Consider the following 141,724-nt stretch of genomic DNA (forward strand, 5'->3'; position numbering starts at 1 on the left):
TGTTTATACTTACATACTACTGTTTGTACAAGTGAATATGGTACCTTCAGGTGTTTGGAAATTGCTCCCAAGGATGAACCAGACTTGTGGAGGGCTAGCATTTTTTTTTCTGGTTTTGGCTGATTTCTTTTGATTTTCCCATGATGTCAAGCAAAGAAACACTGAGATTGAAGGTAGGCCTTGAGAAATACATCCACAGGGACACCTCCAATTGACTCAAATGATGTCAATTAGCCTATCAGAAGCTTCTAAAGCCATAACATAATTTTCTGGAATTGTCCAAGCTGTTTAAAGGCACAGTCAACTTAATGTATGCAAACTTCTGACCCACTGGAATTGTGATACAGTGAATTATAAGTGAAATAATCTCTCTGTAAACAATTGTTGGAAAAATGACTTGTGTCATGCACAAAGTAGATGTCCTAACCGACTTGCCAAAACTATAGTTTGTTAACAAAGAAATGTGTGGAGTGGTTGAAAAATGAGTTTTAATGACCCCAACATAAGTGTATGTAAACTTCCGACTTCAACTGTATATACAGGGGGACAATGTGGCTATATACAGGGGGGGGCATGCAGTCAACGTGCGGTGGAACAGTTTAGTCGAGGTAATATTTACATGTAGGTAGGGGTAAATTGGGTGGTGGTTGGGGTCAATGAAAATAGTCTGGGTAGCCATTTGGTTAGCTGTTCAGTCTAATGGATTGGGGGTAAAAGCTGGTAAGAAGCCTTTTGGACTTAGACTTGGCTCTCCGGTACCGTTTTCCGTGCGGTAGCAGAGAGAACAGTTTATGACTAGGGTGGAGGAAGTCTGACAATTTTTAGGGACTTCCTTTGACACCGCCTGATATAGAGGTCCTGGATGGCAGGAAGCTTGGCCCCAGTAATGTACTGGGCCATAAGCACTACCCTCTGTAGTGCCTTGCGGTCGAAGGCCGAGCAGTAGCCATACCAAGCAGTGATGCAACTAGTCAGGACGCGGTCGGTGGTGCAGCTATAGAACTTTTTGAGGACCTGAGGACCCATGGCAAATCTTTTCAGTCTCCTGTGGGGAATAGACGTTGTCATGCCCTCTTCACAACTGTCTTGGTGTGTTTGGATACCATTAATATTAGATTTTGTGCACCAGCTGGTAGATTAAAGACAGACTCAGCGATATGACATATATGCAGAAAGTAAACAGCATACTAGGAGCATTGAAGTGCGAGGCCAAACTTCTCAGCTGTTTTGGTCCTGTGGGTCCCACACACTGACTTGTAAGACTCAATTCAAGTCAATTCTGACTCGTCCATGCCTCAAATACAGTAAATTATGGAAAAACGAATTTCAGACCAATGTAATGCATGATTAGGACCATTGTAATAGGTAAAGAAAAAAAAGAGAATCTTTAAATGCATCATATTTTATTACAATATGGAAATAAGCAAAACATCAAGCGAAGTTAGGAAAAGTTGTCAATGTCTCCCTTCATTTCCTAAAATGAATGAAAGGAAAATTAACAAAGATTAAGTCATTCAAGTGACTCACATGCACATGAATTAACTAAGCACACATTTCAATGTAGGGAAACTTTTTGGTTTCCATACTCAATGCACTGTATTTCCTACAAGTGACGTGAAAGAGTCATAAGTTGTAAGCCACATACCTGTACGAGCTCCGTCTTATCAAAGTTCTTGCGGTATCTGTAGATGCTCTGACACAACAACGCATAGAGCTTCTCCAGCTGATGCACCTCATAACCCTCAGTCTTGGACACAGCTCTTTTGAGCAATTCCTGGACAAGAAATATTACACAAATCACTATGAATATAGGATGAATGGTTAAGCGTTTGGCTGTGACCATGATTGTTTTCGGGACCCATATTTCTGATCTACAACGTTCTGGTTGTAGTTCTGGTACATTGTAAGAAGCATGGCCTGACCTAAAAGACTGGTCAGGAGGGTACAGTACCTTGAGTTTGTCGTGGTCCACAACCAGCTGTGGGGTCTTCTGGGTCAGGATCTCCAGGGCCTTGTCCACGTCAATCAACTGCTGTTGCTGCTGCACCAGAGTCCTAGTGGCACGGGTCACACGCCTCTCTGTTGGAGGGAAACACAGGAAGCAATCAGAATGGTGTGGGGGGGGGGGGGGGGCTGAAGCTGAAGTCCCCTGCTGGCTGAACAGGCTGTTGCTAACACAATGTGCAATTGGTGTTGACATACACATCTCCTAACATGCAAATTAGGTTTCTACTCGAACATTGGATCTGAAGCATTAAGTGGGGGCATGGTTTCCTATTCTAGACCTTAGAGGTGTTACTTTGAAAAACGTGCAAACTAAGGCACAGAAGACCATTATAAGCATTTGCACTATTAATGTTGTTTGATATCTACAACAAAGTCAACCTTTCTGCAAGCGTTCACTCGCCCTCATGCTGTGGCGATCACATTTACAGTACATCCAAAGGCACTCACTTTCACAAGAGTATTTAAATAAGTCAAGAAGTGGATATATCCCTTTAACTGATGCGTTGTGCTGAGTTAGAGCTCCAACAGCAGGAGCCCCAGAGACCAAAGGTCAGTGAGACTGACTGAACGATTCCTGTCGGCCAGAAGCAGTAGCTTGCTTCGCTGCCCGTGTCCTGGACCCTAATACAGACCTATGTCCCAGTCCTCCTCCAAAATGTCAGGCTCTTTGGTCTTTGCGTGGTGTTTCTCCCCCTGATCTATCTCCTTTGTAGGGGTGCTGTTAACTGGACTTGGGTCATGTTCCACTGGAGGGCTGGCAGGCTGATGATGGTCTCCCGTTGACTGCCACCACTGGACCGGCTTATACCCCAGACTGGACCTGTGTGATTCTTCTGTGGGGTCTTGAGCTTGCTGTTGCCAGTCTCCATTGGGGATGGGGGTGGTGGGCTGCTCTGTAACACAGGCCTCTTCCACATCCTCGGCAGTGGTCTTCTCCGAGGTACACTCCATAGGGGAGTCTCCACAGCCGTTCTCTAGAATAGTCTCCAAAGGCTTAGCTTGTTTCTCTTCACCCTCCTCTATGCAATCCCTCTCATCCCCCTCTTCCTCCCCAGAGTTTGTGATCTCATTGTTGGAAGAAAAGGAAGACTTTTCTTTTTTCTTTTTAATTCTTCTTTATGATGCCGGAGGTCCATTTGATTTTGGGCCGTTTCTTCTCACGGGGCTAGGAAAGAGGTTAAATAGAGAAGGTCATTTAACATGATAGAGAAATGGACAGGCAGAAAGACAGACTTCTCTGTAACCATGAATATCATCTTCCTCTCCTCCCTGGCTCTCAATTTCTGCACTTCCATATCATGGTGTTTTTTGTTTTTTTTAACTGTTTGGTCTGGACTTCTGACTGGTCCACTCAACTGGAAAGACTCCTCCTCTTCCTCCTTCTGTTCCTGTCCTGATCGTTGGTACGTCCACTTCCTATCCCTCGCAACACATCTGGCTGGTATTAGTTTTCTGCCCTTACATTTTGAAACACTACTACTGATAATAACTGCTTACGTATTGTAAATCAAGCAGTAAAAAAAACCTTGATGGTTGCCCAGTGTCTACCAGTATGAAGACTTTCTGAAGGCATGTAATTTCCTCTGCAACAAATGACCTACCAATAAACAGTTACGAAGTAGAGTGGTGAGACTTACGTGCGGGCCGTGGGGTGTTGGCAGTGAACGGGGTGCTGGCGTCTTTGCCAGTGTTACCGCCTGGCCTCTTGGACTCTGCGAACCCTTCCTCTCTGGGCAAGGTCTGGTAGTAAGAGGGGGCGAACTTTGATGACGTGCACCCTGTTGGCAGACATTCACATGTTATTCGCTTTGCCAGTGAAAGCTAAGACGTTTCAGGGAAAATAAGAGAGGGTTCATCTCATCATTGGACAAATAGTTCAAGAAGCTGACACCAGACACGACAACTAGCTGAACTCGTCTGGAGAGTGGTTGGTCACACTTTATTTGAATACCATCAACAAACCATCTGTTGATAAAGCAACTGCTTGCTCAGGCTACGGTTGGGTTTAGAATAAGGGTTAGGAGATAGTTAGTTGAAATGTTACTGATAGATGCATCTACAGATGTTACCTGCACGTCACTACCGTAGCTTTTAAATTCCAGCAATATGGCAACGTTATTACCTCTCTTGTTGCGTGACTCTCTGATCTGCTCACAGATCCTGTTAAAGTCCTCGTCCAGTTCGTCACGGATGATAGCGTGGGTCGTGTCCTTCAGGGCACAAGCTCGGTGACGAATCTGACGATCTGGAAACACAAAAAAATAATAATAAAAAAAGACAAAAAAGAGAGAAAGAGAGAGAGAGAGAGAGAGAGAGAGAGAGAGAGAGAGAGAGAGAGAGAGAGAGAGAGAGAGAGAGAGAGAGAGAGAGAGAGAGAGAGAGAGAGAGAGAGAGAGAGAGAGAGAGAGAGAGAGAGAGAGAGAGAGAGAGAGAGAGAGAGAGAGAGAGAGAGAGAGAGAGAGAGAGAGAGAGAGAGAGAGAGAGAGAGAGAGAGAGAGAGAGAGAGAGAGAGAGAGAGAGAGAGAGAGAGAGAGAGAGAGAGAGAGAGAGAGAGAGAGAGAGAGAGAGAGAGAGAGAGAGAGAGAGAGAGAGAGAGAGAGAGAGAGAGAGAGAGAGAGAGAGAGAGAGAGAGAGAGAGAGAGAGAGAGAGAGAGAGAGAGAGAGAGAGAGAGAGAGAGAGAGAGAGAGAGAGAGAGAGAGAGAGAGAGAGAGAGAGAGAGAGAACAAAGGTAGGGGGCCTTGTCATCCGAGGGGCTGACTAACTGCAGTGGAACAATGAGAAGGGAGATGACTAACAAAAATAAATGTAGCATACTCAATGGAGTAAGATAAGCTTGGTCCCAGATCTGTTTGTGATGTCTTGCCAACGCCTATGGTCATTGGCAAGACAGCGGAAAACAGATCTGGAACCAGGCTAGAATTACATTTCAGTTATCATTTAATAGCAGCATTCAGTTGAATGAGATGGAGATGATTGTAGGTATACCAGATGGGTCGCTGTCAGGGTTGTACTCCAGGGCGTTCTTCCAGATCAGGTCCACGTCGTTGACAAACTCCCTGACGGTCACGTACTTGTGGAGGTCGACTTTGGACAGCACAGTGGAGAGGTCCATGGGATGCCTGATCACCTTAATATAGTCAGGAACCTGGCGAGAGAAGAACACAAGCCATTGATAAGATGGGGGGACACAATACCACTCTGATAGGTTGTTTTGGATGAGAGCGTCTGTAACGGAGAGAGGCTACAGATCTGAGGTGATAACAGTGCAGCCCAAGGAACCACAGCTCACTTAGACTGTATGTACTTGTATTCAGACTCGCTAGTTAAGTAGTTAAGTTTGGGTCATTCAACACTCAGCTTACATTAGAGTAAAAGTAATCTTGACTATTTGTAATTATTTATTTTACCAGTTTTCACAGAGAACATATTCTCATTTAAAGCCACAACCTGGGGAATAGTTACAAAGGGAGGGGGGGAGTGAATGAGCCAATTGGAAGCTGGGGATTATTAGGTGGCCATGATGGTTTGAGGGCCAGATTGAGAATTTTTCCCGGGCTCCGGGGTTACACCACTACTCTTACAACAAGTACCATGGAATCTTTAGTGACCACAGAGAGTCAGGACACCAATTTAACGTCCCATCCAAAAGACGGCACCCGACGACAACACCACATCTTCCTTCCTTGTTCCTCTCTCTTTTTCGGTGTTTTCTCCCTACCTCTTCGACATCCACAGGCTTAGTGAAGGCCTTGAAGCGCTTGTCCTGGGAGAGGCGCTCGGTGACATTGCGCAGGAACAGCCTCAGCTCCCTGAGTGTGTCCTCCTCCTGCTCCTCCAGACGCAGACGCTCCCTCTCACTCATCTGCCTGGGGGGAGGAGGAGGGGCAAGGGGGAGCACCTCCATGGCATGCATCACTGACGTGGGGGAAGCAGAGCGGGTAAAGGAGAAGGTTGGTTCAAATGGAGATGGGACACAAACAGCAATTATACCAAGTGATTATCAAAAGGTATACGCGTCTTGTACTTACAGGCTTTCTTCTTGGAAGCAGGTGCCCTGGCAGCCTGGCTAAGGATGAGATTCTCAAAGAACTTCCTTCTCTCCTGCTGGGTGGGAGTTTTGATAGAGTGCACTTCTCCGTACTCCAAACGGAACAGAGTCTGGATCTGCGAGAGACAAATTGTGGAATAGTTACCTCAGTGACCATTTAGGGCCTTCACCTCTACAAAGAGTATTAACTGAACGTAAAAATTAAAATGATAAATTACAGGCCTCTCTCATATTTTTAAGTGGGACAGCTTGCACAATTGGTGGCTGACTAAATACTTTTTGCCCCACTGTAAATATATGGATGAGCAATTTGAGCGGCATAGGCTAAGCGTGTTTGTTTTAAGACGTTATGTTTTTGTGTGCCATAGATATCCTGTAACACATTTTCGGTATATTTTCTATAACATGCACTGTGTATTGTAATTTCGGGTTAGTTTGTTACATCTTCGAATAAGCAGCTTGCTGCCTAGCTCCATTTTACACAGCTTCCATCTCGCTTTGGGCTGATTGTTATAAACTGGTCCTGGTTTTACCCCAGTCTTGCACACACTTTTTAAAGTAGCCTAACTGTATCAGCGATGAGCTTAATTCCTAACGGCGTTCATTGACAAGTTGTAATGTGATTACAAGTCAAGCGCAATGAAACGATACATCCCAGGTGGTTTGCCCCACTGTATATGGAGGTGGAGGCCCAGGTAAGACCTACCTCGTCAGCCAAGTCGTGGTGAGCCACGTTGCTGGTGGCAAGCAGCATGATGGGGGAGAAGGAGGGGATGTCCTGCAGCAGGCTGAGGAATGTGACCTTGAGGGTCAGGCCCACCGTGTCCCACCACTGCTGGATGTGGGGGATGTACAGGATGCTGGGGGAGGTCCGCTTGGCCTCGCAGAACACCTGGGGAAGGCAGGGCGAGAGGTCACCGACACTATCACTCACCAACCTAGCACTTAGGTCGGGATGCAAACTGCACTTGACTTGGTAATTATGTGCTTGATGGAGTTAGCCTTTCTACATTGAAGTCAACTTTCGGGCTATAGTTCTCTCCACCACAAATGAGAGGAGCATGTTAACACTTCACTTCTACAAGACTACATTCGGTTCAGCCAGTACCTGAGCACAGGCCTCCTCGGGGGAGGTGCAGCTGACTCCAAACAGCACGGCCATGTCCAGGGTGTAGACGGTGAACTTCTCCAGGGCGTGGAGCACGGCGGGGGCCAGGTGGGAGCTCTGACCCGCCCCGGGACGCCCGGCCAGCAGCAGCCTGGGCCGGTAGGTGGTGGGGTGGCAGGTCGCACTCCTGGAACAGGAGACGAGAGGTGAAGTGAATGGAGACTCCGGGATGTGATTATGAACGGAAACAACGAGAATAGTGGGTTTATTTAACCTACGTCTTATAGGTAGCTTATAGGTTGCCTTACCTGGCAAAATGGAGGAAGCTCCCTTTGGTGGTGGTCTGTTTGGTGATGGAATTATTGGATGAGGGGCCCTCATCCCCACTGTACATCAGGTCATCCTCCAGAATGCTAGCTGTCAGATCTGATCAAAGGAGAAAGTTGATTAAGAAGTTGCATCAACTGAACTTAACCAACGATCCACTCTAACAGTGACCTAGCCTGATCCCACATCTGTTTGTGCTGTATAGCCAACATTGGCATGACAATGACCATAGGAATCGGCAAGACAGCACAAAATAAATCTGGGACCAGATATCAACGGCCGTGACTGTGTTTCCAGACCAAACTGAACCGGGGCCCACCTGTGTCCCTCTTCCTCTTGAGGCCCTGCTCGGCGTGGGGGAAGACCTTCTGCAGTGCGTCCAGCACGTTGGCGAGTTCGGGGCCCAGCAGGGGCGTGACCACGGGGGTAAGGGCCTTGGCAGGGGACGACACGGCCCTCTGGGAGGCTGGCACCATCTTCCTCATGGCGGCCACAAAGTCCCTGCTGTTGATGTTGATGGAGCCCACATCCAGCAGGAGCTTCTGGGACGTGCCGTAGATCTGGGGGTAACGGCGGCGTAGCGCGCAGAGGGCCGCCTCGGCGCACACCGCCTTGATGTCGGCGCCGCAGTAGCCTGGAGTACAGAGTGGGAAGATGTTGTGGTTAATACATGGCATGTATCAGATTGACTGTGGAACGGTGTTAAATCGATAGATGAATTGTGGCGATCTGTCTGAATATTATGAGACAGCAAAACTACATAGTCCTTTTCTCACAATTATTGTGAAATCTCGACTTCCCCAATGCTAGAGTCGATTTGGAATACATTAGGCACCTACCAACACATTTATCAGCCAACTCCTCCAGGAAAGGATCGGACGGTGTAGGATTCCACTGTCTGGTGTGAATCTTTAGGATATCTTTCCGGGACTGGAGTTGGAGAAAGAAATTAAAAGGTAAAGCACCCAAATGAAACGTAACTGCACGTAGGTCTCCGATTTCAGTGGAAGAGTCGGATAAACATTGGAGTTACACATGCACACATATCAACTCAAGTGAGGATCCCCCCACACACACACACAGGGGATCAGTCTTACCTCACGATCAGGGAGGCCAAAGAGGAACTCCCTGTCGAAGCGTCCGGGGCGTCTAAGGGCGGGGTCGATGGAGTCCAGTCGGTTGGTGGCTCCAATCACCACCACCTCTCCTCGGCTATCCAGGCCATCCATCAGGGCCAGCAGGGTGGACACGATGGAACTGTGGGAAGGGACCACAAGGGGGGAGTACACAATGTTTGGCATGCAGGTGCAATCAAGGGTAAGTCTCTGTAAGCAGTTACTTCACTGGTGTGAAATGAAGAGTGGCTGAAATGTCTCACCTGTGTATCTGGTCTTGGCGACTGGAGCGAACCGGAGCCAGCCCATCGATTTCATCAAAGAAGATAATGGCTGGCCGCATCTGGTAGGCCTGTGGGTACAAATAATGAGTCTTGCGGTCAGTGCAAGTACATCCCTATATAATAGGCATTACCCTAAATCAGCCAGCCTGCCACCCTCGCATTTCACTTTGCAGATTTACAAGAGACCAATAGTGACTTGAGCAGGAAATTCTGATAGATAGGCAAATACTAGACTCAATGGTCTCACAAAAACTGAACGCACCAGTGATAATGGTATGAATGATCTCCAGTGTGTTGTATGAGGAAATGTACTGTACTTGGTCAAAGAGCAGCCTGAGCTGGCGTTCCGACTCGCCCACCCACTTGCTCAAGCAGTCGGCCCCCTTCCTCATGAAGAAGGCCACCTTCCTGTCCCCCTGGCTGCACTCGTTGGCCAGCGCTCTGGCTACCAGGGTCTTCCCCGTACCCGGGGGACCATAGAACAGGCAGCCCCTGCAATAGACAACAGGGATTGTCTTAGAACAGATCCTTACAAAGGACACAACTGATCCAAGAGCCAATTAAATTAGTGGATAAGGCTGTGATTAGGGTTGGGGGTGGGGCTTAAATCCATTGACAGGATCCATTCAAGTTGCTCACCCACAAGTAAGTTCCTCATCGAGTCATAAGCTATTTCCCATGTCATTATTGTAAGCTATCCAAGATCATGTAAATCAACTGCTAGTTACCCAATAAAGTATGTTAGCTTTTCAACCCTAAAACAAGTGCTCACCTTGGGGGCTGGATCTTGAATTTCTCAAACACCTCTGGGTAGAGCAGAGGGAAGACTACCATCTCTTTCAGGGCGGAGATGTGGCTTGTCAGACCGCCAACGCTGTCAAAGCGCACCTTGAGGTAAGAGAGAGGGTTGGTACATTACACAGAAGAAGCAGGAAGATAATTTAAAGACCATAGCATGTAGGCAAACCAACTTTGAGATGAAAAAATACATTTAAAAATGGCTTAAAAATCATTTCACATTTCAATTCAGCTGAGTGTAATGTTAGAACGTACCGACTGGTCAATCACCATGGGGTCGACATCCGCCAGGCTCGCACCCATCTTCATTCTGTCCTTATGGATTCCCAAAATGTCCTCTTTGCGCAAATTCAGAGGCAGACACCTGAGAGGGATCCCAAAATGTGCGGTTTTGGCAAGCTTATTCTGAGCAAATGCTCAAAACCACACCGGATTCCGCTGGTGTAAAATATTAGACTGAGATTTTGTTTAAAAATCCAGATATTAATATTGTTTCTTGTGTTAGTCTCATATAGGAGAAACTCATGAGTAAGATCATGTGTTCACTCTAAAAGGTCTGGCTCCCAATGAACCTCACCAAGGAGATATTACTAGAACAACCAAGCTGGAACCTTCGTCAATTATTACATCATCGACGACCACCACTCATGTTGTCATAGACACAGTTCAAAAAACATTAAAGAGTGGGGAATCATTGGTCTGCTCAGCAGGCCCTTTTCTTCTAGCATGTTCATTATCCTTTAAATATGATTGAATCGTGTCCAAGATAATATGTGATGTCAAATAACAGATGATCAGTATAAAAAATGATGCAATATGTAACAAAACATTGTTTAGTCTTCTTTTTTTACCCCTTTTTCTCCCCAATTTCGTGGTATCCAATTGTTTTTAGTAGCTACTATCTTGTCTCATCGCTACAACTCCCGTACGGGCTTGGCAGAGACGAAGGTTGAAAGTCATGCGTCCTCCGATACACAACCCAACCAAGCCGCACTGCTTCTTAACACAGCGCGCATCCAACCCGGAAGCCAGCCGCACCAATGTGTCGGAGGAAACACCGTGCACCTGGAAACCTTGGTTAGCGTGCACTGCACCCGGCCCGCCACATGAGTCGCTGGTGCGCGATGAGACAATGACATCCCTACCGGCCAAGCCCTCCCTAACCCGGACGATGCTAGGCCAATTGTGCGTCGCCCCACGGACCTCCCGGTCGCGGCCGGTTACGACAGAGCCTGGGCGCGAACCCAGAGTCTCTGATGGCACAGCTGGCGCTGCAGTACAGCGCCCTTAACCACTGCGCCACCCGGGAGGCTGTAGTACCAATTTCTAGCGGACATTGTAGGGACAAGTAAAACTGTTAAAGTGTATCAAACTGATGACATGTTAACTGACCTGTTCTTGGCTTCTTGCTCTGCGTCTTCCTCATCAGAGGAGTCATCCTCATCAGAGGAGCTGGCTTCCTGCGTGTGCCAAGCATACCTTTTCCTGTGGGTCAAACCAAACCGTAAGGAGACAGAGAAAGGACAAACTTCTTCGCTACTTTATGGTGCTCCTCTCTTCGCAAGCTGTCAGTCCCCAATAGCAAATGTGAGACCAAAGTTGTTTAAATTGTGCCAAAGACTCACCTGCCTATGGACCCAATCCTGTTGGTGAAACAGTGAAACAAGAAAAGATATGAAAAACATTAAAACCTCATATTGAAAAGTAATCTATATTCACAACGTCCTACAAGAGCAGCCCTTAGACAACAAACCAGAACCATTTACAGATACCCAACACATGAAACACAGCCTTATTGGACCCTACAATATATTTTGGTTAAAACAGATTTTGATCCTAAAAAAATAACACAATAAAACCAATGTAATATACATATGGACTAAGACTATTGGTAAAGTGCCAGTGAAGTAGAGTACTGTGGGAGGGTGAGCAACAGTGCAGACCTGCCACTCCTTCGGCTGGTAGTATAGGCACTCCTGGGCACTGAGGCACTGATGCGGTAGCTCCCTCTAGTGGAAGTCGCCTGACGGTCGAAAAACATGGGCGGCTGATTCCTGGATTCTACAGATGAAACAGTGAGAGTAACATGATAAACACTGATCTCCCTGCCCATAGTCAAGCACTTCAGTGGGAGTGTTGATCTAGGCTCAGTTTTGCTTTCTAGATCAGAATATTGTTTGTGGAGATATGCTCTGATGAAGGTTGACGTTAAACAACGTTAAAATGTGATGAAATCCTTTTATTTTTATTTTTTATTTGAACTAAGTTACACTTCTCAAAAGGCACCGAATTGGTGGAACTATGCTAATTTACAGAGAACATTTCTCAGAAGGCTCTAGTTCAGTGAAGAGTAAAACGTTGGGATGTGCTTTTTACGGGATTCAAATGTGAAAAGGACCAACCATCCAGTGGCGCATGGTAACGAACCACCGCTTTTTTCTGTCGAGGTTCATAGCGCTTGCCATTATTGTCGTTTTCATCGTCCTCATCATCGTCGTCCTCATCGTCTCCACCGTCATCAGAGTACTCTGGAAATAGGTGTTGGACCAAAAGTTAATGAACTCCTGTTTAGAGCGTTATGGTCAAACATACTGTAGCTTTCCCCTAAACTACAATATAAACATACCTTCAGTTTCTTGTTTGGAAACAGTTTTTACTGTTGGAGAGTCGGTAGTCTTCTTTCGCTGGGCTTTAGAATACATAATCTGCGATTTAACAAAAGAAATCTATAAACTTCATAGAAACAACTGGTATGGTATAGCCATGTCCTTTTTCAATGACCGGTATGACACAATGGTACATATTTCAGTGAGACTTCAAATCTCAAAAGGGATCATTGGTCATTTCCATGCATTAGTCTCATTTCTCATATCTCAAGGCTATAAACCAGGGATAACTGTGTGAAATTCTAATTAAATGTATTACTACACTGGTTTCTTCAAATATGGTGGCCACTGATAAACCCTTTATAAGTCATCTGCTGGTGAATGAGGCAACAACATCACAATAGTGTGATTACTTTCCCCAAAACCACAGCACAGAGGACTGCTGAGGGCAGAGAGGGAGAGCGAGAGGGTGGTGGACCACAGATGGGTGCAACACCCTTACAATGGCCTGATAAGAGATTGTGTGCGGTAGCAGAAGATACAGAACCTGGAAAAAGTGAACCAGTTACTATGTAAACATTTCTACAGGGCAACAAGCCCTTGTGTTTGGGTAGAGTTAGTGTGAGTCTTCAATATCAATGAATGGTTTCTTATTGTTTGCAAATTATACACTCTGTACAGTATGTCATCCCTGCCTTTGTGGGTGGCTGAATGACAAAATTATATTTCACAAGATGGAAAAGGCCTCACTGATTGTTTTGAGTTTTTCAAGTGGCGGCACATCTTCATGTCATCAATCTTGTGGAGGACCGCCTCAGCAGTGCTACGGAGAAAAACAAGCGACAAAATAAAAACTTCTGATGGTATCCTTCTTTAGCATGACTTCGTGGAGGTTTTGGGTCCCAATGCAATAAGCATTAATTGTGTACTTATTTTGGGGGGAAAAGCAGAGGAATTTGTAATATGCCTATAATAACCCACGTCTGACATCTGTAATAACCCAAATAGTCCCTGTATTAAGACTACCCACCATGTTACACACTCTACCGGGGAAGTAAACAAGAGACTAGGGAGCAAGGACACACGGGGGGGGGGGAATCAGGATTTTGTGGTGATGCTCCTTACTCAGTGATGAGGCAGTCGTAGATCATGGACTGTTGGTCCCTGGTGGTTCTGGTGCTGCGTCTCAAAACCCCCTGGGATCCTCCGGGTCTAGGGGACCCCTCTGGAACAGGTATTCAAAACACAATTCATAACTTATTCACAATTCCGTGTAGGTGAATGAGTGTGAATGTGAATGATTCTTTTGAGTCAATTGTGGGACATCCTCTTTTTATTTTTATTGCTGTGTGTTTTTATGGCATGTCTAAATAGGTGAATATTTGTGTTCTAGGAAAGACCTAGATTGTGTTTGCATCATAATGTCAAAAATGCTTTAAACTCACCAGTTTGGTCATCTTCACTGGCCCCATTGACCTGAAACCTGGGTGATTTCCTGGGAAGGAATCAAAAATAACATTGAAAAAAAATTACCTTAAAATGTCAGAAGAATACTTCAAATATTATCAAAATCAGTCTTACAGTAGCCTGGGTACCAGTCTGTTTAGCTAACATTCAACCCCATCAATGACATGGAGTAGGCCTACAGGGAGTGGAAAGTTACCTAAACAGACTGGGACCCAGAATACTGTAAGACTGCAGACAATGACGCATCTTGACTTTATACCTGGCTTAGGGACAGAAACATTAGCCTACCACATGCCAAAATGTTTATGCAGTGCATTCGCAAGTATTTCAGACCCCTTGACTTTTTCCAAATTTTCTTAAATTACAGCCTTATTCTAAAATGGATTAAATAAGACATTTTCCTCATCAATCTACACACAATGCCCCATAATGAAAGAGCAGAAACAGGTTAATTGTTTTTGCAAATGTATATAAATAAAACTTGAATATCACATTTACATAACTATTCAGACCCTCGAGCCTTGGGTATGACGCAACAAATTTGAGCAACAAATTTGAGAGAAATAAGCTTTTTGTACATATGGAAAATGTCAGATCTTTTATTTCAGCTCTTGAAACATGGGACCAACACTTTACATGATGTGTTTATATTTTCGTTCAGTATACATCCCTAATATTTAACTCGTGCGTACTTGCCTTGTTATCTTTCTGACAGGTCTCCCATTCTCTGGTGTTTGTTCATTTAGCTCTTCCAAGGAGATAATATGCCGTTCCTTCTCATCAACATATCCCTGAGAAAGAGAACAGCAGAACTCAAATTTAAAAAAAATAGTAGTAGTTTGTTAAGACAAAGTTTAGAAATGTACAACATTTATATATATATTTTTTTTATCGGTGACATTTGCAGATTTTGCGAAGAGCTGAGGTGACTGACAGTTTTCAAATGAGGACACTATAATTGTTCAACTCACCTTAGTCAAGCGTGCGGACTTCCTCGGTAAATTCTGCGGGGATTGAAAATCGGCGTCTGGTTGTGAAGACTTTTGGTTTGTTGATTGGTCTGCGTCCGAAATTCTACCTATAATCACCATTGTGTTGAATTAAGTGCGCATTTATGGAGTTGAATAGCTAATACTACGGTCAATTATTCACAAGTGCAATGTTAACAATGGTATGCATCGGTCTATCTCGATATAATTGCGAATTGTGAACAAGGTCCTAGCAAACCTGAGCTGTCAAAAGTACTTCTGTATAAATTCAAAAGACCGAATTCTGTCGCCACCTACGTCACAGATCGTATGCTGGCAGCGTTCGTTTTACATCTCCCGGGGCGGAAAGATTAGTTTATTATGAATCTCCATTAGCTACGGCACATGCAGCAGCTATTATTCCTGGGGTCCACATAAAACGTACAAAAACATGACAAAGTACGGAACAGTTATAGACAAGGACATTGCCTACATACATACACTACCTTTCAAAAGTTTGGGGTCACTTAGAAATGTCCTTGTTTTTAAAGAAAAGCACATTAACGTTAATGTCTACACTGTAAATGATTATTGTAGCTGGAAACGGCCGGTTTTTTAATGGAATATCTACATAGGCGTACAGAGGCCCATTATCAGCAACCATCACTCCTGTGTTGCAACGGCACGCTGTGTTAGCTAATCCAAGTTTATAATTTTAAAAGGTTAATTGATCATTAGAAAACCCTTTTGCAATTATGTTAGCACAGCTGAACACTGTTGTCCTTATTAAAGAAGCAATAAAACTGGCCTTCTTAGACTAGTTGAGTATCTGTAGCATCAACATTTGTGGGTTCGATTACAGGCTCAAAATGGCCAGAAACAAAGACCTTTCTTCTGAAACTCGTCAGTCTATTCTTGTTCTGAGAAATGAAGGCTGTTCCATGCGAGAAACTGAAGATCTCGTACAACTCTGTGTACTACTCCCTTCACAGAACAGCGCAAACTGGCCCTAACCAGAATAGAAAGAGGGATGGGAGGCCCCGGTGCACAACTGTGCAAGAAGACAAGTACATTAGTGTCTAGTTTAAGAAACAGACACCTCACAAGTCCTCAACTGGCAGCTTTATTAAATAGTACCAGCAAAACACCAGTCTCAACTCAACAGTAAAGAGGCGACTCCAGGATGCTGGCCTTCTAGGCACAGTTCCTCTGTCCAGTGTCTGTGTTCTTTTGCCCATCTTAATCTTTTCTATTTATTGGCCAGTCTGAGATAAGGCTTTTTCTCATTTCTCTCTGCCTAGAAGTCCAGCATCCCGGAGTCACCTCTTCACTGTTGAGAGTGGTGTTTTGTGGGTACTATTTAATGAAGCTGCCAGTTGAGGACTTGTGAGGCGTCTGTTCCCAAAACTACCATCTGTTACAAACAGAGTGGACTAAGTTCTGTAGACTTTACCCTTTGCAAAAGTTTATAAAGGTGCAAATGCGAATTAAGTTATTGCACAAGCGCACTTCACAGAGTAAGCATTCCCCAACGAAAATATGCAAGTGCCTGCTAGAATGCGCCAATAGAATCTTGCTAGCTCGTGCTTGGCTCTGCCAATCTCTTGGATTTTTCCGCCCACTATGGCTCATTTGTTCCTATTTGAAATGACAGGATCTGGTCAATCTTGGTACAATCCTGATCTAGCGAGCTTACATTCTGTTATGTGTAGCGATACAGAATGTACATGTAAGCTCGTGAGATCAGGATGGTTCGCACAAGGCTACAATGGGGGTAGATAATTAACTGAAATGTATTAGTCACACACAATCTCAATTGGTCCAAGGGGGTGGGGGGGCTGCATCATTGGTAGGGAACGACATATTTACTGTTGCCTTGTTTCCTTATTGATATAAACCATATATGCAAAAGTATCTGGATACCCCTTCAAATTAGTGGATTCGGCTATTTCAGCCACAACCATTGCTAAAATTGAGCACACAGGCATGCAATCTCCATAGACAAAACATTGGCAGTAGAATGGCCTTACTGAAGAGCTCAGTGACTTTCAACGTGGCATCGTCATAAGATGCCACTTTTCCAACAAGTCAGTTCGTCAAATTTCTGCCCTGCTAGAGCTGCTCCGGTCAACTCTAATTGCTGCTATTGTGAAGTGGGAACGTCTAGGAGCAACAACGGGTCAGCCATGAAGTGGTAGGCCACACAAGCTCACAGAACGAGACCGCCAAGCACTGAAGCAGGTAAAAATTGTCTGTCCTTGGTTGCAACACTCAGTACAGAGTTCCAACGGCCTCAGGAAGCAACGTCAGGACTATACCGATCATAGGGAGCTTCATGAAATGGGTTTCCATGGCCGAGCAGACGCATACAAGCCTAAGATCACCATGCGCAATGCCAAGCGTCGGCTGGAGTGGTGTTAAGCTCGCCGCCATTGGACTCTGGAGCAGTGGAAACAAGTTCTCCGGAGTGATGAATCACGCTTCACCATCTACAGCATTCAATAACATTCAAGACGAGTCTGTGCTTCCAACTTTGTGGCAACAGTTTGGGGAAGGCCCTTTCCTGTTCCAGCATGACAATGCCGCCATGCAAAAAGTGTGGTCCATACAGAAATGAATGGACTGCACAGAGTCCTTACCTCAACCCCATTGAACACCTTTGGGATGAATTGGAACGCCGACTGCAAACCAGGCCTAATCGCCTAACATCAGTGCCCGACCTCACCAATGCTTGTGGCTGAATGGAAGCAAGTCCCCGCAGCAATGTTCCAACATCTAGTGGAAAGCCTTCCCAGAAGAGTCAAGGCTGTTATAGCAGCAAAGGGGGGACCTACTCCATATTAATGCCCATCATTTTGGAATGAAATGTTCGACGAGCAGGTGTCCACATACACTACATGACCTGTATCTGCTAAAACAAATAAACATTTGTATTAGCATATTTCAAATAATTGAATAAGGAATTCACATGATCATATTCATATCATATTGTATATTATAAACATAATAATATGTCATAAATGTAATTATCCCCAGCACATAACTTCAGAGCCAGTATCCAAACCATAACATAATTGCAGTCAGTATTTCAACCAGAAGAATAATATTCATCATAATATAAAACCTATTATTTCTATCAAGTCATCACTCTTAAACCATAATTATCTCCAACGCATTTACAAAATATATGCACCATCGTTTAATGATTAAATTATTTCACTGCATAGCTAAACGTTAGTATCCACACGCGGCAACATTCCTTTGCCCCTGAAAGTGGAAGTGACAGGGTTTTAAATACTTTGCAGATATGAAACAAACAGACACTCATATCAGTCAAAAATATAAAAATCCCAGTTTATGCTTCAAAACCAACTTTATTGAGGTTTAAAAATTGGCTTATATTTGACAATTCCATGACGTGACGTACAGTAAGGCATTGTTGGCAGAATAGATGGATACAGTTCAATGCATGATTTACATAATACACCACTACATTTCTTGGTAGTCTAAAAAAAAATATTGCTAGCAGGTTGTAAATCACAGCTGGCATGGTAGATTGTTTACTGCCTCCACCCATTTGGGATGCACTGTTTCAGTTTCAATTACTCCATATTTTGAACAAAAATGGACAACTGTAACTAAGGCTGGGAATGACAATACAATCAAACTAGCAAGGGCAATAATCCCAAATCAGTCACAATGGGGCTAATAGGCTAGCGCACATGTGTAAAACAAGGCCTGCGGGCCAAATAGAACACACAAGCAAGTATAAATTAGTCAACAGTTCAGTCATCTACTCTATGAAATTACAGCCTGATGTGCTCCCATCCAGTGTTGCCAAATAATTTTCAAGGTAAATTGCTAGAGGCAGGTTGATTTGTTGCTAAATGACGTTGTGATGTCATTGCGTGATAACGTAAAACTGCGTCATTACGTAGAATACACAATAACGTTACTCAGATTGACTGGCCATCTCTGCAAAAAATATGATTTGACATTTGTTCATGTCGACTCCCACTCTTTTCTGTACTTCTGGCTGTACAATTTTGATTGACACTTGTTGATTGATGTTGTAAATTCTGTTCAGAATCAATCATTCGTTACCAACTACACTGCTCAAAAAAATAAAGGGAACACTTAAACAACACAATGTAACTCCAAGTCAATCACACTTCTGTGAAATCAAACTGTCCACTTAGGAAGCAACACTGATTGACAATACATTTCACATGCTGTTGTACAAATGGAATAGACAACAGGTGGAAATTATAGGCAATTAGCAAGTCACCCCCAATAAAGGAGTGGTTCTGCAGGTGGTGACCATAGACCACTTCTCAGTTCCTATGCTTCCTGGCTGATGTTTTGGTCACTTTTGAATGCTGGCGGTGCTTTCACTCTAGTGGTAGCATGAGACTGAGTCTACAACCCACAAAAGTGGCTCAGGTAGTGCAGCTCATCCAGGATGGCACATCAATGCGAGCTGTGGCAAGAAGGTTTGCTGTGTCTGTCAGCGTAGTGTCCAGAGCATGGAGGCGCTACCAGGAGACAGGCCAGTACATCAGGAGACATGGAGGAGGCCGTAGAATGGCAACAACCCAGCAGCAGGACCGCTACCTCCGCCTTTGTGCAAGGAGGAGCAGGAAGAGTACTGCCAGAGCCCTACAAAATGACCTCCAGCATGCCACAAATGTGCATGTGTCTGCTCAAACGGTCAGAAACAGACTCCATGAGGGTGGTATGAGGGCCCGACATCCACAGGTGGGGGTTGTGCTTACAGCCCAACACCGTGCAGGACGTTTGGCATTTGCCAGAGAACACCAAGATTGGCAAATTCGCCACTGGTGCACTGTGCTCTTCACAGATGAAAGCAGGTTCACACTGAGCACGTGACAGACGTGACAGTCTGGAGACGCCATGGAGAACGTTCTGCTGCCTGCAACATCCTCCAGCATGACCGGTTTGGCGGTGTGTCAGTCATGGTGTGGGGTGGCATTTCTTTGGGGGGCCGCACAGCCCTCCATGTGCTTTCCAGAGGTAGCCTGACTGCCATTAGGTACCGAGATGAGATCCCCAGGCCCCTTGTGAGACCATATGCTGGTGCGGTTGGCCCTGGGTTCCTCCTAATGCACGAAAATGCTAGACCTCATGTGGCTGGAGTGTGTCAGCAGTTCCTGCAAGAGGAAGGCATTGATGCTATGGACTGGCCCGCCCGTTCCCCAGACCTGAATCCAATTGAGCACATCTGAGACATCATGTCTCGCTCCATCCACCAACACCACATTGCACCACAGACTGTCCAGGAGTTGGCAGATGCTTTAGTCCAGGTCTGGGAGGAGATCCCTCAGGAGACCATCCGCCACCTCATCAGGAGCATGTCCAGGCGTTGTAGGGAGGTCATACAGGCACGTGGAGGCCACACACATTACTGAGCCTCATTTTGACTTGTTTTAAGGACATTACATCAAAGTTGGATCAGCCTGTAGTGTGGTTTTCCACTTTAATTTTGAGTGTGACTCCAAATCCAGACCTCCATGAGTTGATAAATTTAATTTCCATTGATAATTTGTGTGATTTTGTTGTCAGCACATTCAACTATGTAAAGAAAAAAGTATTTAATAATAATATTTCATTCATTCAGATCTAGGATGTGTTATTTTAGTGTTCCCTTTATTTTTTTGAGCAGTGTATATTCATTGGGTTTGGCTCGTCGAACCCGTGCTACTGCTGCTGCAGTCAGCCAACAGTGATTTGCAATTTGCTGAAATTTCTGCTGGCCTGCTGCTGACGTCACTCACAATGCACTTTGCAGCCAGGCACGTGTGTTGTGACAGTGTGTGACAGAAAAAAGTTTGTGTCATTTACAGGGAAAATGTTTGTGTGTCATTTAGAGGGGAAATGCATGCATTTTAGAGTTTGAGTCACTTTTCAAAAGTTGCTAAAAAGTTCAAAATAAATTTTTAAAGGTAGCTAAATTTGTTGCTAGGTGCTGTTTGAAAAAGTTGCCAGGGTAGTCTGAAAAGTTGCTAAATCTAGCAACAAAATTGCTAAATTGGCATCACTGCTCCCATCCGGTGAATTCAACTCCAATTGTGCTGCTGTCGTGTATCCAGTTTACAGCGCACAGCTGAGGGAAGGTTACTAAAATGTCGCAGTCTGGCTTCGGTTTTTAAAGCTCAACAAAAATGTCACCTGCAACAAAACACCACACAAAGGAGAAAGATGTAGGCCTATTACAGCAACATTAAAGCAATGGCCTAGGCTGGCTACTCAACTACAATAACTTACATTTTGAGTGTACCCTACAGCAACGTTGCATTTAAGTTGCATTTACCTATAGATACGTTTTTGTTATTTGGAGTGAAATACTTTTTTTATATAATTTTTTTAAATAGGGTCACAGCATATCATGCACATCTACAAGCATAACAACAAAGGCTGGACAAATATTATTTCATATTTTATTTAAATATGTTCAAATGCTATATACAGCAGCCTCCTATGTACATAAATTGGCATTATAAAGGGCCATATTTATTCTTTAAAAAATTGCCCATTTGGGTCTCGGTTGCACATTTGTTTTGTAATTTTAAAAAAGTTTAAAAATACATACATTTGGCCCTGTTGCCGATTCAGTTTGACACCCTAGGGCTAGCGTATCTATACTGAACAAAAATATAAACGCAACATGTAACGTGTGGGTCCCATTTTTTATTAGCTGAATTTTTTTTATTTTTATGTTCCACATTATTTTTCTCAAATGTTTACATCACTGTTAGCGGACATTTCTCCTTTGCCAAAATGATCCATCCACCTGACAGGTGTTGCATATCAAGAATCTGATTAAACAGCATGATCATTACACAGGTGCACCTTGTGCTAGGGACAATAAAAGTCCACAACACAATAACACAGATGTCTCAAGTTGAGGGAGCATGCAATTGGCATGCTGACTTCAGGAATGTCCACCAGAGCTGTTGCCAGAGAATTTAATGTTAATTTCTCTACCATAAGTCTCCTCCGTCGTTTTAGAGAATTTGGCATTATGTCCAACGGCCTCACAACCACAGACCACATGTAACCACACCAGCAAAGGACCTCCACATCCGGCTTCTTCACCTGCGGGATCATCTGAGAGCAGCCACCTGGACAGCTGGGGAAACTGTGGGTTTGCAGGGAAACTCATCTGCGTGCTGGTAGTCCTCATCAGTCTGGACCTGACAGCAGTTTGGTGACGTAACCAATGTCAGTTGGCAAATTCTCACCTTTGATGGCCACTGGCAAGCTGGAGAAGTTTGCTTTTCACAGATGAATCCCGGTTTCAACTGTACCGGGCAGATGGCAAGCAGCGTGTATGGCGTCGTGTTGGTGAGTGGTTTGCTGATGTCAACATTGTGAACAGAGTGCCCCATGGTGGCGGAGTTATGGTATGGGCAGGGATAGGCATTAGCTACGGACAACAAATCCAATTTTATCGATGGCAATTTTAATGCAGAGATACCGTGACAAGATCCTGAGGCCCAAGGCCGCCATCACCTCATGTTTTACCATGATAATGCACTGCCCCATGTCGCAAGGATCTGTACACATTTCCTGGAAGCTGAAAACCTCCCAGTTCTTCCATGGCCTGCATACTCAGCACACATGTCACCCATTGATCATGTTTGTGATGCTCTGGATCGACGTGCACAACACTGTGTTCCAGTTCCTGCCAATATCCAGAAACTTCGCACTGCCATTGAAGAGGAGTGGGACAACATTTCAAAAGGCCACAATCAACTGCATGATCAACTCAATGCTAAGAGCTGCATGAGGCAAATGGTGGTCACACCAGATACTGACTGGTTTTCTGATCCACACCCCTACTTGTTTTTTTAAAAGGTATCTGTGACCAACGGACGCATATCAGTATTCCCAGTTGTGAAATCCATAGATTAGGACCTAATATATTTATTTCAATTGACTGATTTCATTATATTAACTGTAACTCAGTCAAATCTTTGAAATTGTTGCATGTTGCATTTATATTTATATTTTTTTTCAGTGCATTTATGTAGCTAGCAATTTATTTAGCAAGCTAAAAACACAGAGGCTAATGTTAACCAGCTAGCTGCTGGGAGGATGTCTTGTCATTGTAGGAGTGGGTGAGTGACTGACTTTTTCCCCCTCATTGTTTTTCAGTGGCTACAGCTAGAGATGCAGGTGTTATTCAAAACATTTGAAATTGCTTTGCTAGCTAGCTGAGCTGAACTTGAACTTTTCCACAGTTAGCATATCTCCTAGTTGTCAACCAAATGACGTATTTAGCGTCGATCAAATGGGCGGGCAGACGGGCAAATTCCCATTCAGATGTCAAAACCCGGTTTGGAACAAGCGTGCATTGACAGGCAAGCTGCAGAAGGACGAGCAGGCTACTATTCCCCATCGTTTCAGTGGAATTTTGATGGCCAACTAGCTTAACAGGTTTGACAGGGTTTATCTAAGGTGTCCTCGTTAGATTTTAGCTTATCTCGCTAACAATAGCATTAGATGTTGATTTTGTTGTTGTTGATGTGCATCGGCAACTGAGGGAGAGACAGCCTACCTTTTCATGGTTGTTTTATCAATAGGACTGTGAAGTTCCCAAATGGAAGAGGACTCCCGTGGTATTTACATGTTTGCAGAAAGCCATTCAGGTGTATTTTGAGGTCCAGTTCAAAGTTAAGGATGGCAGGCCCGTGTGGCAAACGACATATTTGCATATAGGCTTACTATAGCTCTGATTGGCTATGGCGCACCGGTCTGCGTAAACTCTGGTCCTAGACAGATGTTTTATTTACTGCAGTGTCTATTAAATATCAGCCGCTTTCCCACTCTATATTGCTATAGAATTTTCACAAAAGCAGTACTATACATCCCAAACATTCTATGAATTATCATATCTAAGTGCTCGCTTGTCAGATTATTATAAATGTTTATTTTAAAGGTGTCATTTTCCTGGGGGTGTATATGAACAGATTTTGGGTTAAAGCTGATGTTGGGTTAAAGCTGAAATCCTCAAAAAACAGCACCATTGATCACCCCAGGCACATTTGTTATCATTTTCTTTTGTTTTTTTTGTTTTTTTAAGAATAATAATAATAAAATAAGTAGTACAGTGGGGCAAAAAAGTGAAGACTTCCAGAAAAGGTTTGACCTCTGTCATTGCCAACAAAGGATATATAAGTATTGAGATAAACTTTTGTTATTGACCAAATACTTATTTTCCACCATAATTTGCTAATTAAATTCATTAAAAATCCTACAATGTGATTTTCTGGATTTTTTTTCCCATTTTGTCTGTCATAGTTGAAGTGTACCTATGATGAACATTACAGGCCTCTCATCTTTTTAAGTGGGAGAACATGCACAGTTGGTGGCTGACTAAATGCTTTTTTGCCCCACTGTACATACTCTGCTGTTCTATCACACGTGCAATGATGTCATAGAAAAACATAAAACTGTTTTTTCGAAGCAACATCTTTGTTGTTATATCACAAACGGACGTGGAAGTTGCGCCACAACGGATTTCAACTTTAAGGTTGCTGCAATATCATGGATGAGCAGCATTAGGGCAGAATAGACCATCAGGTCAAATTGGATAGAGAAACACTCAAATTCAACGATAACTTTCCAGAAAAGGATTTCTGTATTAACATCAGTCTGATCATTTTCTCTTCACCGTGGCTCAGACGTTCCAAAACAATCTAATTGTTAACAGGCTAATGTTTAAACAGTCTATATATATTCATTTGGAACCAACAGCATGAATGATCCAGTGTGGTGTTGCTTTCCTTTCGAGTTTTGACCACATCCTGCATTTTTAGTCCCATCTTCTGACGTGAGATGTCCGTGTCCTCACTGTCTTTCGCCATTCTGTTTTGGTTCTGTTTTTGTCATTTGTGGACTTTATCCACATGTTTCAGCAGGTAAGCATTCCCAGTGAATCTTCTTCCGCACACGGAACAGCCATGCTGTTTTTTACCTGTGTGAGTCAGTATATGCCTGTTCAGATGTGTTTTTCGACTGAATTTCTTTCCGCAGCTACCACAGCTAAATGGTCTCTCTCCTGTGTGAGTACGTACATGTTGGGTTAGGTTCCCCTTCTGATAGAAGCTTTTCCCGCAGTATCCACAGCTAAATGCTTTCTCTCCTTTATGAGTCTGTATATGCACATTCAGCAGCCCCTCGCTATAGAAGCATTTCCCACAGTCACCACAGCTAAATGGCCTCTCCCGTGTATGAATCCTCATGTGCTGGGATAGATGTGCTCTGTTTTTAAAGGTCTTGCCACAAACAAGGCAAGGGTTCCCACCATGACAGAGTGGGACATGGGCCTTCAGTTTACTGGTGGAGTTGTAGGGGCATTCAATGGGTCTTTCCCTGGCGAGAGTCACATGCCTCTGAAGGTCAGCTTTTAGAGCAAATACTTTGCCGCAGTCACAGCAGCAGTGAGATTTTTTAGACATGGTACTGGGTTTAGAACAGTATTCCCCCAATGTTGGTTCGGGATCCAATGGTGGACTGTTTACTTGGTCACTAATTACAGCTGAGCAGTTGCTGATGGCTTCCTGATCCCATTCACTTTTCACACAGGGAGAACTAAATATAAACTCTATGGTATTACCCTCCGGCCCTTGAAACTGCTCTTCCTCCTGGCTGGTCCTCAGTTCCTCTTTAATCAGTATGTGCCCTGGTTCCTCTTGTCCCAGACTAGGGCACCACTCCTGCTCACAGTGTTTTTGCTCAGGGGGAAAGTCCTCTTCAGAGACAGGGAAAGAGAGCTGCTGGGAGTCTGGATGGAAGAAATGATAGGCGCAGACATGCCTGAGTACACATTATTTTTGCAAAATCAACAAAATAATCATGCATGGTGAAAGCTAAACTAAAAAGATAATAAAATGATAATCGCTGATAGCCTAAACAGTATATTAAGTGAGTAAATGGGATCTACACACAAACCTATGGTACATAGTTTTATACCCGGTGTAATCCCAAGTTGTCTCCGTAGACGATCATTCTCCTCTTTAGATCGTGAGATCTCATCCTGGTACTCAGTTACGACTTTCTCAACTGCCCCCAAAATCTCCACTGTCGCCGCAGTCAAACACTCAGAAAGAAACGAATTCAAAGACTGTAATTTAGACATTGTTAGTAGACTTGTGGTATTATTATTGTTAAAAGAGCCTGTTCCTCTCAGGTTGTATTCACCTATGTAGTCTACAATTCGTCTACGAGGAAGGAATGTTAAAAAAGAAACTCGCTCTCCCAGTTCTACATCCGTGTTGTCTTCTTCTTCCATTCTAATGAGGGGGTATGGCAAACCCAGAAACACAAATTAGCGCCCCCGGGTGGATGCAGTTTTACTACAGATAACTACATATGGCGCAAAAAGCAATAATTTCTACTGAATAAAAATATAAACACAACAATTTCAACGATTTTACTGAGTTACAGTTCATATACGAAAATCAGTCAATTGAAGAAAAAAAAATCATTAGGCCCTAATCTATGGATTTCACATGACTGGGCAGGGTCACAGACATGGGTGGGCCTATGCCCTCCCAGGCCAAACAGAATGAGTTTTCCCCCACAAAAGGGCTTTCTTTATTACAGACAGAAATACTCCTCAGTTTCATCAGCAGCCAGGGTGGCTGGTCTCAGACGATCCTGCAGGTGAAGAAGCCGGATGTGGAGGTCCTGAGTTGGCGTGGTTACATGGTCAGCAGTGATGAGGCCGGTTGGATGTACTGACAAATTCTCACAAATGACATTGGAGGCGGCTTATGGTACAGAAATTAACATTTAATTCTCTGGCAACAGCTCTGATGGACAATCCTGCAGTCTGCATGCCAATTGCATGCTCCCTCAAAACTTGAGACATCTGTGGCATTATGCTGTGTGACAAAACTGCACATTTTAGAGTGCCCCTTTATTGTACCCAGCACAAGGTACACCTGTGTAATGATCACACTGTTTAATCAGCTTCTTGATATGCCACACTTGTCAGGTGGATGCAAAGGAGAAATGCTCACAAACAGGGTTGTAAACAAATTTGTGCACAACATTTCAGAGAAATAGGCTTTTTGTGCGTATGGAAAATTTCAGGGATATTGTATTTCAGCTCACGAAACATGGGACCAACACTTTACATGTTGCAAGAGGAGGAAGGGAAGCGCTACTAAGGTTACAATAGTACATTTTGGTAGACAGAAGGTGCTCTTTGGTAAAAGGGGTAAATTGGTCATCAAAAAGAAAGGAGGACCAAGGCACTCTTCATATAATTAATTAAAATGCCTTTATTTGTATGGCATGTTCAATAGAAAGAAAGTTCAATAGACGCATTTCGGCTGCATGGCCTTCGTCAGGGAGTACAAAGATATAATACAATGTCCTCTTTTGAACATCTCTTCCAATTAGCCATAATTTGAAGAGGGAGTGGTTACAAAATTGATTGGACACACCTAGTAAGCAATACTATACACAATAAAAAGTGAAATAATGTAACTGTGTTATCAAAAAAATCAACTCCAAGCTAGAAGTATCAGAACGCCTGGAAAGGTAGTTCTAACCTTAAATATGACTGGGAGAAGTGTCAAGAATAAGAAAGCAATATATTCCATAGTACACTAGAAGACAGCAAAACATGAACAACAGTATTAACATAGCTGAGGGAAATTGAGCAAAATGTCCACTAGATGACAGCAAATGGACCTATCACAATCCTACAAGAAAGGTGAGAAATCCAGATCTTCATTTAAACCAGGGTACTTAGTGGCCTGTAGCTTGTAAATCCCAAAGCTTTCCCTTTTCTAATTGAGACCGGAACATGATCAATACCCATAGCTTGTAAGGGAGGCAGGGTTGCCATGGTGTAAGGACTTGTAGAGCCTTGCCTACCTGTATGGCGTACTTGTGTTCCGCTAAACGGTCTTGAAGGCATCTCTTTGTCTGTCCAATGTAGGACACCTTGCACTGTGGACATTCCAATCTATAGATGAGAGTCACCAGGAAGATAGCTGTGGACGAATTTGTCATTTAGGGTAGGACATCTCTTGAAGCTTATGCCTGGTGGCTCAGGGAAGACTTGGCGTAGTAGCGTATCACTTTGGATGATTCCCCAATTATTTTTAATGATTCTTTTAATGTTCCCTGCTTCAGTGCTGTATTTTGTAACAAAATACACTCACATTGTGATACATCAGAGAGAATCAAGTGTTTATACTTGTTCAGTAAATATAAACCCTGATTTGCTAATGCTATGTATTGGCCACTGAGAGGCTTTGAAGCTCCCGGCCGGACATATTGGTACTCCCCAGTAGGAACAGTCCTCCATAGGAATGAATGGAATTCTACAGTATTAAAATTAAAGGACACAATTATATGTATTTAAGCTGTTTTTCTGTTGTAGTGGGGACAGTAACATAAGAAATCAAATAAAATTATATTTTAAGGAAAATGTTTTTATATATTCTTACATTTTTTATTTAATCTTTAGCTCACATAATACATCATTTTAAAGTATGAATTAAGGTGTCTGTAATATATAATAAATGTGGCAAAAACATAGGCAGATATCAATAAATACATTTCTATAACTTCCCTCAAAAGGGCCACAATGGAAATGCTTTTTTCTTTTGAATACATTTTTTTTATGTCATCCTCTATGACTTTAAATGCATTGTATCCAGGGGAGGTTGTAGTGTGTTTTTAAATGCATTGTATCCAGGGGGAGGTTGTAGTGTGTTTAAATGCATTGTATCCAGGGGGAGGTTGTAGTGTGTTTAAATGCATTGTATCCAGGGGGAGGTTGTAGTGTGTTTAAATGCATTGTATCCAGGGGGAGGTTGTAGTGTGTTTAAATGCATTGTATCCAGGGGGAGGTTGTAGTGTGTTTTTAAATGCATTGTATCCAGGGGAGGTTGTAGTGTGTTTTTAAATGCATTGTATCCAGGGGAGGTTGTAGTGTGTTTAAATGCATTGTATCCAGGGGAGGTTGTAGTGTGTTTTAAATGCATTGTATCCAGGGGAGGTTGTAGTGTGTTTTTAAATGCATTGTATCCAGGGGAGGTTGTAGTGTGTTTTAAATGCATTGTATCCAGGGGGAGGTTGTAGTGTGTTTAAATGCATTGTATCCAGGGGAGGTTGTAGTGTGTTTTTAAATGCATTGTATCCAGGGGGAGGTTGTAGTGTTTTTAAATGCATTGTATCCAGGGGAGGTTGTAGTGTGTTTTTAAATGCATTGTATCCAAGGGGAGATTGTAGTGTGTTTTAAATGCATTGTATCCAGGGGAGGTTGTAGTGTGTTTTAAATGCATTGTATCCAGGGGAGGTTGTAGTGTGTTTTTAAATGCATTGTATCCAGGGGAGATTGTAGTGTGTTTTAAATGCATTGTATCCAGGGGAGATTGTAGTGTGTTTTAAATGCATCGTATCCAGGGGAGGTTGTAGTGTGTTTTTAAATGCATTGTATCCAGGGGAGGTTGTAGTGTGTTTTAAATGCATTGTATCCAGGGGAGGTTGTAGTGTGTTTTTAAATGGTCAAATAAATCCAATCAAACAAAGGATCATAATTTTGCCTGAACTGAAATAATAGATTGTTTATCAGAAGCAATTAAAGTGAATGTAATTGAATTGGAACTGAACTGCACTGCACAAAGAGTTTGCACTTTATTGTACATCATGAATGAACAGCATTACGTGAAAATGGATGAGAAATACTCTTAGACAAATACCTGCCTGTCAGCACTCATTTGTATAGCATCACGGTTAATTTTGTTATTTTGTCAGTTTGTTCAGTGTTCATTCTTTAAATAAATAACAATGTACGTATACCACGCTGCGTCTTGGTCCGATCCTTATAACGAACGAGACACGTATATTGTAATGACATTCTGCCATTGTCATTAGGCCTACACTTGTAGTGTGAATTAATGCATCCACTGTTGTCCACATGGTCCTCGGTCTCGGCCCCTCATCTCCACCTTGACAAAATGTAAGTGTTCTCCTCAAACCACAACACAATTTGGAGCATATACCACCCTGTTAATTCAAAGATGTTTCATGTGGCAGACATGCAGTAATGTAAAATAATGGTGTGATAGCCTATATTTTTGAGGGCATGTTGTATTGATAGTGATAGGCTCACGTTTTACAAGTATGGCGTACCCCCACTATTTATTTTTGCCGGGACGCCATACTGGACCTTACCGCCTTACTTTAACCACTGATCTTTGGCAAACCCAAAATGCCTTACAACTGTTTTCTTTCTGAGTGTGTTTATGTAGCCACAAATCCCCTTAACTAGAAAGAAAACCATTCTGTTGAGGTAAAAGATTAAAAAATGGATATAGCAATATACACCCAAGATTAGATAAACCATATCCCATTAGGGTGAGTTTTAGTTAAGTGGGACACTTAGCAAAGAGGGACACTTAACGCTATGTAATGGATATCTTTTAAAAAGTGTACAATAGCACAACCATCAATGCCTGTGTGTTAGCGAGGAAGTATGTGATTGTAACAAAACTAAATGGGTTCAATGGGTACGGCGTCATCATTGTGGGCGTTCGGTCTTCAATAATGTCCATAGAGCAGCACCAAAAACAAACATTGAACCTAAACAAAACAATGTACTTTTTCCAAAGTCATTGTATTCTGTCACAATAATGCTCTTCTACTACTGTGTGTGGCTTGTGTAGGAACATCACGACAATCTTTCAGTAAGTTGTTTTGATCTTGAAGGAGGATCTTATCCTTGTCGATCTTTATACTGAAGCTGAAAGTATGTGGAGTACACCTAGAAAGTATGTGAAGTACACCTAGGTTCATTGTGTCAAACAGCATGCTTGTTATTCTTCAGTGTTTTACTTCCTTGACAAACCTGTTCTGGATCAGAACTACAGTAACTCCTCTGTCGGCCCTGTTTATGACTAATGTACCACTAATGTTATGATAAGGGATAAAAGCAACCTTTGCAATGAAAACAAACATGAGTTATTTCTAAATGGTTCATGGTTAATAATTGTTTGGTAAACCCTGCTGCCTTTTTGTATAATTGTTTGGGAAACCCCACAGTCTTTTTGTATAATTGTTTGGTAAACCCCACAGTCTTTTTGTATAATTGTTTGGTAAACCCTGCTGCCTTTTTGTATAATTGTTTGGTAAACCCCACAGTCTTTTTGTACAATTGTTTGGTAAACCCCACAGTCTTTTTGTACAATTGTTTGGTAAACCCCACAGTCTTTTTGTACAATTGTTTGGTAAACCCCACAGTCTTTTTGTACAATTCTTTGGTAAACCCCACAGTCTTTTTGTACAATTGTTTGGTAAACCCCACAGTCTTTTTTCACCTAAACGTTACCTAATAGTATCACCACACATACTCAGCTATAATCAACAACATTGGCCTTGTTATGTTCAAAAGTGCAATTACAAAGTTAATGTGACTTTGTAATTGTAGGTCTGCAGTAGGTGTGTAAGTCTTTGAGAATGGTTAGATTAAGCTACATACCCTGTAGTTTACCTGTTGACTATTTGATGGTCACGGCGTCACTTTCAAACTTGTCTCTGAAGGTGGAGGACACGGCAACCTTGTATTCAGTGTTGGGAGTCAGTCCAGTCAGAGGGTAGGTGTTCATGTTACCATTCACCAGCATCTTCACCATGGAGAGAGAAAGGGAGATTCATGTCTGTCTAGTTTTCTGTCTGATTCAGAAACCAGACAGAACCAGACAGCGCACACATGACATATATTTTCCATCTAAATTGCTTCCTAAAAACATTCAGGATGTATTACACACGGGTAGGGCTGGATGAAAGGTGGAAATAGATGTTACAAATTCCCTGCCTCTTTTTAGCACCTCACAACCCTACCTGTTGTCAGGAGAGAAATAAGTCAATCAAAATGACATATTTTTTTTACACTAAATCCTATCATTTTTTTCCTAAGATAAAGAAAAGCAGCTCAGGACAGCAACACACGAGAGCATTAGAGAAGTAGAGTAATATTTTTGACTAGCAACTCTGTCTTTCTCCTTTTTAGTAGACGCTCATATCCAGAGCGACTTACAGTATTGAGTCCATACATTTTCATATTTTTTTCCAAACTGGTCCCCCTTGGGAATGGAACCCACAACCCTGCCATGGGCAAGCAACCACTGTACCAAACGCCTCTCCACAACAAATGACTGTGGAGAGTAGAGTAGAGGGGAGGGGTGAGGCAGTCTTACTGGTGGCAAATCAGCCAGTAAGACAAGCTTGGCTTGGTGACCCCCATCATACAAAGCCAAGATGGTATTAGGTTCTAATTGTTAGAGTAAGAACTCGACGGACACTGAAAGCTTAAACCAAGTTTATTCTTCCCAAAGGGTCGAACAGCTGAATCGGCGAAAACACATTGACACGAGCACTGATATTTAACCTTCTATGCGAAGTCTCCTCCTACACATCTGAACAGCCAATGCATCTCTGTTGCTAGCCAGAACCTTAGTGACGTCTGTTCTTCCTCACTTCATCTGACCTGACCTTTGCCCCAAAGTGCTCACTCCTCTCCAACTCACGGCTGTCATGGTGACTGGTAGCAGACTGTGTCTCTTCTCTTCCCATAGTATCCCTCCCATAGGATCCCTGATGGCTAACAATAACATATCCTGACACAATGTAAACGTTATACGTTACCCTCTCTCCCTCAGTGACATGAATAAGTATATTTCATATTCTCAGAACCCAACAGTCCCTCCTCTTGAATAATAGCTTCCTGCTGTTCATCTTACATAAACTTGGAAATTACTTATAAATAAATGAACAAACAATGATAACAAAACATGAACAAAAAAATCAACATAATTAACATTCACGGTGAGGTTTACAAACTCAGAGACTTATAGTCTCTATTCTATAGTCATACCAAGCACAATCTTTTTTCCATTTCTCCTAGAACACTGATGATAATGTGTCCGCTGGAGCTGTTGACTTCTTCCATTTCAACTTTCTCCTTCTGGTTCCTAAGAGAGTGACAGCACAAGACATGAAAAGCAACGAGAAACACAAAACATAACAGTATTAACAATGTGGTAAGCAATGCATAATTATACATACAAATTCATTACAATTCCCACTCTCTCTTCACCTGACTATGCCTTCAGGATACTTTTCTGCTGAGTTTGGCAAAAATGAAAGCCCTAAAAACCCTCCTCATGCTTTCGCCCAGTCTCCCCCCCCCCCCGTCCCCGTCCCCGTCAGACCACAGGATCCAAGAGGTGTTCCCAAGCCATGTCATTTTCACTTTGTTCCCCATCTCCTTCCTCCTCCATTGCCAACTGATAGGCACGTCACCTAATAGGCAAATGCGTATCCCTAATCAACGCTACATCCTCTTGAGGTAACCCAGCACTGTACATGCTTTCACATCAATGCCTCCAGAATGTTGTCCACTGTACAATTACCCCAACATCTATCCTTTCATCTGATGCATTAACCAATAAGGCAACTAACCAAACCCAACTATGGTGGTTAAAGTAGCTCCAAAAGTAGCTCCCAACCTATCTGTATGTCTATAGTGGAATCTAATCTTTCTCTCTCTCTTTAGCTCCACTTCCTCTGTCACTGCGTCTTCAAGCTCACCCATTATGCAGCTGGACCTCACTTCACGTGAGAAGGGTGAACCCACTGAGGAGAGACGATCTTTACCATTGCAGGTGCTGTAAGGAGTACTGTGTGTGGACCAGACCAACGCTGTCCCAACACCCCCTCCTGGTGTATCTTGATGTACACTCAATCTCCAGAATTCAGCCCGTGCTCTCAGTTATCTCCTGCTCCTCATGTGCCGCTTCCACCTGGGAATATACACATTGCAACGCACGGGTCATTTCCTGACAACAGACTCTCCCTACAATGCTACTACAGTAACCCCTGCTACTACTTACACTGCCCATGACGCCCACCTCAAAATCCCCAATTTGCGCCGTAGTCCAATTCCATGCGGTCACTTTCGCCTCCTTCAGTTATTGTCCCTATAGTGACTGCAGTGAGAATAACTACTGCGTGGAATCTGTCAAGTGTTCGCTGTCTGTTTGGCTGTTATAAATGGGAAAGAGATCAACGATGTTGGAAGAATATCCAACCTGACAAAACTGAGTCACCGGTTTCCTGAAAGTGTCTGAAATGCCAACACTATCTCTGCTACTTTCACCATGATCTGGGTATGTGTAATAGTCCCTACATTGTGCAGTTAGCTGTCCTCCCTCTCCTACGAGCTATCTCCTGTAACAATATACATAGTCTATGGGCATGATACCACTATCACCCCGACCTCAATTTCTAAGCCCCCACAGATCTCCACAGTCACATTCTATCCCACCTAACAGCCTTATGTAAACCTTCTGTCTCAAAGGCAGACCTCATGTGTACCTCGCCTCCTGCTACAGATACAATTGCACATATACCGTTCCATCTAACCCATAACATGTGATCACTACTCCTAATGCACTTCTAAAGTTATAAACATACTTAAATATTCTCAAATCAATTAGGCAATGTATGTCAGTCCCTCCTCTGGAACAATGATCAATCTATGTTCCACGAAACCTAAAAACATATTGACTTAAACAGGGAAGTGAGAAAATAAATGTTTAATAATTTCACACCACCCTTGATGCTACTACAACTGGGGCCAGAACCGCCAGTCCTTTACGTGTTATGCCCATGTCATGCTGGTCTCCATGCCCGTCTCCTTCATTTTCATCCTTGGGTGTTAACGCAAGACACAGACTATGAGCTTTGTATGCAATTAATTGTACCGTATCATCGAGCAATCTATATGTATTGATGCGATTTAACATAAGAATTCTGATGACATGGTTAAAGAAAAATGGAATTAAATAAATAGTTGACCCAAGCAATCCTCTAGTGTTCTCTAGCAACCTTCCTATTGGAGGACACTTAAAGATAAGGTTTTTACAGCCTCCCTAGGCCTAATACATTTGGGCAGTGCACCCACCCCTCACAGTTTGAGAGCAACTCTCTCGCTGTAGCCGAATCCTAGCTAAAAACATTTTTTAAATTATCCAACCCAAATTTAGAAAGACTCAAAGTAAAGCACTAAAGACTGTCAATCGCTCTAATTGGAGCTTCTCAACCTAGCACACATCATCACGGTTAGAATGTAGAATGTATAAACGGGACCTTTTATTGCCGGTAATAACACTTCTCATTACAACCCCCCCCCCCCCCCCCCCCCCCCCCCCCCCTTGTCCCTGTTTTCCTGTTTCGATTTGCATGGTAATGAAATATCGATATCTGAATGCACTCTTAGTCTAAATCGTTCGCAGTGTGTAGACCTTCCTTAATACCACCCCCCCCCCTCCTGGCACTTCCTCCTTCCCAACGGCACATTTGTAACTCTTGCCTGTCACATTTGATGGCCCTTGGTAATGCCCCGATTTCAATATAAAGTCATCCGTTTTTCCCACATACAAGAGTCTCTCACCTGAGCCGCTACCACCATTCTGTCTGGTCCATTTCTCCCACCAGTTTGAATGTTATCTCTCCATGCTCACTCCACATGCGCGGTCTCAGGACTCATAGCACAGTCCTTCCGCCCGTACCCAGGTTAGTGGCTCGGACTCAAATTGGAGTGTTGTTACTATCGCATTGAACGCCTTTGTCGCTCTTTCTTCAGCCGGTTAGGGAGGGTTTTTGAGGTTCACACACACTGTTTGTGGTCAAATTATTCCTACCATGCATTAAGACACAATCTGACATCACCTTCCATGATAACCTCAAGAGAGGACAGATCAGAACAAAAGTTTAGTTCAATTAGTTTCTGATTCAGGAAATCCAGACAAGCATTGACTATATGACAAATTATTACATTCACAATTTTCTTAATAACCTTATCTCTACGACAAATGTCAAAGAGCAGAACAACATACTGTTACTGTTGAAACCATTTCAAAATGTAGTTCATACTCCCTTATTTTACTGGCGACCTCTCGGAAGAGTTACCAGATCAGGAAGTTAGCACCCTAACCCATGGGGGTATCCCAACAATCCAGCAGACCCAATCTGGTGAAATTTGTATTGCAACAAAAACAAAAGTGAAATCAGTAATACACATCACAATCCATTTGGAGTAACTGTCAACTCTTTTTAACATATTTTCCCTTCTATAGGCAGACTGAACAAAATACATTTTTGTCCTTACCCAAAGACCAGAGCCCCAGGAAACTGGTAATTACCCCTTTGAACACGTTTCACATTGTGATTCAAAAACTAACCACACTGCATGTTAACTCAAAAATAATTCAATTGAATAACCAATCAACTTAGATTTACGACTCCATAAGGAAATAATAGTATCTCATAAAGTAATGGTAAAATAGAATAGAGACTGGTGTTTCTTATTCATTTTATAATTCAATCCCACCTGTTTCGATCATTTCTAATGAGATTGATCAGGCCTCACCAGAAAGTCAGGATACAGGGCATTCGACACAGTTTAAATATTTCCTATCCATTTTCTTTCCCTGTCCTTCACAAACCCTTTACAGACATTTCAAGCATTTCCAACATTCTGCATACCCAATTTAAAACCAAATTTCAAAAGATCCCACAAAATAAATCCCACGGTATCCGGTAAGTTGTGCTGGTGTGTGTGGTAAATCGTAGGTCAAAAACCCACATGAACAGGCTTGACTTATCTGGGAACTCCGTTTATGGCCTAATCCAGATACTTTAATACTTAAAACTGACAAATATCACTAACTGCTCTCCCCAAGACCACAGTCTCAGGGAACATTCACTTCACTCGGGCATAATAGAGGGGGGTTGCACTACCCGGTTCTGCACATGCGCAGATCAAATAGGCAGGGGGCTGTGCTTTGGCAAAGTGGGTGGGGTTATATCCTTCCTGTTTGGCCCTGTCCGGGGGTGTCCTCGGATGGGGCCACAGTGTCTCCTGACCCCTCCTGTCTCAGCCTCCAGTATTTATGCTGCAGTAGTTTTTTTATTTTACCTTTATTTAACCAGGCAAGTCAGTTAAGAACATATTCTTATTTTCAATGACGGCCTAGGAACAGTGGGTTAACTGCTTGTTCAGGGGCAGAACGACAGATTAGTACCTTGTCAGCTCGGGGGTTTGAACTTGCAACCTTCCGGTTCCTAGTCCAACTCTCTAACCACTAGGCCCCCCATGTGTTGGGGGGGCTAGGGTCAGTTTGTTATATCTGGAGTATTTCTCCTGTCCTATTCGGTGTCCTGTGTGAATTTAAGCGTGCTCTCTCTAATTCTCTCTTTCTCTCTCTCTGAGGACCTGAGCCCTAGGACCATGCCTCAGGACTACCTGACATGATGACTCCTTGCTGTCCCCAGTCCACCTGGCCATGCTGCTGCTCCAGTTTCAACTGTTCTGCCTTATTATTATTCGACCATGCTGGTCATTTATGAACATTTGAACATCTTGGCCATGTTCTGTTATAATCTCCACCCGGCACAGCCAGAAGAGGACTGGCCACCCCACATAGCCTGGTTCCTCTCTAGGTTTCTTCCTAGGTTTTGGCCTTTCTAGGGAGTTTTTCCTAGCCACCGTACTTCTACACCTGCATTGCTTGCTGTTTGGGGTTTTAGGCTGGGTTTCTGTACAGCACTTTAAGATATCAGCTGATGTACGAAGGGCTATATAAATAAATTTGATTTGATAGACAGCTGTCCCTGATTGAGAACCATACCCTGCCAAAACATAGAAACATAGAAAACAAAACATAGAATGCCCACCCCACATCACACCCTGACCTAACCAAATAGAGAAATAAAACATCTCTCTAAGATCAGGGCGTGACAACTAAGGGCTCGATTCAATCTGTAGCGATCATGCAGAATATCAACGTTGTAAAGCAGTTCACAATTAAAAGGGAAATCTGTCGTTGCTACATGCATTTTTGGACTTATAAATTCATTATACATACCATACCCATTGATCCTTCAAGAATATAACTTAAAACTTGTAAATGCCTCACAAATAAAGGCCAAGTTCACAATTTGTGTGATTTATTTTTCATTGGGGTTCTGCAGCACCCTCAGCAGACCTACTTTACCCGGCTATGTGCCTATAGGCTATGGGCCTATATAACACTCAATACTGTATATCTGTATCTAATTAAAGAGTGATAATATTATATTTCCCTGTGATAAAGGATGGCGCTAGTAGCACTGACTCTGGTAATGTTATTCAAAAGTATTGCCAGTTATTTTATTGTATATTTCTTAAGTACATAGTGAATGCAGTTGAAACTATGGAAGTGCTGATGTTAGTTCTGCTGTTCCAGGTCAAGGCAGCAACGAACGTCTAGACAGGGAGGCAATGCTGGCTAATGGAGGTAACATAATTTATCATTGTTATTATTTTTTTATACAATCGTGGCCTCCCATCTCATTCTTAAAAGTTGCAGTTTTTTAAAATGTTGATTGTATAACAAACCGTATCTGAGCACTTAACAGATTTGGTGCCAGCAGCCATACCACCCTGCATCCAACTACAGGCCTTGACACTACAAACCATATATTAACCAACATCCCCAAACATCCCAACAAATATCAACATCAAGAGACTACATGGACATGTAACAATAACACACCACTACTATGTATTTCTTTAGGTTCATGAAATGGGTCCTTGTCCACCCACGACTCTGGTAATATTGAACTTCTACTGTAATTCATAGTTATCTGTAGAATTCCTACTGTTACTGCAGCTATAGCCCTGAGTATAAAAAGCAAGCACCCATTCCCATAATGACTTTCTCTCTCTATTCTCTCAGACATTATTAAAGTGACTGACAGCGCATCCAAACCAAAGAACGTGTGATTCTGTTTTGTTAATCAACAAACACTGTGAATCTGGATGTATTCCTTTCCAAGCATTTACCATTCTTATCAGATAGGCTTGGAAATGAAGTTCTTAGTTTATGATCGTTTTGATCTTTTGAAAATCGTAGTGGGATTCCTTGTCAGAATAAAATGTGCCAAAATAAATATGTTTTCACATGAATAACATTTTTGTGAATCACATTTTAGATATAGAAAATGAACATGCGTGTTTTCATGTTTTTCTTACCAGATGTATTGGTGCTGGAACCATAATTAGATTTCTATTGTACAGTTAGTTTACATAACCAACCAAACTTGTTTGACCACGTTCCATGAGGAAAGCCTGGAGCTCACCTGGTTGTGAAAGCCAAGGTGCACTGTTGTCACAATGTCCAGTTCACCTGGAAATTTGAAGCACTTTATTTAGGCATATTATTATTATTATTATTTTCCGACCGTTAAACATTCACGTGTGCGTTCAAAAGGTATTTCGTCGTACTTTTGTTCCTTTTTGCGACACTTTCGACGGTGGACAGCGGTAAGAATATTTATTTCTGTAAGTTAAATGTTTTTTTTGCCGAGTTGCTAAGTAAAAAAGAAAATCATATGGAGAAATTATTATTTTGACAATTCATGTTCAATTATTGTATCATGTGAAAATGTTATGTTTATGGAGAATGGAGAAATAGTTCCAATGGTTTTTCAACAGGGGATTTTAGACACACTTAAAATAAGGGCTGTGTTTCGTATAGGCTTAGCTGGCGTGACGTAAATTTCTTTCGGACAAGGTGATTTTTATCAATATATTCAGCTTTATTTACTCTCAGATTCTAAATGCTAATTAGCATCAAAGTAGATATAATTGCAAGACTACAAATCCCTGCAAACTCTAGCACGTCCTCTCTAACTGACACCTTTGCTAACAGGTAAATGTAAAGAAATGTAGCAAATGTATTCATTGTTACATTTAGCTAACATTAGATAGTTAATCCAGAGATTATTTTCAGCAGTTTCGTCCATATCGTGCATTTGTAGTTCTTTATGATAGCCACATTATCAGCTACTTCACATTTCATTGGTTGCGGGTAAATACAGGCAAATATATTGATAAACGTCACTGACCGAGATTTACTGTTGTCAAAACGTCACGCCAGGGTAAGTCTACACAAAACACATCCCTTCTGTTAACTGGTTATAAAACCCCCTATTGGGAAATCCATTGGAACCATTTCCCTGTTTGAACGCTAGGTTTTATGATTCATGCTGAGGTACTCTACAGAAGAGGGATTGACTCACCTATGGTATGGTCAAATCCAGTCTTTGCATTGTACTTAGAAGTTGATCAATTATCTTGGAGTTTTAGTAAAATATCAACAGTAGACTATCTAGTGATACAAATGCAGGTGCGGTCCATCACAAGTGTTGTTGTGCCTCATGCTCTCCACCAGGATATCGACATTAACTTTGAACTGCTCCTTGCTCTAGCGTGACTGAGTGCCTTTCCCCCAGTAGTCTGCTGGCAGCTTCTCCCTCATCCAATCCTGTTTGGGAATCTTCTTCTTTGACACACTGTCATAGTAATCACTGTTTGTTATTCATCAAACTCATGGCAGTGAATTCACGGATATCAGGCAATTCTACTGGTTTGACAGGGCAGTGTAGATGTAGCTCAGCGACCATTTCTCTAATGGTTACAAAATGCAGCAAATGGGTTAGTCACAACTCCTGGGTAGAGATGTAAAATAAGTGAAGAGGCAGTGATGGGAATTTAAAAACAAGGTATGAGTATTGATAATTGTAAGCATAGTAACATCATAATCATTGTCTTGGTATGAAATCTAGACTACCCGATCAATCAATCCATTATTTTATTGAAACTTTGTTTAATTCAATTATGTATTAGACTAATTTGTTAGTCTAATGAAAGAGACTAAATAAGACTAAAACAGAGACTAAGAACTTTTATTTGCCAGCCATACTATATATAGTCTTGTCATCTGACACCTGGCAGTTCCAACTGTTTTATGTTGCCAGGTTAAAAAACATTCTCCTGTGTGTAATCAATGGAACTTGCCAACAGCAACAAGGAAACATTGCAATATAAGGACCTTCAAACCTATCCTACCATTAAACAACAAGCTGGAGTTGTCATCAATAATATGAACATTCAAATATAAATAATATGAACAAATTATATTTCATTCAACCAACATAATAGGCTAGTAATTCAAAATTAAGTTTATTATTCATTTGAAAAATAATGTAGGATCTATATATACACACACACACACACACAGTGGGGAGAACAAGTATTTGATACACTGCCGGTTTGGCAGGTTTTCCTACTTACAAAGCATGTAGAGGTCTGTAATTTTTTATCATAGGTACACTTCAACTGTGGAAGACGGAATCTATAACACAAATCCAGAAAATCACATTGTATGATTTTTAAGTAATTAATTTGCATTTTATTGCATGACACAAGTATTTGATCACCTACCAACCAGTAAGAATTCCGGCTCTCACAGACCTGTTCGTTTTTCTTTAAGAAGCCCTCCTGTTCTCCACTCATTACCTGTATTAACTGCACCTGTTTGAACTCGTTACGTGTATAAAAGACACCTGTCCACACACTCAATCAAACAGACTCCAACCTCTCCACAATGGCCAAGACCAGAGAGCTGAGTAAGGACATCAGGGATAAAATTGTAGACCTGCACAAGGTTTGGGATGGGCTACAGGACAATAGGCAAGCAGCTTGGTGAGAAGGCAACAACTGTTGCCGCAATTATTAGAAAATGGAAGAAGTTCAAGATGACGGTCAATCACCCTCAGTCTGGGGCTCCATGCAAGATCTCACCTCGTGGGGCATCAATGATCATGAGCAAGGTGAGGGATCAGCCCAGAACTACACGGCAGGACCTGGTCAATGACCTGAAGAGAGCTGGGACCACAGTCTCAAAGAAAACCATTAGTAACACACGCACGCAAGGTCCCCCTGCTCAAGCCAGTGCATGTCCAGGCCCATCTGAAGTTTGCCAATGACCATCTGGCTGATCCAGAGGAGGAATGGGAGAAGGTCATGTGGTCTGATGAGACAAAAATAGAGCTTTTTGGTCTAAACTCCACTCGCCGTGTTTGGAGGAAGAAGAAGGATGAGTACAACCCCAAGAACACCATCCCAACCGTGAAGCATGGAGGTGGAAACATCATTCTTTGGGGATACTTTTCTGCAAAGGGGACAGGACGACTGCACCGTATTGAGGGGAGGATGGATGGGGCCATGTATCGCGAGATCTTGGCCAACAACCTCCTTCCCTCAGTAAGAGCATTGAAGATGGGCAACTAAGGAGTGGCTCCGTAAGAAGCATCTCAAGGTCCTGGAGTGGCCTAGTCAGTCTCCAGACCTGAACCCAATAGAAAATCTTTGGAGGGAGCTGAAAGTCCGTATTGCCCAGCGACAGCCCCAAACCCTGAAAGATCTGGAGAAGGTCTGTATGGAGGAGTGGGCCAAAATCCCTGCTGCAGTGTGTGCAAACCTGGTCAAGAACCACAGGCAACGTATGATCTCTGTAATTGCAAACACAGGTTTCTGTACAAAATATTAAATTCTGCTTTTCTGATGTATCAAATACTTATGTCATGCAATAAAATGCAAATGAATTACTTAAAAATCATACAATGTGTTTTTATGGATTTTTGTTTTAGATTCCGTCTCTCACAGATGAAGTGTACCTATGCTAAAAAAAATTACAGACCTCTACATGCTTTAAGTAGGAAAACCTGCAAAATCGGCAGAGTATCAAATACTTGTTCTCCCCACTGTATATATACATACATGCACACACACACAGTGGGGAGAACAAGTATTTGATACAAATATTAAATACTGACTTCTGATTTATTGACGTTGAATTGTACCTATGTTAAAAATTACAGACCTCTACATGCTTTGTAAGTAGGAAACACTGCCGATTTTGCAGGTTATCAAATACTTGTTCTCCCCACTGTGTGTGATTTATATATATATGGCTCTGCCAAGAGCTTTCATTTTCACTTATGAAACATTTTCTAGAAGTAAAATCCTTCTTACTGCTGTTCACTGTTGAAAGTGTCCCAAACAAGAGCAAAACTACAACAAAATACATTTTGAACCCTCGCATGTATTGTATGACCCTAAAATATACAAATATTCTGTGTCTAATTCAGGTCTGCCCCACAATGCTACGCCTGTGTGCTCTTAGCTTTCCCTAACAAGTAAAGTCCAATGTTGATGTTGATCATTAAGTTGAACAGGTGTTATACAAAGTCCAAAGTCTCTTCTCTGATGCAACTGTACTTCATAAGCAATAGTCAAACCTTGTCTTTGCACACCATTCATAATCAGAATTCTGTGCAAATGCGCTGTTGCTTACAATTCTGTTATCATTAGCCAATACTATCCTCCTGTAGATAAATTCACGTGGAACAGGCTATACTTTTGGAACTTTTAAACTAAATGTTGGCATGTACTGTTGAATACATGGTAGACCCTATTTTGAATTATAGAATGTGCAAAAAAGTGGCTTTTATTATTTTTTTTATTATTTTTTTTCTTCAGAATAACAAATCATACAGGATGTTTGAAAAGCAGTACAGGTTACATACATTGTGTACGTGTGTGTACGTCCGTGGGCATGTATGTATGCAATAAGCCTTGTAAAATAGTGGTTTAGTAAATAGTAACAGCAATGCTATGCAAAATGTATTAAATCATTTGGTGAATGCATTTAGTCCACAGGTAGGATGCATAACACTAGAGACCCTATTCATAAAAAAAAAACACTGACTAGGTTTCTGGCATAAAAGAGAAAATATTTTTGTCTTGACCTTCAAGGCTGCATGTTAGAATTATTTGTGTTCTCCATAAATCAATGTTTAAAATGTGATATTAAAAGAAACTTCACTGCCTATTAATTCAAGAGTGTAGCTTTGTCTTAGCCTGGTAACCCAGTGAACGGTTATGAAATGGGCCCTAGGTTGAAATAAAAATCATAACAAATGATATTTCAAGTAATATTTTGATTAACAAATAAGCACATTTTCTCTAACACGTTTGTGTGTTTCATGAGTGTTTTTACCATATTGTATATCTTGTTTTAATATCCTGCAAATATATGTAAAAATTGTGTTGTATATTGTAGAGCATTGTTCATATTTAAAGTATTTACAATGTTTGTCTAACTCTTTTGAAATGTTACTTAAAATATGAGCATGTCATTAATTGGCCAATTGGCTTATATAAGCCTGATCTAGTACAGATCTAGTTATAATCCCTGAAGAATGATACAATTACCTTAAAGATGCCTCTCCATACAGTAATATACACTGTAACAGTAAAACAATGAAATGTACGACAACCCAAACGGTGCCTAACCACCCCACTTATGAGACTCTATTTGGAAGCAAGTACTTATTTAAGAACAGCAAAAAACATTAAATGCAGCAGTTTTTAGCACATTGAATCAAAGTAACTATAATTTCCATCACTAGTTTATAAGATTGAAACTGAACAGTGTTATCAATAGCCATCCAATAAAATTGTGAAATGAATTAACGTTCCTTCGTGGTCCGGCAGTTTGGCCACCAATGGTCATCTATCCACCTGCACATAATTAGACAACATGGAAAAGATGGGCATTATTAGATTGAACAGTGGAAAATGTAGTTACACTGATTAGTTGTTACTGACATGGAAAAACAACTCTCAACCAACAATGTCAGACAAAGCAGTCATCTAAAGTACTGCAAAATCTATTTAATCTAAATTAATTATAGGTTACTTGTATCACATAGCTTTTTATTTTATTTTAACTAACCATGAAGTAATACATTTGTAAAATAACTGTCCATAAAGATGATACAGTAATTTGATATTGCCCAACATCTGGCCACCCCAAAAATGTTAATGTTAATGAAACATATGCTGATTGTGTTGTAAGCAAACAATGTTTTTTAGTGTATATGTGATTGATAATAGTGCCTTGTTCTGTTCTCTGGCATACTGTAACTCAGATTTCCTTGCACGTTTACTATCATACTAACATTGCTCGTCTTATAGAGTAACCAAGGAAACCTTTGGACTATGGTGAATGATCACACAGAATCTCTCATATTGGGGTCAGCCATGTTCTCAATGTTTTGAGAACAGCAAAAACCAAAATCTACAATCACTTGGCTAGTATTTACACATACTTGTAGAACTCATTATGAATACATTTATGTGTAATTTACTATCAACTTTCTGAAGCAACACCTAACCTAATTGATTTAGTGTATTTGTGTGATTGAAGACTGTTGTCTTACCTTGCTATTTCCTTTTAACCCCATTACAGCCACTCCATTGCCATTAGTATTGCCATCTGTATACTTGTATACCATTGCCATCTGTATACCTCTGGCCCTTCTTTGGACACTGTGTTAACTAACCTCCAGACGAGCTTCAATACCATACAACTCTCCTTCCGTGGCCTCCAACTGCTCTTAAATGCAAGTGAAACTAAATGCATGCTCTTCAACCGATCGCCAGCAATCACTACTCTGGACGGTTCTGACTTAGAATATGTGGACAACTACAAATACCTAGGTGTCTGGTTAGACTATGAACTCTCCTTCCAGACTCAAATTAAGCATCTCCAATCCAAAATTTAATCTAGAATTGGCTGCCTATTTCGCAACAAAGCATCCTTCACTCATGCTGCCAAAAATACCCTTGTAAAACTGACTATCCTGCCGATCCTTGACTTCGGCGATGTTATTTACAAAATAGCCTCCAACACTCTACTCAGCAAATTGGATGCACTCTTTCACAGTGCCATCTGTTTTGACACCAAAGCCCCATATACTACCCACTATTGCGACCTGTATGCTCTTGTTGGCTGGCCCTCGCTTCAAATTCATCGCGAACCCCACTGGCTCCAGGTCATCTATAAGGCCTTACTAGGTAAAGCCCCGTTTTATCTCAGCTCACTGGTCACCATAGCAGGACCCACCTGTAGCACGCGCTCCAGCAGGTATATTTCACTGGTCACCCCCAAAGCCCATTCCTCCTTTGGCCGCCTTTCCTTCCAGTTCTCTGCTACCAATGATTGGAACGAATTACACAAATCATTGAAGCTGGAGACCCATATCTCCCTCACTAACTTTAAGCACCAGCTGTCAGAGCAGCTCACAGATCACTGCACCTGCCCATCTGTAAATAGCCCATCCAACTACCTCATCCCCATACTGTTGATTTTTTTTTCTTTTTTTTTGCTCCTTTGCACCCCAGTATCTCTACTTGCACATTCATATTTTGCACATCTATCATTCCAGTGTTTAATTGCTAAATTGTCATTATTTCACCACTATGGCCTATTTATTGCCTACCTCCCTTATCTTACCTCATTTGCACACACTGTATATATATTCTTTTTCTCTATCGTGTTATTGGCTGTATGTTTGTTTATTCCATGTGTAACTTTGTGGTGTTTGTGTCGCACTGCTTTGCTTTATCTTGGCCAGGTAGCAGTTGTAAATGAGAACTTGTTCCCAACTAGCTTACCTGGTTACAATAAAGGTGAAATTAAATTAGCTGAAGAAAAACAGAGGAAGATGTCAGATGTTTGAATGTATAGCTACAATACAATTCTACAGTGTCTCGTGTGGCTCAGTTGGTAGAGTGTGGCACTTGCAACACCAGGGTTGTGGATTCGATTCCTACGGGGGACCAGTACTAGAAATGGTATACCCTTACTACTTACTGTAAGTCGCTCTGGATAAGAGCATCTGTAAAATGTTAAATTATAAAACGCAGCCTTTTTAGTTCGTTTTGTGTACATCACAGAAAAGCAACTTTCCTTGAGGCAACACCTAACTTCATGTACTGTCATTTGTTTAGTTGTGGCATTACAGACTTTGTTGCCTTACCATACTCTAAAGTGTTCACTCCAGAAAATGCCACTCCATTGCCAGTAGCTGGAAAAACACAATCTAAAGTTTCAGTACATTGAAAAAACATAATTATCTGTGACTTTCAAAAGTAATTTTAAATAAATGTATTCGGTGCAACCACTCTCTTCAGAAGAGGATCATGGAATGAGTGTCTTAAATAGGCCTTATTTTTCAGAACCAAAAAGTATATCTAAACACAGTAAATGCTTGATTGTTACATAGGGTGTCTTTACAATTGGATGAACAGTTAGTTTTGATATAAAAGCATCATGTTGTCCTTACAACTAGTGTCAAAATTATGTTATACGTAACAATTTGACCGTTATGTTGATAAATGACATGTATACAGACCGAGGGAGAGGCTGTGATACTAACCTGTAGTTTTCAAGCCAGGAATCACTTTGATGTGTAAAGAGAAAAATACATAGAAATGTTATAATGCATATGGATTTAGGCCGTAGTTCCCACCTTTCATAGCAGTACCGTTGATTCATCTTTTCTTAACATTTAACAAAAACAAAAACATTTGAATTGATATAAATCAAGACCTACCAATTGTCTCTCTTTTGTGCAGAACAAACAGGACCACCGAAACCAAGATCAGAACTACAATAATGGCGATGACTGCCCCAATGACTACAGCAGTGCCACTACTGCAATCACAACATTCTCCATCTGCAAAACAAAAGGCAGAGTATTTATAAAAAGCAACAATATGTAACCAGAAGCTAATTTCAGTTTCATTCCTGCTTCACTTGCTAAGCTGTTGTTAGTATGCTGTTCAGTTAAAATTAAGATTGTTTCCTGTGTCAATAACACTAAACCATATTAACCATCAATAACAACACTAAAACAAATTAACCATACTTTACCCCATTTTACCACAATTGGCTTCTTCAAAGTTCTATGGTTGACATAACATTCATAAGTTTCCTTATCTGCCTCTGGGATCTGCACACTCATCCTGATCTGGTAGGTGTCATCATCATTGGGTAGGACTCCTGTAGACTGCACTCCATGTTCGGTCAATGGAACTCCATTCTTCTTAATTTGCATAATCACATCTTTGGGATAGAAACCTGTGGCCATGCAGGTCAGTCTTACATGTCCTGCAGTTTTGGCCTTTTTAGCAAATGCATAGACCCTTGGAGGGGCTAAAGAGGGAATAAACGGAGAACATTAATATTATTTCTGATCTCACATGTACAAATGGTTGTTTTTGTTTGTTAGGCTATACTATTTAAGTACTCACAATCAGCCCTACTGAATTCTTTGTCCTCATATTTCATGAATTTGGAAAGCCAGTCCACACACTCCTTCTCCAGGTAGCTCTTGGTGTACTGGTTGAGGATCTGGACCCCGTCCCACTTCCTCTTAGTCGGCTGAGCTTGAACAACTGGGGCCACCCACTGCATATTGGCATCATCAAAGGCCAGGAAGTCATCACCATCGTAGCTGTACTGGTCTGTGCCCTTTATGAATTTCAATGTGCCGTCACTCTGTTGGTCAATCTCACAGCCATGTTTCCACTGAAGGATATGCACATCTGAGAGGAAAAACAAATGAAAAAGACGGTCAATGATGACAATATACATGGATAACTAATGACCTACAATTTTAAAAGATTAACGGTGAGTGTAGGACAGATTGCAGATGTTCCCTCACCAGTGCTGTTATGCATCATGCGCTTCATCAAGATATCGACATTAACTTTGAACCACTGCTCCTTGCTCTTGCGTGACTGAGTGCCTTTATCCCAGTAGTCTGCTGGCAGCTTCTCCCTCATCCAGGCCTGTTTGGGAATCTTCTTCTTTGCCACACTGTCATAGTAATCGATCTGTTGGTTGTTCATCAGACCCATGGCAGTGAACTCATGGATTCCAGGCAATTCTAGTGGCTTTGAGAGTGAAGTGTAGATGTAATTCAGGGAGTAGATGTCTGTAGGGAAAACATTTTTAACATTGATATAATTTGTCTGAATCTGCCTTCTCTCCATGTTACTCAGACTATGCTGTAAAACATGAATAGGAAATGACTGCATGTTAAATATGTATCTATATCATAGATCTGTAACGGCCAACAAAATAATGTATTCAATTAATAGTGTCAGAGAGGCCTTGCATGATGTTGTCTAAATGGTAGGTGGTGTATCAATAACAAATAAGCCCAAACTCATGCATTAGTGAGAATTGGGACACATTCTGCAACTTAGAAATCAACCTATTTCATATTGGCTTGTGAAACTACCTCTAACGTTAGTGCAACTGCTAAATAGCGTTAGCGCAATGACTAACAATCTTTGGGTACAGCTAGTTAGCATTGGCTCTCAAAAGTACCACTAACTTCCTTCATACTGGACGCATATACCTAAAAAATGGTATCCACAAGTTCATCTGACTCTGGAGAAATAGATAAAGGGCTTCATTGACAAAATCTTGAAATATCCCTTTAACACAACACCACCCGAACTCAAGTAGTTCGGACCTCTTGGTGTAATGATTAAGGTGTTGGCTTGACAGCTGCTAGATCCAGCTTTGAGTCCCGTTCGGGGCTATCCCCCGGATTCTCTACCATATCAAGAAAATAAATCTCCTTATTTCCTTTTTCCGTTGTTCGTGTATTGTTCTTTTGTTGTTGTATAATCGTAATATAAAATTGTATGACCGTCCTTGTCTATCAGTGAGTGTTTAAGTGTTTTGTTAGTTGTCAAGATATGTTGTTTTTTTTGCATCCCAGGATGAGTAACGTTAGCTGCTGCTAAACAAATAAACAAACGTGTGTACAATTGCAGTAGTCATTATCAGTATATAGACTACTGTATAATTGCAAACACATGACAAACATAAAATCTTCTTGGCACATGTTTTACTTTGTGATTTTAAAAAGGAGATAATGCTATGCCTTGTTGGTCTAAGCAAAGTAAAAAAGCTCAATAATGTATGGAATGTTTCCTTACAAATGTGTGTTGTTATTGCACCGTTCCTGGCCTGTAAGTGCGCAATAGCTTTCCAGTAACCGATACAATGGATGGAGAAACGTAAAGGTCGACTACAAATGCTACAATGCAATTACAACAAGTAGACTATTATGCTAATAGACCACAGCAGTATATATGGTAAGCGATTTTAAAAGTAATATTGTTTGATTATTCTTTTGCCACGCCTGGCTGTAAACGTTTACTTTCACTTTTGATATCGAGTACACAACTTACCGCTTTGGCTCCGGCAAATACATTCTAGTGAAAAATATAAAACAAAAAACATCAAATTAGGTCTATACATCTTGCTAATTAAACTACAACCGTTTTCTTAAGCAATATCCCCGTTTTAAAAATATATGTCGATGGAAAGCCCCTTCACAAATATGTGTTGCCTTCCTTCTTCTGTGTTTTGTTTTTGGCTGACTTACAACCCAAAGGGGTGTTTTGCCGCCGCCAACTGGACCGGTTGAAACCAAAACAAGGTCAAAAGAAAACCCATACGTGATAGGGAAACTAACCTAATCCACCCAAATAAAAATGCTACATTGACAAAACAAAACTCACACTACTTCCTTCTTTCAATTCTCCATATCTCCCTTCTCAGGCTCTAGGACCTGAGAGGGTGGTACGGCTTGTAACAATATTCCATGTAACTTCTTCGCAGAATCTTTCAACCCCAGGAACTGTTCTGCCGCTTCCACAATGATTTTTGTCTTCCTGGACCTTTTCTCCACCTTGGCAGAGCCATTTATCATCATATCTATAAACATCCACCTTCCTAACTTTTTAAATACCTTGGTCCTGCTGGTGAAAGGAAACCCCTGCAGCCTGCAGTGAAGGCCTATCCACAACCATATTACTCTTCAGGAGCACCATTCAAACCCTCAACCCTTTTAACAGCTGCTGCATATGAAATGCCCTGACATGATCGGATATGAAAAGCCAACTGACATTTACTCCTGAGGTGCTGACTTGTGGCACCCTCTACAACCACTGATTGTTATTTGACCCTGCTGGTCGTCTATGAACATTTGAACATCCTGGCCATGTTCTGTTATAATCTCCCCCGGCACAGCCAGAAGAGGACTGGCCACCCCTCATAGCCTGGTTCCTCTCTAGGTTTCTTCCTAGGTTCTGGTCTTTCTACACAGTACATTTATCTGAGTACATTTTACTCAAATTGAATACAATTATACTCTACAAAAGATAACATTTGGTTCCAGTCTAAATAGAGTAAAAATTACTCTTGTTGCAGAGTTCAATTTTCAGAGTTATTTCTACTTTCTTCAGTATTTATATTTAACTCTACAAACTGTAATTTACTCTATTTAGAGTAACATGGGAACAACTCTACTGCCAATTCACGCAATATAGAATTGAATATTATCAGTCAAGCATAGCATTTGTACAACTAAACTTAACGTCAAGAAATCAGAAGTCAGTATTTAACAAATAACTTTATTCTTAAATGTAAGACATTTGCAATACATACATCAAAATACTGCTAATAAAATTACATTGTGGACTGAAATGAAACGTTGGCCTCTGTTCACTTTAATACATGTACATAAAACATCTCAATATTGCAATTCAATACATCTAACAATGACATGGGAGGATTTTGTGAAACTGGTATCTCACATATCAAAAACACTGATCAAATAAAATTGTGGCCTCTATAAAATGACATTTTGGCATCTGTCCCCCCTTTATTAAAAGTACATTTAAAAAAGCCATTATTGCAATGCATCTTGGTTTTAAAGAGCTTACTGTGCAGTCTTTAGAGTCACGGAATACCGTACGGGACAATAAACAAACCTCAATCGTCACAACTGTAAGATATCTGTATATCAAATGCTTTGTGACAGAAAAGCTATTTAACATCAACTACATAAGGTCCCTCTGTTGTACACCCAACTCTATGCTCATCAAGACATTGTTTGTAGGGCAAAAGTAACCGCTCATCTTTAACAAAAACATGGTGGATTTTCTGAAAAACTGGCATCTCACAATGGACTTTAAGACAAACTAAACAATACATATTTCCATGGTGTTTGGCCCATTTAACATTTAAACCGTGGTGTCAATTGGTACCTGAAGAGTCTCAGCCATCTTACAGCCCCAGTCCACCACATTTAAAGATAAAATTTTACCTGGACCGATCATGACTGTTGGTGTCAAATGTCTGCCAACTGTATGCCATTTGACTTGTGTTTCTTTGCCAATGTTTTAGTTACATTTTGAAGCTTTTTAATATTTTTGGCTTCATAGCGCATGCACCAGCTATGCAAAACGGGTCCAATTTTAAGCATACATGTGGGGTAATGTACCATAAAATGATGCTTCGACAGCAGCCTCTTTTTTTGGAAAGAATTACTTGAATAACCTGTGGTGTTCTACGATAAAGTGTTTCAAAATCATTGTAATACCCTTTATCATTGGAGAAAATACAATGTGTACTATCTGCAGCAACAGTAAATACCAGTGTAGATCATTTGGAATAAACTAAGTCTCCAAAGATAAGTGGTAGATTTCGAAGTAAACACTAGGACTGGATAACTTTTAACCCCAAGTCATTACAGTCCTCTCCTAACTTCACTGCATGAGGTTTGTTGTTTTGCTCCATGTAACCATAGTTAAAGCTCTTTATTCTCCTGTCTATTTCATTTGATGTTGTGTACTTGTCTATCAAGTGCAGTATTAGCAGTTATGTCATATTGTGCCAATCCCTCCCACATATCATGCATAATATCGACAGAGAAGTTTTCCCATGTATTGAAGCACTGTAAGGAGTTTAGAATGCAAGAACATTTAACACCCGTCACATAGTTGAAGACTGGGATTCATCTTATTTTGGCAGTGTTCTGCATGAAGTGCTCGAGTTCACATAACTATCTTGGCTGAATCTTAAAATTCAGTCTGAAAGTCCTCAAGACAAAAGCGGCAACAATATCTGGCACTGAATGATTCAACAAAACCAAATAAACAGTGAAGACCAAGGTTGTCACCTGTAACTTGGGACAATAGTTCCATATGCTGGTTGATCATACAAGGGGACCATAATTCCATCCCTTCTAAAGTACTTTAATATCCTGCACAATTGGATCAAGTATTTTAGAAAAGCCATATGTTTTAACATCCTGGGCATGAAATAAAGCAACCAAATGAATATTAAGCAGAAATTAGTTGAACTTGAGGAAAATTCCATAAGGTGAAATAGATTGCTCCTAATGTACAGTGCCTTGCGAAAGTATTCGGCCCCCTTGAACTTTGCGACCTTTTGCCACATTTCAGGCTTCAAACATAAAGATATAAAACTGTATTTTTTTGTGAAGAATCAACAACAAGTGGGACACTCATGAAGTGGAACGACATTTATTGGATATTTCAAACTTTTTTTAACAAATCAAAAACTGAAAAATTGAATGGAAATGACCAAGGAGTTAATGGTTGTTTCACCTATACCTGCCACTTTAAGTTCAGCTATGGTTGCAGCGCAGCTGTCTACAAGACTCTTATTGACAAGGACTGAGACAGAAGGGGAACTTGTTGATGGCAAGTCATCAAAATGACTTCCTGCTACATATTCAGCTGTAGAGGGGCCTTCACCATGACCAGAACAAGGTTCATGAACAAGGTTCATGTTCATGTGGTTCTTATGGCTTGGGGGTAAAAACTGCCTTTTTGTCTTAGACTTGGCACTCTAGTACTGCTTGTCATGCGGTAGTAGAGAGAACAGTCTATGACTGGGGTGGCTGGGGTCTTTGACCATTTTTATGGCCTTCCTCTGACACCCCTTGGAGTAGAGGTCCTGGATGGCAGGAAGCTTAGCCCCAGTGATGTACTGGGCCGTACGCACTACCCTCTGTAGTGCCTTGCAGTCGGAGGCTGAGCAGTTACTGTACCAGGATGCTCTCGATGTTGCAGCTATAAAACCTTTTGAGGATCTGAGGACCCAATGCAAATATTTTTAGTTTCCTGAGGGGGAATAGGCTTTGTCGTGTCCTCTTCAAGGCTGTCTTGGTGTGTTTGGACCATTCTAGTTTGTTGGTGATGTGGACACCAAGGAATCTCTTTGGCTGCATTCCAAACACTTTAAAAAAAAGACACACCCTCTCCCCTCAGCCCTTTTGTTATTTTTTATGTTTACCCCTTTTTGGTAGTTACAGTCTTGTCTCATCGCTGTAACTCCTTTACGGACTCAGGAGAGGCGAAGGTCGAGAAAAATATTTATTCTTACAACTCTCATAGGTTTACGAAATTGTAACCCCTGACCTTATTCTCTTTATTTTATATGAGGTACTTAAACTTTTGAAACTGTTGTCACTGTTGTTACTGACAATTCATGTGTAGTGATTTTTATTTGCTTTACTTTAATATTATTTTATGTTTAAGAGAAAATATACTTGTGGTGATGTCCTATGTTCATTTGTTATTGTGTTGCAATTTAAAAAAAATAAAGGCTATCAAAATACTGTGATTTTTCACTGTAGGTAGGAATGGAGAACTTCAATCATGGACAACATAAAATAAACATTCACATACACTAATTGTATTATGTTATAATTATGATACTTTGTATTTTACATTGACAGACCTTTTCTGACCACTTGGCAAATTCTCTTTATTGGTTTGTCAGTCACTTTCTCTGATGATACATACCTCATCATAATGTAATGATTGATTGCTCTGACATAAGTGTCAATCAGTACATCTCTACTGTCAACTCATCCCTCTCTTCATCATCAATTCATCCTCCAGCCCTCTACCTTACCCTTTTCCAAGTTCCCCACACTCCAGAAGTCCAAGTGCCTCTTTTTCCCGACCCCTCCCTCCTTTGTTACTTCCTTCCAAAGCGGAACCCGAAGCCTCCCTTCTCTCTATTGAAAGCCTGCAGCCCGCCGATGATGCACGTGATAGCCTCATTCCTTTTTCTTCCTCCCTCTCCTTCCTCTTCCCCCTCTTGGTAGTGCAGAGTTTCCATAGGGTAAGGGACCAAGTGGCCTCCTCTCCAGATCCCCCCTCATCATGCCCTTCTGTCCCCAGTCATTCTCTGCCACCAGCTCCCTGAGCAGGCCCAGACGTGGGTCCTCTGGTCCCAGCTGCAGCAGCGGACCCCAAGAGAGGAGGTCCGCTGCGGCTACAGCCAGCCCCTGGGACATCGAGGGAGGCCTGGAGTTGGAGTAAGTCAGCCTCCCACTCAGGGTTCTCCAACCTGGGTAAGATGGCAAGGGGGAAGTAGGGGTGCCCGTGTGCCCCCGGGATGGGAACCAGCAGAGCCAGTGAGAAAAAAGTGAGCATCAGCTGAGAGGCACAGAGAAGGAATGAAGATAATCTCATCTATAGGTTGTTGGAAAGATAAAGTAGTTGTGAAATAAATCACAAAATGTGAAAAGAGTCAATGTATCATAAATTGCAAACCTATCCAGATATTTGCAAGCCCTGATTCTTAGGGCCTTATTCAAGTTTTTTATTTTATTAAGTGTGGTGCAACAAAGATTCACGTCATAACACAGCATTCCTCCTTCCCACACAAAAATATTATTTTACCCTGAAATAGCACTGAGTTAGATAAGATAGGACATGTCTATCAGCACACAACATGCACACCTAACATGCAGATTTCTACAGATATTTAGTTAGAACTGTTTACTATGTAAGCACTGAATCATATGTACCTGCTGTACATATTAGTACACAGAAATAAACTGAATATCAACGTCCACACCTAATACCAACCACATAAGCATTGATATATCCATTGGCTTACCTTGTAGAGTTTTCAGTGTTTCTGCCTTGACATTCCCCTGACCCTTTAAATACCCCATAAATGAAAAGAGTTATCAGCTGACAGCATCGTGTCCTCTGTCCCTGATTGGTTAATCGGGCCCTTGACGCACAAGTGTAATGCAACTCTGACATCTACATTCTTCTGGCTTGGAAACAGGTCTTACTTAACTGATGGACTGTAAGGTGTCCAATTATTGTGCTTGATTGTGAAGTGAATCATTAGGATTTGAAGAAACCTCATTAAGGTCATCTCACGGGGAGGACACAGACACACCTGAAAGAATTCCATTGTCCGGTTCCTGACATAATCCCAATCACTACAGACATAGTTCATAAATACTCTGGATCAGTCACTTTTCCCAATTTAACTATTCAAGTAAAAACGTCATTCAACCAGACTTCTATAATGCTTTCTGTTTGTCATGTAAAAATCACTATGGTGCATTACGTTTTTTGGAACCCCTCCTGCACACTGACAATAAACAATGATTCATTTAAGATTGACTTTGAGTGTCCCTACTGGTAATTTCCATGAAACTGTTTAAGGAATTTCCACGACACAATCATAAGTGGTTTATTGAGATCACTCCCACACTATAGATTAAATGAATGACTAAACAGAGGTTATCCTCACAGAGGACAGTCCTGTGTGCTTAGTAAATCCTCCTTTTAAAGAGATTCACCTGTATGTTTGTATACTTTTTAGCCAGTTGTTCTGAAAGTAGTTCTCACGGGCCAAAAGTGAGCCCTGAAAATTGCTTGCTATGTCACATACAGTGGGGCAAAAAAGTATTTAGTGTCATGTTCTTTCCTGTACTTGAATACTTATTAAATTCTAATGTTTTCATAGTCAGTTGTGTAATTTCTTTATTAATATCTAATTTAGACTTAATCTGCTTATTTCTTCCCTACACCTTTTCAGATCTAAGACAAGATTTTTCCCCACGTTCATTTTGTTAGACCAGTGAACATGGTGGTAAACTGTACTATTTGTATGGACCCTAGGTTACCCTTTGTTATCATACTAACTGTATGTCATATAACCTTAATTAGTGCTCCTGCTCACCTGATGTACCATGCCAGGTGTGTATAATACTGATGTTAATGGGAGAGGGAAGGTGTTAGAAGTTGTGGTCTTTACCCAAATTCCACTAAATATAACTTCCAAATGAAGAGAGACAGAGACATAAAATAATCTGGGGAAAATGCAATTTTATGGACAACTGTGGATGGTTCTTAAAATAACCTTTGTTAAATGTTAAATGAATAAATAAACATTTTAGGGGGCGCTTAAAAGAGCTGTTTCACTCCACGATATGCTGCCATGGGACTTCACCTGCTGGCGATGAGAAGTAGGTGGTCAGCTTCTCCCTCACCTGGAGTGCCTGTCTGGGGGCGTTGTTGGCACCTGCCCTGGACCATTTGGCGTGCCCATCTCCATCCGGAGTGGCTCCTGGAATGACCTCTGCAGGTAGTTGTGGAGAACACACGTGGCCTTCACCCAGGCATCGACATTTGAGGGGCTGAGACCAAGCACTCTCCGATACATTCTCCACCGGCTGCCAGAATCCCAAAGGCGCATTCAACAACTAACCTTGCACTGGACAGTCATTTGTTAAAGATCCTTACAGGCTTTGGCAATGGCAGCTGGAGTCCAGTGTAGGGCCTCATGAGGTTGGGTCTCAAAGGGAAGGCCAGTGGAGCCTGGATTACTACATGTTCTCGGCCATGTAGCCAAGACAGTTGGGGAAATTCCACCTCTCCAGGAACCTGGCAGCGATGGCCCTCCAGTCTTCCTCCTTGGGGACAGGCATGTATTCACCAACCAGACAGTCCCAAATGGCTTGTGCCACAGAGGGGACAATGCCTGCCACCGTGGACCGTACAACTCGGAGGCTGAATCCGATGGTCCTGTAGGTGTCTCGTCACCAAGAATCTGAAATTCAAAATAATTATCAATATTGTGTGTAATTTGAATTCCACCCACATATTCTTTCTGCTGATACACTTTCTACTCAGCTACCTCATTAATGTTTATTACGCTCTACTAATTATATTGTAATACTCATCAACCATCATAAACAATGCCTTGAAACAGTACAATTCAGTCTATGGCTATATCAATAAACTAGCCCAGGCCAACTCTACTCTTAGAAAAAAAGGTGACATTTAGAACCTAAAAGGGTTCTCCGGCTGTCCCCATAGGAGAATCCTTTGAAGAACCCTTTTTGGTTCCAGGTAGAACCCTATTGGCTTCCATGTATAACCTTTTCCCCAAAGGGTTATACCTGCAACCAAAAGGTGTTAACCTATGGGGAAAGCAGAAAAAACCTTTTGGAACCCTTTTTTCTAAGAGTGTATGTACATTACATTACAATAAGAATGTGTATAAGTGTATAAGTGTTGTCCTTCTCTCTCTCTTCTACTCCACCCTCTTTTGATAAACAAGCATTAATGTTGTAAGTCCACTAGGGACCTGTTTTCATTATATTACATTTCTAATCAATAACCTATGCTGTGTGTGTATCCTGTGTTATCATTTAGTTAGTAAATAAATAATGAAATATATTTGTGTGGTACAGAATGATCAGTAAGGCTGGGGTTTGTGCAGATGTAAGGAGTATGTGACGTTTAGAATTGTGAGACTGATATGAGGTAATGATTAATAAATGACTTATCGATATATATCTTATATATAATCTAGAATAGATAGTAACTCGTTAAACAACTTCTTCCGTGGTGCCCCAAATCCTAATGAGTTGTTACATTATTAATTTAATCGAGTAACAAAACATAGTTGATTCGATACATAACAGTCATCAGATTAATGATTCGGGTTAGTTCCAGTGAAGGGAAATCTTAACCCTACAGCATACAATGACGTTCTAGACGATTCTGTGCTTTCAACTTTGTGGAAACAGTTTGGGGAAGACCCTTTTCCTTTTCAGCATGACAATGCCCCAGTGCACAAAAAGATGTCCATACAAAAATGGCTAGTTGAAATCAGTGTGGAAGAACTTGACTGGCCTGCACAGAGCTCTGACCTCAAACCTATCAGAAACATTTGAGATGAATTGGAAAGTGTTAGGCGGAGCAGCACAGGGGAACCCAAGAGCAGACTCAGACAAGGAAACAGTGATGAATGAACCAAGGTATTTATTGTAACACAGGGAGAGATGGAGTGCAGATTCAGGGAAGCTTGGATGAGTTGAGTTGTAGGAAACCAGATGTGGAGGCTGAGGTTGGAGTGAGCTGGGTTGGGACAGCGTAAACAGGTCCGGAGTGGAATCAAAGGGAGTGGTGGGAAGGTGTATCCAGAGCAGGGTAGCAGGGTGGTGAGATGTGGAACAGCAGACAGGAACCAGAGTCAGAGCGGCAAAACTGCAGTGAGAGGATAAACAGCGTCAGGCAGGGTAACAGGCACAGCAGGATACAGGATCTTCGATAACAACAAATAGCTAGAAGCATGACTGACTGAACAGAGATTACGATCTGGCAGAGTGGAAGTGGCAGGACTGAGTATTTGTAGAGGTCTTGATTATGGAACGGGTAGCAGCTGGTGGGGATCTGCTCTTGACTCCAGCACACCTGCCTCCAACCACACAATCCCACACACAGGGAGAGAGAGAGTGTACTGGGGGAATGGAATGAATGGAAGCAAGTCCCCGCAGCAATGTTCCAACATCTAGTGGAAAGCCTTCCCATAAGAGTGACGGCTGTTATAGCAGCAAAGGGGGCACCAACTCCATATTATTGCCTATGATTTTGTAATGAGATGTTTGACGAGCAGGTGTCCACATACTTCTGGTCATGTAGTGTTACTACGAACCTATTCTACATCGTTTTATTTCCGGTGTGATCCATAGCAGTCTCTGTAGCCCATTATTCTCCTCTTTAGATAGGGAGATCTCCTCCTGGTACTCGTCTACCACTTTCTCAACTGCCCCAAAAATATCCATGGCCACCGCCGTTAAACACTCAGAAAGAAACGCATTCAAAGACTAATTTATTAATTTTTGTGCTTATTCACCCTCTTGAGTGTCTGGCTTCGTCCACAAGGAAGGAATGTTCAAAATAAAAACAAACTCCCTCCCTCCCAATTCTACTGCCGTGTTGTCTTCTTACATTCTTATCAGTTTGGTTATCCCAGAAAAACAAGTTTGCGCCCCCCAGTGGGTTGAGTCACTGACGTGGTCTTCTTGTCTGGGTTTGGCAAAGTGGGTGGGGTTATATCCTGCCTGTTTGGCCCTGTCCGGGGGTATCATTGGATGGGGGCACAGTGTCTCCTGACCCCTCCTGTCTCAGCCTCCAGTATCTATGCTGCAGTAGTTCATGTGTCGGGAGGGGTAGGGTCAGTCTGTTATATCTGGAGTACTTCTCCTGTCTTATCCGGTGTTCTGTGTGAATTTAAGTATGCTCTCTCTAATTCTTTCTTTTTTACTCTCCCTCTCGGATGACCTGAGCCATAGGACCATGCCTCAGGACTACCTGGTCTGAGGAGTCCTTGCTGTCCCCAGTCCACCTGGCTGTGCTGCTGCTCCAGTTTATTATTATTTGACCCTGCTGGTCATCTATGAACATTTGAATATCTTGGCCATGTTCTGTTATAATCTCCACCCGGCACAGCCAGAAGAGGACTGGTCACCCCTCATAGCCTGGTTCCTCTCTAGGTTTCTTCTGAGGTTTTGACCATTCTAGAGAGTTTTTCCTAGCCACCGTGATTTTACACCTGCATTTTTTGCTGTTTGGGGTTTTAGGCGGGGTTTCTGTACAGCACGTTGAGATATCAGCTGATGTACGAAGGGCTTTATAAAATAAATTTGATTTGATAGGGTAATGTGGGATGATAATTTCTTGCATGAACTAAAATAACACATTATAGATGGCTCTAGGCCAGAGACTGGCGTTAACAGGAGCAGCTGCAGAAGTGATGTCCTACTGAATATTGTAGGCCTGCAGTATGGGATGTGCGTTTCAAAAATGTATATTGTTATCTCATAATTAAATTATAAAAATAAAAATATAGATTTTTTTATTTGATGAATTTATTTACCATCACCAAATCATCTGATTTACTTTCACATTTAAACAGCCCAATGTTATTTAATGAAATTTGTTGAAGGACAGAAATCAGGTCAGAGGTCTGAGAATGACATATGAGGTATAAAAAAAAATGATAGAAAATTATTATTATTATTGCATTGTTACTTGATGTACGAGTCAAATCCTTCAAATGTAATTTATTGGGTCTCCATCTGATCGCACTCTTTGATTTCAGATTGTGGGATAGTTAATTGTTATGGTTTTCCAGAGGAAAATAATCTTGTTGAATTCATAGAGTGAAAGAATCCATGGTAATGGATTTTTACTTACATTCTTTGTTTAATTCTATCCGGAACAAAAATATTAAAGCAACATGTAAAGTGTAGGTCCCATGTTTCATGAGCTGAAATAAAAGATCCCAGAAATGTTCCATAAGCACAAAAAGCTTCTTTCTCTCAAATGTTGGGCACAAATTTGTTTACAACCCTGTTAGTGAGCATTTCTCCTTTGCCAAGATAATCCATCTACCTGACAGTTGTGACATATCAAGAAGCTGATTAAATAGCATGATCATTACACAGGTGCACCTTGGGAAAATAAAACAGGTGCTGGGGACAATAAAAGGCCACTCTAAAATTTGCAACTTTGTCACACAACACAATGCCACATATGTCTTATGTTTTGAGGGAGCATGCAATTGGTATGCTGAGTGTAATATCTACCAGAGTTGTTGCAAGATAATTTAATGTTAATTTCTCTACCATAAGCTGCCTGGAAAGTCATTTTAGAGAATTTGGCAGTTCGTCCAATCGGCCTCACAACCGCAGACCACGTGTAACCACGGCAGCCCAGGACCTACACATACGGCTTCTTCACCTGCGGGATTGTCTGAGACCAGCCACCAAGACAGCTGAGGAGTATTTCTGTCTGTAATAACACTCTTTTGTGGGGGAAAACTCATTCTGATTGGCTGGGCCTGGCTCCCAAGTGGGTGGGCCTATGCCCTCCCTGGCCTAACCATAGCTGCGCCCCTGCACAGTCTTGTGAAGTCCATAGATTAGGGACTAATTAATATATTTAAACGGACTGAATTCCTTATGTGAACTGTAACTCAGTACAATCTTTGAAATTGTTGCATGTTGCGTTTATGTTTTTGTTCAGTATATATTCTTTGTCTATACTATGCTAGCCGGGTGGTCCAGTCTGTTTATGATTTAGCCAACACCTATCTGTGTTCGCTCATTGTCATGCCTTTAATATTTCATTTGGAAAACTCATGTCTACAGTATATATTGTAAACATATCCCTCTGGTGATAGAAGATGTACCAAATAGTTACAAGACAAGGCTGTAACGCTTTTGCAAATGCAGTATAGGTACATTACTTACATCGCAGGATGTATAATAGGATAGTTATAATAGAATGGCAAATATAATAGTATGATATAGTAGGATCATGTCAGGATCTTAAGTATACAGAATATAAATGATCCAAATAAAAAGCGTATCTAGTTTTACATTATGGATAGATGATGCAAGAATCCATTTTAAAGCAGCATAAATCACACATTAGCTCCATCCTTTCCCAGCAGAGGGTTCTGGACCTCTTTTTATCCTTCCTGTTTGGCCCTGTCCGGAGGTGTCCTCGGATGGGGCCACAGTGTCTCCTGACCCCTCCTGTCTCAGCCTCCAGTATTTATGCTGCAGTAGTTTATGTGTCGGGGGGCTGGGGTCAGTTTGTTATATCTGGAGTACTTCTCCTGTCCTATTCGGTGTCCTGTGTGAATCTAAGTGTGCGTTCTCTAATTCTCTCCTTCTCTCTTTCTTTCTCTCTCTCAGAGGACCTGAGCCCTAGGACCATGCCCCAGGACTACCTGACATGATGACTCCTTGCTGTCCCCAGTCCACCTGGCCATGCTGCTGCTCCAGTTTCAACTTCCACCTGACTGTGCTGCTGCTCTAGTTTCAACTGTTCTGCCTTATTATTATTCGACCATGCTGGTCATTTATGAACATTTGAACATCTTGGCCATGTTCTGTTATAATCTCCACCCGGCACAGCCAGAAGAGGACTGGCCACCCCACATAGCCTGGTTCCTCTCTAGGTTTCTTCCTAGGTATTGGCCTTTCTAGGGAGTTTTTCCTAGCCACCGTGCTTCTACACCTGCATTGCTTGCTGTTTGGGGTTTTAGGCTGGGTTTCTGTACAGCACTTTGAGATATCAGCTGATGTACGAAGGGCTATATAAATAAATTTGATTTGATTTGATTTGATTTTTCTTCAATGGAGTTGCCTCAGTATACATACATATACTTGCACTATTAATAGGTCGCAAAGAGGCATTGCATCTGTGCTAGAGATTAACTAGAGACTTTAATGTATACATTTATTCTAAATCCAATTCATAATTACTTTTGAATGATAACTTATTTATCAGTCATCAGTTACTTATTTAGATGACCCAAACCCGAAAGAAAGGGTGCAATTGATGCAGAGAGGGAAGTTGATATATACAGACCTTTACCAGGTAACAGTTCTTGGTTCTCATCAGTATCTTCATGGCTGCCAGTTGGAGATCCCTCCAGACTAGAACCTTCACTAGAACTTTCACTTGAACCCTGACCTGAAAAAATAACAGCAAAACAGTCAAGACCTAGTCAAAACCAATGTCATAAAAAACACAATGAGGTAATCACTTTAAACATTACCTGAGTCAAGAGGAGAGGGGTTGTCTCTGGTCTTCCCTGAAAAAGAGATTGTCATAAACCTATTATGCTTATATTATCACAAATAATAAAGAAAAATATGACATCATATTACTGTCATGTTTCTCTATCTTTCCCCACTGTAATTCTTTCTCTCTCTATCGGTTATTAAAGTCAGAAATGTACTTTAAAAATATACAGTGCCTTGCGAAAGTATTCGGCCCCCTTGAACTTTGCGACCTTTTGCCACATTTCAGGCTTCAAACATAAAGATATAAAACTGTATTTTTTTGTGAAGAATCAACAACAAGTGGGACACAATCATGAAGTGGAACGACATTTATTGGATATTTGAAACTTTTTTAACAAACCAAAAACTGAAAAGTTGGGCGTGCAAAATGATTCAGCCCCCTTAAGTTAATACTTTGTAGCGCCACCTTTTGCTGCGATTACAGCTGTAAGTCGCTTGGGGTATGTCTCTATCAGTTTTGCACATCGAGAGACTGAAATCTTTTCCCATTCCTCCTTGCAAAACAGCTCGAACTCAGTGAAGTTGGATGGAGAGCATTTGTGAACAGCAGTTTTCAGTTCTTTCCACAGATTCTCGATTGGATTCAGGTCTGGACTTTGACTTGGCCATTCTAACACCTGGATATGTTTATTTTTGAACCATTCCATTGTAGATTTTGCTTTATGTTTTGGATCATTGTCTTGTTGGAAGACAAATCTCCGTCCCAGTCTCAGGTCTTTTGCAGACTCCATCAGGTTTTCTTCCAGAATGGTCCTGTATTTGGCTCCATCCATCTTCCCATCAATTTTAACCATCTTCCCTGTCCCTGCTGAAGAAAAGCAGGCCCAAACCATGATGCTGCCAACACCATGTTTGACAGTGGGGATGGTGTGTTCAGGGTGATGAGCTGTGTTGCTTTTACGCCAAACATAACGTTTTGCATTGTTGCCAAAAAGTTCTATTTTTTTATGGATATCTTTAAGAAATGGCTTTCTTCTTGCCACTCTTCCATAAAGGCCAGATTTGTGCAATATACGACTGATTGTTGTCCTATGGACAGAGTCTCCCACCTCAGCTGTAGATCTCTGCAGTTCATCCAGAGTGATCATGGGCCTCTTGGATGCATCTCTGATCAGTCTTCTCCTTGTATGAGCTGAAGGTTTAGAGGGACGGCCAGGTCTTGGTAGATTTGCAGTGGTCTGATACTCCTTCCATATCAATATTATCGCTTGCACAGTGCTCCTTGGGATGTTTAAAGCTTGGGAAATCTTTTTGTATCCAAATCCGGCTTTAAACTTCTTCACAACAGTATCTCGGACCTGCCTGGTGTGTTCCTTGTTCTTCATGATGCTCTCTGCACTTTTAACGGACCTCTGAGACTATCACAGTGCAGGTGCATTTATACGGAGACTTGATTACACACAGGTGGATTGTATTTATCATCATTAGTCATTTAGGTCAACATTGGATCATTCAGAGATCCTCACTGAACTTCTGGAGAGTTTGCTGCACTGAAAGTAAGGGGGCTGAATAATTTTGCACGCCCAATTTTTCAGTTTTTCATTTGTTAAAAAAGTTTGAAATATCCAATAAATGTCGTTCCACTTCATGATTGTGTCCCACTTGTTGTTGATTCTTCACAAAAAAATACAGTTTTCTATCTTTATGTTTGAAGCCTGAAATGTGGCAAAAGGTCGCAAAGTTCAAGGGGGCCGAATACTTTCGCAAGGCACTGTATATATATTTTTATATGTATTAAAAGATAAGTCAACTGACGTTGAACTTAAAAAAAGTTTTGGCTTTTCCCAAAGTCATTGTATTCTGCCACAATAATTCTCCTCTATGAGGCTCTTGTGTGGGAACATGACAACATTTATCAGTAAGTTGTTTTGATCTTGAAGGAGGGTATTAATACTTTTCAATCATCATACTAAAGCTGAAAGTATGTGAAGTACACCTAGAAAGTATGTGAAGTACACCTAGGTTCATTGTGTCAAACAGCATGCTTGTTATTCTTCAGTGTTTTACTTCCTTGACAAACCTGTTCTGGATCAGAACTACAGTAACTCCTCTGTCGGCCCTGTTTATGACTAATGTACCACGTGATTTATGATAAGGGATAAAAACAACCAATGAAAACAAAAATGTGTTAATTCTAAATTGTTCCTTGTGCATTTGTTTTGGTAAACCCCACAGTCTTTTTTCACCTAAATGTTACCTAATAGTATCACCACACATACTCAGCTATAATCAACTACATTGGCCTTGTTATGTTCAAAAATGCAATTACAAAGTTAATGTGACTTTGTAATTGTAGGTCTGCAGTAGATGTGTAAGTCTTTGAGAATAGTTAGATTAGCTACATACCCTGTAGTTTACCTGTTGACTATTTGATGGTCACGGCGTCACTTTCGAACTTGTCTCTGAAGGTGGAGGACACGGCAACCTTGTATTCAGTGTTGGGAGTCAGTCCAGTCAGAGGGTAGGTGTTCATGTTACCATTCACCAGCATCTTCACCATGGAGAGAGAAAGAGAGAGAGAGATCAATTTTAGTAGGCAACAGGAGAAAAAAGCAGATGGACAGACAGCCAGACAGACCTCTTTAGTGTCTCCTCCTCTGGTTGGGGTCCAGGTGAGTCTGTAGAGGACCACGTCTTGGGCTGAGTGTTCCCAGGTGACCCTGAAGCTCTCTGTGGAGACTTCACTGGTCTTTAGGTTCAGAGGCTCTGGGACTGTCTCTGGATTACACACAAAGGATAAAAACCTGGTGTTTTAATCAGCGTATGTTTACTTCGATTATGACCTTACGCCGATTAAGATAAGCAGAGTAAGGTGTTTACATGACTAATGCCATACTCGGCCTTCTGCCATAATCAGTTTAATATCGAATTATTAGTGCACATGTAAACTACTCATTGTTTCATGGGTTGATGTACGAACTAAGATTCATATGTTATCGCGTTTACCATGTGATTTGTTCTCAGGTAAAGAAAATCTCATCGGAAAGTGCATTGATATATACCCATTGATACTTCAAGAATATAACTTAGAAATGCCTCATGAACTTAGTTGTTGTCGTACCTCATCAGAGCCCAAAATATAATCTGGAAATCAAATTTTATTTGTCACATGCGCCGAATACAACAGGAGCTGCCAGAGTCGCCCTTCACTCCGGCGCTGCCAGAGTCGCCCTTCACTCCGGCAGTGCCGGATTCGCCCGCCTGTCCGGCGCTGACGGAGTCTCCCGTCTATTCGGGGCCCGCTGAAAGGGTCCCCAGTCCGAGGTCGGCGGGGAGGGTCGCCGCTGCAAAGGCGCCACCTAAGCGGACCGAGACTAAGGTGGAGTGGAGTCAGAGCCGCCAGAGCTGCCACCGCGTGCAGATGCCCACCCAGACCCTCCCCTATGGGTTCAGAGGCAGCTGTCAATCGTTGTCTCTGATTGAGAACCATACTTAGGTAGCCTGTTTTCCCACTCTTGTTTGTGGGGGGTTATTTTCCGTTTCAGAGTTCTTCACCATACGGGACTGTTTCGTTTTTTCTTTATTCGCTTGTTCGTTTGTTTTCTGTGTTGAGTGTAATAAATATGACGAACACTTACCACGCTGCGTATTGGTCCGATATTTCCTACTCCTCCTCAGAAGAGGAAGACGACAACCGTTACAGGAGGTCAAATGTACTCCTTTTCCCTGAAACGCCATGCAGTCAAACTTTTAATTTTGTGCCAACAGGGCCACAATAATATACCCCCTCTCTGAATGTCCGAGTGTGACCCCCTCCCCATGGGTTACTGTAGTGTTGCCAGCACTGCCACTGCCTGGGTGGGGGCACCCCACCGGAATACACACCGGCTAGGTACAAGGTCGTCAAGGTTCTCATTAGCATCTTTGAGAATTTACTTGCATATTATGCTCTCCCTTTAGGGGGCTTTGGCTTTGCAGGACCAACCCTGCCAAGCAGGATCCGAATCTTGAGGGGGCAGTGCTGCTCTAGGTCTCTGACTGCATTTTGGCTGCATACAGACCACTTACAGCAGGCCCATAAAACAGCTAGGGACTTCTCCTTAGTATCTGGGTCATTCAGGTGGGTATCTAGGGTATAGGGTTGTGGACCATTCCATCAATATAGGATCATAAGTAAATAAATTAGATGTATAATTCATTTTTAAAATGTAGTTCCCCATGGTAGAACAATAAATAAATCAAATGTATAATTTATTTTAAAACGCTGTTCCACCATGATAGGACAAAAAATAAATAAGATGTATAATTCATTATAAAAAGTATATCCATCATCTGAACAACATTGAAAGCTCTCTCACACCCCCACTCACAGCAATACATTGGTTCTGGGATAAACATTGAAAGCTCTCTCACACCCCCACTCACAGCAATACATTGGTTCTGGGATAAACATTGAAAGCTCTCTCACACCCCCACTCACAGCAATACATTGGTTCTGGGATATGCAACCATTTCCTTTCTCACTAAACGCCACACTTTCCCCAAAATCAAAAACCACACACCACACATACTGTGCCTTCTGTTTACTGAGTTTTTATCTTCACCATGTTGAATTAGTGCTTTTGTGTTCCAATTAGTTATATTTGAAGATATATAGAAAAGCTTTATTTTTTGTTGTATTATTACAGTCCATAAACGGGCTAGAATTGTGTTTCATTATATTCCTCGTCTATAAGAACTTTGTAATTTTTTAAATAGCCATGGAGTAGTCTTTGTGTCTCTGAACAACTGGCTATCAATATATAGCTTATCGACGACGAGAGCTACTCGTTTCCCTTTTAATCTATTTTCCTTGACAATTGGATACAGAACTTTACGCCGTTCTGCAATCTCCTTTGGGAACTGGTCATTCATAACAATTTGGGTCCCAGCAAGTCTTTTACCCAGGCTTTTAACCATTATTTTATCTTTAAAAGGAGCGAATTTGGCAACGATTGGGCGTTCATACCTTTGGTCTCTCTGTCCGAAGCAGTGTACATGTTCGAGTTGGATTTTGTCGATAGCTTCGCGTGGAATCTGAAGCGTTGTAAGGAGGAACTCTCTAACTACAGATTCAGGAGCTTCTCCTTCTTTCTCTTGGATACCTGTAAGTACCAGATTCTCTCTCATGGATCTAGTCTGTATGTCAAGTAAGGCTTCTCTCAGAACAGTGTTCTTCTTTTTAAGTTCATAAACTTCTGTTTCAATCTTATTGACTGTCCCTTTTAGCCTGTTTGTTTCCTTCTCCAATGTCGCAGCTTTTTCATCACTCATCTCGAGGCTTGCCTTCAACTCTTTTATATCCTTACTGACTAATTCAAGTATACCCAGTTTGTCATTTGCTGATTTTAACCGATTGGTTTCGACCTTTACCTGTGGAAGAGTCACTTTTTCGTTTTGAAATAGGTTCCCCTGTCTTACTCACCGTCATGTTTGGGTGTTGCTTGTTTCGTAATATTTGTCGATACATTTCTCTAGTCTTAAGATTTGTTTTGTGTTGTCTCAGCCTCCAGTATTTATGCTGCAGTAGTTTATGTGTCAGGGGGCTAGGGTCAGTTTGTTATATCTGGAGTACTTCTCCTGTCCTATTCGGTGTCCTATGTGAATCTAAGTGTGCGTTCTCTAATTCTCTCCTTCTCTCTCTCGGAGGACCTGAGCCCTAGGACCATGCCCCAGGACTACCTGACATGATGACTCCTTGCTGTCCCCAGTCCATCTGACTGTGCTGCTGCTCCAGTTTCAAGTGTTCTGCCTTATTATTATACGACCATGCTGGTCATTTATGAACATTTTAACATCTTGGCCATGTTCTGTTATAATCTCCACCCGGCACTGCCAGAAGAGGACTGGCCACCCCACATAGCCTGGTTCCTCTCTAGGTTTCTTCCTAGGTTTTGGCCTTTCTAGGGAGTTTTTCCTAGCCACCGTGCTTCTACACCTGCATTGCTTGCTGTTTGGGGTTTTAGGCTGGGTTTCTGTACAGCACTTTGAGATATCAGCTGATGTACGAAGGGCTATATAAATAAATTTGATTTGATTTGATTTGTTATCCAGATTGAAGGATATCACCCACCATATTGTGTAGTGCTAATATTTAGTCTAATTTACCGATATTGAATATTACGTTTTTATCTTGAGGTGCTCTACATAACTACGTTCAGTCCCCCCATCTTCAGTCCGCCACCAAACAACATTTTACTTTCACTTTTAGCAACATTACAGATAAATAATCTTGGGCCTTCCACTGTCCATTGTCAAAGTGTCCCAAAAAGTAGCAAAAGTACGACAAAATATATTTTGAATGTTCACATTGAATGAATTGCCTGAAAATTATGAGAATATCTATCCTTAATCATTTCTGTGTCAAATTCGCAGGTGAGCCACACAGTGCGACGACAGTGAACCTGGGCTCTCCTGACAGGTGAACTCCCATCTTTCCTCATGGAACATGGTCAAACTAGTTTGGTTGCTTGTGTTAACTGCAGCTAGGCCTATATGCATAATCATAACTTTATTCATTGGTATCCTTAATTATTATAATGACTCAAAAGCATAACAAGGGTCCAATCATCATTGGAACAGTCAAATGTGGCATGCAGTGTTGAACACATAAGGGATACTGAGGCGTTCACATTGGTTCATAAAGGAGTATTTTATTAAAGCAGTGATTTATACTTTCCCCGAAAAATGAAAACAAAACATATTTAAAAAGCAGTTCAGTGCATGTGTGTTTATGTGTGTGCAACGATTTAAATGATTGGTTTCTAGTTTAAAATAAACAACCTACAATAGAAATAGAATAAGGTTCCAATACCAATACATTAAAATGGCCCAAATATAGGCGGTTTACAAGTCAATTTGTTGAAAAGGAATTCTAATATGATATTCGATATTCAAATCCAAGCCGATCAAAACGGTCAATTCTTGGGAATGTACACATCCACATTGACAGTATTTGTTGACAAAACAGAATCACATGTTGTTTGCTAGATTTAGATGCGTTGTCAGTCACTCCTCAATGGCTGAGAGAATAGAGAGAGAAAGTCATTATGGGAATGGGTGCTTGTTTTTTTATTCTCAGGGCTATAGCTGCAGTAACAGTAGGCATGCTAATGACAATACAATCATTTAGATAACTAAGAATTACACCTAAATAATAAATAGTAATAGTGCAGTTAGTATTACATATCCATGTAGACTCATGATGCTGATATTTGTAAAAGGATGTTGGGATGTTTGCAGTGGTGTAAAGTACTTAAGTAAAAATACTTTAAAGTACTACTAAGTAGTTTTTTTTAACATTACTTTGCTATTTATTTTTAGCCAACTTTTACTTCACTACATTCCTAAAGAAAATATATATATAGATTTTTTGTACTCGTTACATTTTGACAGGAAAATGGATCAATTCACACACTTATCAAGAGAAAATCCCTGGTCATCCCTACTGCCTTTGATCTGGCGGACTCACTAAACACAATAACAAGAAAATTGTGCCGTCTGGTTTGCTTAATATAAGGAATTTGAAAAGGTTTACACTTTTACTTTTGATACTTAAGTACATTTTAGCAATTCCATTTACTTTTGATACTTAAGTATATTTAAACGCAAATACTTTTAGACTTTTACTCAAGTAGTATTTTACTGGGTGACTTTCACTTTTACTTGAGTCATTTTCTATTATTGTATATTTACTTTTACTCATGTATGACACTTGAGTACTTTTTTTTACCACTGGATGTTTGGGGATGTTAGTTAATATATGGTTTGTACTGTTGATGGACATGTGCCAGTTGCCTAGTTGGATACATGGTGGCATGGCTGGAGGAACCAAATCCTTTAAGTGCTCAGATACATAATAGTACTTTCAACAACAACTAACACCAGAAAAACATCTAACTTTCAAGAATGAGATTGGGGGGCCATGATTGTATTACATTATATATATTTTAAGGATAAATTATATTACCTCCATTAGGCAGAATTGCCTCCTTCTCTAGACTTTCGTTGCTGCCTTGACCTGGAACAGCAGAACTAACATCAGCACTTCCATAGTTTCAACTGCATTCACTATGTACTTAAGAAATATACAGTAAAATAACTGACAATACTTTTGAATAACATTACCAGAGTCAGTGCTGCTAGCGTCATCCCTTTTCCCTGGGAAAAGAGAATATTATCACTCTTTAGTTAGATACAGATATACAGCATTAAGTGATGATCATTGGTCCTCTATAGGCATGCATATTCCCAAATAAAATTCTATGAATTAACAGATAAATCATCATAGCAATGTAATTCAATCTCTGATTTGACTGAATCGATAACTACCCACCTAGTACATAGAAGATGTGACTTTACATTTCACGTCAGTGTCATAATAATCCTACTCGGTACAGATAATTAATTAGTTAGAATTAATGTGTCATGTTGTCTCCCACTATATTCAGTGTCTAATTGCTAGTTATTCTTTAGGTGTTCCCTTCCTTGAGAAACATTTTCTTGACTATGATTCACAGTCCCCTCATTTTACAAGTCTACATACCACATGATTTGTGACAAAGGTGATTAAAGTAAAGTTTGCATCAAATAGCAAACATGACAGAATTACACCTAAATAATACATAGTAATAGTGCAGTTAGTATACATGTCATGATGCTGATATTTGTAAAAGGATGTTGGGATGTTTGCAGTGGTATAAAGTACTGAAGTAAAAATACTTTAAAGTACTACTTAAGTTGTTTTTTTGGTTATCTGAACATTACTTTGCTATTTATTTTTTTCCAACTTTTACTTTACTTTTGATACTTAAGTACATTTGAGCAATTCCATTTACTTTTGATACTTAAGTATATTTAAACGCAAATACTTTTAGACTTTTACTCAAGTAGTATTTTACTGGGTGACTTTTACTTGAGTCATTTTCTATTATTGTATATTTACTTTTACTCATGTATGACACTTGAGTACTTTTTTTTACCACTGGATGTTTGGGGATGTTAGTTAATATATGGTTTGTACTGTTGATGGACATGTGCCAGTTGCCTAGTTGGATACATGGTGGCATGGCTGGAGGAACCAAATCCTTTAAGTGCTCAGATACATAATAGTACTTTCAACAACAACTAACACCAGAAAAATGTGTAACATTCAAAAATGAGATTGGGAGGCCATGATTTGGGAGGCCATTACATTACCAGAGTCCCCTCATTGTACAAGTCTACATACCACATGACTTGTGATAAAGGTGCAACCTTTGCGGCAAAAAGTAAACATGACAGACCTTGTTGTATTGTTAAAGTCACTTTTGAAAACTTAATGAACACGTTTTTTTACAATACCTGAAATCAATGCTATCAGTCAATTATTCTTAATTGTAATTATAATCTACCCTCCGTTGCATGAAAGACATTGGAGCCTTCTCTGCTTTTAACAACTGTGAAACATAACATGACCTCCACTCTACAACTATGAGATTTGTAAGTCTTACCAGGCATGTTCAAAACGGCTGCTCCATTTCCATTGCCTGAAAGTAACAGAGTCATGTGAACGGACTAGCTTTGCAAGTACATGGTTGATGTTGTGCTATATACTCATCGGTATTGTCCAGAGCAACAAGTGGACAATAAGAAGTAAAACTATTCATCTGTATGTGATTAATAAAAATGATTGATGTGTAAAAACAAGGATATGGGGGGGGCTGTCATGAATTAATTGAATCATCACAAGACATAATTAAATCACAACAATAAACGCTGATAAGATGGCCCCTCATTATACATATCCCTACCAGATCGTTGGTATTGCTGTGCTACTGCTACACATGTAATTGTTCTAGGAAGGACAAAATACGTGACATTGTATCAACGGTACCATTTAGAGGTGCCTGGATCCCAGTAGCTGGTAGATCTCCTTTTTTACCAGCAACTAAAACAATGGAGCAAGATGTTAACGCCAAATATGACAGGTTTTTATTAAATGAGTATCTGAAACAGTGGAAGAAACAGTGGAAACACAGTGGTAGGAAAAATAAACATACAATACTCTCTTTTTTTGACCTCCCGACTTGAGATTTACTAAAGTCACGCCCTGATATCAAAAAAGGTTTCCACATGCTTAAATGACCATAATTGCTTTAGTTTATCTCACAAAACAATACAAATAAGAAAAATAACATACTGTATGAAATTCATTCACAATTTGAAAAACTTACATATTTTGCCTTTCTTCCAAAGAACCAACATGGAGCTAACCACAGTCAGCAGGAGGACCAGCACAACAACAGCACCAATGATAACACCTGTTACTTGGGTACAATCGCAGCATTTCCCATCTGTGTGGAAGACAATATAAGAGGACATATTCAGCATTAACAATGACATATTGTACATTGAGCTTGAAAAACAGTTGTCACATTTTAATCATCTGCATTCATGACCTGTTAACAGACTCAGAAACGTCTGATTTTACCACAACTGATAACCATAACTGGTTAACTAATAACTGGTTTGTTGAAAATACATACAGTACCGGTATAATTGAATATAAGGACTACTTTACCCCATTTTACCACAACTGGCTTCTTCAAAGCTACATGGTCGACAGAGCATTCATAAGTTTCCTTATCTGCCTCTGGGATCTGCACACTCATCCTGATCTGGTAGGTGTCATCATCATTGGGTAGGACTCCTGTAGACTGCACTCCATCACGTTCGGTCAATGGAACACTATTCTTCTTAATATGCATTTCCACATCTTTGGGATAGAAACCTGTGGCCATGCAGGTCAGTCGGACATTTCCGACAGTTTTGGCCTTTTTAGCAAACGCATAGACCTTTGGGGCTAAAGAGGGAATAAACAGAGAACATGAATATTATTTCTGATCTCACATGTACAAATGGTCGTTTTTTTGTTAACCATTTGTTAGGCTATACTATTTTAGGTCCAAAGTACTCTATCTGAGTTGTAAAAAGATCCTTTGAGTTATCCATAGTTAGGCTACACTTTTCAAAAAGTACTCACGATCAGCCCTACTGACTTCTTTGTCCTCGTATGCCATAAATTTGGAAAGCCAGTCCACACACTCCTTCTCCAGGTAGCCCTTGGTGTACTGGTTGAGGATCTGGACCCCGTCCCACTTCCTCTTAGTCGGCTGAGCTTGAACAACTGGGGCCACCCACTGCATATTGGCATCATCAAAGGCCAGGAAGTCATCACCATCGTAGCTATACTGGTCTGTGCCCTTTATGAATTTCAATGTGCCGTCACTCTGTTGGTCAATCTCACAGCCATGTTTCCACTGAAGAATATGGACATCTGAGAGGAAAAACAAATAGAATAGGAGAGGGAATGACTCACCTATGTTATGGTCAAGTCTGGGAGTTTTGGTAAAATATCTACAGTAGGCTGTGTAGAGTGACACAAATGCAAGTGTTGTTTCTCACCAGTGTTGTTGTGCCTCATGCGATCCATCAGGATGTTGATGTTGACTTTGAACCACTGCTCCTTGCTCTTGCGTGACTGAGTGCCTTTATCCCAGTAGTCTGCTGGCAGCTTCTCCCTCATCCAGTCCTGTTTGGGAATCTTCTTCTTTGACACACTGTCATAGTAATCAATCTGTTTGTCATTCATCAGACCCATGGCAGTGAACTCATGGACACCAGGCAATTCTACTGGCTTTGACAGGGCAGTGTAGATGTAATTCAGCGACCATTTCCCCACTGCTCACAAAAAGTGAAACATGAGTTAGTCGTGACTCCTGAGTAGAGATGCTTCTTTAAAGATCAAAATAATTGGGGATGACTTTTTAAGGAATATCAAATTGATTGGAATAGTAAATAAAGGAATGATGGTGATAAAATGTACCTTCATCTGTTACATTTTTCATATTATTTGTATTTAAAAAATCATACAATTTCTGTTCACCACTTAGCCTACAATGGTTATTGAAAGAGACCAAAACTAAAAAAACTGATCCTGGATCAACGAAATTGTGCACTAGACTTGTCGTCACCATAGCATTTCCAACCAATCAAACGGTCCTTTTCTGTTGCCAGGTGAGATAGTTTTCACAGGTGTACAGTCAGGGTACAGTCAACGGAATTTGGCAGCAAGAGGCAAAACATAAACATTGTAGCCTAATTATCAATACAGTTTTAATAACTAAATTAAATGTTGGGAAGTTGATGTTATTAAGTAAGTAATTATTATTTTTGACAGTTTGCGAACATTTTCAACAGAACAATAAATAACTTAACCTACCATTTTCACGATACAACAATTGAACATATATCGTCAAAATGTACCTCGATGATAATCATTTCTCCATATTATTATTTTTTCCCAAGGTCTATAGCAACTCAGCCAAAAAAACATTTTACTTTCACCTTTAGCAACAAGACAGAGAAATAAATGTTCTTACCGCTGTCCACCGTCGAAAGTGTCGCGAAAATGAACAAAAGTACGACGACATACATTTTGAATGCACACATGAATGTTAAATGCCCCGAAAATAATAATATGCCTATCCTAAATAAAAGTCTGTGGCCAACCCCAAGGTGAGCCGCATAGTGTGACAACAGAGCACTTCGGCTTCCACAACCAGGTGAGCTCTAACGAACGTGGTCAAACAAGTTTGGTTGGTTATGTAAACTGTAACTGAAGCTAGGTCTACTTCATGCAGTATATATAGGCGTACCTTTATTCATTGCTATCTTTCATTATTATAATGACTCAAACGCATAACAGGGGTTCAATAATTATTGGAAGAGTACAATGTGGCATGCATTGTTGAACACTTACTGTAAGGGCTACTGAGACGTTCACATTGGTTGATAAAGTAGTCCTTTTTTAAAGCAGTGATTTATACTTACAAAATATATATTTAAATAAGTGCTGTCTGTGTGTGTGTGTGTGTGTGTGTGTGTGTGTGTGTAGTGGTTGAAATGAATGGGCACTAGGTTAAAATAAACAACCATAACATATTATGGTTCCAATACCAATAAATCTGTCATGAAGAGAAAAAAATCTATGAAAAACACAATGTTCATTTTCTATATATAAAGTCTTATTCAAGTGATACATTTATTTTGGCTCATTTTATTCTGACAAGGAATCCCACTGCAATTTTCAAAAGAACAAAATGATCCAAAACTAAGAACTTCATTTCCAAGCCTATCTGATCAGAATGGTAAATGCTTGGAAAGGAATACATCCAGATTCACAGTGTTTGTTGATTAACAAAACAGAATCACACGTTCTTTGGTTTGGATGCGCTGTCAGTCACTTTAATAATGTCTGAGAGAATAGAGAGAGAAAGTCATTATGGGAATGGGTGCTTGCTTTTTATACTCAGGGCTATAGCTGCAGTAACAGTAGGAATTCTACAGATAACTATGAATTACAGTAGAAGTTCAATATTACCAGAGTCGTGGGTGGACAAGGACCCATTTCATGAACCTAAAGAAATACATAGTAGTGGTGTGTTATTGTTACATGTCCATGTAGTCTCTTGATGTTGATATTTGTTGGGATGTTTGGGGATGTTGGTTAATATATGGTTTGTAGTGTCAATGCCTGTAGTTGGATGCAGGGTGGTATGGCTGCTGGCACCAAATCTGTTAAGTTCTCAGATACTGTTTATTATACAATCAATAACAATTAACACCAGAACAAAACTGCAACTTTTAAGAATGAGATGGGAGGCCATGATTGAGTTACTTTTTTTAATGTAAAAGATCCCCGTCCCACTTCCCGTCCCACTTCTTCTTAGTCGGCAGAGCTTGATCAACTGGGGCCACACACTGCATAGTGGCATCACAGATAGAACAATGAGACAGATATTTTAATGGATGTATAAATGTGAAGCATCCGGTTGGTGTTTCCGAGAGGAAGCCCACTGGTGGGCAGTGGGAGAAGATGGAACCAGATGGATTTTGGCCGACATTCTGCTAATTTGTAATTTCAATACAGTTTTCTGTTCCCAAAACTAGAATCTGCTATGAACAGAGTGGACTAAGTTGTAGACTTTACCCTTTGCAAAAGTTTTTTAAAAATCAGTTTAGATTGAGTGCAAAGGCGAATTGAGTTATTGCACACGTGCACTTCAAAGTAGGAATTCCCTAACGGAAATATGCAGATGTATACTAGATCCCGCCAATAGGATATCGCTAGCGCATGCTTGGCTCTGCCCACCTCCTTGCTTGTTCTGCCCACTATGAATAACTTGTTCCCATTGGAAATGACAAGCTGTGGTCCATCTTGGTTCTGATAACAATGTAAATCTCTCTGACAAGGTGACTTTTATCAATATGTATTGGGCTCCATTTTACTCTCAGATTCGAAAGTGCTAATTAGCATCAAAGTAGACATCATGCAAGAACACAAAACCCTGCAAACTCTAGCACGTCATCTCTGTCAGCTTTGCTAACAGGTACATTTAAAGAAATGTATTAAATACTACATCTAGCTAACATTAGATAGTGAATCCAGAGATTCTTACTTTTGCCTTGATTAGGCAGTCTTGTCCAGATCATGGCATTTGTAGTTCTTTATGATAGCCACATTAGCAGCTAATTAGAATTTCATTTGTTGGGGGTAAATACAGGCAAATATATTGATAAAAATCACCTTGTCTGAGAGATTTAGTTATTTAGTTACGTCATGCCAGGGTAAGTCTACACAAAACAGCCCTTGTGTTAAGTGTTAAGAAAATCCCCTATGGGTAAAATGAATGGTGGAAAAACGATTGGAACTATTTCCATTTGACCGCTAGATTTTATGGGTATTATGACTCATACTGTGGTACTCTATAGGAGGCAATGACACACCTATGTTCAAGTCCAGTCTTCTTTGCGCATTGCAGGTTAATTATCTTGGGAGTTTTAGTAAAATAACTACAGGATGTTGACGTTGACTTTGAACCACTGCTCCTTGCTCTTGCGTGACTGAGTGCCTTTTTCCCAATAGTCTGCTGGCAGCTTCTCCCTCATCCAGTCCTGTTTGAGAATCTTCTTTGACACACTGTCATAGTAAATCTGTTTGTCATTCATCAGACCCATGGCAGTGAATTCATGGATACCAGGCAATTCTACTGGTTTGACAGGGCAGTGTAGATGTAATTCAGCGACCATGTCTCTAATGGTTACAAAATCCAGCAAATGGGTTAGTCACAACTCGTGGGTAGTAATGTAAAAGAAGTTAGGTAGAGATTTTTTTTTTTAAAGTTATGATAATCGATAATAGTTAGCATAGTAACATCATAGTAATCATTTTGGTATGAAATATAGACTAATAAATCAATCGATTATCACTTTGTTTAATTCAATTATGCATTAGACAAATTTGTTGTTCTGAAAGAGACTAAATAATACTAGAACGGAGACTAAGCACTTTTGTGCCAGTCATACTAATCTTATCACCTGACAACTGGGAATTCCAACCAATCAAATTATCTTATCATGTTGCCAATTAAAAAAATATTTTCTCAGGTGTGTAATCAATGGAACTTGCCAGCGGCAACAAGGAAACATCGCAATATAAGGACCTTCAAAACTAGCCTACCATTAAACAACAAGCTGGAGTTGTCATCAATAATGACCTGAAAATATACAAGTACACAAAATTCTGTCTAATTTAAGTCCGCCCCACGATGCTATGACTGTGCGCTCTCAGCTTTCTCGAACAAGTAAACTCCTGTGTTGATCCTGATCATTAAGTTGAACAGGTGTTGCACAAAATCCAAAGTCTCTTCTCTGATGAAACTGTACTTCATAAGAAATAGTCAAACCTTGTCTTTGCACACCATTCATAATCAGAATTCTGTGCAAATTCGCTGTCGTTTACAATTCCGTTATCATTAGCCACTACTAACCTCCTGTAGATAAATTCATGTGGAACAGGCTGTACTTTTGGAACTTTTAAAAACATTTTTGGCCTGGTAGACCATATTTTGAATGATAGAATGTGCAAAAAAGTGGCTTTTATAATTGTTTTTTTATTCAGAATAACAAATCATGCAGGATGTGTCAAAAGCAGTACAGGTTACATACAGTGTGTGTGTGTGTGTGTGTGTGTGTGTACACATCTGTAGGCATGCATGTATGCAATAAGTCATGTAACATGAATTGTAACAGATTAATGCCATGAGAAATGAATGAAATCATTTTGTGAATGCATTTAGTCCACAGGTAAAGTTCATAATCCTTGAGTCCCTATTCATAAGAAAACACTATGTTTCTGGCATAAGATAAAAAAAATATATTTTTGTATTGAGCTTCAAGACCACATGTTGGATTTATTTGTGTTCTCCATAAATCAATGTTTACAAGGTGACATTAAAAGAAACTCCACTGCATATTAATTCAAGAGTGTAGCTTTGTCTTAGCCTGGTAACCCAATGAACGGTTTTGAAATGGGCCCTAGATTGAAATAGGGTTGGCTTGCCTTCTCTAGTCACACGTAGGCTCAGTCACTGGTATACTTTAAAGCCATTTTGTGTTTACTACCATTTAATTTGGGCATTTTTATTATTCAGAAATGTGGTGGGAACTCTGTTTGCCGGACTGTTTGCTAACTATTCCAAATGTCCAAACTGAATTTGATAAAAAGGCTTTTATTTATTCCGCACCATAGGCTTGGAACGCCTTCCAAAATAGTTTAAACTGGGAGAACTTGTCCCGATTGGTGTTTTTAAATCATATCATTGAAGGATTTTGTGGCTGATTCCTTGACCTGTCAATGTTTTTATTTGCCATTTTATGATATCATTATGGCCACTACCATAAATGGTTTTTACTATTTTAGTTTTTCATGTCGTCTGACTGTAATTGTGTACAACTTGGTGCTGCCCATTATGGCCAGGATAAACAATCATAACAATATTGCAAATACCCCAAGGATTATCAATGCTCTATAATATTAAACATCATAATAATTTGTACATATATTAGCAGAAATGTAAAACAAGATATTGTTTGGCCAGAGGTAAGAAAACATATCAGCCTATACCTCTAGGCTTATATAACCCCGAAGCATTATACAAATACCTTAAAGATGCCTCTAAGAAACATCCATTGCAACAGTAAAATAATGAAATACACGACATAATACATTCACTACTATCCCCCATAGTACAAAAGTTAACCTATTCTATTCTGTGCAAGACCTAAATATTCCAAACCGTCTGGCACAGTTGTGGGATGCGATAGATCCCAAATGAATACAACCACTAGCATTAAAAACAAACCTGTTACAAGTAATGAGCCTGAAGCCATAGATGAGAACGTTTAAAATGTTGATCAACTATCAGGGTATTTCACAGTATAAGCGCAGCAATGAGCACACGGCAGTAGGCTATAAGCGCAGCAATGAGCACACGGCAGTAGGCTATAAGCACAGCAATGAGCACACGGCAGTAGGCTATAGTCGGCTGGCCCTCGCTACATATTCGTCGCCAGACCCACTGGCTCCAGGTCATCTACAAGTCTATGCTAGGTAAAGCTCCGCCTTATCTCAGCTCACTGGTCACGATGGCAACACCCATCCGTAGCACGCGCTCCAGCAGGTGTATCTCACTGATCATCCCTAAAGCCAACACCTCATTTGGCCGCCTTTCGTTCCAGTACTCTGCTGCCTGTGACTGGAACGAATTGCAAAAATCGCTGAAGTTGGAGACTTTCATCTCCCTCACCAACTTCAAACATCAGCTATCTGAGCAGCTAACCGATCGCTGCAGCTGTACATAGTCTATTGGTAAATAGCCCACCCTTTTCACCTACCTCATCCCCGTACTGTTTTTATTTATTTACTTTTCTGCTCTTCTGCACACCAATATCTCTACCTGTACATGACCATCTGATCTTTTATCACTCCAGTGTTAATCTGCAAAATTGTAATTATTTGCCTACCTCCTCATGCCTTTTGCACACATTGTATATAGACCCCCCCTTCGTTTTCTACTGTGTTATTGACTTGTTAATTGTTTACTCCATGTGTAACTCTTTGTTGTATGCTCACACTGCTATGCTTTATCTTGGCCAGGTCGCAGTTGCAAATGAGAACTTGTTCTCAACTAGCCTACCTGGTTAAATAAAGGTGAAATAAAAAATAAATAAAAAAATAAGCACAGCAATGAGCACACGGCAGTAGGCTATAAGCACAGCAATGAGCACACGGCAGTAGGCTATAAGCACAGCAATGAGCACACGGCAGTAGGCTATAAGCGCAGCAATGAGCACACGGCAGTAGGCTATAAGCGCAAATGTTCCATTAGCAGGAGAACGCCATTCTCAAAAGTGACCACTAATGTGATTATTTGTTTTGTTTATAAAGGTGCATTTTTATGGTAAAAATTATCTTCCCCAAACTTCAAACCCCAAACTTCAAACTCACACGCTGTGAAGACCAAGGAGCTCTCCAAACAGGTCAGAGACAAAGTTGTGGAGAAGTACAGATCAAGGTTGGGTTATAAAAAAATTGAACATCCCATGGAGCACCATTAAATCTGTCATTAAAAAAATGAAATAATATGGCACCTAAACAAACCTGCCAATAGAGGGCTGCCCACCAAAACTCACAGCCCAGGCAAGGAGGGCATACATCAGAGAGGTAACAATGAGACTAAAGATAACCCTGAAGGAGCTGCAAAGCTCCACAGTGTAGATTGGAGTATCTGTCCATCGGACCAGTTTAAATCGTACACTCCACAGAGCTGGGCTTTACAGAAGTGGCCAGAAAAAAGCCATTGCTTAAAGTGTTCGTCAAAAGACATGTGGGAGACAACCCAAACATATGGAAGAAGGTACTCTGGTCAGATGACACTAAAATTGAGTTTTTCAGCCATCAAGATAAACGCTATGTCTGGCGCAAACTCAACAGCCCGAGATGAATAGCTATGCACACTCAAATGTTAAGGTTTTTTTGTCTTATTTCTTGCTTGTTTCACAATAAATAAATAAATTCATCTTCAAAGTGGTAGGCATGTTGTAAATCAAATGATACAAACCCCCCAAAAATCTATTTGAATTCCATGTTGTAAGGCAACAAAATAGGAGAAATGCCTTGGGGGTGAATACTTTCGCAAGCCACTGTATATCACTCAAGAATAGTCTGATGGGTGACAATATTAGCCTATAATATTGTCACCCATCAGACTATTCTTGATTTAATCTTGTCTTTACATACACTAAATAGTTTGTGTGTGAAATTTGTTTTGATTTAGAATGGACCATTATCATGAACCTGTATAGAAACAGGGCAGCTGAAATAAATACGTCAGTAGACTATACTCCTGTTTTAAAGAGACGCAATGTGCTTAATACTAGGATAATTGACAAATAAAATAGTAGGCCTAGCATATGGAAAGCTGATGGAATCCTATTTTTTTATAATGACCATCATGCTGTTTTCTCACGCAATTGCATAGCCTATAGAAATATTTGAGCAACATGAGCTCTCATGAAGTGTTTGATTAGATTTGCATTAATCTCAGAGTGATTAAAAGGGACAATAGTTGGCCAGTTTGGTAGGCTACTAATGACCATCAGCAGCATCAGAGCTTGGAGAAGTCTAATTAGCGTAACTAAAAGGTCATGTGGAATTTGACTGCTGTCATGACTCGTGGCCACACCGAAACAGCTCTAGCCATACTATAAAATTATGAAATGAATTGACTGTCCTTCATGGTCCGGTCAGGAAGTTTGGCCAAAAACGGTCATCTAGACACCGGCACATAAATAGACAACATGGAAAAGATGTGCATTATTAGATTGAACACATTACATACATTACAGTGCAATGTTGTAAAATATTACCCATGACAATAATTGACATGACTTTGACATGACTCATCTCTAATTACAAATGGATGGTGTCAAATACCAACTATGGTTTTGCCTCACATTTGGGCTTCTGAGTGGTGCAGCGGTTTAAGGCACTCCATCCGAGTGCTAGACATGTCACTACAGACCCTGGTTTGATTCCAGGCTGTATCACAACAGGCCGTGATTGTGAGTCCCATAAGGGGGCGAACAATTGGCCCAGCATCGTCCTGATTAGGGTTTGGCCGGGCTAGGCCGTCATTATAAATAAGAATTTGTTCTTAACTGACTTGCCTAGTTAAATAAAGGTTGAATAAAAATGTTATTAAATTAACCAACCAGTGGTTTGGATCTTTAACTTTGTCTTTTGGTGATAAATCAAGTGTTATCCGTGACATTTTGAAAGTGATATTCCTTATGTTCTTAACTGTCCATTTATTGATAAATGCAAACTTTGTAAGATCAAAGGAAATGTATTTATTACATTCAAGTAACCAATTCTAAGTGACAAACCAAAGCAGCATATAATTCACTCGTTTTATGCCATCTCCATAATTACTCGTTAGGAAATTATTTTGGTAATAAACCAGCGACATTTCAACATTAGAGGAAACCAGAAGAACCCTTTAAGACTTGAGTTGGATATCACGGAATTATTCAACCATCCAAATTGCAAGTTAAAGAAGAGGTAGCAGAAGGGTTGATATCAATCTAGACTTACTTTCCTGAGGCAGCATTGACTTCTTAACATCCTCCTCACTGCCTCTGTCTGAGGACTCTGCGTTCTGGCTGCCTTGATCTGAAATAGTGGCAGAGGGAAACAGTCTTTCTACAGTCTCAAAAGTAATTAGAAAACAAATACAATCTAATTCTTGGATTGATATTAAGTATGGACACATGACTGTAAGTCGCTTTGGATAAAAGCGACTGCTTAATGTATTTTATTATTTATTATGGGTCAACGGATATTAGATTACCAGAGTCTGATGTGGTTCTGCTTTCAGAATAAATGGGATCTTATTCAAAAACCCAAAGGTAAATCTAAACAGTATTGGTTGTTACATTGAACACCTTTTTAAGTTTGATGGCCAGATTGTTGTTCTGATATTAAAGCATCATATTGTCCTTATAACTAATGTCAAAAGTATGTTATATGTAACAATCAACCATTATGTTGATAAATGACATGTACAGTGCATTCGGAAAGTATTCAGACCCCTCCCCCTTTTACCACATTTTGTTACGTTTCAGCCTTAATATAAAATTGATCAAATAAAATAAAAATCTCAATCTACACACAATAGCCCATAATGAAAAAGCGATACATTTTTAGCTAATTTATAAAGATAAAAAAATAACAGAAATACCTTATTTACCCAAGTATTCAGACCCTTTGCTATAAGAATTGAAATAGAGCACAGGTGCATCGTATTTCCATTAATCCTCCTTGAGATGTTTCTACAACTTGATTGGAGTCCACCTGTGGTAAATTCAATTGATTGGACATGATTTGGAAAGGCACACGCCTGTCTATATAAGGTCCCACAGGTGACATGTCCGAGCAAAAACCAAGCCACGAGGTCAAAGGAATTGTCCTGGGGAAGGGTACCAAAAAAATGTCTGCTGTATAGAAGGTCTCCAAGAACAGTTGCCTCCAGGAGGTGACCAAGAACCTAATGGTCACTCTGACATAGCTCCAGAGATCCAATGTGGAGATGCGAGAACCTTCCAGAAGGACAACCACACTCTACCAATCAGGCCTTTATTGTAGTGGCCAGATGGAAGCCACTCCTCAGTAAAAGGACATGACAGCTTGCTTGGAGTTTGCCAAAAGTCACTTAAAGGGCTCTGACCACGAGAAGCAAGATACTCTGCTCTGATGAACCAAGATTGAACTCTTTGGCCTGAATGCCAAGTGTCACGTCGGGAGGAAACCTGGCACCATCCCTACGGTGAAGCATGGTGGTGGCAGCATCATGCTGTGGGGAGGATTTTCAGCGGCAGGAACTGGAAGACGAGTCAAAATTGAGGGAAAGATGAGCGGAGCAAAGTACAGGACCTCAGACTGGGGCAAAGGTTCACGTTCCAACAGGCCAACGTCCCCAAGCACACAGCCAAGACAACGCAGGAGTGGCTTTGGGACAAGGCTCTGAATGTCCTTGAGTGACCCAGCAGGAGCCCAGACTTGAACCTGATCAAACATCTCTGGAGACATGAAAACAACTATGCATCGACGCTCCCCATCCAACCTGACAGTGCTTGAGAGGATCTGCAGAGAAAAACCAAATACCGGTGTGCCAAGCTTGTAGCGTCACACCCAAGAAGCCTCGAGGCTGTAATCACTACCAAAGGTGCTTCAACAAAGTACTGAGTAAAGGGTTTGAATACTTGTGTAAATGTCTTATTTCAGTTTCACATATCCATCATTTGCAAAACATGTCTAAACCCGTTTTTGCTTTGTCCTTATGGGGTATTGTGTTGTTGGGTTTAGAGAATATGAAACACAGGTATACTAATTCATGTCACTGATGGAGCGCTAAGGTTAAGAGGGTCTACACAAGAAGTTAAGGGTTATAGGAGGAAGGTATATAGTAGGTGCAACTAAGCTTGGAAGGTGTTGAGTGCAGGGAACACGATCTCATGTAGCAGTAGTGATAAACGCGTTGAAGGCTCATATCACTTGGCTCCCCGCTTAGCAAGAATGATGCAATGTTTAGCGCTAAGGATGAGACTCCACCCAAAGTGGGGTATGAATACCACCACGGGGGAGAAGTCATGTCTGTGTCTGAATTACAGATGTATCGACCCTTGGGAAGAATGAACCTTGGCTAAGCTTCTCTAGTGACAGTTATTTACTCTGAAAATTAGAACCTAACAGTGTGCAGATTGAAGAGAGGGAAGAAACAATGTAATCCATTTTAGAATAAGGCTGTAACAAAACAAAATGTTGAAAAAGCCAAAGGGTCTGAATACTTTCCCGAATGTGCTGTATACAGACAGAGGGAGAGGCTGTGATACTAACCTGTAGTTTTCAAGCCAGGAATCACTTTGATGTGTAAAGAGAAAAATACATAGAAATGTTATAATGCATATGGATTTAGGCCGTAGTTCCCACCTTTCATAACAGTACCGTTGATTAATCTTTTCTTAACATTTAACAAAAACAATTTAATTGATATAAATCAAGACCTACCAATTGTCCCGCTTTTGTGCAGAACAAACAGGACCACCGAAACCAAGATCAGAACTACAATAATGGCGATGACTGCCCCAATGACTACAGCACCGAAACTACTGCAATCACAACATATTCCATCTGCAAAACAAAAGGCAGAGTATTTATAAAAAGCAACAATATGTAACCAGAAGCTAACATCAGCTTTGTTCCTGCTTCACTTGCAAAGCTGTTAGTATGCGGTTCAGTTAAATTAAGATGGTTTAGTGTTATTGACACAGGAAACAATCAACACTAAACCAAATTAACCATACTTTACCCCATTTTCCCACAATTGGCGCCTTCAATGTTCTATGGTCGACAGAGCATTCATAAGTTTCCTTATCTGCCTCTGGGATCTGCACACTCATCCTGATCTGGTAGGTGTCATCATCATTGGGTAGGACTCCTGTAGACTGCACTCCATCACGTTCGGTCAATGGAACTCCATTCTTCTTCATTTGCATAATCACATCTTTGGGATAGAAACCTGTGGCCATGCAGATGAGTCGGACATGTCCTGCAGTTTTGGCCTTTTTAGCAAATACATAGACCCTTGGAGGGGCTAAAGAGGGAATAAACGGAGAACATTAATATTATTTCTGATCTCACATGTACAAATGGTTGTTTTTGTTTGTTAGGCTATACTATTTAAGTACTCACAATCAGCCCTACTGAATTCTTTGTCCTCATAATTCATGAATTTGGAAAGCCAGTCCACACACTCCTTCTCCAGGTAGCCTTTGGTGTACTGGTTGAGGATCTGGACCCCGTCCCACTTCCTCTTAGTCGGCTGAGCTTGAACAACTGGGGCCACCCACTGCATATTGGCATCATCAAAGGCCAGGAAGTCATCACCATCGTAGCTGTACTGGTCTGTGCCCTTTATGAATTTCAATGTGCCGTCACTCTGTCGGTCAATCTCACAGCCATGTTTCCACTGAAGGATATGCACATCTGAGAGGAAAAACAAATTAAAAAGACTGTCAATGATGACAATATACATGGATAACTAATGACCTACAATTTTAAAAGATTAACGGTGAGTGTAGGACAGATTGCAGGTGATCCCTCACCAGTGTTGTTGTGCCTCATGCGCTTCATCAAGATATCGACATTAACTTTGAACCACTGCTCCTTGCTCTTGCGTGACTGAGTGCCTTTATCCCAGTAGTCTGCTGGCAGCTTCTCCCTCATCCAGGCCTGTTTGGGAATCTTCTTCTTTGCCACACTGTCATAGTAATCAATCTGTTTGTCATTCATCAGACCCATGGCAGTAAACTCATGGATACCAGGCAATTCTAGTGGCTTTGACAGGGCAGTGTAGATGTAATTCAGGGAGTAGATGTCTGTAGGGAAAACATTTAAACATGGAGATAATTTGTCTGAATCTGCCTTCTCTCCATGTTACTCAGACAATGCTGTAAAACATGAAACGGAAATTACTGTATGTCAAATATTTCTGTCATACTGTAGGTCTGTAACGGCCAACAAAACAATGTATTCAATTAATAGTGTCAAAGAGGCTCTGCATTAGGTTGTCTAAATGGTAGGTGACATAAAACAAATAAGCCGACACTAGTGCATTAGTGAGAAGTGGGACACATTCTGCAACTTAGAAATCAATCTATTTCCTATTAATATATTAAAGGGATACTTCTGGATTTTGGCAATGAGGCCCTTTATCTACTTCCCCAGTCAGATGAACTCATGGATACCAGCTGTATGTCTATGTGTCTAGTATTAAAGAAGTTAGAGGTAGTTTCACAAGCCAATTTCTAACTAGTGTTAGTGCAATGACTAAAAGGCTATGGGTACAGCTAGTTAGCGTTGGCTCGCGAAAGTACCTCTTAACTTCCATCATACTGGACGCAGATACCTAAAAATGGTCTCCACGAGTTCATCTGACTCTGGGGAAGTAGATCAAGGGCTTCATTGATAAAATCCTGAACTATCCCTTTAACACAACACCACCCGAACTCAAGTAGTTCCGACCTCTTGGTGTAATGATTAAGGTGTTGGCTTGACAGCTGCTAGATCCGTTTGAGTCCCGGTCGGGGCTATCCTCCGGATTCGCTACCATATCAAGAAAATGTCCTCTTTCCTTTGTTCGTGTATTGTTTTTGTTTGTATATCGTATTTTAAATGTGTGACTGTCCTTGTGTATGTGTTTTTTTAATTAACAAATAACAAACAAAAGGGGAATAGTCACATGCAAATAAGCATACATACAAACTATTTACATTTCCAGGAATCCTAAACAAACCAATTATTAATACAAGTTAATTGCCTTTTTGTTTTTCATTTTAGTTAGTGCCGTATTGTTTAATTTCATTTATAAAGTGAAGTTAGGTTTTGAATTAGACCATTTGCATTTGTGAATATGAAATTGACCTAGTATTATTAGCAGTTTAATTAAATATACTACATCTTTATCTACATCAAAATACCTCAAATAAATCACTATAGCAAAACCATGAAATAGTACAAGTCCTATTTTTTTTGTAACAAAATTCTGTATGGCAAATTCTACTATAAAAACAGGCAAGAAACTAATGCTAAATGGTCTCCTCCATTCCACAGAAATCACATTTATAGTCAATATTCAGCTTGAATCTTGCCAAAACGTTTCACAGGATAGATTCTATGCAACATTTTAAATGAAACTTCCTTCACCTTGTTACTGATACAATATTTGTTTGCAATTTTCCATGCTTTCCCCCATTGTATTTCACCATAGATATTTGACCAAAAGAATCTTCGAGGGAATTGTAGTATCAAACAATATTCCTAATCTGTTTATAACTATATTTATATTTGATGTTAATATTGCCAATGAATATATTCATGTAAATCTATGTTACTTACATCAACCACAGAGGAATTTAAAAGAGATACAAACCCCCCCCCCCCCCCCTTGGAATTGCATATTTTAAAGTTATCAAGAAATTCCACGTATGAGAGTAGATATCCATCCTCATTCAGTAACTGACCAACCAAAATAATTTTATTTTCCAAACTTACGAAAAAGAAAAAAAACGTATTTTTTTAAATCGTATCTTTGTTGTTCTATGTAAATTATCTGTGAGGGGAAAAATTGCGTTTATTTGGAATTTGGCCAACTGTTCTGGGATTTTATCAACATCTAAATTACACCGAAGCAAAAATTCAAAACCACCAATGAGTCAAATAAATACTTAGGGAAGACATTCCAAATACTGTTCTTAACATACTTCAGAATCCAATTTATTTTAAAAGTATTATTTAGAGTATTGAAATCTAAAATCCACAAGACGTCCTTGTTCTTGGGTATTAGTGAGAATATATTTTCGTAGATAGTGAGGCTTGTTCCTCCAAATAGAATCTCATCTAAGTCCTTTACAATTTTAGGGGATAATTCAAGTAATAGCTACATTGTATGGTTAGATATCATTTTTTTGTGAAAAAACAAATTGCAACTGCAGTCTAAAAACTACAAACTTTGTGATAAGACCCTAAAATTGTTCCTCAGCTAGAAATGTCACACCCTCTCATGCCACCATCTTGAGCGCCCCCAAATTAAGTGTTTAAGGGTTTTGTTAGTTGTCACGCTGTTTTTTTTGTGGATCCCAGGAAGAGTAGCTGCTGCTAAACAAATAGACAAATGTGTAAAACTCCAGTAGTCATTATCAGTATAATTGCAAACACATTAAACTTATTTGCGCATGTTCTACTTTGTGATTTAAAAAATTAGATACTATGCCTTGTTGGTCTAAGCAAAGTAAAAAAGATCTTGTATGTAATGTTTCCTTACAAATGTTTGTTATTGCACCGTTCCTGGCCTGTAAGTGCGCAATAGCGTTCCAGTAACCGATACAAAAAAAAAAATGGAGGAACGCGCATGAAGGTCGACTACAAATACTACAATGCAATTACAACAAGTTGACTATTATGCTAATATACCACCGCAGTATATATATGGTAAGCAATTTTAAGTAATATTTTTATTATTTTGCCACGCCTGGCTGTAAACGTTTACTTTCACTTTTGATATCGAGTACACAACTTACCGCTTTGGCTCCGGCAAATACATTCTAGTGAAAAATATAAAACAAAAAACATCAAATTAGGTCTATACATCTTGCTAATTAAACTACAGCCATTTTCTTCAGCTATATCCCTATTATAGTATATGTTGATGGAAAGCGCCTTTAAAAATTTATGTTGCGTTCCTTGCCCTTTGAAGAGTATTTCTAGCCAATAGAGATGGGTCGTTTGCGAACGAGTCGGCTCTTAAAGCTGGCTCTTGTAGGTGAACGTTGGGAGCCGATTCGCGTATCAGAACAGCCGAATCTATTTATAAAAAATTAAAGTATGAATAATCAAAAGATACAAATGAATAGTTACGAATCCCTTTTGGCCCGACAGTCTAGGGGAGATGGTAAGGAGACCCGTAACATAAGCACATTGTAATAGTGAAAAAGTGAGAACGAAATAACCACAGACAACTAAATTACCGTCAAACACATGGTTTATTAGAAAACACACCGTAATGGGTGGGTGGGGTGGAGCAGGTAAAGGGGCTGAGCTGGACCCAAGGAAAGAAACAATAAGCATCCAAAACACCCCTAAGCTAGACTAGCCTATTTCAACAAAAGCTAACTAACCAAAAATACGGTGGGTGGTCCGCCCAGTTCTAACTAGAGTTAACAAAGTTTACCTACGGGTAGTGTATGCCCATGGGCGACTTTTCTTAGTTCCCCTTTCCCACCAGCAAACAAACACCATAACCAAAAACAATACTCACAGGTGAGGACAAAGTGATATGGAGGCGCTCAAACAAAAGATAGCTTAATACATAAAGAGCAATAGTAGGAGAGGGTGAAACAGCGCGATCTACAGACATATGGCATTTACAGAGAGATTGAGCTCTAGAGGAAACAACTGACAGGGTTTTTAAACCAAGGGAAAGGAACTGTGATTGGGTAGGAAACAGGAGGAGGTGTGTCTTCTGATTGATTGGGGAGTGATGATTTTCACCTATGAGGAGAGAAAAGAACACAGGACACAAACACACACACCCACGGGATACCTGTATCCGTAACAAATATAATTAACTAATTTAAAGAACGCAAAAATAAATCAAATAATATAGGCCTAAATGCTCAAGCCACACATTCGTTCTGACTGTCTGCTCAGACTGACAGCCTCACCTGTTGTTCCTGTCAATCAGACAAGCAGTGACAACCAATGAACCAAATTCAAATCAAATCAAATTTATTTATATAGCCCTTCGTACATCAGCTGATATCTCAAAGTGCTGTACAGAAACCCAGCCTAAAACCCCAAACAGCAAGCAATGCAGGTGTAGAAGCACGGTGGCTAGGAAAAACTCCCTAGAAAGGCCAAAACCTAGGAAGAAACCTAGAGAGGAACCAGGCTATGTGGGGTGGCCAGTCCTCTTCTGGCTGTGCCGGGTGGAGATTATAACAGAACATGGCCAAGATGTTCAAATGTTCATAAATGACCAGCATGGTCGTATAATAATAAGGCAGAACAGTTGAAACTGGAGCAGCAGCACGGTCAGATGGACTGGGGACAGCAAGGAGTCATCATGTCAGGTAGTCCTGGGGCATGGTCCTAGGGCTCAGTTCCTCCGAGAGAGAGAAAAAAGAGAATTAGAGAGAGCATATGTGGGGTGGCCAGTCCTCTTCTGGCTGTGCCGGGTGGAGATTATAACAGAACATGGCCAAGATGTTCAAATGTTCATAAATGACCAGCATGTTCGAATAATAAGAAGGCAGAACAGTTGAAACTGGAGCAGCAGCACGGCCAGGTGGACTGGGGACAGCAAGGAGTCATCATGTCAGGTAATCCTGGGGCATGGTCCTAGGGCTCAGGTCCTCCGAGAGAGAGAAAGAAAGAGAGAAGGAGAGAATTAGAGAACGCACACTTAGATTCACACAGGACACCGAATAGGACAGGAGAAGTACTCCAGATATAACAGACTGACCCTAGCCCTCCGACACATAAACTACTGCAGCATAAATACTGGAGGCTGAGACAGGAGGGGTCAGGAGACACTGTGGACCCATCCGAGGACACCCCCGGACAGGGCCAAACAGGAAGGATATAACCCCACCCACTTTGCCAAAGCACAGCCCCCACACCACTAGAGGGATATCTTCAACCACCAACTTACCATCCTGAGACAGGGCCGAGTATAGCCCACAAAGATCTCCGCCATGGCACAACCCAAGGGGGGGCGCCAACCCAGACAGGATGACCACATCAGTGAATCAACCCACTCAGGTGACACACCCCTTCCAGGGACGGCATGAGAGAGCCCCAGTAAGCGAGTGACTCAGCCCCTGTAATAGGGTTAGAGGCAGAGAATCCAAGTGGAAAGAGGGGAACCGGCCAGGCAGAGACAGCAAGGGCGGTTCGTTGCTCCAGAGCCTTTCCGTTCACCTTCCCACTCCTGGGCCAGACTACACTCAATCATATGACCCACTGAAGAGATGAGTCTTCAGTAAAGACTTAAGGGTTGAGACCGAGTTTGCGTCTCTGACATGGGTGGGCAGACCGTTCCATAAAAATGGAGCTCTATAGGAGAAAGCCCTGCCTCCAGCTGTTTGCTTAGAAATTCTAGGGACAATTAGGAGGCCTGCGTCTTGTGACCGTAGCGTACGTGTAGGTATGTACGGCAGGACCAAATCAGAGAGATAGGTAGGAGCAAGCCCATGTAATGCTTTGTAGGTTAGCAGTAAAACCTTGAAATCAGCCCTTGCTTTGACAGGAAGCCAGTGTAGAGAGGCTAGCACTGGAGTAATATGATCACATTTTTTGGTTCTAGTCAGGATTCTAGCAGCCGTATTTAGCACCAACTGAAGTTTATTTTGTGCTTTATCCGGGTAGCCGGAAAGTAGAGCATTGCAGTAGTCTAACCTAGAAGTGACAAAAGCATGGATACATTTTTCTGCATCATTTTTGGACAGAAAGTTTCTGATTTTTGCAATGTTACGTAGATGGAAAAAAGCTGTCCTTGAAATGGTCTTGATATGTTCTTCAAAAGAGAGATCCGGGTCCAGAGTAACGCCGAGGTCCTTCACAGTTTTATTTGAGACGACTGTACAACCATTAAGATTAATTGTCAGATTCAACAGAAGATCTCTTTGTTTCTTGGGACCTAGAACAAGCATCTCTGTTTTGTCCGAGTTTAAAAGTAGAAAGTTTGCAGCCCTCCACTTCCTTATGTCTGAAACACATGCTTCTAGCAAGGGCAATTTTGGGGCTTCACCATGTTTCATTGAAAGGTACAGCTGTGTGTCATCCGCATAGCAGTGAAAGTTAACATTATGTTTTCGAATAACATCCCCAAGAGGTAAAATATATAGTGAAAACAATAGTGGTCCTAAAACGGAACCTTGAGGAACACCGAAATTTACAGTTGATTTGTCAGAGGACAAACCATTCACAGAGACAAACTGATATCTTTCCGACAGATAAGATCTAAACCAGGCCAGAACTTGTCCGTGTAGACCAATTTGGGTTTCCAATCTCTCCAAAAGAATGTGGTGATCGATGGTATCAAAAGCAGCACTAAGGTCTAGGAGCACGAGGACAGATGCAGAGCCTCGGTTCGATGCCATTAAAATGTAATTTACCACCTTCACAAGTGCCGTCTCAGTGCTATGATGGGGTCTAAAACCAGACTGAAGCATTTCATATACATTGTTTGTCTTCAGGAAGGCAGTAAGTTGCCGGTTCTACGTACAACCTACACCGGCATATGCGAACTGTGCACTTTGAGAAACTAGCGGGCCTGCTAGTGATAGTGGTGGAGACAGCACCTCCACACCTGGAGAAGAATCCACTCACTCAAATAGGCCTACTCCGCGACCCACAGCGACGCAGTCTTCTATGGACTAGTTTATGCCAAAGTCTATGTTTGTAGCAAAACAAGGCCAAATTGATATTGCATTGGCTAAAATGATTGCCACCAATTTTCAGCCATTTTTGATCATGGAGGACAGAGGTTTTTAGAAATTAAAGCAATAGTCTAAATCCAGTGTACACAATTCCAAGCAGGAAAACCCTTTCAAAATAACTTATTCCACAACTGTATGAGAGCACACAGGCTTCAGTGCGGGAAGAGTCCAAAAATCTACTGCAGTTTGCCTTACCACTGACTGCTGGACATCAAGGGTAACCACTTCTTACATGTTGCATGTCACTTCATTGAAGATTTGTCGATGTCTAGCTGTCTTCTGGACTGCTTTGAATTCAACGACAGACACACCTCAGAAAAACTCTGCAGAGGAACTGTTGAGAGTGGCCAGAGAATGGCAAGTAGATGGAAAAGTGGTCTGTTGTGTTAGCGACATTGCAGCTAACCTAACCAAATTTTTAAATGGACCCATCATCCATGTCTTTCCCACACAATTAACCTGATTGTAATAGATGCAGCCCACTGTGGACAAAGTGAAAGCAGCTCTTCCACAGGAGCACAGTAGGTGCTGAAAACTAAAGTCTACACAACGCCAGATGGGGATGCCTGAGCTGAGGCCTAAACAAGACTGCATGCAATACAAGGTGGAATTCAACATTTTATATGTTGATGCGGTTTCTTGAGTCAAAAGATGCCGTCCTCTCTACCCTGGCCATTGTCAATGCACCTGTTGATGCTCTGACCCAAGAGGAATGGGAGGTGGTGGAGGAGTTGTGCAGAGTCCTGGAACCCTTTGAGCAGGTCACTGTGGAGGTTAGTGGAGGGAGGTACAGTAAAGCAGTTATTACTACATCATTATTTAATCAAGTATTATATATGTATATGAGCAGTAGATGAGAATGTAGTATCAGTACACAAAACATGAACCTGAACTAATACGTTACTGTTCTCTCTTTTCAGCTATGTGACAGCCTCAAAAATGATACTCCTGTGTAAGGGTCTGCAGTGAATTACTGCCAGCCACCAGAGAGAAGCAAATGTAACCACAGGACATGTGACAGAGTTGATGGACACCCTATGTTCATCAATGGACAGAAAGTTCCACAGAATGGAATATAATCACGTGCTATCAGAAACCGCTGCAGTTGACCCCAGGTTTAAGAAGTTAGCCTTCAGTGATGCCAGAGCGATTGATGAGGCTCTTCAAATAATAACCTCAGCAGCAGGGAGGGACTGCCCCAGCAGTCAGCTGGCTCAGGCACCAGGGCAACAGGAAGAAGAGGGATAAGATGGAGTAGAAGCACCAGCAGTAGTGCCACAAACGTCTACTGTTTGGATGCTGTTTTGCGAGAGAGCAACTGGGGATGCAGCACGAAGGAATCTTAGCAGATGCCATAATGGAGGTCCGATCCTATTTAGAGGAGCCCCTCCTCCAAAGATCTGCAGATCCTCTGAGCTGGTGGAAGAACAAGGCCTCTGTCTACCCACGGCTTACTAAAGTCATGACAGGGAGACTCTGCATAGTGGCCACATCTGTTCCCTCTGAGAGGTTCTTCTCAAACACGGGACAAATAATTACTGACAGAAGAAACAGCATCAGCCTATGGAAAGTAAGGCCGCTTGCATTTCTGAATACAAATCTCTCATAAAAGCTAAATCTGGTCAGCATTGCTGTGTGCTGCTGGTTATTACATGGCAATAAAGAAGAGAGAGAAAAGAGGGACCAGTTTAATGTTTTAAGTGGGATGCTGCAGTTTTGTACATGATTTATTTTTCTTTGATATGGTGCAATATTCTATTATTCTGTTCAGATTGTATTAGTTTAGAATGGTTAGATTTATATACATTAATAAGTTATACTTTAAATGCAAATTATTATTATTTTTCATAACAAACAAATGCATTTTTAAATACATTTTGGTCAAGGTAGAGTAAGATTTAATTTAATACTTTAATTAGAATTGTTTTAACACCAATCATAGTCAAACTATCGCAAACTGTTTGACTTGAAAAAATACAAAACATATATTTTTTAAAGAGCCGTTTGGTGAGCTGAGCCGAACGAGCCGATTCACTGAAAAGAGCCAGAATGCCAATCACTACTAGCCAATGATTTTCTAGGGCTGAAATGAACCTTAACTGTTGTCAGGTAGAATAGAGCGTATGAGGTTTCCGCGGATGTATGCTGTTGCGTCATACTGAAGAAAAATAGACTTTGAAAATATAATAACACATTTTTACTTGAAATCAAATATTTAATCAAATCCATAGAATAAGTAAACGACAAAAAAAATGCATGTATTCTACCAACTCATATTTTTATTTGACGTACTTATTTGACGTACTTTCACTGACATTTCATGTGTAGTAATTTTTATTTGTTCATTTGCTTTAATGTTATTTTATGTTTCTTAATTTAAGAGAAAATATACTTGTAATGATGTAATATGCCCATTTGTTATTGTATTTCAATTTGACATTTACATTTAAAAAATATAAAGGCTATCAAAATACCGTGATTTTTCACCTTAGGTTGGAATTGGTAGGAATGGATAACTTAAATCATGGACAACAATAACAAACATTCACATACCCTCAATCATTTTATTATGTAACAATTATGATACATTGACAGACATTTTCTGACCACTTGGTAAACTTTCTGTTTATCAGTTTGTCAGTCTCTTTCTCTGATGATATATATCTCATCATAATGTAATGATTGATTGCTCTGACATAAGTGTCAATCAGTACATCTCTACTGTCAACTCATCCCTCTCTTCATCATCAATTCATCCTCCAGCCCTCTACCTTACCCTTTTTCAAGTTCCCCACACTCCAGAAGTCCAAGTGCCTCCTCTTTTTCCCGACCCCTCCCTCCTTTTTTACTTCCTTCCGAAGCGGAACCCGAAGCCTCCCTTCTCTCTGTTGAATGCCTGAAGCCCGCCGGCGATGGATGTGAGAGCTTCGTTCCTCTTTCCTCCCCCCTCTCCTCCCTCTTCGCCCCCCTCTTGGTAGTGCAGAGTGTCGATAGGGTGACCGGGGAAGGGAGCCAGCGGCCTCATCTCCAGATCCCCCCTCTGGCCCCTCATCAAGCCCTTCTGTCCCCAGCCGTTCTCTTCTACCAGCTCGCTGAGCAGGCCCAGGCGTGGGTCCTCTGGTCCCAGCTCCAGTAGCTGCCCCCAAGAGCGGAGACCCGCAGCAGCTACAGCCCCTGGGACATCGAGGGAGGCCTGGAGCTGGAGTAAGTCAGCCTCCCACTCAGGGTTCTCCAATGTGGGCAGGATGGCAAGGGGGAAGTAGGGGTGCCCGTGTGCCCCCGGGATGGGAACCAGCAGAGCCAGTGAGAAAAAAGTGAGCATCGGTTGAGAGGCACAGAGAAGGAACGAAGATAATCTCATCTATAGGTTGTTGGAAAGATAAAGTAGTTGTGAAATAAATCACAAAATATAAAAAGAGTCAATGTATCATAAGTTGCAAACCTATCCAGATATTTGCAAGCCCTGCTTTTTAGGGCCCTATTAAAGAATAATACAAAATTAACTGTGTGGGGCAAGAAACCTCAACTTCATAACACAGCATTCCTCCTTCTAACACCAAAATTTACTTTTACCCTGAAATAGCACTAAGTGGGTTAGATAACATAGGACAGCAGCACAGATTTCTACAGATATTTAGTTAGAACTGTTTACTATGTAAGCACTGAATCATATGTACCTGCTGTACATATTAGTACACAGAAATAAACTGAATATCAACGTCCACACCTAATACCAACCACATAAGCATTGATATATCCATTGGCTTACCTTGTAGAGTTTTCAGTGTTTCTGCCTTGACATTCCCCTGACCCTTTAAATACCCCATAAATGAAAAGAGTTATCAGCTGACAGCATCGTGTCCTCTGTCCCTGATTGGTTAATCGGGCCCTTGACGCACAAGTGCAATGCAACTCTGACATCTACATTCTTCTGACTTGGAAACAGGTCTTACTTAACTGATGGACTCTAAAGTGCCCAATTATTGTGAAGTGAATCATTAGGATTGGAGAAACCGCGTTAAGGTCTCAGTCATTAAGGTCATCTCACGGGGAGGACACAGACACACCTGAAAGAATTCCATTGTCCGGTTCCTGACATAATCCCAATCATTAGTTCATAAATACTCTGGATCAGTCACTTTTTCCATTTGAACTTTTCAAGTAAAAACGTCATTCAACCAGACTTCTATAATGATCATACAAAACAGACTATGTGTGACATTCCAACACGAAAGATAACTTATTTTTTGCTTCCTGTTTGCCATGTAAAAATCCTCAAATCCTCATGTTTTGTTTGTTTTCTTATCTGTATATTGGTACCTAAGTTTATGTCATTGTCTGGTGTTGTTGGGTGTCTACAAAATATCCTATTTTGGGCAGTGGGTAATTGGTATTATGCAAGCGTAAGTGGTTTATTGAGGTCACACCTACACTATAAATGTTATTAATTACTTAACATAGCGGTTATCCTCATAGAGGACAGTCCTGTGTGCTTAGTAAATTCTCCTTTAAAAAAAATTATCCAGTACTTTTGTATATTTTTAGCCAGTAGTTCTGAAAGTAGTAATTACAAGCCAAAAGTGGGCCCTGAAAATTGCTTCCCATGTCCTGTGTGTGCAGATATGCTCTCCCTCTCTCGTTCTGCTGTGTGTGCATCTCACTTGCTGTTTACTCAAATGGCAAGGGGATGAAGCTCATTGGCTGAAAGTCAAATTGCTAGGGGTTGGCCCATGTGGGGGTAAATGTTGCTCCGCAGCTTCCAGAAAAACAGTCGCTTTCAAACAAGGGATTTTGTGGCCAGTTGAGGTGAAACAGCATACCACCCTCCATCCCACTGCTGGCTTGCTTTTGAAGCTAAGCAGGGTTGGTCCCTGGATGGGAGACCAGATGGTGCTGGAAGTGGTGTTGGAGGGCCAGTAGGAGGCACCCTCTACTCAAAAGAAAATGCCCCAGGGCAGTGATTGGGGACATTGCCCTGTGTAGGGTGCTTTCTTTAGGATGGGGGGTTAAATGGGTGATCCCATGGCACTTGTTGTAAGAGTAGGGGTGTTAACCTCAGTGTCCTGGCTAAATTCCCAATCTGGACCTCACACCATCCACAGTCACCTAATCATCCCCACCTTACAATTGGCTCATTCATTCATCCCCTTTAACTGTTCCCCAGGTCGTTGCTGTAAATGAGAACATGTTCTCAGTCAACTTACCTGGTAAAATAAAAAATAAATACAAATTCTGCTCATAGATCACGCATGAACTACACATTGAAACATCCAGCCCAAAGGAGGAGGTTTAAAAAAATATATAAAAAATTGCCAAAGTTCCCAGAGCATGTCTAAGAGGATTGCAGTATGATCTGAACTTAACCTGGGGCCGGATTCACTAAACATTACCTACGAAAAAACTTAAGAAGCTGCTTAAGAAAAAAAAAGAAGTTCATAAGATAGTTCATAAATGCAATTAACCAAAATGTATTTAGGAATTCGTTGTTTTCTTAGGAACTTCGTAAATATCTTCTTATGTGGCATTGACATTTAGTGACATGCTTGAAACCAATAAATGAGCCTATGTGACAGGGATGATAAGATTTGACCCACTATAATAAAGTGTTGATATTTCAATTTTATTACATAGATTTTTTTGCTTTATGTCTCGAGAACAAAAAGGTTTTAGTTGGCTCGCAAACCCTTTACACACAAACAAAACATTTTTTTCACACATTATAGCCATCAGACTAACGTTAGCTACTCTACATCAACCCACAAAAATGGATAAACAAGGAAATCTCAATAAAAACTCCAGTAAACAAGAGCTTGAAGTGATGGTGGAGGAAATAGCAGCCAGGAAAAAGCCATGGAAGACCCATTTGTGACGAAGCTTTAACTTTGATGTCTTGAGATGTTTCTTCAATATATCCACATAATTTCACTTCCTCGTGATGCCATCTATTTTGTGAAGTGCACCAGTCCCTCCTGCAGCAAAGAACCTCCACATCATGATGCTGCCACCCTCATGCTTCACGGTTGGGATGGTGTTCTTCGGCTTGCAAGCTTCCCCCTTTTCCTCCAAACATAACGATAGTCATTATGGCCAAACAGTATTATTTTTGTTTCAACAGACCAGAGGACATTTCTCCAAAAAGTACGATCTTTGTCCCCATGTGCAGTTGCAAACCGTGGTCTGGCTTTTTTATGGAGGTTTTGGAGCAGTGGCTTCTTCCTTGCTGAGCGCTTTCAGGTTATGTCGATATAAGACTCGTTTTACTGTAGATATAGATACTTTTGTACCCGTTTCCTCCAGAATCTTCACAAGGTCCTTTGCTGTTGTTCTGGGATTGATTTGCACTTTTCGCATCAGTACGTACGTTCATCTCTAGGAGACAGAACGCTTCTCCTTCCTGAGCGGTATGACGGTTACATGGTACCATGGTGTTTATACTTGCGTACTATTGTTTGTACAGATGACCGTGGTACCTTCAGGCGTTTGGAAATTGGTCCCACAGATGAACCAGACTTGTGGGGGGCCACAATTTTTTTTCAGAGGTCTTGGCTGATTTCATTAGATTTTCCCATGATGTCAAGCAGAGGCGCTGAGTTTGAAGGTAGGCCAGGTACACCTCCAATTGACTCAAATTATGTAAATTAGCCTATCAGAAGCTTCTAAAGCCATTACCTAATTTTCTGGAATTTTTCAAGCTGTTTAAAGGCACAGTCAACTTAGTGTATGTAAACTTCTGACCCACTGGAATTGTGATCCAGTGAATTATCAGTGAAATAATCTGTCTGTAAACAATTTTGGGGAAAATTACTTGTCATGCACAAAGTAGATGTCCTAACCGACTTGCCAAAACTATACTTTGTTATCAAGAAATTTGTGGAGTGGTTGAAAAACAAGTTTTAATGACTCCAATCTAAGTGTATGTAAACTTCCGACTTCAACTGTATACATCCATTACTTAATATAGACTATTTATTAAAGTACAAAAACTGTCATATTTGGGGTGGGTTTGGCTTATTTAATCTTGCACACACACATTTCCTGGCACTTACTGTGTACAATATAATCACAAACACATATACATCTTGTTATTGATTACTGCATTGTTGGGTTTAGAGCTTGCAAGAAAGGCATTTCACTGTACTTGTGCACATGACATTAAAACTTGAAATTCTAAACTACGTGCACATACTGATATCATAACAACCATGGCAAACTGTGGAACAAAACAAGTAGTCACGAGGAATAATCATAAAATGCTTACATTTACCATAGCATTATTATATATTGAACAAAAATAAACTCAATATGCAACAATTTAAGCGATTTTACAGAGTTACAGTTCAGGAAATCAGTCAATTTAAATAAACTGGGCCCTAATCTATGGATTTCCCCACTGGCCAGGCCCAGCCAATCAGAATGAGTTTTTCCCCCACAAAAGGCCTTTATAACAGACACATGTTGCGTTTATATTTTTTGTTCAGTGCAACTAAAAAGTCCATCAGTTTACAGGTCACAGAGTTTTACCATCAACATGCCTAACATTAATATAGTTGATGTACCCTGACATAATTCCCTTCTCTACCTAATCCAGACTCTCCAAACTCAAATGTCATCAAAGGGGAGAGCCTTGGTGCACCCTGGGAATTGTAGTCCAGGAAGATGGAGTCTTTAAAGCCCGCTGATTGGTTGGTGGTGCTTTGGGGGCAGGTTACTGAGAGGGGCAGTGAGCATAGAGAGCTCCAGTTGGTCGATGGTGCTGGTCTGAAAGGACTATCAAAATGGAAACAATCCAATTCCCGAATTTGTTTATTTACAAAAAAAAAATCTGATACAATGTCTGTTTAGGAATGTTAATAAAACATATTTGATCGCTCACAAACCTGGGGCATATGCTATTAAGTAGTCCCCTTCTACAGGAGTGTATGGATTTTAGCCAACTCCTTTGACTATTGGCTGTCAGAAACGTCTGGGACCAGGTTACAGACAAACATAATTGGTTCCGCCTAGCTGGGGCTTACACTTGCCGTGGAATTCTCCTCTCCTGACTGGCTGCTCCCTTGGTTCACATACCACCCCCCCCCCCCTGTCACCATGGAAGCCGCCATACAATAAGCCCTCCAGGGTGCTGCTCTAATGACAGAGGGGAAAAAGAGGGATGTGGATCACATCAAATAATAATAAGCCATTTAAAGAGTTCTTGTTTATACACTACACAACTTCATTAAGTTGATTTCTAACACTATCCTTGCAGTGGATACTTCCATCTCCTATCCTAAAATGCACCTTTAACAAACATTTACAATACACGCACGTAAACAACATGGAATAAGAATATATTGCTCTTAACATTGCTATTCAATGAATTGGCTTGACTAGACTCAAGAGCATAAAATTGTCTTACCTGATGTGTCGATGGCCCGAAAGAATGCACCTATTTTGGATCCATGAATAATATCCCCTTTAAAATGCATTAATGTATATTATGGCACTTGAATAAACAGTACTATTCTCTGTCCGTGTGAATACATGAACACCTTCTCTTTGACTCAAAAAGATCCTCGCCATTAAAAGGGATCCTACGCAGAAAGTGTTCCCACTTGTCTGTAGTCGTTCAACTGCTGTGCCGTTTAAACATCTAACTCTAAATGTTGCCCGGTGGGTTTCGCAGTCACAAGTGATGCCCTAGCACACATGTAAACAGGACCTGAAGCTGTTCCAGGCAGGTGTGAGAAAATCTGATTGGCTGCCTGCTGGGAAAGCAGGTAGATCAGGGGCCAGGAGGCAGCAGAAAGCTGTCCCAAGAGACCAATTAAAAAAGGGAGAGCCAAAAGGGGCATCTGGCAACACCACACCATCAGATGAAAATACAATGAGACAAAACGCAATGGATGAAACCACATGCACACAAACACCACAGAGACATGTTAAAATTGGGCATGACAAATAACAGGTTAACATGAAAGAAACTAATGTCCAGGTTATAAGGAATGGATCTGTAGTGCTACAATAGCTATATGGGTCACCACCCTTCATTACAGAAATGTGTCATTATGACACACAGCTGTACATTTCAATGAAACATGGTGAAGCCCCAAAATTGCCCTTGCTAGAAGCATGTGTTTCAGACATAAGGAAGTGGATGGCTGCAAACTTTCTACTTTTAAACTCGGACAAAACAGAGATGCTTGTTCTAGGTCCCAAGAAACAAAGAGATCTTCTGTTGAATCTGACAATTAATCTTAATGGTTGTACAGTCGTCTCAAATAAAACTGTGAAGGACCTCGGCATTACTCTGGACCCTGATCTCTCTTTTGAAGAACATATCAAGACCATTTCAAGGACAGCTCTTTTCCATCTACGTAACATTGCAAAAATCAGAAACTTTCTGTCCAAAAATGATGCAGAAAAAGTAATCCATGCTTTTGTCACTTCTAGGTTAGACTACTGCAATGCTCTACTTTCCGGCTACCCGGATAAAGCACTAAATAAACTTCAGTTGGTGCTAAATACGGCTGCTAGAATCTTGACTAGAACCAAAATATTTGATCATATTACTCCAGTGCTAGCCTCTCTACACTGGCTTCCTGTCAAAGCAAGGGCTGATTTCAAGGTTTTACTGCTAACCTACAAAGCATTACATGGGCTTGCTCCTACCTATCTCTCTGATTTGGTCCTGCCGTACATACCTACACGTACGCTACGGTCACAAGACGCAGGCCTCCTAATTGTCCCTAGAATTTCTAAGCAAACAGCTGGAGGCAGGGCTTTCTCCTATAGAGCTCCATTTTTATGGAACGGTCTGCCTAAACATCTAAAGGGGTGCGTCACCTGAGTGGGTTGATTCACTGATGTGGTCATCCTCTCTGGGTTGGCGCCCCCCCTTGGGTTGTGCCATGGCGGAGATCTTTGTGGGCTATACTCGGCCCTGTCTCAGGATGGTAAGTTGGTGGTTGAAGATATCCCTCTAGTGGTGTGGGGGCTGTGCTTTGGCAAAGTGGGTGGGGTTATATCCTTCCTGTTTGGCCCTGTCCGGGGGTGTCCTCGGATGGGTCCACAGTGTCTCCTGACCCCTCCTGTCTCAGCCTCCAGTATTTATGCTGCAGTAGTTTGTGTCGGGGGGCTGGGGTCAGTTTGTTATATCTGGAGTTCTTCTCCTGTCCTATTCGGTGTCCTGTGTGAATCTAAGTGTGCGTTCTCTAATTCTCTCCTTCTCTCTCTCTGAGGACCTGAGCCCTAGGACCATGCCCCAGGATTACCTGACATGATGACTCCTTGCTGTCCCCAGTCCACCTGGCCGTGCTGCTGCTGCTCCAGTTTCAACTGTTCTGCCTTCTTATTATTCGAACATGCTGATCATTTATGAACATTTGAACATCTTGGCCATGTTCTGTTATAATCTCCACCCGGCACAGCCAGAAGAGGACTGGCCACCCCACATCTTCCTAGGTTTTGGCCTTTCTAGGGAGTTTTTCCTAGCCACCGTGCTTCTACACCTGCATTGCTTGCTGTTTGGGGTTTTAGGCTGGGTTTCTGTACAGCACTTTGAGATATCAGCTGATGTACGAAGGGCTATATAAATACATTTGATTTGATTAGCAGGTTGTCCATAGACATCATATAATCCACTACATGTAATTCTATGATTTTATCCCTGCACATATGAAACAGGGGTATACAAATGTGAGCCATTTCGAATTGTTTTTGTACCGAATAAAAACATTTATTTAAATCAAACATGAAAACAATTTCTCTAAATTATTTACAGAAAATCTAATATTTTACAGATTTTAACAGTATACTAACTTGGCTTAGGTACCATGAGGTCCAAAACACTGATGAACTAAAGCAGCATACCCAACAGTGTTTTCCCTTCACAATGTACAAAAAAATAGGTGTTTCTAAATGCAAAACAATGGTCAATAGTCTTTGCCGGAGTTAGCATGTTGTTATAGAATATGCTGAGGTTATAACTGGCATGAACATAATGCATGTGTGTTTGGGGCAAATTAGGTCCACTAATGCTTTGCATCAAAACATAGCATTGTTAGGTCCTCAACACCCCATGGTCCATGGTCACCTTGGCTGAGCTTGAGTGACAAGAAGAAGAGAGGCTACAACAGACCCTATCCCAAGCCAAACTGCTCATTCTCAGAGGTCATCCACTCCTCGAATTCGCCGGGCAAGCTGAATGTCACGGGGGAACAGCGTTACACGCTTGGCGTGGATTGTACACAGGTAGGCGTCGGAAAACAGTAAAACAAGGAAAGCCTCTGCAGCCTGGAAGATAAATTATGGTGTCAAACAATGACCAGCAAATATATTGACAACACCATTAATAGGGATACAAAAAAAGCAGAGGGGATTTTTTTTTATTGTCGATATGTAAAAAATAAATAACAATAATGTGTACTATGATGTTGTTATAATCATTTTAAACTGTAAGAAGGGTTTAGAGCAGGGGTCTCCAACATGTCGATCGCGAGCTACCAGTAGCTGCAATTTTCACGTGTTCCACCAACTGTCAAAAACAAATCTCACAAGTATCAGACACCGCAAACTCCCAGATATTATTTAACCAATGCAACATTGACATTATCCCACCCCTGGTTAGCCACTATTTGCTTAAAAAGCCAAACTAACACAATATATGCCAATTCATTTCCAGCAATATTGCCCCTTGTCCATGTGTAGCCACTGCCAGTTGAGATGATAACCGTCTTGCAGGTTGACAGAAATACTTTCCCCAAAACCTTCTCAATTGAATGTTAACTGCAAAGTAGGCTTACCTGGCAGAAGTATATGATGAGAAATTATATAATTTATTTGTTATTTACAAACTTTGCCATGAAATAGGCAGCAGCAGTACAGAAACATCACTAGACCGGCACACTAGATTTGCATTTAAAAGGGCCAGATGTGCAATTAAAGGGGAATTACACACAAATCCAGATACCAACAACAAAACATTGTCTCGTGATGTAAACATGGACTCTGAACATAATTTTAAAGATAAATCTTAAAACAGTCAAATTAAAACAGAAAATTCATCTGATTTTATAGTGCCCGCACTTGAGTTTTATTTAACTGGTTTTTTTGCGGTATATTGACAGAAAACACCGAGCACTATTTTCTCTTGTACACTCAGGAGCTGGGGAAGAGTGGCAGGGGAGAGAAGAATGTGCTTGTTCGAAAGCCAGAAAAAAATGTGTAGCTTGTTTCATTTGAATAAAGTAGCTCACATGCTAGAAAATGATGGAGACCCCTGGTTGAGTATTGATATAACAGTTATTCAAATAAGCACAGGAGTGGGAAGCAACATACCTCCTGCAAGGCCAGAAGAGCGTTCACCTGCCATCTCATGAAGTCCCTGGTATAAGTCTGGCACACCTCCCGAACCTGCGTAGACAACCTGAGTAAACAACCTTGCAATTTGCTGCTGTGGCAATTCTGTCATTTTGCAATGATTTTGTCCAACTTGTCAATAAAATGCACTGACACGGGAATGTTTGGTGACATGTGGCCTAATTGGTCGAAATTGCAAACCCCTTTATTGTAGTACAGTGATTGGTCAGTTGTGTGAGATAATATTGCGATGATTTGACTGTTGTATGCGGTAATAGTATGGTGATTGGTCAAATATGCAAGCTCTCGGATAATATGAGGGAATTGTTGATTTTGCAACCAAAAAAAGGGTAAAATTCACAGGGATAACTATGTATTATCAACAAGTAATGTATTGTCAGACAGTTGCAGCATGCATCTAAGAATGTAAGGTGACTATAGACAAAATGGTGGTTGTAAAATCGGTTTGCAGGAGCCATGTGCTAACCAACCTTTACCAGACAAGAAAGGACAGAACCAGGGGTATCGTACCAGGCGTGCAAACGGTCCCTTGCGCAAAAGCAAGTCAGTGCTCTTCTGGTACTTGCGAATTTCCATCAGAGCTCGGGTGCCAGGGCGAAACCTTGTCTTTTTTCGCGGAGGGGGAGCAGGAACGGCAGAGGCTAGAGGGACCCAGATCATCTTTAAACAATGAGAACAGAACCTTATAATATTTCTTCATTGCAACACTTTCAACTAGTGGTCACATACAGTGCATTCATAAAGTATTCAGACCCCTTCCCTTTTCCCACATTTTGTTAGGTTACAGCCTTTTTTTATTCTCAATCTACAAATAACCATAATGTCAAAGCAAAACTTGTTTTTTTAATACCTGCAAATCTATTAAAAATAAAAAGCAGAAATACCTTATTTACATAAGTATTCAGACCCTTATGTTATGAGACTCAAAATTGAGCTCAGGTGCATCCTGTTTCCTTTGATCATCCTTGAGATGTTTCTACAACTTGATTGGAATCCACCTGTGGTAAATTGTGATATATTCAATTGATTGGACATGATTTGGATACCTGTCTATATAAAGGCCCCACGGTTGACGGTGCATGTCAGAGCAAAAACCAAGCCATGAGCTCAAAGGAATTGTGTGTAGAGCTCCGAGACAGGATTGTGTCGAGGCACGGATCTGAGGAAGGGTACCAAAACATTTCTGCAGCAATTGAAGCAACATTCTTAAATGGAAGAAGTTTGGAACCACCAAGACTCTTCCTAACGCTGGCTGTCTGGCCAAACTGAGCAATCGGGGGAGAAGGGCCTTGGTCAGGGAGGTGACCAAGAACCCGATGGTCACTATGACACGAGCTCCAGAGTTCCTCTGTGGAGATGGGGGAACCTTCCAGACTAGTCTGTATCGAGGGAAAGATGAACTGAGCCCAGTACAGAAAGATCCTTGATGAAAACCTGCTCCAGAGCGCCCAGGACCTCAGACTGGGGGCGAAGGTTCAACTTCCAACGGGACAACGCAGGAGTGGCTTCGGTACAAGGCTCTGAATGTCCTTGAGTGGGTCAGCCAGAGCCCGGACTTGAACATCTCTGGAGAGACCTGAACATAGCTGCGCAGCGACTCTCCCCATCCAACCTGAAAGAGCTTGAGAAGGATCTGCAGAGAAGAATGGGAGAAACTCCCCAAATACTGGTGTGCCAAGCTTGTAGCGTCATACCCAAGAAGACCAAAGGCTGTAATCACTGCCAAAAGTACTGAGTAAAGGGGGAATACTTGTGTAAATGTATTATTTCAGTTATTTTTATTTAATACATTTGATAACATTTCTAAAAAGCTGTTTTTGCTTTGTCATTATGGGGTATTGTGTGTTGATTGATCATGGATAAAAAATAAAAATAAACATTTAGAATAAGGCTGTAACGTAACAAAATGTAGAAAAAGTCAAGGTCTGAATACTTTCCAAATGCACTGTACATAGCTAAACAAAAACAGTTTGCTTCAGTTTAAGCATTGAGAAGCCATGAGTCCAACCCATATTCCCCCTATTCTCCTCACCCGATGGTCTGCTCAGCCGTGGTGCCTTTGCCTTTGATGTTGAAGCAGTCGCGGTGGAGGCTGGAGGCCGACGCTTGGGTACTGCACCTTTGTGCCGGCTTGCAGAAGAACTGTCAGGATCGTGACGAGGCATCCTCCAATACTAGTTCACAAAACAGCGTCAATGAAGCCAGACTGTTGCCTGATAGTGAAGAGGAGATAGAGAAAAGTAAATGCGTTGTGACTGGCTCCAGTATTGACCATATAGGTTTAAATGGTCTTCATCATTAATCTTGCATGTCATCACTCACACACACGACCCTGTTAGCCATATGGTGTATATTGGAAAAGAAGAATAGAAAGGGTTGGACTCAAAATGCATACTGAAAAAAAAACCTCCCCTTATGACAGAGGTGTCAAACTCATTCCACAGAAGTCCTGAGTATCTACTCGTTTTTGTTATTCCCTTTCAAAATTGTGTCCAAATTAAACCTAGACAACCAGGTGAGGGTAGTTCCTAACTAATTAATTAACTTAATTTATTAATCAAGTACAAGGGTTGAGTGAAAACCCACAGACACTCAGCCCTCCATGGAATGAATGAGTGAAGGGGTTCAATTAAGCTCGACCGGGCTTGCTGGTAGGCGTGTTGTACACCGGATGAAAGTGTATCGCATTCGATTTGGAACAGGGCTGCCTACCAGGAGTGAGCCTGGTGCCCCTCTGTCCGACAGCGAATTCGGTTCAAAACCAAAGTGACATAATTATGCATGTGTAATAATACATTTTATATCGCGCTTTTCAGTACAAAGGGGGCGGCAGGTAGCCTCGTGGTTAGAGCGTTGGGCCAGTAACTGAAAGGTTGCTAGATTGAATCCCCGAGCTGACAAGGCAAAAATCTGTCGTTTTGCCCCTGAACAAGGCAGTTAACCCACTGTTCCTAGGCCATCATTGTAAATAAGAATTTGTTCTTAACTGACTTGCCTAGTTAAATAAAGGTTAAATAAAACAAACAAAAAAACAGTAGAATCTCAAAGTCGCTTAAAAAACAACGTGTCAGTTCTTGGGTGATGGTCTTCAACAGCATTAGATGATAAGCAGTTCGGAAAAGTAGTATCTTGAGCGGATGGAGCAGCCAGGGAGGTAGGTAGAAACATCTGACAAACAGGCCACGGAGCTCTTCATCGGGCACCTTGTTGTCTTTGATGTTCACAGCTCCTTCTCCGTAGGCAAGCTGGATAGTCCATTACTGAAATGTAGCACCCACCTGGGTGATGTTTCAGCGACTGTAAAAGCGGCAGAATAACCACTACTCCCCAGCAGTAGTCTGGAAAAGCCCCCTACGAGGCGAGCCTCTGCATCTCCTCACACCGCTGTCCACTTCCCTCTAAGAACCGGGGCAGTTGGCCAAAATTCGGATGCTGTTGATGCATCATTAAAATCACACTATATTAGCTAGCCAAGCCAAAACAAGTTATCAAAAACAAAGAAGGTTTGAAATATGCAGTAAAAAAACATGTAAAAACATTTACCATATTTACAGAGCTCTCTGCCTTGGCTACTTCAGCGCGCCATGACAAACACTGAATTATTGTAGTAGGATTCTTTACTCACATGCAAAAATCATTGCAGAAAAACACTTTATCTGCCTTCCCAAATATTTTTTTTATTTTTTTTTATTCAAACATTTATGGAAAATAGATATACGTTTCTGGACGATGCACCATGGTACCTTGTTGACATTAACGAGCAGCGCAGATTACTTTTATATTTCATTTTTTTATTTTATTTAACTAGGCAAGCCAGTTAAGAACAAATTCTTATTTACAATGATGGCCTGGGAACAGTGGGTTAACTGCCTGTTCAGGGGCAGAACGACCTTGTCAGCTCGGGGGTTTGAACTTGCATCCTTCCGGTTACTAGTCCAACGCTCTAACTAGGCTACCCTGCCGCCCCAATAAGGGTGCTCCTCCCTCCCCGCTTTTGCCGGTGACGTGACGGGCCATAGCCCAGTGCACCCCGGGCCAGATTAATCAAACCCCTCAGTGACGCGAGGGGTTAGGTCGGGTTCAGGGTAGGATTGTCTCAAGGGTCCCACTTAGCATCTACCATGGTCTGGTAACTCTGTTAGGCTCAGGCATGACATCGTGGGGTTACATTCAGGGGGGTGTTCTGATAGGTGCCACGTTCTTCACTACATCTGAACGTTCTGAAGATATGCAATCTGTTATACATAAAACATTATACAACAGATGGGACTAATCCTGGATGCTGATTGGTTAAAACCTCATTCCAACCAGTGTCTGTTCCGCAAGTTACCACCAGCTAAAGCTGACATTTAAATGCCTATTTAATCTGTTCCATCTCACTGCACAATCAACTCTCTCATCAGCCCAGCCAGGCAATTTATAAACTTGATCTCCACTATAAAAAGCATCTAGACATCATCTCCCATTTCTGTTAGACTAGCATTTGATTTAACAGCAGAGGTTTTATTAACCTTGCTGTCAGTGTCTCCGACATTTGCAAAACTGTTTCAATATTGAAATTCGATCTTCAGTTTTCACTAATGAAAATGTTGGGACGAGACAGTCAGCTTTTCTTAGCCAGTCGAAATCATGTATCAGCTGTTATAACTATTTAGGATATAGACAAAGAAATGTCTACAGAAAACAGTTCAAACTAAAAGGCAGCTAGATGGCTGTATTTCCAGTTTGAAATGATTGTCGTAGCTGTGTTGTTGGCTAGCTCCTCAGTATAGTGTCCTGACAAGAGATGCGAAATCGCGCATCATTAGCTCATTCTTATGGACCTACTGCTAGAAAACAGCTTAGACAAACGCAGCTAATTTGCTGTTATTCTGGCTGCAATGTTTGACATGAATAAATTAGTCGTAGTTGTAGGCTAGCTAGCATGCAAGGGATACGAACGTTGCCAGCCGGTACGGAACATTTTGAACGAACTACTGGGTCACGTCCATAGATACAGAACAAAAAGACGCAAAGAATGGCTCGCGTCTCTGAAAACCAAACCGATAGAAGGAACGATCCGCGACTTGACTATATCTCGTGGAAGTATGAGTGCATTCATCAAAATAACCTTTGGGCATTATCACTTAACGCTAAGTATCTGAACGTTCTGTAACGTTGCAGCGTCCTGAACATGCCTATGAACTCAACCAGGGCCAAACTGGAAACAATGCAAACCCGCATTCACTCAAAAGTAACAAGCAGATAGTTAGCCAACTCACAAGGTACTTACATTAACTAGTTCTCTAGTTAGCATCGGGTTGAACCCATATAATTGTAAATCAAGAATTAAAAACTGGTAACTGGCACGTTCATTTTAGGGAGGTAAGAAAGCTAACGTTACTTAAGTTAGTTCTTCATAGAGCTTTGCGTCTACTAAATTAGCTAGCATGCCACCGCTAACTAAGCAAACCATAGAGCTAACAACTTTTGAACGTGTCGAAATTCCACACTTACCTGCCGATACAAGTCTTATGCGAAGAGCTTTTTGTCAACAATGCACCAAAGACTAAACCTCTCCCTGAACCAATGTGACCGAAATTCAAACGACGCTCCTTGGTATCCGTCTCCTCGCAGAGCCAATGAGATGTCGATGAGCGCATGAAAACGCCTTGTTTACCGTTACTCCAATGGGTGGTGTTAGAGAAATGAGCTGCATGTTTATTGGACAAGTCAGTCAGCTCGAGCATGTGATTTAACATGGCATTAATGTACAGTCACAGATACAACAATGACACAGATATTTCACCGGATGTATAAATGTGAAGCATCGGTTGGTCATAAAAATATTTGTTACACTAGTAACAGCATATCTAGCAGTAGTATGTCATACTCAAGTAATATAACAAAGTAGCTTTGTAACAGTAAAAAAAATTATACAGACAAAAATCAACAGATTTAGGTGTGGGGTTATCATAGTGACTGCTGTACTATTGCATGCATGTTCTGGTAGAAACAGGGCTGCCCAACCCTCTTCCTGGAGATCTACTGTACTGTAGGTGCAGTCCAACCCTAATTTAGCATATCTGATTCAACTAGTTAAGGTATTGTTGAGCAGCTAATTAAATTAGGGTTAGACTGAACCCACAGGACTGTAGATCTCCAGGAAGAAGGTTGGGCAGCCCTGTGCTAATAGGTTGAATAAAAACATCTAAATGCATGAATTGTATTTTGGTAGTAAGTACCAGTCAGGATTTAGAATCAAAGTAGACATTTTTACTAATGAGTTTTGGAATTCATGTTGGTTTGATAAAACCTGTAGCAGCATAGATTTTACTGAGTGTCCATAAGCTGAATTGATTCATCAACAATGTCCAGAGGCAGGGGTGTGACAGTCTTTGTTAAAACTGCAGTGGTGCCAGGCTTGTACTTGTACTGTCCTTCTTTGGAAATGGGCAAAGAGAAAGGAAGATATTGTAATTCCCATTATGAATAATCAAGTAATAATCACAATTGTGTTGGTTGTAGCCCAGTAGAAACTTGGATGGCTCACTTTCCCCTTCTGGGCTGGTTGGTCATAGCCCCTAAGGTACTGAACCCCTGCCTGAGTGATGACACACAGGTCCACATTACTGCCAGAGCCTAAGTCACAGAAAATCCCAGCAGCAATGGCATCCCGCACCAGCTTTTTAGCCTCTTCTAGCTGAGCAAGAGACAGATAAGGCAGGTAAGACAGGTGAGCAAGACATTGTATGAAATTAACTGTTCAATAAAAATGAACTGCATCGCACTTCCAGGTTTGGTCTGTATCTGTCTTCAAAGATAGAAATAGCTGCCAATATGTCCCTGGTACCTGGAATGGAAGCATTGCAGAAGCCACAATTCAGGTGTAGAGAGCTACAATGTAATAGCATCAATGTGTGATAAAATTGTAATCAAGTGAGGGATTTGATATTGAAGGCACTGTTGTGGTATTGTTGTCTATTATGGCCTGGAAAGTAACTAAATTGTCAGCATTCAAACCATGTTATGAGAATGGCCACTGTAGAGGTCTTATTTTCCCATCGTCACAGACTCATTCATGCTCTCTCACCTGAAGAGCATCTGTTTCAGTTGTCGGGTAACCGTGACAACAAGGGGAGGACGTCCTGTGCTGAGTGCAGCTCCACATTGGATGACATCATCTGAGTGGTGACTTCCGCATCTGCAGCCACACCTGCGCCACAACAGCTACAATAAAAATTGAGATTAGTGGGTGAAACATGGTGGTTCAAATAGACTTCAACAAAATCCCCAGTCTGTGCATGTCATTGTACAGGGGCTGATGCTCAACTACATATGGGTTACACAAGCGACACTTACACTGTACAAGGTCTATCCTTTGTGGTACTTACTAGATGTTGGGTGCAATGTAGTGGATCTTCATGCAATTCTTGTCAGCTACCACCATGTCATCAGTGGCTCTTGTATCAGCTGCAAGTATCACCCCATCCTGTGGAGGGAGGAAACGCAAACTATAATCATACTTTGTGCGGAGCTCAATCTTGAGACCACTACATCACCGTAAACGGAAAAAGTGTAATGACTGATTCTCACCTTGAATACTATGCCAGCGATGGTGGTTCCAGTCTTCCTTGCCTTAGGAGAACTGTAACCAAGCTCCGACAAATTCCCCTCCAACACAGCATTCCTGCAAAGTGAGAACTTGTTATTATGCAATGTTGGGTATATTTAGAGAAGCTGGCTTCGTGTTGGCCTAAGCAGAGCCCGGCCGATCACTGGGGCCAAGCTTCCTGCCACCCAGGACCTATATACACAAGGCGGTGTCAAAGGAAGGCCCTAAAAATTGTCAAAGACTCCGGCCACCCTACTCAGACTTCTCTGCTACCGCATGGCAAGCGGTACCTTAGTGCCAAGTCTAGGTCCAAAATGCTCCTTAACAGGTTCTGCCCCCAAGCCATAAGAATGGCGAACAGTTAATCAAATCGCTAACAGTACTATTTTCACCCCCCCTTTTTTTAACGCTGCTGCTACTTGCTGTTTTATCTATGCATAGTCACTGCACCCCTACATACATGTACATATTGGCTCAATTACCTCACACACATATTTAGCAGATGTCATTGTGGGTGTAGTGAAATGCTTTTGTATAAACAGTGTGTTTCTATGATCTGTGGTTAAAAAGATTAAGGTTCTAAAATTGTTTCATCACAGGGTAGGATTAAAAGTAAAGTGATTTTCAAAACCTGCGACAAGGGAAGGTATTTTCTTGGTTTCCACATCCGTGAATCTGTGTTTGAAAATGTTTTTACTTGATGTCATCTGGTAGAACTTTTTTTTTATTTTTCTACAAAACATAGAAAATGTGCCCTTTTCACATATGTTAACTCCTCCCACCAGCCTCCTTTGGACTATAGGAGGGTGGGCATTGTATTTGGTGGAATGGGGGAAAAAAATGGACCTGAGTCACACGTGGTTCCCATATGTTTAATACCATTACAATCAGCCAGTCCTAGTATAGGTCTTCCCAAAAGCTTCTGGTTGACATTGGTATTGTGCGGAGAGAATGAAAATTGGGTTGAAAAGTAGAGTTCCCCTTTAATTGTGCGCGAATTGGGTCTCGACCAATGATATGACTCGAACCCCTGGCATACACCTCAAGAACTGTCCCAATACATATTAACACATGAGTTGCAGTAAATGTTAATCAAATTACCCTATGGACCACTAAGAAAGGAACTCACCTGCGAGTGTTCTCAAAGGAAAAACCAGCGCTTTGAGGTTGGGGAGGTCGAGAATTATGGAGCATCTTCAATCAAGCTGGGCGAACGAATCCACAACTGGAGAACCCTCAGGTGAAAGGAGAGAGTCTACTGCACTTCACTTTTCAACCCCTTTTACTTTGTTAAACGCTGTCACGGTAAACTGTCTCGGTTGGATGTGTCAGCGTTTCGAGGGGTGAACTTTCACTTTAAATTTTAACACCGCCTCAGACGAATCAAAATACAGTATTGTCATGGCTAGAAGGTTACAGCTTTTGTCAAATTAACTTCAAAAGTAGATTTGTTTTTCATTTTAGCTAAGCCTTTCCCTAGCCTTAATCCTCCTAACCTGCTACGTTAACTATGCTAACCTGCTGCGTAAATTCTAACTTGCTGCAAAAAGTCCAATCTGAAACTGTATCCCATCTTGTCAAAACAGAACAAAATGGATTCTCAATGGCTGGTTGGTTGATAGGAACGGGATCCTTGGGCGTCCCTATTCTGATGTCACCGTCCGGGTTTGGACGTCCCAACTCCATTAACGCGTCGAGTGCGCAAGCTTTGCAAAATAAGTTTCGGAATCCATGTTATTCAATTATTGCACCCACACTGCTCGAGCGTGTCAACGAGCATCTGCGTTGCCAAGGGATAAAATATAACTCATTCCTATTTCTGATGCAGATTACGCTGCAAGTCCTGCCTCTCCTCCTCATTGGTTTATAGACGCAGGTACCCACATGACATCTCATTGGTTATACCCACGTGAAAGTGGACAAATGACTGCAGGTGTGGCCTTTAAAGGGGTAGCTCCGCCTCTTTCAGGTGGACGTGATTGTTCTTAACAAGCTTTGAGGAGGTGTGTGGCGACCAATGAGGGGAGGGCTCCCCTCCAGGTAGGAGGAAAGTGGGCGGGGTTTTGTACAATTAACCTTGACCTTTTTCCAAAAGGAGGACGGAGGAGAGAGGAAGCAGGAGGTGAGCCAATCTAATTGATAAAAGGCCAGCGACTCTTTCGTCCTTTCCATGTAAACTATATGACTGAGCGACATGACCACTGCATGCCGCACCACGTGCAATGAGAATGGAGGGCCATATTGTGGCTTGATAAGGAATGTGAAGCAGAAGACACTGATTTATGTCCCTTTTATGTTCAGTTCTTTCCCCTGCTGCAGAATTACAATTAGATTTGGTTTGGGGAAACTAATGTTGAAGCAGGCCCACATTCTGAGTTGAGCAATTCAGCACTGGGAGCTGTCCATGTGCAAACAGAGTCCACGGTGTTCATAGGCTGTTCAGTTGAAGAACGTCTGCTACTAGACCACTGTGCAATGGCATTGAGGGCAACATTGTAAAGGCTCCAATCAACAACAAAAAAATACCAACATTTTACTAGTCTAATTAATAATGGAGCAGTAGCATGAACTTTCCGTGATATTGACCTTCATAAAGAAAAGAAAAGAAAAAATGCATCATGACAAAAAAATAAACAACAATTTGCAATATTTAGGTCTACTGCAAATCTCAACACCCATACTGCCAATAATTGGTACGGGAATCATTTGTAAAGTAACCAACATTTTTTTTGTTTAATGCCTTTATTGCCAAATTTGAGCTTTTTGCTAGAACAGAAATGCAGTAAGATCGATGTCCAGTGGATGGTGTTGGGTAGATCTCCATGCCTTCCAAGATCAGCAATCGACCGTAGAACTGTCACTAAACCTGTGATCTCTTTTTGTCCCTGCTTTAGTTTGGGGCGTCTCTGTGTGCTACTGGCTACCTGACTGTGGTTACTGGTGACTAAGAGCCCAGATGATTCTGATCCAGAGTTGGCTGCTCAGTTGACTCCTGATCTCTCCTCTAAACCAGTCTTTGTGGATTTGAGAGCACTCTCGGGCGACGGCGTTGGTCGACAATGACACCTTGGCCAACAGGCGGGCATGGGCAGTGGTCCCGGAGTGTGACTGATCTCCCGTCCGTTTACCACAGTCATGTTGACTGCAAAATCCGCCCATCCACAAAGAAAATTGCAGACGTCCATGTTGAAACCTAGGTCTGTCAGACACTCGTGCTTACTGGTGTCCCCTCGGCACTCCTTCATGAAATTCTCCATGAGGTTATTGAGGACGAGCCCAGTCAGATGGCCAACAATCAAGGTAAACTCGTCTGTTGTGTCGTCCTCCCACTGCTTAGTTGTAATACTGCAGAACTTGAAAGACATTATCGCACACATCGTTGATGAATCTCTCTGCCACATTGAGCCAGAAGGGTGTTATTCCAGTTACTTGTTCTAATTTGTCCATGTTGTAGCCATGTCGCCTAGCTGCCTCAAGTGGGTTGGCAACGGCTTGCTGCAAGTAAATGAAAGAGTGTTAAACAAATCCAAATGTATTTTATATTTGACATTCTTCAAAGTAGCCACCCTTTGCCTTGATGACAGCTTTGCACACTCTTGGCATTCTCTTAACCAGCTTCATGAGGTAGTCACCTGGAATGCATTTCAATTAACAATTGTGCCTTGTTAAAAGTTCATTTGTGGAATTTCTTTCCTTTTTAATGCATTTAAGCCAATCAGTTGTGTTGTGACAAGGTAGGGGATACAGAAGATAGCCCTATTTGGTAAAAGACCACATCCATACTAGGACAAGAGCACCTCAAATAAGCAAAGAGAAATGACAGACAACAGGTGCTTTAAAACAAGAAGGTCAGTCAATCTGGAAAATTTCAAGAACTTTAACTTTAACTTTAAGTGCAGTCGCAAAAACCATCAAGTGCTATGATGAAACTGGCTCTCATGAGGAACACCACAGGAAAGGAAGACCCAGAGTTACCTCTGCTGCAGAGGATAAGTTCATAAGAGTTAACTGCACCTCAGATTACAGCCCAAATAAATGGTTCACAGAGTTCAAGTAACAGACACATCTCAACATCAACTGTTCAGGAGAGACTGCATGAATCAGGCCTTCATGGTCGAATTGCTCAAAAGAAACCACTACTAAAGGACACCAGTAAGAACAAGAGACGTGCTTGGGTCAAGAAACACATGGATATTAGACTGTGAAAATCTGTCCTTTAGTCTGATGAGTCCAAATTTGCGATTTTTGGTTCTAACTGCCGTGTCTTTGTGAGACGCAGAGTAGGGTAATGGATGATCTCTGTATGTGTGGTTCCCACTGTGAAGCATGGAGGAGGATGTGTTATGGTGTGGGGGTGCTTTGCTGGTGACACTGTCTGTGATTGATTTCGAATTCAAGGCACACTTAAACCAATATGGCTACCACAGCATTCTGCAGGAATACGCCATCCCATCTGGTTTGCGCTTAGTGGGACTATCACCCAATTGAGATGGTTTGGGCTGAGTTGGACCGCATAGTGAAGGAAAAGCAGCCAACAAGTGCTCAGCATATGTGGGAACTCCTTCAAGACTGTTGGAAAAGCATTCGTCATGAAGCTGGATGAGAGAATGGCAAGCGTGTACACAGCTGTCATCAAGGCAAAGGGTGGCTACTTTGAAGAATCTGAAGTATAAAATATATTTTGATTTGTTTAACACTTTTCTTGGTTACTACATGATTCCATATGTGTTATTTCATAGTTTTGATGTTTTCACTATTATTCTACAATGTAGAAAATAGACAAAATAAAGAAAAACCCTTGAATGAGTAGGTGTGTCCGAACTTTTGACTGGTACTGTACATGGTTATTGTCAATTGCTATACAAATTAATATGATACTGTATGTCACTCTGTTAACATACATTATCTTTGTAACACATTAGACTCTAAATTACCAAATTTTTTACATGCCTTTTGCAATAGGGCCACCACAGGGTTCACCACAGAATTCACCACAGGCTTCAACACAGGGTTCACCAATGGCTTCATGTGGACTTGCTGATCAGGAACCTGGGTTGGTACAGGAACCTCCACCTGGGCTGTTACAGCATGTGGAGATTTGACCATGTAACCAGGTAAGATGGACTCTTGTCTGTCCGTCAGTGGGTGTGTGTTAAGTAGAGGTCATTACCTGGAAGCCTCACTACATTTAGCAGTGATGCTTGTTCTCTCCCGGGTATTGTGAGAAATATGAACACATTGTTAAAACAAGCTTATGCTATTTACATTAGCAGTACATAAATAAACCATAATGGTTTAATAATAATCTGTAATATCAATGGTTAAAACATTTTCCTTTAAAGGATAATCCTAAAACATTAAAATCATACCTTTCTCCCTCTCGGCATGGTGTATCTGAAGGAAATGTGTACCTGTTTGAGGGAAATGTGTGTTCTTGGAACCTTGCATGTAGTGAACAATGGAAGGTCCATGTCATAATGGATGATGGAATGAACATTCCGTGCAGAGGTATCAATCCCATAGAATTAAATATTAAAACTCAATCCACGTAATTAAATGGAACACAGTCCATTATATTCACAGAGTGTAGAAAACATTAAGAACACTTTCCTAATATTGAGTTGCACCCTCCCTTTTGCCCTTAGAACTGCCTCAATTTCGTCGGGGCGTGGAGTCTACAACGTTTCGAAAGTGTTCCACAGGCCCATGTTGACTCCAATGCTTCCCATAGTTGTGTCAAGTGGCTAAATGACTTTTTCGGTGGTGGACCATTCTTGATACACATGGGAAACTGTTGAGCGTTAAAAAAAATCTGGTGTTGCAGTTTTTGACACACTCAGACCGGTGCGCCTGGCACCGTACCCTGTTCAAAGACACTTCAATCTTTTGCGTTGCCCATTCACTCTCTGAATGGCACACACACAATCCATGTCTCATTTGTCTCGAGGCTTAAAAATCCTTCTTTAACCCATCTCCTCCCCTTCGTCTACACTGATTTGAAGTGGATTTAACAAGTGACATCAATAAGGGGTCATAGCTTTCACCGTCGGTCTATGTCATGATAAGAGCAGGTGTTCCTAATGTTTTGTACACTCACTGCATATGTAATAATAGAAGGTTCAAATAGATCTGATTGTGGACATTAATTGTCTTGTTGTAGTACAACTGTTTTCATTTGAGTAAAAGTGCAGTAGGTGTAGTCTTTGTCAGTGAGTAATGGCCGGTGGTAATGCATAACTATGGGAAGCATTTTATTTGCTCCTTTGTACTCCAGTATCTCGACTTGCACATTCATCTTCTGCACATTTATCACTCCAGTGTTTAATTGCTAAATTGTCATTATTTCGCCACTATGGCCTATTTATTGCCTTACCTCACTACATTTTCACACACTGTACATAGATTTCTCTATTGCGTTATTGACTGTACGTTTGTTTATCCCGTGTGTAACTCTGTGTTTGCGTCGCACTGCTTTGCTTTATCTTGGCCAGGTCGCAGTTGTAAATGAGAACTTGTTCTCAACTGGCCTACCTGGTTAAATAAAGGTGAAATAAAAAAAATACATAAATTGGGACTAACTGGGGAGTTTGGTAGAGTGAGGAGAAAAATAACTGTATTGTAACACCTTTTGTCACTGTGCAGTTTATCATCAAGGTCTCCAAATCTAACACCTACTAACCTAATGAGAACCTCACTTACATACAGTACTTGCTCGTATAATGGTACACCCAGTGCATTTTGTGTCCGTAATGTAAATAAAGACTGATGTTGAACTATTAGCCCATTTACAACACTGGAAGCAGACATAAAACACGAAAGCAGAAAGCAAAAAAATCATTCAAATCATTTTAGTTAGCGGCTTCTGCTGCCCGTGTTCCACAATCATTTCTTTTATTATTGTAGCAACTACAATTTGAGAATTGGGGGCAACAGAAAATACAGGACATACAACCACAAATAAGACAAACAAAGGACACAACTTGAGAATTACCAGTCAAGTACACACATAAATCTCCATTATTCACCCGCTCATTTCCACGGTTGTACCATCATTGCGAGGGGACAATGCATACATTTTTTACAGCTGAGAGGGGTGCCACAACACAAAAAATGGACATTGCAAAGATAATCTAGAAACTGTACAATATAACATACGGATGGATAACTGTCCTCGCTTTAGTCTGGAGAGAAAGGCATTTGGAGATTTTTCAACAAAAGCTAATAGGTGCATGTTCTGTGGGTGGGATTGAGTGTGTTTGCCTGTGTGCTTATGTACAGGAAACTGGCCAAATGAAGGAAACACTTGAGTAAACAAGGGATACAAGGTATATTGAAAGCAAGTTCTTCCACACAGCTGTGGTTCCTGAGTTAATTAAGCAATTAACATCCCATCATGCTTAGGGTCATGTATAAAAATGCTCAGTTGCCCCATTATTTTGGCTACCCTGGCTAGAAGAAGAGATCTCAGTGACTTTGAAAGAGGGGTCTCAAAGGAGCATAGGAGTTTAAAAGTGTGTGTGTGTGTGTGTGTGTGTGTGTGTGTGTGTGTGTGTGTGTGTGTGTGTGTGTGTGTGTGTGTGTGTGTGTGTGTGTGTGTGTGTGTGTGTGTGTGTGTGTGTGTGTGTCAGTCACCATATCTCAACCCACTTGAACACTTATGGGAGTTTCTGAAGTGGTGCCTGAGACAGAGTTTTCCACCACCATCAACAAAACACCAAATTATGGAATTTCTCGAGGATGAATGGTGTCGCCTCCCTCCATAAGAGTTCCAGACACATGTAGAATCAATGCCAAGATGCATTGAAGCTGTTCTGGCTCGTGATGGCCCAACGCCCTATTAAGACACTATCTGTGTTTCCTTTATTTTGGCAGTTACCTGGGGGTTGTGTGTGTGTGTGTGTGTGTTCATAAAGTGTGCCTCTCTCCCCTTCTCATTTTCTGTCCACCACTTTGTCATTACCCCTGAGTTGGAGGGGTGAAAGATGTTGGTCTGAGCTTCATCTCAGTGAAAGGGACGGAATAATCCTTGCCTTTCCAGGCAGTCCAGATCAAACCCTGAGACACAAAGAGACAATTATGTTAATAAACCACCCCAAAAATGTAACTGATTGTAGTAGCTGACTTAGATTACTTGACTTAGATCAATTTGATGATTTAGACTTTGAAATAGTGAAATGAGGTATGAAGTCAGCTGGGATTACCTGGTGATTGACATTGGTGTCGTAGAGGCCATTAAGGTTGGCCTGGTGGCAGTTCTTATACCACCAACCCCCCCTATAGGACATGGCGCAGCGAGTGATGAAAGGCGCAGGGTCTCTGTCTCTGGTAGAGAACATGCGCCCGTTGTGGTAACTCATAGAGTCACCTACCGGGACGAAAAAGGAGAGAGGAAAAGGGGAAAAGGGAGATCGAGTGGAAAGACGGATGGCAGGCGGGAGGAGGGGAAAACGGTAGGTGTGGAATAGAGGGAAAAGGAGAGGGAATAAACGATGGGGTTTAATGGTTATGTGGAGATATGCACAATAAGAGGTCAATCATGTTTAGTGGACAGATTCTGTTCATACCTGCTGTACCGCTGTACCCAGACACTTTGAGAGCGTAGTTCCTCCTAACATTGTCCACCGTGAACGTGGAGTACTTGGCAAACACGGATTCGTCCCCTGCACGGAGGTCCACACGTAGGGTCATCGGTGCCATGCTGGTTAGATTGTGTAGGTTCTCATTACCTATATACGGATAGAGATGAGTGGTGAAGAAGGTGTTATATCACACACAAAAATGCTTACTGCCAAGCCAACTGTAGTAAACTATATGTATTGCCTCTAGGGGGCGCCAAATACTATTTTCATCAGATCTGCGCATTAGAGCATGATGCCCCTCAATGTTAGAATAGTGGATACTGTGCTGCCGGCGCTAATGCTCAGCCAATTGCTCCAATAATAGTGAAAGGACTTAGTGATAGGCCCTCTGCTACTGCTCTTGGTTTTCCTTCTGTTTGTGCACCAATAGTGCCAGTAGTCTGCTTTTTTTCTACCCTCTTGCCATACGTTTCCACATTAAATTGATCCTTCTCATCTGGCACTGCACTGTTTAATTTCTCTGCCTAGCAATGGGTCTATTTACCGAGTTGATCTGTCACCAGGGCTTGCGCTGTTTACGTAAAAGTGACATGGTTTAGCTTTTGCGTCGTCAATATAGCCGTTCCGTTTGATGTTACGCTGGTACACTGCTGCTGAAGCGGGTGAAAACAAACTTCGCGTGACAAATGACTCTCACCCAGCCAAAATTCCCCACTCAGTTCTCCAAATCCATTGCTGTAGTTCTCCCAACCTCGGAAGAAGTCAGTTTTCCCATCCATCCTTCTCTGGAAGACCTGTAACACACACACACACACACACACACACACACACACACACACACACACACACACACACACACACACACACACACACACACACACACACACTCATACAGCTGACATATACCATGCTAAACCAACCCTTAACATGTCAGTTAAAGTGAAATACCACTCTTTTGTTTTGTTAGTTCCCTGTTGATACCGTCCCAACATTTTCTGCATGTCAGCAATGACGTTTTCAAGATAGACTTATATCTTGACAACTTGACTGCTGACATGCAGAAACCTTTTTGGGGACTGTATCGACAGTGGACTAATGAAATACCAAAATATCATTTTTGTGTGGTCTCACAATCATCTTCTCTTACCGTCCAGCCGCCTCCATCAGTCACCTGGTCGCAGTAGACCAACACTGGTTTTCCCTGCCTTCCATTGGGGAAGATCTCCACCTCTCCAGACTCATGCATCCCGTTCAGCAGCACCTGGGAACAGTCACTTGGGAAGGGGTACCGGAGATTCCCTGAGAGAGAAAAAAATCAAAGAGAGAGACCAACTTTATGAAACTGCGCTTTCGATGTACGTATTTAATTTGTTCAGTTTAGCCAAATATATTTGGCCACTTACCTGTGGTGAACTCAGTGGAAATTGCAGCAGTATAGCTCCCTCCCCTCTCTCCCTGTAGCTGCACGGTGTACTTGGACATGGGATACAGCCTGCTCAACTTGAACTCCGTTACTGTGGAGTCAATGGTAACCTCCTGTTGAGAAGTTAAAAGGTATCTGTCTAGACCAGTGTTTGTTGTATTTTGTCCTCGTGTGCTGTACTGAATAAAATAGAATGTGTGTCTGTCTCCACCTTTTTAATCAGTTCCTTACCTGCATCTCCTGTCCCTCCGTCTGATAGATCAGCTTGTAGCTTCCCACAGCGGCAGAGGGCGGTTTCCACGTCAGCAACGCTGAGCGAGGAGTCACCTGACTGGCCTTCAGGTCACGCGGGACTTCCCCGTCTCCCCCAGATCCTGCCAGAAGGACATGGACACAATCACAAGAACCTCAGTTGTGGGATTCAATAAAAACAGCAGCCTTCCTTTTCTTCTCTGCCTCGGGTGAGTTGATTGTTTAAAGCATTAGGGTAGTTTGAGAGTGTGTGCCGGACTGACCACTGGTGGTGGTGAAGACGGTGATGGCGGCAGGGCCATCCAGGTTGCCCAACTGACTGGTGACCGTGACGGTGTACATAGTGGAGCCCTGCAGGTCCTTCAGCTGCTGCTCGGCCGCGTTGCCCGACACAGTGATCTTCACATCATCTGACCCTTAGTTGACACAGAAACAAGTAAGCGGCAAAGAGAGAGCAGGTGAGTGGCAGGGGAGAAGGTAGGCTTCAGGATTGAATTTATTTCTCAGTGTTTATATTGTAATGCTTTAGGGGTGGTCATAAACTGGCTGGCCAATACAAGTATTATGATCTCATCTAGAATGACTGTGGCCTGTGAAAGCTCCAACTGGGAAGGGAAATGCTCTAATATGGCTAGGGGTTTTAAAAAGTCCCACAGGATATTGTTGTAATGAATATCCAACCTGTGATACCCGTTACCTTTTTCAGAGCCATAAACTATGACGTAGCGGTCAACCGTTGCCAGTGCTGGTCGCCATAGCAGCAACGCCTTGGTGTCTGTGACATTAATGGCCCGGAGAGTCGTTGGAGGGTCAGGGACTAAGATGGGTTTGGGTTGTGAAGAAAATGAAGGCACGAGAAAGTGAGCGTTAGTTATCACAGTGTGAATTCAAACGCCTTTGATGTATCATTGGATTTCGCAACATATGGAACATAAGAATCTCATTCTTGCTAAATAAATAAATAAAGTATTTAGACATTTTAATTGAAGCAGTTCCAGAATAGACCCTTTGAGAAAATATGAAAATGGACAGGTCTTTCCCAGATCCTGCACCTGCTAGAACCATTATCAGAACACAGAACCCAGAACCCATTGAAGAACACACACGAAAGTAAGGAACAAAACACACATCATTCATGTGGTTTTTAATGCTTAATTCGTTGGCCGAGACATCAAAAAGGACCACAAAAAAAAAAGGATGTCGATAATCTTGATAATTTACTATAATTTATAATCTGATAACTTCCTGTAAATTAACATTAATCCGAAAACTGAAAGTCAACAGTAAACTTACGTGTCATAACCAGGTCTTTGATTGCATCGCTCTCGTCCAGTCCAAGGACGGATATCACACTGACCTCATAGGAGGACCCCGGAGAGAGATTTGACAGTGCCAGAGTGGAATCCCCAGAGTCCACCATTACTGAGACAGGCTCCCCTGGAATAGAGCGGACAAATTGCGAAATATGAAGTGTTTCTACAGATGTAAAGAACACACAATGAAGTGACGTGACTCAACAGTCCGGATGTTGACTTCCAGAACATCTGTGTAAGGTCCTACCTTCCTGTGTGTGAGTGTAGGTGACCTTGAAGCCACTCACTGGACTTTTTGGCTTGGTCCAGGATACAGAGAGAGACGTCTCAGTCACTTCACTGAAGACAAGACCTGAGGGAAGCTCTGGGCCTGGGCATGGCATGGGAAGGATATGTGTGATTGAGAGCGAAAAAGAGTCATGAAAGAAGGAAAAAGATATAGAAAGACAAATAAAAACAGGAAGAAAGACAAAAACAAAGAAAGACAAATAAAAACAGGAAGAAAGACAAAAACAAAGAAAGACAAATAAAAACAGGAAGAAAGACATAAAAACAAAGAAAGACAAATAAAAACAGGAAGAAAGACAAAAACAAAGAAGGACAAATAAAAACAGGAAGAAAGACAAAAACAAAGAAAGACAAATAAAAACAGGAAGAAAGACATAAAAACAAAGAAAGACAAATAAAAACAGGAAGAAAGACAAAAACAAAGAAAGACAAATAAAAACAGGAAGAAAGACATAAAAACAAAGAAAGACAAATAAAAACAGGAAGAAAGACATAAAAACAAAGAAAGACGAATAAAAACAGGAAGAAAGACATAAAAACAAAGAAAGACAAATAAAAACAGGAAGAAAGACATAAAAACAAAGAAAGACGAATAAAAACAGGAAGAAAGAGACAAAAACAAAGAAAGACAAATAAAAACAAGACGAAAGAAAGGAAGGTAAAAATAGTGGACTTGGAAACAGAGCTTACAATACATCTGAGAAACAGAAAAGGTAGACTTGAGGAGAAGGTAAGTCATTACTACATGTGTGGAGAAGTAATAGATTAGAAGGTCAATATCAGTGGAGGCTTCTGAGGGGAGGACAGCTCATAATAATGGCTGGAACAGAGCATATGGAATGGCATCAAACCATGTGTTTGATGTATTTAAAACCATTCCACTAATTCCGCTCCAGCCATTTTCACGAGCCCGTCCTCCCCAATTAAGGTGCCACTGACCTCCTGTGGTCAGTATGCCCTAAACTGTAGGTGCACCCATACTTTACTCACGCTGTTATTATTAGTGCTCCAATGAGTTTGTGTATATATGTACAGTGCAAACATATATACAGTATACGCAGTACAGCATATACTAAAACAGACAAATGTGTCGTCACTGTTAAATGCAGATGTTGGACCCTGGAAAGCAGCAAGGGAAAAGGATGAGATATTAATGTTGAGCTGGTCTTTTGATCCTGAAAAAAAAAAGTTGTCAGGAAAGAGAAAATTAAAATAGTTATAACAGAAGAAAGGAAAAATCTTAAGATGTTGATAACAAATACAGTTTACCGCTAATTGTTTTAAATACACGAATAAGAGAGATAAAGCAAGATAAATCATTTCTAAGGGATAAGAAATGTGTTGACCAACAGATTTTCAACCTTGAGTGAGCAGAAGCCTGCCATAATGATTCCAAATAACATTTGAGACCTCACCCTCTGCAAAAATAAATAAATAAAAAACGTTAAAAAAATCGTTAAACTTGTGGAATTTAATTATTTTCTTCTTCTTCTTTTTTTAGATATAAAAAAGACTCATAGGATTAAAATCTGTACATTTCACACTTAAGATCAGGAAAAACCATAGAGACCAACCATGGTCTTACCCTGGGTTTTGTGAGTGATGAAGGGAGCCAAATGAAGGTTGCTGACTTAAAGCTTACCCTAAGTGAGAGAAGATCAGACCAGCAGTGAAGGACGGTTGTGGCTGAATGATTCAATGTCTCATGAATATCAGAGTAATTTTCATTGGTACAGTGCCTTCAGAAAGTATTCACACCATTTTACTTAAAAAAACAACAACATTTTGTTGTGTTACAGCCTGTATTTAAAATTGAGTAAATTGAGATGTTGTGTCACTGATTTACACACAATAGCCCATAATGTCAAAGTGGAATTTTTGTTTGTAGAACATTTTAGAAAGTCAAAACAATTGTCAAAATGTGCTTAACATGTCATATAATAAGTTGCATGGGCTCCCTCTGTGTGTTTAACGTGATTTTTGAATGACTACATCATCTCTGTACCCACACATACAATTATCTGTAAGGTCCCTCAGTTGAGCAGTGAATTTCAATCACAGATACAACAACAAAGACCAGGGAGGTTTTCCAATACATCGCAAAGAAGGGCACCTATTGGTTAATGGGTAATCAAATTTTAAAAGCAGACACTGAATATCCCTTTGAGCATGGTGAATTTATTAATTATATATTGGATGGTGTACCAATACACCCAGTCACTACAAAGATACAGGCGTCCTTCCTAACTCAGTTGCCGGAGAGGAAAGAAACTGGTCAGGGATTTCACCATTAGGCCAATGGTGATTTTAAAATGGTTAGAGTTTAGTGGTTGAGAACTGAGGATGGCTCCACAACATTGTAGTTACACCATAATACTAACGTAAATGGCAGAGTGAAAAGAAGGAAGCCTGTACAGAATACAAATTTTCCTAAACAAGAAACGGAATACAGCTATAAGCACAGGCAAAATCCTAGAGGAAAACCTGGTTGTCTGCTTTCCAACAGACCCTGGGAGACAAATTCACCTTTCAGCAGGACAATAACCTAAAACACAAGGCCATATATACACTGGAGTTGATTACCAAGACAACATTGAATGTTCCAGAGTGGCCTAGTTACAGTTTTGACTTAAATCGGCTTGAAAATGGCTGACTAGCAAAGATCAACAATCAACTTGACAGAGTTTGAAGATTTTTTTTAAACAATAATCTTGGTGTGCAAAGCTCTTAGAGACTTCCCCAAAAAAGACTCACAGCTGTAATCGCCGCCAAAAGTGCTTCTACAAAGTATTGACTCAGGGGTGTGAATACTTATGGAAATTAGATATTACTGTATTTAATGTTCAATACGTTTGGAAAAAAATATCTAAAAACATGTTTTCACTTTGTCAATTTGCGGTATTGTGTGTAGATGGGTAAAAAAAAAAAGTCATCCATTTTGAATTCAAGCTGTAGCACAACTAAATGTGGAATAAGTCAAGGGGTATGAATCCTTTCTGAATGCACTGCGTGTGCTTAACACATGGATGTGTTTGTGTTGACATACTGTACACGTACAAAATGGAAAACACAGGCTGTATACGATATGTCGTATTTGGACCAGGGAGACTATGTGTTTATTGTGTAAGATGTGTCACTGATCAAAAACCTGGATCTGCAACTGTTACAAATGCAATGATTATAGATTACATTTCGGAAATGACATTTGTTTATGGGACGCACTTCAAATAAGTTTCCCAGTAAACAACTGCCCATTTCCCCCTGTGTGTTTTGGCAATCATACCTGTTTTTCCACAATGCACCCAGTATGAACACCACACATCACAGTTGCACGCATCACTGCACAACATGGCATAAACAAGGGGTTAACATGAAATGCAATTGATTAGCACATATATGCATGGTTATTTGGTCATTGCATATTTTGCAATTAAAGCTTTGGACATTGCTTTAATTAAAATCCCCCGGTTGTCAAGGACAAACCAAAAGAGACACAGCTCACGGTATCAATAAGCAGATGATGCAAATTAACAGCATACGTGATGAGGTACTGTAATTAAGGAAGTTACAGTATCAAGAGTGTGACGGCTGGCTCTTGATATGGATATGGATCAAGCAGTGGTGCAAGTGTACCTCACCTAAAACGGTGTGAGGATGCATCGGCATCTACCTTGGGTGTCTGGAATTACTAGCCAAGTCCTGTATTTGAACGATAATGAATAAACCCTTGTAGAGGTTGGAGAGTTTAAACTATGGCCGGTACCTGTGCTGACGATGAGTCGGTGTATTTTGGAGCGTAGTCCGGGACCCTTCCCAAACACGGACAGGGAATAGCGGGTCTGTGGATGGAGATTCTGGAATCGGAATGAGCGAGCTGACCCCGGAAGGACTTTGGAGAACTTGATTGTACCACCGTCGCCAACTTTAGCCGTAGCATTACTGTCGCTGCTCTGTCTTTGGTTATCACTTTTGCTATTGGTAACAGTGTTCTCCTCCCCGCCCTCCTTACCTTGACTCACCCCCATTTCACTTTCCTCCTCATTCCCATTGTTCTCCTTCTCAGTTTGTCCCTCCGCCTCCCCTTCCTCCTGCCTATCCTCCTCTGACTCACTCTCCTCCTCTTCCTCTTCCTTCTCCTCCTCTTTCTCTGCCTCGTTCTTACTTCCATGCTCTTCCTGGGTTACTATGAAATTTCTGTACATCCCCTCTGGTGCTTTCCAAACGAGTATGAGCCCTCCTGAGGTTATGCTTTGAACCCCCACTGAGTTTAGAGGCTGGCCTGTTTTTCCAGTAGTAGTGAAATCTGACCCATTTATCTGGTTTGGGCTGTCTCTTGAGTCAGCGTTCTTACTCACTTGGCTACCTTTGTCAGGATGGCCTGTTTTTGAATCTTGGCCCCTTTGGCTCAAGCTACTGTTATTTCTTATGTGTGTTTGATCTCGTGCTATTTTACCAGCTGTGGCATTTGTTTTCTTGAGGAGAGTTTTGGGCTTTAGGTCTGTGTTTGTGTCATTCTGGCTGGTGCTGTAGGTGCCCTGCTCCCCTGTTTGAGGGGTTTGAACGGTGATGCCGTTGTTCCTGTTTGTCAGTTTAGGTGGGAAAGGTCTGCGTATGGGGCCTCTTGATGGATGCCAAGGGGGTATCAGGTTTGTTCGCGTCCTGTTTGGGAATGCTCCCATATTTGGGTGTGGACGGCGTTGCTGCGTCCCCTTTGGAGGTAGACGGCGCAAGGGTGGTGTGCTGCCCAGTGTCAGAGTCCTTGACCTGTTTCGTTCAGTTCCAGACGACACCACGTCAGTTGCCCTGTCCCCATCTCTGCTGATACCATCCTCTGCTACAGCAACATTTTCTTTAGTAAAGTCTGATTCCTCTGAAGTGGATGATGATGATGATGAATAGCCTTTGCCACTGTGTTCTGATTCACTGGAGGACTTTGGTGCTATCTCTGGCTGGGCATCTGAAGGGAGGGTTGAGGATTGTGCTGGGGAAACGGTTAATGTCTTTGGAAACACTAGTCTGTCAGTCATGGGTTGACCCGTACCGGTCTTTGATTCATTTTGTTTTGCGGGAGCTGAAAAGGGTGAACGTGTCCTGTTTTGGAATGGTCTCATATTTAGGTACGGGCGGCGTTGGTAGGGCCCCTTTGGAGGTAGGCGGCGAAAAGGTGGTGAGCTGCCCACTCTCAGAGTCTTTGTCTTGTTAACCCCGTTAGCGGTTTTCGCTCCATCTTTGCTGACTCCCACTTCTGCTACTGCAACATGAGCTTTACCTGAGTATGAGTCCTCAGGGTTGGAGGGAGATGGTCCTTTACCATTTTGTTCTGATTCACTGGAGGATGTTGGTTCCGTATCTGGAGGGAGGTTGGATGATTGGGTTTGGGGAACAGGCAAAGTCTCTCCATTCGCCACGTCTCTGTCAGTCATAGGTTGACCCATACCGGTCATTGATTCATCATGCTTAGCGGGAGCTGAAGAAGAAAGTGACATGTGGGAAGTAGGTGATACTGGTGAAGAGGAAGTTCGATATGTAGGACTTTGGGTGGTGTGTGGAGAAATGTCATCTGCTTTACTCTGTGTGTGAATGACCAGGTTACGCTCATGAAATGTTGTCTTTGAATGTCCTGTTTCGGACACTTTTAGGGCATCGTCCTCTTTTTCAGCTAAACCCTGCCCTGCTGTGGGTTTACTTTGAACTATTGTGCCATTCAACCGCCCTCCAATGACTCTCTCTCTACGTGTCACATTGACTTTCCTGTGTGTCAATTTAACCTTGTTGACACATTTCTTCCCATTCGGGTGAACCGTGGTATTTCTTTCTGATGTGGTGGTATGCTCCAAACTCTCTGTCCCTGTCCCTGGCTCATTTGTTTCAATCTCTGTATCTTTTTTTCTATCGGGTAAGTCCTTCACTGACGGTTCAGAACCAGATCTTGAAGTGCCATTTACAGGAAGGATCCCGACAGGATATGCTTTTGTCAAAGTTTCATCTTTTTCTCCAAGAGGACTCGTCTCCAGGTTAGTTTCTTTCACAGTTAAGGCTACAGTCTTGTCCCCAACAAAGGGATTCTCTGGTTTAGAGTCCGTATCCAAGGTCTCCTTGACCTTTGGCACCTCCATTGGATTTCTGCTCGTAGGCTTTTTCAGAAGACTGTGACCCACTCTCCTCCCACCCTGGCCAACTCTTGTACCATTAAAACGGATAGAGCCTCCAATGTATGGTTTCCTGGGCAAGGTTATTCTATCACCTGGTTTAGGTATAACCCTGTAGTTTGTGTTGACAAGTGGTCTTGTACTGGTTCTAACAGATGTGTCCTCTTTGGTTCCATTGGTGCCTTTGACTGTCACAGAGCCTGGTCCACTCCAATCCTTCACCCTCTCTGGTTCTTCACCCTTGGCCTTCGTGTTGAGGATGTCCTTCACAGGCTTTGTATTCCCGGCTGAGTCTCCCTCGTGGCTTTCTACTCCCGGTGCTACCGGCATGGTCACCCTGGATATTGTCTTTGTGGATTTTCCTAAAGGCATGAAGCGATTGTTTGGAAACAAAGATAAAACTACAGGAGGGAAGCACTGTTAGATACAAATGGGAAAGTCACAAATATTATCTTTGAACTGAACAATTAGAAAAATTATTCTTTCCTACAACACCTGCATTGACATTAGTGCAATAAATATTTGGCCTATGTGCTGTCCAAACCTGCAGAGAGAAGTAGAAAGATTATTACATATGGTCATCAACACAACCTTGCCATTCACTGTTCGGGTGCTGAAATATTCAATGTTGTGAGTTAAGTGTGTGCTACTATTGTCGAGAAAGAGAGTAGCATTAGTCATACAAAAGAAAGAAAGAAAAGGAGAATGTATTTTACGAAGAGAGATCAGCTTAGCTCCATGAGGAGGTTTTATATTCTACATAAATTCATTTCAATCTAACATTTTAATTTCACTTCCAATGACCTTCTCGATTGAATAATGACGTGTCTAGACATGTTCACTTTAGTGGGATAACACATCACAGGAGCAGGGCTGGCCTCCCTTGCATATTCACGTTGCCAGGGAATCCAATTTGTTTCAGAGATTTCTCTCTTTTTAAACTTAGTGATGACGTTCTCTCTCTCCTGCTTCTTCTGCTTTAGTTCACAATATCTTTGTTGTTTCATGACTGTATGTTTGTGCAACTCCCTTATCTCAAAATATAGTATTATAATCTGACCCACTTAATCAAGATCGCTTCTCATACAATCTTGTCCCTGGACCTTTTCATATACAATGTAGTAAGTAAGGTAAGCAACCCCCTCATCCAATAAAACTCACCAGGAGTGACTTGGACTGTTGCTGGCTTGCTCTCGATCCCGCCTTTTTCAGCCACTAATGTGATGTCATACAAATGTCCCGGGTCCAAACCGTCAATCTGGGCAGAGTCCCTCTCAGAGGGCAGGGTCAGGTCTTGTCTTCCCTTGGCTGTTCCGTCTGTCTGATTGGGTGTAACAGTTAAGCGATACCTGTCGATGTCTCCTTGCGATTGTTCCCATTGGACAACGGCAGATGTTGTGGTTGTCTTCACAACTTGAAGGTTTGTGGGACCAGAGATAACTGGGTGAGGGAAAAGCAGTTGTGGGGGGGGGGGAGAACAACTTAGCATTTATGTCTATCGATAACTGAAGTAGAAGATGATCATGATAATAAGGGGATACAAAAAAGGCTTTCCTGACTCACGAGTGGTGAATTCTGCTGTGCTCTCAGCGCCCATTCTCCCATCTATTTCTCCATTGATTGTCACCGTGTACGCCTGCCCGGCCGCCAGGCCTGTTTGGGTGTAGGCCGTGAGCTTGCCTCCAACCTGAGATGTTATCTGTTGATCGCCCTCTTTCTGTGTGGCACAGAAAATGATCAAGTCAATGTTTGAACAGATATCAAGAGGATTGATAATCCCTTTTCCTTCACAGGCCTACTGGTATTTCAGTTAATTTGTTAAAGTAACTGTAGTTAGAACCTGTTAAAGATGATATGGAATGGGTGCATGTATGCTTACCAGCAGGGGGAGTAGGCTGACTTACAAATTCTGTCATGCTGAGCCTACTCTCTAAAATTAGTAACTGGACTCATATTTATTAATGATCATATTACTATTTTCTTGGCACTGAGATGAACAGCCTCATATTCCAATGATGTAGTAGTAGTAGTATTGTGAAAATAATAAATTATTAACGTGTCAGGGGGGAATCCAGGTAATCACTAAGATTTGAGAACTGTTGTCAGCCTTTCACGATCTCTCACAATTTAACTTCATTGATATGTGATCATTTGAGAAACCAACTGAGGAAATATGCTATTAAAACCCGAAACAGTATCAGGTTGTTATTCTTCAACCTATGTGTTGGAAGACGACCATTATTTCCATTCATTTAAAAGCAGTAGTTTCAGGTTTTACTCAATTACTCCAATATGGGGGTGTTCTCCAAGGTTTTTCACAATGGTGTAATATATTCTCTCATATGGGAAATGGAGCCCAGCTGGGTTGCCAGGTTGCCCAACGTTGACCTACAACAGAGTGCGTATGTGATATGCCTCCAGTTTTGAGCGTGTCATTGTGCTTTATCTTGCACAATGTGGGGTTTGTGTCCTGTTTAGTCTGCGTGTGTTGTTTATCTGTAAACATGCGAGATGAATGTGTATCTCCCTCATTCATTCCCTTCCGCTGTGTCACAGCTGCCGACCAGTGAAGTCATTTGTCTGGCCAGGGCCATGTTTTTGACAGTGTTTACGGTTGCCCTAGCAACAAGCATCCCACATCTGCATCTTTTCTTCTCCCTTGCTGTCCACTCTCTCTATCTCCCATTATCCTTCCCTTTCCCTAACTATTGTTGCTATGACTTTGTCCTTTGACTCTCCTATGACTAGTTGAATTTATTCCCTTTATAAGGATATCCTCCCTTCATCCATATTTCTCCTCACACCTACCAATGTCATGTACGGAAAACAGGCTGTTTCCGTTGCTGTTTTGCTGTGAGCTTTTGGAATGCATCCTGGTGCTGATGCTGTGGCCAAACTTCACTCTAGTAACCTCCAATAGTCTCTGTTTTTCACAACAACAACAAAAAATCTCTCTTTTTTTTCCGTCCGGAAACCCTTTTATGAAGAACAACAATCTCATTCACACATTGAAAGAGTTCCATTAAGTAGGAAAAAGAGGGTGGTTTAATCTTGTTGCACTTCCCTACTTTTGGTTGTCATTAAGGTGCTTCTCTTTGTTTCAGTGTTGGAGATTAGACTTTTACAGACATGGATACAGCTTCTCTAGAGTGTGTGTGCCTACTGTAATAGCAAGGTCCAACAATATGTGCATGATGAGTATCAATCTAGTTTGTCATTGTGTACATCTGACATCACCCCTCTGTGCAGGTTGGGAGCATATGTTCTATTAAAGGTCCAATGCAGCCATTTATATATTAATATCAAATCATTTCTGGATAACAATTAAGTACCTTACCTTGATTATTTTTTAATTCAAATGGTTAAAAAGAAACAAAAATAGCTCCTTCGCAACAAGCAATTTCTCAAGCAAGATTTTTGCTAGCACTGTCTGTGAGTGGTCTGAGTTGGGAGAGAAACATTGAAAACTAGCTGTTATTGGCAGAGAGGTTTGGAACTCTTTCTTATTGGTCTATTAGCTAATTTACCGCCTGGTGATGTCACCACAACTCCATCTCACCAAAACAGGCAAAAATTACAGGCAGCCTTTTCAACCAGCTCTTACGCTAAAAGGGCATTATCATCATTTTCTAAATTGCACAGTATTATTCCATCCTCATAATGTTGAAATATATATAAAACACAAGAAAATCACGTTTTTGACTGCACTGGGCCTTTTTTAAGGCCCAACTACAGTGGGAGACCTCACATGGCCCGGATATTGTATTAGATCATCACAATGCATGTTCTTTATACATAGTGTCCAGGCTACTGTATGTTAACTGAACTTGAACTCAATAGGAAGTTATTCTGTAATGCAAATCAGCGAAACACTAATAACATCCTATACTCAAAACAAAGAGTACAAAGGCAGCTTTTGAATACAATTGGTAGCATATGTCTCTGTGAATACACTGGAATTCACTAATTGCATCGGTTAGCTACCTTTGATATTGGATACTGGATGTGCTCTTTTTAGTCCACTGATTGATACCATGAGCTGCTGAACAAATTTAATACAACAACACACTTATGTCATGTTATGATGTCCCGTCATATGTTTTACATTTTATGTAATGCTTTTATATTCATTTTATATTATTATTATTATTATTATTTTATATTGTATCCTCCGTTCTGTGGTTACTATGGCTGTGAATCCCAACCATATAAGTTGAACCAGTATAGAAGTATATCAACTGAAACTAGTATCGACTGTAGTGACAGTTTGTTAACACCAAACATCATTAAACAGAAACTGGAAAAATGTCCACGGCTATGTCTTTTTGCAAAGCGTTTGAATATCTGCACTTTTACAGGATCTATAAACCTTGCTATGTACTCCAACAGTCCACTAAAGTGTTTTACGCAGTGAAACAATGGTTTTGCCATTTAAAAGTCTTTCAAGGCTGAGTGAAATTAATGACTGAATTTAAAATAGGAAAACACAGGAATCGTGAGTTAAGAGGGATTTGAGAGTCATCTGTTTCTGACATGGTCTGAGACTCCCCTGCCAGTAACTTCTATGATGGACCTCTGCTGCTCAGCTGTCAAACTGTGGTGTGTTACTGTTCCCAAGATCAATCTTTGGATTGATTTATTTGGCATAGAAAACGAAGGGCTCTCTATTCAGTCCATATCGCTGAAGTTCAACGTTACAGTGTAATTGAAATTTAAAGGCAATGTCCCGGCGTTAGCGGAGACTGCATCCACGGTAAAAGCTATATATATCGGCTCAATTGGAAATTACCTTTAAATGACCTTACATATTATCCACTAACGGCAAATAGAGGCAGACAAATGTAACACTTATCTACCTACTCAGAGCATGTGCTGACATTTTCAACCTCTCCCTGACCCAGTCTGTAATACCTACATGTTTCAAGCAGACCACCAATAGTCCCTGTGGCCAAGAATGCGAAGGTAACCTGTCTAAAAGACCATCACCCCGTAGCACTCACGTCTGTAGCCATGAAATGCTTTGAAAGGCTGGTCATCAACACCATCATCCCAGACACCCTAGACCCACTCCAATTTGCATACCACCCCAACAGATCCACAGATGACACAATCTCTATAGCACTCCACACTGCCCTCTCCCACCTGGACAAGAAGAATACCTACGTGAGAATGCTGTTCATTGACTATAGCTCAGCGTTCAACACCATAGTGCCCTCCAAGCTCATCACTAAGCTCAGGACCCTGGGACTGAACACTTCCCCTCTGCAATTGGATCCTGGAATCCTGACAGGCTGCCTCAAGGTGGTGGGGGTAGGCAACAACCCATCCGTCAAGCTGACCCTCTAGACGGGGGCCCCTCAGGAGTGCGTGCTTAGTCCCCTCATGTACTCCCTGTTCACCAATGACTACATGGCCGCACACGACTCCAACACCATCATTAAGTTTGCTGACAACACAACGGTGGTTGGCCTAATCATCGACAACGATAAGACGGGCTGTAGGGAGGAAGTCAGTGACCTGGCATTGTGGTGCCAGGACAACAACCTCTCCCTCAACGACAGTAAGGAAAAGGAAATGGAGGGCTGAGTGCGCCCCCATCCACAACGACGGGGCTGTAGTGGAGCGGGTCGAGAGCTTTAAGTTCATCGGTGTCCACAACACTAAGGAATTATCATGGTCCACACACACACCAACACATTTTGTGAAGAAGGCACTCTCGATGCCTCTTCCCCCTTGGGAGGCTGAAAAGATTTGGCATGGACCCTGAGATACTCAAAAGTTTTACAGCTGCACCATTGAAAGCATCTTGACTGGCTGCATCCCCATTTGGTATGGTAACTGCTTGGCATCTGACTACAGAGGGTAGTGCATATGGCCCAGTACATCACTGGGGCCAAGCTCCCTGCCATCCAGGACCTCTATACCAGGCGGTGTCAGAGGAAGGCTCCTAAAATGATCTCTGCTACTGCACGGCAAGCAGTACCGATGCACCAAGTCTGGAACCAACAGGGCCGTGAACAGCTTCCACCCCCCAAGCCAAAGGCATAAGACTGCTAAATAGCTAGTCCGGGTAGCTATTGGTTAACTATATAGCTATCGAATTGAACTCTTTTGACTCATCACATACAGTACACTCCTGACACTATTTATTATCTATCCGGTTGCCTAGTCACTTTATGCCTACCAAAACTGGCTTCAGAAAGTATTCACACCCTTTTACTTTTTCCACATGTTGTGTTACAGCTTGAATTTACAATAAATTAAATTGAGATGTTGTACTACTTATCTCTGCACCTGTACATAGCCCATCTGTAAATAGCCCATCAGATCTACCTCATCCCCATACTGTATTTATCATTTATTTTGCTTCTTTGCACCCCAGTATCTCTACTTGCATATTCATCTTCTGCACATTATACCATTCTAGTGTTTAATTGCTATATTGTAATTACTTCGCCACCATGGCCTATTTATTGCCTTACCTCTCTTATCCTACCTCATTTGCACATGCTGTATATAGACTTTTCTACTGTATTATTGATTGTATGTTTGTTGATTCCATGTGTAACTCTGTGTTGTTGTATGTGTCTAACTGCTTTGCTTTATCTTGGCCAGGTCGCAGTAGCAAATGAGAACTTGTTCTCAACTAGCCTACCTGGTTAAATAAAGGTGAAATAAAAAATTTAAAATAAAAAACATCTACACACAATAGCCCATAATGTCAAAGTTGAATTGTGTTTATATAACATTTTAGAAATGAATAAAAAATTAAAAGCTGAAATATCTTGAGTCAAATAAGTCTTCAACCCCTTTGTTACGGCAAGCCGAATTAAGTTCAGGGGTAAGAGTTTGCTTAACAACTCACATAATAAATTGCATGGACTCTGTGTGCTGTAATAGTGTCTAACATGACATTTGAATGTCTACCCTAATTCATCTCTGTACCCCACACATACAATTATCTGTAAGGTCCCTCAGTCGAGCAGTGGACTTCAAACACACATTCAACTACAAAGACCAGGGAGGTTTTCCAATGCCTCGCAAAGAAGGGCACCTATTGGTAGAAACAGACAGACATTGAATATCCTTTTGAGCATGGTGAAGCACTCTGTATAGAGTGCATTCAGAAAATATTAAGAGCCCTTGACCTTTTTCAATTTTACAGGTACAGGTAAATTTATTCTAAATTTAAGGTACAGCCTAAATGTACAGGTACAGCCTTATTCTAAAATGGATTAAATCAATACACTTTCTTGTCAATCTACAAACAATACCACAAAATTACAAAGCCAAAACAAATTTTTAGAAATATTTGCAAATGTATAAAAAGCTAAAAATACTGAAATACCTTATTAACATACAGTTCAAGTTTTGATTTGATTTGAGATGATTTGATTTGAGATGTTCGATCGGTTCAAGACCGGACTCTGGCTGGGCTACTCAAGGACATTCAGAGACTTGTCCTGAAGCCACTCCTGCGTTGTCTTAGCTGTGTGCTTAGAGTCATTGTCCTGTTGGAAGGTGAATCCCCGGCCCATTTTGAGGTCCTGAGCGCTGTGGAGCAGGTTTTCATCAAGGATCTCTCTGTACTTTCCGCGTACATATTTCTCTTGATCCTGACTAGTCTAGCATTCCCTGCCATTGAAAAACATAACCACAGCATGATGCTGCCACCACCATGCTCCACTGAAGGCAGTGGTGTAAAGTACTTAAGTAAAAATACTTTAAAGTACTACATACAGTTGAAGTCGGAAGTTTACATACACTTAAGTTGTAGTCATTAAAACTCGTTTTTCAACCACTCCACAAATGTCTTTTAAATAAACTATAGTTTTGGCAAGTCTGTTAGGACTTCTACTTTCTACTTGACACAAGTCATTTTTCAAACAATTGTTTACAGACAGATTATTTCAATTATAATCACTATATCACAATTCCAGTGGATCAGAAGTTTACATACACAGCTTGGAAAATTCCAGAAAATTATGGCATGGTTTTAGAGCCTCATTTACATAATTTGAGTCAATTAGAGGTGTACCTGTGAATGTATTTCAAGGCCTACCTTCAAACTCAGTGCTTCTTTCCTTGACATCATGGGAAAATCAAAAGAAATCAGCCAAGACCTCAGAAAAAAAATTGTAGACCTCCACAACTCCTCGGGAGCAATTTCCAAATGCCTGAAGGTACCACGTTCATCTGTACAAACAATAGTACGCAAGTATAAACACCATGGGACCACGCAGCCGTCATACCACTCAGGAAGGAGACGCGTTCTGTCTCCTAGAGATGAACGTACTTTGGTGCGAAAAGTGCAAATCAATCCCAGAACAACAGCAAAGGAACTTGTGAAGATGCTGGAGGAAACAGGTACAAAAGTATCTATATCCACAGTAAAACGAGTCCTATATCGACATAACCAATCCCTGTGTTCTGCAAACGGTACAGGGATTGGACTGCTGAGGACTGGGGTAAAGTCATTTTCTCTGATGAATCCCCTTTCCAATTGTTTGGGGTATCCGGGAAAAAAGCTTGTCCGGAGAAGACAAGGTGAGCGCTACCATCAGTCTTGTGTCATGCCAACAGTAAAGCATCCTGAGACCATTCATGTGTGGGGTTGCTTCTCAGCCAATGGAGTGGGCTCACTCACAATTTTGCCTAAGAACACAGCCATGAATAAAGAATGGTACCAACACATCCTCCGAGAGCAACTTCTTTTGGGATTCAGTTCATTTGGATGGCAAAGAGGAACTTTGCAATTAATTGTAATTCATCTGATCATTCTTCAAAACATTTTGGAGTATATGCAAATTGCCATCATACAAACTGAGGCAGCAGACTTTGTGAAAATGAATATATCTGTCATTCTTAAAACTGTTGGCCATGACTGTATATAGTCAAGTTATCGTTACTCGCTGTGTATTTATTCCTCGTGTTATTTTAAAACATTTAAAAAATATTTCTCTTTTTTTCTATCACGAAGCATGTGACAAATACCATCATTTGATTTGATTTGATTAGAAGCCACAGGAGTCAATGTCTTTTTCCACGAGAGGTTTTTATTTACTCTATGCCACCATTGAATTGCCTTGGGCTTTCAGGGACATTTTAGGCAAACGATTTGGGGATTTGTCATGGAAATAACACACCACCATGACCTTTTCAACATTTGCCCCCAAAACAAGTCTTATAACCTGGAATGAGAACCGGGCTTCCTGCCATGAGAGCAACCTTCTGTTCATTTTGGTGACTGTTCATTCTCAGCTAATACATCTGTTGTCTACCAGTTGTTTCTCAAGTTCAGTTTACTTTGTGCTTTAGTTAGGACCCAGACTCACAACTTCATAAGAACTTGTGAATAGAGTGTGTAGGGTGTTGTTACCTGGCTGGCGAAGGTGACGTGGTAGGTGTCATACTGGACTGGAGGTGGGGTCCAGAAGAGGGTGACAGAGGATTCAGTGACGTCCTTGGTGTTGAGCTGGGACACACCAGACATGGCTAGAGGGGGGTAGGTGCTTAGTTCCAGTCATTCAAGCCAACAATGTCATGCAATGTTTACCGCGGAATTGATTTTAAAGGCAATAAGGCTTCCTTTTGACCAGCTGTCACATTTCCCCCATTTAACTGTAAAGTCAATGTAAATGTAAGTCCACGTGTAAG

General features: G+C 41.3%; 9 protein-coding genes and 2 long non-coding RNA genes across 31 annotated transcripts in view; all 11 read right to left on the reverse strand.

The window, feature by feature from the left end:
* Positions 1-1,386: 1,386 nt before the first annotated feature.
* LOC109906920 (ATPase family AAA domain-containing protein 2) lies at positions 1,387-14,007 on the reverse strand. Its single transcript, XM_031793267.1, has 27 exons — positions 13,958-14,007; positions 13,740-13,789; positions 13,420-13,519; positions 13,045-13,117; positions 12,315-12,393; positions 12,091-12,216; positions 11,632-11,749; positions 11,314-11,331; positions 11,081-11,173; positions 9,944-10,052; positions 9,663-9,778; positions 9,208-9,382; positions 8,870-8,958; positions 8,589-8,748; positions 8,331-8,421; positions 7,811-8,125; positions 7,473-7,590; positions 7,165-7,351; positions 6,763-6,948; positions 6,037-6,172; positions 5,727-5,923; positions 4,994-5,153; positions 4,130-4,252; positions 3,645-3,785; positions 1,952-2,079; positions 1,646-1,774; positions 1,387-1,474 (listed from the first exon to the last, which is right to left on the reverse strand). Exons 1-27 carry the CDS (start codon positions 14,005-14,007, stop codon positions 1,442-1,444), a joined length of 3,300 nt encoding a protein of 1,099 aa, XP_031649127.1. The 3' UTR covers positions 1,387-1,441.
* Positions 14,008-23,702: 9,695 nt separating this feature from the next.
* LOC109908454 (zinc finger protein 771-like) lies at positions 23,703-26,188 on the reverse strand. Of its 2 annotated transcripts, none has more exons than XM_020507095.2 (2): positions 25,728-26,188; positions 23,703-25,539 (listed from the first exon to the last, which is right to left on the reverse strand). In XM_020507095.2, the coding sequence occupies exons 1-2, from the start codon at positions 26,044-26,046 to the stop codon at positions 24,641-24,643; spliced, it is 1,218 nt and encodes a 405-aa protein (XP_020362684.1). In that variant the 5' UTR covers positions 26,047-26,188; the 3' UTR covers positions 23,703-24,640. The 2 variants fall into 2 exon arrangements, with proteins under 2 accessions (XP_020362684.1, XP_020362683.1); XM_020507094.2 differs by having other exon boundaries at positions 25,707-26,184.
* Positions 26,189-28,350: 2,162 nt separating this feature from the next.
* On the reverse strand, positions 28,351-40,976 carry LOC109907517 (uncharacterized). 7 transcript variants are annotated; one of them, XR_002257555.2, is made up of 5 exons: positions 39,906-40,976; positions 35,233-35,810; positions 33,369-33,580; positions 32,653-32,749; positions 28,351-31,402 (listed from the first exon to the last, which is right to left on the reverse strand). It is a non-coding gene; the product is annotated as an uncharacterized LOC109907517 (long non-coding RNA). The 7 variants fall into 7 exon arrangements; XR_002257554.2 differs by lacking the exon at positions 39,906-40,976 and adding an exon at positions 38,857-39,885; XR_004203589.1 differs by lacking the exon at positions 39,906-40,976 and having other exon boundaries at positions 35,233-36,695.
* Positions 40,977-43,171: 2,195 nt separating this feature from the next.
* LOC109907505 (H-2 class I histocompatibility antigen, L-D alpha chain-like) lies at positions 43,172-50,559 on the reverse strand. Of its 3 annotated transcripts, none has more exons than XM_020505493.2 (8): positions 50,355-50,559; positions 48,246-48,518; positions 47,833-48,126; positions 47,453-47,734; positions 47,133-47,255; positions 46,956-46,979; positions 46,557-46,604; positions 43,172-44,253 (listed from the first exon to the last, which is right to left on the reverse strand). In XM_020505493.2, exons 1-8 carry the CDS (start codon positions 50,434-50,436, stop codon positions 44,246-44,248), a joined length of 1,134 nt encoding a protein of 377 aa, XP_020361082.2. In that variant the 5' UTR covers positions 50,437-50,559; the 3' UTR covers positions 43,172-44,245. The 3 variants fall into 3 exon arrangements, with proteins under 3 accessions (XP_020361082.2, XP_020361083.2, XP_031649457.1); XM_020505494.2 differs by lacking the exon at positions 50,355-50,559 and adding an exon at positions 49,792-50,197 and having other exon boundaries at positions 44,122-44,253; XM_031793597.1 differs by lacking the exon at positions 50,355-50,559 and adding an exon at positions 49,537-49,784 and having other exon boundaries at positions 44,122-44,253.
* Positions 50,560-56,546: 5,987 nt separating this feature from the next.
* On the reverse strand, positions 56,547-68,661 carry LOC109907511 (collagen alpha-1(XII) chain-like). 7 transcript variants are annotated; one of them, XR_004203594.1, is made up of 7 exons: positions 68,077-68,506; positions 66,707-66,794; positions 65,707-65,846; positions 65,475-65,619; positions 63,101-63,136; positions 62,911-63,015; positions 56,547-57,286 (listed from the first exon to the last, which is right to left on the reverse strand). XR_004203594.1 is itself a non-coding variant. In XM_020505508.2 (4 exons), the coding sequence occupies exons 1-3, from the start codon at positions 68,105-68,107 to the stop codon at positions 65,494-65,496; spliced, it is 297 nt and encodes a 98-aa protein (XP_020361097.1). In that variant the 5' UTR covers positions 68,108-68,499; the 3' UTR covers positions 58,490-58,731; positions 65,487-65,493. The 7 variants fall into 7 exon arrangements, 2 of the variants coding, with proteins under 2 accessions (XP_020361097.1, XP_020361096.1); XR_002257553.2 differs by lacking the exon at positions 56,547-57,286 and adding an exon at positions 58,490-58,731 and having other exon boundaries at positions 65,487-65,619; positions 68,077-68,504; XR_004203592.1 differs by lacking the exon at positions 56,547-57,286 and adding an exon at positions 58,490-58,731 and having other exon boundaries at positions 68,077-68,503.
* A 1,079-nt stretch (positions 68,662-69,740) lies between these two features.
* Positions 69,741-75,762, reverse strand: LOC109907516 (zinc-alpha-2-glycoprotein-like). 2 transcript variants are annotated; one of them, XM_031793599.1, is made up of 10 exons: positions 75,530-75,762; positions 74,553-74,828; positions 74,131-74,424; positions 73,669-73,950; positions 73,322-73,441; positions 72,982-73,035; positions 72,599-72,634; positions 71,235-71,267; positions 71,077-71,127; positions 69,741-70,129 (listed from the first exon to the last, which is right to left on the reverse strand). In XM_031793599.1, the coding sequence occupies exons 1-10, from the start codon at positions 75,597-75,599 to the stop codon at positions 70,116-70,118; spliced, it is 1,230 nt and encodes a 409-aa protein (XP_031649459.1). In that variant the 5' UTR covers positions 75,600-75,762; the 3' UTR covers positions 69,741-70,115. The 2 variants fall into 2 exon arrangements, 1 of the variants encoding a protein (XP_031649459.1); XR_004203591.1 differs by having other exon boundaries at positions 71,235-72,634.
* Positions 75,763-82,439: 6,677 nt separating this feature from the next.
* Positions 82,440-91,022, reverse strand: LOC109907504 (class I histocompatibility antigen, F10 alpha chain-like). Of its 2 annotated transcripts, none has more exons than XM_031793606.1 (8): positions 90,926-91,022; positions 87,216-87,488; positions 86,803-87,096; positions 86,420-86,704; positions 86,119-86,241; positions 85,948-85,971; positions 83,647-83,724; positions 82,440-82,823 (listed from the first exon to the last, which is right to left on the reverse strand). In XM_031793606.1, exons 2-8 carry the CDS (start codon positions 87,409-87,411, stop codon positions 82,786-82,788), a joined length of 1,038 nt encoding a protein of 345 aa, XP_031649466.1. In that variant the 5' UTR covers positions 87,412-87,488; positions 90,926-91,022; the 3' UTR covers positions 82,440-82,785. The 2 variants fall into 2 exon arrangements, with proteins under 2 accessions (XP_031649466.1, XP_031649465.1); XM_031793605.1 differs by lacking the exon at positions 90,926-91,022 and adding an exon at positions 90,189-90,399.
* A 10,078-nt stretch (positions 91,023-101,100) lies between these two features.
* Positions 101,101-103,200, reverse strand: LOC116354392 (uncharacterized). Its single transcript, XR_004203595.1, has 2 exons — positions 102,508-103,200; positions 101,101-102,236 (listed from the first exon to the last, which is right to left on the reverse strand). It is a non-coding gene; the product is annotated as an uncharacterized LOC116354392 (long non-coding RNA).
* Positions 103,201-104,801: 1,601 nt separating this feature from the next.
* Positions 104,802-112,068, reverse strand: LOC109907508 (histone H3-like centromeric protein A). Of its 3 annotated transcripts, none has more exons than XM_020505500.2 (5): positions 111,966-112,068; positions 108,502-108,682; positions 106,980-107,110; positions 106,428-106,502; positions 104,802-105,383 (listed from the first exon to the last, which is right to left on the reverse strand). In XM_020505500.2, exons 2-5 carry the CDS (start codon positions 108,632-108,634, stop codon positions 105,255-105,257), a joined length of 468 nt encoding a protein of 155 aa, XP_020361089.1. In that variant the 5' UTR covers positions 108,635-108,682; positions 111,966-112,068; the 3' UTR covers positions 104,802-105,254. The 3 variants fall into 3 exon arrangements, with proteins under 3 accessions (XP_020361089.1, XP_031649469.1, XP_020361090.1); XM_031793609.1 differs by lacking the exon at positions 111,966-112,068 and adding an exon at positions 111,742-111,915; XM_020505501.2 differs by lacking the exon at positions 104,802-105,383 and adding an exon at positions 105,391-105,624.
* A 73-nt stretch (positions 112,069-112,141) lies between these two features.
* LOC109907510 (proteasome subunit beta type-7-like) lies at positions 112,142-115,982 on the reverse strand. Its single transcript, XM_020505505.2, has 5 exons — positions 115,193-115,982; positions 114,045-114,138; positions 113,843-113,940; positions 113,542-113,678; positions 112,142-113,151 (listed from the first exon to the last, which is right to left on the reverse strand). The coding sequence occupies exons 1-4, from the start codon at positions 115,255-115,257 to the stop codon at positions 113,558-113,560; spliced, it is 378 nt and encodes a 125-aa protein (XP_020361094.1). The 5' UTR covers positions 115,258-115,982; the 3' UTR covers positions 112,142-113,151; positions 113,542-113,557.
* A 4,955-nt stretch (positions 115,983-120,937) lies between these two features.
* The window catches only part of LOC109907512 (tenascin), a 27,166-nt gene continuing 6,379 nt past the window's right edge, over positions 120,938-141,724 (reverse strand). The window contains exons 4-18 of one of the 2 annotated variants that reach the window (XM_031793600.1): positions 141,447-141,562; positions 133,631-133,784; positions 133,229-133,507; positions 129,682-132,429; positions 125,878-126,000; positions 125,611-125,754; positions 125,015-125,134; positions 124,581-124,733; positions 124,297-124,439; positions 124,046-124,178; positions 123,790-123,941; positions 123,340-123,436; positions 122,628-122,789; positions 122,265-122,428; positions 120,938-122,118 (exon numbers count right to left, since the gene is read on the reverse strand). In XM_031793600.1, coding sequence (XP_031649460.1) covers positions 122,020-122,118; positions 122,265-122,428; positions 122,628-122,789; positions 123,340-123,436; positions 123,790-123,941; positions 124,046-124,178; positions 124,297-124,439; positions 124,581-124,733; positions 125,015-125,134; positions 125,611-125,754; positions 125,878-126,000; positions 129,682-132,429; positions 133,229-133,507; positions 133,631-133,784; positions 141,447-141,562 — 4,787 coding nt within the window. In that variant the 3' untranslated portion in view covers positions 120,938-122,019. The remainder of the gene's footprint in view (positions 122,119-122,264; positions 122,429-122,627; positions 122,790-123,339; positions 123,437-123,789; positions 123,942-124,045; positions 124,179-124,296; positions 124,440-124,580; positions 124,734-125,014; positions 125,135-125,610; positions 125,755-125,877; positions 126,001-129,681; positions 132,430-133,228; positions 133,508-133,630; positions 133,785-141,446; positions 141,563-141,724) is intronic. The other variant, XM_031793602.1, reaches the window with a different exon arrangement.

Source organism: Oncorhynchus kisutch, linkage group LG17 (genome assembly GCF_002021735.2).
Source record: "Oncorhynchus kisutch isolate 150728-3 linkage group LG17, Okis_V2, whole genome shotgun sequence".
In the NCBI taxonomy this organism is placed as follows: Eukaryota; Metazoa; Chordata; class Actinopteri; order Salmoniformes; family Salmonidae; genus Oncorhynchus; species Oncorhynchus kisutch.

Coding starts and splice junctions, on each gene's coding strand:
- LOC109906920 (XM_031793267.1), bottom strand. CDS start 14,007: ATGCGTCATTGTCTGCAGTCTTACAGTATTCTGGGTCCCAGTCTGTTT. Junction 5,154..5,726: donor AGCCTGTGGATGTCGAAGAG/GTAGGGAGAAAA, acceptor TTCTCTCGCCAG/GTTCCTGACTATATTAAGGT. Junction 3,786..4,129: donor AGAGTCACGCAACAAGAGAG/GTAATAACGTTG, acceptor GTCTGCCAACAG/GGTGCACGTCATCAAAGTTC.
- LOC109908454 (XM_020507094.2), bottom strand. CDS start 26,046: ATGGAAGAAGAAGACAACACGGATGTAGAACTGGGAGAGCGAGTTTCT. Junction 25,540..25,706: donor TATAAAACTATGTACCATAG/GTTTGTGTGTAG, acceptor TCTTCCATCCAG/ACTCCCAGCAGCTCTCTTTC.
- LOC109907505 (XM_020505493.2), bottom strand. CDS start 50,436: ATGGTGCTCCTGAAGAGTAATATGGTTGTGGATAGGCCTTCACTGCAG. Junction 48,127..48,245: donor CATGATGCATAACAGCACTG/GTGAGGGAACAT, acceptor TTTTCCTCTCAG/ATGTGCATATCCTTCAGTGG. Junction 46,605..46,955: donor TCCTGGCTTGAAAACTACAG/GTTAGTATCACA, acceptor GTGTTTTTCCAG/CTACTGGCAATGGAGTGGCA.
- LOC109907511 (XM_020505508.2), bottom strand. CDS start 68,107: ATGTACACTGCTTCGGACAGAGAGACCAAAG. Junction 65,847..68,076: donor TTCGGACAGAGAGACCAAAG/GTATGAACGCCC, acceptor TGTGTAATCCAG/AGACAGTCCCAGAGCCTCTG. Junction 65,620..65,706: donor GAGGAGGAGACACTAAAGAG/GTCTGTCTGGCT, acceptor TCCATGGTGAAG/ATGCTGGTGAATGGTAACAT.
- LOC109907516 (XM_031793599.1), bottom strand. CDS start 75,599: ATGTGTGCATTCAAAATGTATGTCGTCGTACTTTTGTTCATTTTCGCG. Junction 73,951..74,130: donor AGAAGTCAGTAGGGCTGATC/GTGAGTACTTTT, acceptor TTCCCTCTTTAG/CCCCAAAGGTCTATGCGTTT. Junction 71,128..71,234: donor CGCTAGCAGCACTGACTCTG/GTAATGTTATTC, acceptor CTGCTGTTCCAG/GTCAAGGCAGCAACGAAAGT.
- LOC109907504 (XM_031793605.1), bottom strand. CDS start 90,258: ATGTATAGACCTAATTTGATGTTTTTTGTTTTATATTTTTCACTAGAA. Junction 87,097..87,215: donor CATGAGGCACAACAACACTG/GTGAGGGATCAC, acceptor TTTTCCTCTCAG/ATGTGCATATCCTTCAGTGG. Junction 86,242..86,419: donor GCCAATTGTGGGAAAATGGG/GTAAAGTATGGT, acceptor TTTGTTTTGCAG/ATGGAATATGTTGTGATTGC.
- LOC109907508 (XM_020505500.2), bottom strand. CDS start 108,634: ATGCCTCGTCACGATCCTGACAGTTCTTCTGCAAGCCGGCACAAAGGT. Junction 106,503..106,979: donor AGGGACCGTTTGCACGCCTG/GTACGATACCCC, acceptor TTGTCTACGCAG/GTTCGGGAGGTGTGCCAGAC. Junction 105,384..106,427: donor CTCTTCTGGCCTTGCAGGAG/GTATGTTGCTTC, acceptor TTTATCTTCCAG/GCTGCAGAGGCTTTCCTTGT.
- LOC109907510 (XM_020505505.2), bottom strand. CDS start 115,257: ATGCTCCATAATTCTCGACCTCCCCAACCTCAAAGCGCTGGTTTTTCC. Junction 113,941..114,044: donor TCGCTGGCATAGTATTCAAG/GTGAGAATCAGT, acceptor CTCCCTCCACAG/GATGGGGTGATACTTGCAGC. Junction 113,679..113,842: donor TACATTGCACCCAACATCTA/GTAAGTACCACA, acceptor TTTTTATTGTAG/CTGTTGTGGCGCAGGTGTGG.